This window comes from Rattus norvegicus, chromosome 2, assembly GCF_036323735.1.
Source record: "Rattus norvegicus strain BN/NHsdMcwi chromosome 2, GRCr8, whole genome shotgun sequence".
NCBI classification, from domain to species: Eukaryota; Metazoa; Chordata; class Mammalia; order Rodentia; family Muridae; genus Rattus; species Rattus norvegicus.
Window position 1 is genome coordinate 224,849,268 of NC_086020.1, and position 144,179 is coordinate 224,993,446.

A 144,179-nucleotide genomic window follows, 5' to 3' on the forward strand; every position below is an offset into this window, starting at 1 on the left:
TCACTGAGACTGTGTGTTCCTCTGAGCCAGGCAGAGAGCTCACGACAGAGAGCCCACCATGCCTGGCCTCTGTAGAGCCATTTGAATGGAAAATGGGGGATGTTTCCAGATAACGCAATTTTACTGATGCTTCACACTTCATATATCACCACTGGTTCCAGGTATCGGCCAACACATCAGGGTTTTTCCTCTCCATCTTTTATTTTTATGCTACCAGAGCTAAGGGGGAACAAGGTAGTTACTGAATTTGAATTTCCCGTGATGACCAAAAGGAAGCACTGGATACTCATTTCCTCTCTCATACCGAAGAACCAGGTATAGGGCTGCATTTGGTAGTGAGTGGTCATGACAAACACCGAGTAGCAGGCTAGAGATCGGAGCCTTGTAAAACTTAGAAATACCGGGCAGTTCCAGACTTAGTAAGGAAAAAAGAACTACCCCAGTATTGTCCTCCTTGGCATTCAACCCTGGGAAGGGTTCTCTCCTTTGTAGAAAGAAAGGTCAAAGAGTTTTTGCAAGAATTTACCAGCAAGCATTTGGGCAATCCTGACTTCTGGAAAGTCTTGCAGCCCTCACGGGGTGGCAACCTTCACAGATGAGTAGCCTGGCATCTGTACGGCAGAGAAAGGAGCAAATGTTATTTCCCAGTAAACACCCTAAACGCTGTAGTCAGGAGTCACTTTAAGACATAAGCTCCTGTCTGACTTTGGGCTGTCCCGTGTGTCTGAAACCCATGCTCGTTCCCAGGTTTTAGATTCCACGAGCAGTGCAATGTATTGAATCAGCCTGTAGCTACTGGTGATGCCACTTTGCCTCGGCCGAATGACTGACTGGAACCTGCTGGGTGACTTGCACTGTAGGGTGGGGTATAGTGACATGGAAGGAAACAGAGGGCAACCTATGAAGGAATCAGGAGGCCGGGAAAGTGGCTTAGCCACCTGCTGCTTTCTGCCAGTGCCAGAGCTGAAGTAAGATACCCTCATGTCTCCCACTTTCCATCATTCATGCCCCAAGCATCTATTGGTAAGGTGAGGAGGGAGTGCCAAGGTTCTACACTTGTGATGGACAAGGGATTGGTTGAAGGAAACTTGAACAACATTGGGGCTCTGGCTGTGCCCTTGCCCAGGGTGCTAAGAACCAAAGCAGGGCCCCAGAAAAAAGTGAACCAGGGCTAGCCATATTCTGCTCCTGCATGGGAACAGATGTCCCAGGTGTGCTCAGTGACATAGCTCTGGGAGGCTCACACTCACGAGGGAATTCCCCTAGTATCCGTAGAGACGAATGCCACAGTTTTTCTACTCAATCTACATGGTTCTTGCTGGCTATCCCTCTTGCTCTCTGATCATACAAGCGTGAATACCACAGAGAGGTTACCATGTGTCTTATAACTCCATTTCCCAACACTGAATCTGGGTCTGTACCCTCACCTTGCCAGGAAACAAGAATTTCAGACATTTTATCATTGTTGGTACTGGTAGTGCCAGCGGCCTTTGATATTATACAACCAGGACATTTAGTCAGGAGAAACCCGCGCCCAAGGAACCATTGTTATCCACTGAGAACACCATACTGATTGTATGAGTAGCCACACAGGAAGAGAACCCCACACTGCCTGCTGTCTATTCTACATCGTCTTGTGTGGCTGGAGCCTTCCTCGATATTCCTCAGAGTGGTCGGGCAGTTGCCAGTGGCAACACACATAGGAAGATGTCCAAGCTGCTTGCTTGCCTGTCTGCCTTTATTTCCTGCTGGTGAGTGTAGCTGTCCTGTTACTATTGTGGCTGACAACAGAGCCCAGATTGTTCAGTCTTCGAGAGTGGACAGAAGAGTGGAAACTCTCTAAAAATTTGTAGACCTTCAGCGTCAGATTGGAACTACTGAGGGATTCAGCATTGCAGGCTGAGCAGTCTCCTGGGTTGTCAGGCTTTCCATATACCTATGGTCATTGCTAGACCACCCGTCCCTTATCCTGTAATCGAATAAATCCCCCTTTCTAATAAATACTCATCTGATTAGTTCTGCTCTTTTAGAGTAGCCTGCCTAATAAAGACACCAGTTAAAAACACACTAGATATTCAATAAACCAGAAAATTTTAGCAGTAGTGTACACTGTGGTCATCAGCTTCCAGTGATCTGCCTGTCTCTGTGTCCTCAGAGTGACAATTACAGGGTGGATAGCATCACACCCAGCTTTCTAAATGGGCACTGGTCTTTATGCTTGCATGACAGGTACTTTACTAACTGAGCAATCTTTCTAGCCTCTCCAAGCCTGCCGTTTTTATTTGAAACAGAGCCTCACTCTGTGACACTGGCTGACCTGAAACTCACTCTGATGATGCGGCTGGCCTTGATCGCATATTGTGGTAGCCTCTTTTTGTCTTCCAAGTGCTCAGATTACAGGTGTGCACCACTGTGTCTTGTTACATTTGGTGACTTAAAGGACTCAGTGTGCGGTTGTGCTCACGGCCCTGGCTTATTAAATAGAAGAGCAGCAGACACAGCAGCGGAGTGAGAGGGCTCCTGTGGCCATGTTTGGGAGAAGCAGGCAAAGTCTTCAAATGTCCTCTCCTGGAGGAATCGCTCACAATATGAGTTTTTTCCTCCGCAATGGGTCTGCCAGGCCTTTCCTGGTTCTGTGATCAACCAGGGACGCTCATTAGGAAGACAGCTCCCAGGCTTTTGGTTTTAATCTAGCGTTTGATTATGCAGTCCCCTCTGCCTCACATCTGGATTCCAGACTCCCAGGAGGAAAGCAGATGTGAAGGATAAAACCACACCATGCATAGTTGAGACACAGGGGAGGCACTTACCAGCTCCAGCAATGGTGGGCAGGCTCTTCAAATGCAAGTTCCTAGACATCCAGGGGCCAGCCACAGAAGCAGGTCTTTAAAAGGCCAGGCATTGGATTTTGCTGTTTCCATGCATTTTTGGTGTAGGCCACTTTTCTTACACACCACATAGAATAGAGTCCCTCCTTTAAACATTCTCAAGGCCTCATTTTCTCACATGCAAAGAAGTCTCAGTCTAACTTCACATAACCCTCTCTGCTTGTAAATAAAGCAATCCCAGGACCACTGCTTGTTTATAAGAAAGGATACCAAGGCATCCCGGACTTCTCTCCCCATGCCCAAGAAAACAAACTAGTCTCCACGGGATTCATATCAGAATGAACATGGGGTTTCTATTTATGTAACTATTTCAACCATATATTCCATCACAGCTGCCTCAGAATGAGAGCAAAATTAAAAAAAATAAATACATTCAATACAAGTTCACAGAGTAAACTTGATGTTCAAAATTGTGTTCACCATGGTGAAAACAACAGTAGTTTCTTGCCCATTGTGCTGTAATTTAAAACACCATTTGCAAAAGAAATAATTTATGCTCCTCCTAACTATGAAGAGTTTATTAGTAAATATTCCTTCGCACAGGTCACTCTAGCCCAGGAGACTGCAGGTGAGAAATGCTCTATGATTCCCCTTTGCTTCATTTACATTTCTTATGGGAACACGAAGACAATTCAAGGCATCAGAATGCACACTTTACAATATTTTGAGGATTTGTGCATGAGGTTCTCACTTAGTTTCAAGGTCGTGACAAGTATGAAATCAAACAAACGAGTTGCCAGGACCCTTTGCTTGGCAGCCAAGCTTCCTGGGACAGTGAGGTTTACCTGTGTCCCCTCATTTGTCAGATGGGGTAGGAACAGCCCAATTGTCACTCTCTGAGCAGTGATGCGGTAAGCACACAGTTCTCGGCCTCATAACGCAATCTCAGTAAATTCCAGCCCTGACTTTAACAACACGCTACTTCAGTTGTTCTTGCAGCCATCTGAGCATTCATTGGGAAACCTGCATTTTCTGTGTGATGACTCCTTCCGATGATAATCCTGGTACTTCCATTGCTGAGGAAAGAGGATCATTCCTGAGTTCAAGGCCAGCCTGGCCTATAGTGAGTGAGACTCGGAAGGAAGGAAGGAAGGAAGGAAGGAAGGAAAATATATTTCTTATGTTTGGCATTGGATCACGCTTTAGGTGTCATCTGTAATTTATTCATGAAAACCTTATCTGTTCCTATTAGCTTCCAAATAACTGACATAAAGATCTATTAAGTTTATTAAAAAGCTTTAAGCATGGTGACTGGGCAGACATTTATCTTTTCTAACCATTTAAGCTGTCTATTTTCAGCCTCACATCCTTTACCTTCAATCTGCGTCTTGCCCTGGCCTGTGTCCTTACGTGAGTCCTTTGGCAACCTGCGCGTCACGCTTCCTCCTGGACCCTCTGCCTCATAGCCACTGCCTGGTCTCTCCACCTAGTCTCTCTAACTTCTTTTCTCTTTCCCTCACGACTCCCTGGAACCCGTGGCTGGGATCAGAAGTCCTGCCTTCCTATCTCCTCTGTCTAGTCATAGGCCGATGAGCTCTTTATTAACCAATCAGAGATAAATGGGGAGTATTCTTTACAAAACACGGATACAGGGGATGGTTCAGCCATCATGACAGTGCTAGTGTCTGAACTGTACCAGATCTCCAGGCACAGAAAACATCTGAATATATAATGCACTTAGGTAGATTAACCGCAGTGGACAGGACAACCAGAGGCTGCCCTATCAGTGCTAAACAGTATGACAGGCCATGAAGTATGTGTGATAATTAATATCTGATAACTACCACAAGAACAAAAGTCACAAGCCAATTGAAATGTAACTTATAAGTTACTAGACTGCATCACTGGGATAGACATCAGGTTTGGTGTCTAACCAATTTAATTTTTTATTACAATATATTTTTGTTAACTCTTTGAGAATTTCATTCATGACCACCATAATCATATTCACCCTCAATTTGCACCCAACTCCTCCCAAATCCACCCCCATTTTTCAATTCTTTTCCAACTTTGTGTCCTTTGAAAAGAGTTTCAATTATTTATTTTCATAACACACTGAGTTTGATGTGTGATGCCTATATACTCTTGGATATGGAGCCATGAACTTGAGTAGGTCAACCTACTGGGGTTCAGACTCTTAAAGAAAACTGACTCTTCTTCCCCCAGAATCCACCAGCATGCCGTAGTTCCTCAGGTCGTCTGTGAGCCTTTCTTCCCTCCGGGCTGGGACGTTGGCTGTCCTGATTATGTGCAGGTTTTGTTATGCTGCCAACAGCTGCCTTTAGTTTATGAGGGTAGTCATGTCCTGTGTAGAAACATGGCTCTTACACTCTTCCTGCCCCTCTTCCATGATGGTCCCTGAGCCTTGAGGTATGGTGTATGGCACATTCAACATCTATAGTTGAGTACTTCACAGACATTTAATTCGTCACTTTGACCAGTTGTAGTATAAAGGGGATGGATGTGCGTCCTTTTTGTTTTGTGAAAATAGTCACCAATAAAACTAGCCTTACTGAATAACACACACATGCCACACACACACAAACACACACACACACACATGTCATCTCACATAAAATAAAGGAAGGGAAAATTATATTTTATTCATTTTTTTGGTTGTTTATTCATCTGCTTTTACTCCTTAGATCCATAAAGTGAGCTGAACACAATGAATAGATTTTAGGATTTTTTTTTTGAGTTAGAATTCTCTCCACGTGGCCCAGGCCATTCACTATTTAGATATTAGTCTGTGGCATCCAACTCACAGAGATCCTCCTGCCTCCGCTTCCTGATCGCTGAGATTAAAGTTTTGCATCATATCTGCCTCTTTGGAAACTTGAAAAAAAATGAAAATTTAAGAAAAATACAAATTGGATGTGAGGAAATGACTTCAAAGCTATGGCTATCGTAGTAAGAAATCCCACATCTCTTCATGCCATAAAGAAGAAGCAGCGCAAGGGGAGGACGTTAACACCACCCTGGATCTTGTAATGACAGGTCGGAAACATCTTTGTCTGCTCCTAGATTCTATTGGCGATAAATAGCTGGGTGCACTTATCTTACCAGAGACCCTAAAGGGATAGAGGAGGTGCTCAAAACCCATCTGCTGTGGTTTGACTTCTGAGCATTTCAAACTTAGGCATGAGCATGGGAGGAGACAGCTACTTGACAAAGGGATCAGAAAAACTATACTGCCATGGAGACCAGGCAGGTATCAGTCCTTTGCCCAGCATCTACTCTACGTCAGGCAGGTACTTGTTAAAAGCTGTCAAGGTGGAGGTGTCACCGTGGCTGTTCCATGGCCTGCTGTCTGCCTCTGTTCACTTCTCCTTGGAAGCTGACTCCTTTGTTCTTACCCCCTTGCATTTCAGATATAGTCAATGAACTCCAGTCAGGGTGAGGATGGGCTCTCCGGTCTCTGCACAGCCTCAGTCATTCTACCCTTTTCCTATTCATAGCCTCACCTCAAACAGATGTGTCTCCTGGAACGAATGATGCACACTACCCTTTTCTGTCTCTACTTCCCTCATGCCACAGATTTGCCTCTTCTTTAGCTCAGATTCCAATCCCAGCTCCATAAGAGACTGCACAGCAGCCTTGCCTCCTCAGCCCACTCCACTGAAACCCCGGGGTTTTCCTGTGATTCACGTCTTCATGGTGAACTGTCACAGATGTTGGGTAGGTTTTGAGTGTAGAGTATTCTTGAACATTTTGTTCTACTTTGAACTGGGTCAGGATGGTATGAGCTCTGGCATCTGTGTTACAATCATGAAGGAAAAGTTGTGATATCATTAAGATCTTGGTTTTCCCCACACAAGTCAGCCCCTGGACCAAAGGCAACCATTGCATTCTGCAAAACCAAAACCAAAACCAAAATCAAAGCAACCAAGCCAACAATTCAACTCAACAAGAAACATAAAACACTCTGAAGTAATGTGTCATTCAAAAGTGACTGATGTGCAGAATTTGTGTGATTTTAAACTGATAATAGAACAAAAGAGAAAGCACCCAAAATATCTGGCTATAGGCATTTGGGCAAGTTGGTGATGTTTAAAGAAAGGAAACTTTAGAAGTGAATTTTCTTTTCTTTTTACTTTTGTTTTTTCTTTATTAACTTGAGTATTTCTTATTTACATTTCGAGTGTTATTCCCTTTCCCGGTTTCCAGGCTAACATCCCCCTCCCCCTCCCCTTCTATATGGGTGTTCCCCTCCCCATCCTCCCCCATTGCCGCCCTCCAATCTAGTTCACTGGGGGTTCAGTCTTAGCAGGACCCAGGGCTTCCCCTTCCACTGGTGCTCTTACTAGGATATTCATTGCTACCTATGAGGTCAGAGTCCAGGGTCAGTCCATGTATAGTCTTTAGGTAGTGGCTTAGTCCCTGGAAGCTCTGGTTGCTTGGCATTGTTGTTCATATGGGGTTTCGAGCCCCTTCAAGCTCTAGAAGTGAATTTTCTAATAGGTTTCTGCTGACTGGAAGACTATAGACAACCATTTCTTCCTTTGGATTTTTTTTAAGACTCAGTCCACAATGGCTAGAGTAGGGATGTCTGCCCATTCCAAGTCATTAGCCTCCAAGTTCAGTGCACACCAACCATAGCTAATCTGGGTCCACTTTCAAATGATTCTAATCAGAGCTAGAAAAAAAAAGTTGAACCCTGACTCTGGAATCATGATCTGTGGTGTCATAAAGTCCCAGTTACTCCTGTCCTATTTCCTGAGAAGGCCTTTGGAGGTCCACACTGTGATAAAATTTGGGATACAGAAGTTTACTGGGAACAACCTCCATAAAAGGAATGTGGGAAGTGTATGATCAGTGCTGCGGGTCTGCCTACCCTCAGCCAATCTGGGAGTAAATGAGATGCATGAGAATCCTGCATGGTCCCAGGCTCAATGGTGTGTCTCACTTGGTCACCTCAAGTATACAATTCTGGGTACATATGGGATATCCTCTCCAGGAATGAGGGGGTTCTTTTCAACTGCGGCAGAGTCTAAAGGAGCTTGCAGATAGCAGCTGTTGACTGACTAAGTTCCCACAGTTGGGCAGATGGTATTTTCTGATGACACGGTGGCTAGTGCACACACCCTATCTATCCCAACAACCATGGAGAAAGCTGTCTGCAACAAGTCGGAATGAGCCCTAGCCACTGAAATAGTCAGAGCCTGGGAATGGAAGAGGAAACCCAACAGTAAGCCTGAGACTCATGTCCAGTTGTACCAGAGGCCAGAGCTGTCTTCACTGTCCTTTCTTACTTGGGTCAGCGACCTCTCTTTGATTAGCTGTTTTAGCCATAGTAGTCATACTGGAAAGGCACATTTAACATAATGGTTGTAAGGGTGTGAATGATAGCCACCTTTGTAGATGTTGAGGAGATTGGATGAGAGATGAAGACAGAAGCAGTTGTGATGAAAATAAATCCTACATGAAGGAATCAGCAGGCTGTAACGACAGTTTTTGTCTTGTTCTGTTTTGTTTTCAAGACATAGCTCCTGCTGTCTTGGAAATCACTATGTAGACCAGGCTGGCCTCAAACTCACAGAGATCCATCTGCCTTTGCCTCCTGAGTGATGGGATGAAAGTGTGCTCCACTACTGGTTTCCTCTATGCCTGGCTTCATAAAGACAGATTTAAGGAGTAATCAAAGCAAGAACTTCCAGACAGCTTTACAGATTTTAGATTAGGTAATAAGGGAGGATAGTGAGGCCCAGTGGTTTGTAAAGAATAATGATGCATTTAGCTCACGGTTCAGGGGGCTCGGAAGTGCAAACACAGGATGCAAGCATCTGAGAGAGGGGCTTCTTGCTGGTAGATTCTCTAAGAAGTTACAGGATACTGCAGAACACTGTGTAGTGAGGGGGTTCATGAGAGATGCTGAAACTGACTTCTGCACCTGTCCTACTCAGATGTTAGTCATCTTATCTCTTGATAACGAATCTAGGAATGGTTTAATCCATCTGTGAAGTCAGGCCTCTGCCTCATGACCCAATGACTTCTCCAAGAGCCCATTTCTAAATACCATAAGATTTTGGAGATGAAGTTAATAATATATGAATTCTCAGCATATACCTTTAAATACTAGTACCAGGGTTATTTATGGAGGTAAATTTAAGTCAGAAATCTTCTTGAGTCATGATAGAACGAGTTAAATCATGCTGTTTAATTGTTGCATGGTTGTAATGCACATCTTACCTACAAGAGTAGACTTGCCAAGATGACTGGGTTATTTTTTTGGCTGGCTTGGTCCCTAGTCCCTCGGACAGCAGTAGTAAAACTCCATAACTATGGGTAATCATGTACAACTAAATAAAAGAAAAAAGGAAGCATATGCAGTGTACAATAATGATATACACCTGGGAAAGAAAAGAAACCATCGCTATATCATCCCCGCAATACCCTTTCTTTCAGTTTTGCCTCTCTGAGTACAAACTCACTGAAGACACAGAATTAGATGATGGCAGTTCAAGACACGCAGTAGACAGACGATACAAACATTTAGCCCCTGTGAGCAGTCAAGGCATCAAGCTTCATGAATTCCCCTGCACAGAGGTTGTTACTCATATGGAGAAAGTACCATAGCTGCCCTTTCTGACTTCAGAACAGACACCACAAAGGTGGGGTGCTTTCCCACAGAAGCACAGCACAGCCTAAGATCACTTTCATATGTTCATCCATCCAATATGACTCCTCCCAGGCCAGCATTCTCTTAGCTGCAGTTTACTAATTAGACTTGCCATGGAAGTTGAAAGTCATATGCTATCCTTTACTTTGTTCATTCCCCAGCATTTTGTTCTGAAGTGAACATGATGGGCTTTGAAACAGGACATAAAAGGATTCCCAAGTGCCTTAGCTAGGGTTTTACTGCAGTGAACAGACACCATGACCAAGGCAACTCTTTTTTTTTAAATTTTATTGTTCTCGGATATTTTATGTATTTACATTTCAAATGTTATCCCCTTTCCCCTCCTCTCCCATACCCCTCTCCCTGCTTCTATGAAGATGCTCCCACTCCCACCCATCCACTCCAACCTGAACATTCTGGAATTACCTTACATTGGGGGAAACGAGCCTTCACAGGACCAACAGCTTCTCTTCCTATTGCTTGTGGATAGGGCCATCCTCTGCTACATATGCAGCCTGGAGTCATGGTCCCTCCATGTGTACTCATTGGTTGGCGGTTTAGTCCCTGGGAGCTCTAGTGGGGTCTGGCTGGTTGATATTGTTGTTCTTCCTACAGTCTTGCAAACCCCTTCAACTCCTTCCATCTTTTCTCTAACTCTTCCATTGGGGTCCCCTTGTTCAGTCCAATGATTAGCTGCAACCACCCTCATCTGTATCAGTAGGGCTCTGGCAGAGCCTCTCAGGAGACACCCATATCTGGCTCTTGTCAGCAAGCACTTCTTGGCATCAGCAATAGTGATTGGGTTTGGTGGCTACATATGGGATGGATCCCCGGGGGGGTGGTCTCTGGATGACCTTTTCTTCAGTCCTTGCTCCACATTTTGTCCCTGGATTTCCACCCATGAGCATTTTGTTCCTCTTTCTAAGAAGGAATGAAACATCCACATTTTGGTCTTCCTTCTTCTTGGACTTCACATGATCTGTGAATTTTTTCTTAGGTATTCCAAGCTTTTGGGCTAATATCCACTTATCAGTGAGTGCATACCACGTGTGTTCTTTTGTGACTTGGTTACCTCACTCAGGATGATATTTTCTAGTTCCATCCATTTGCCTAAGAATTTCACGTAGTGATTGTTTTTAATAGCTGAGTAGTACCAAGGCAACTCTTATAAGGACAGCATTTAATTGGGGCTGGCTTACAGCTTCAGAGGTTCAGTCCATTGCCATCAAGGTGGGCATATGGCAGCATCCAGGCAGGCATGGTGCAGAAGGAGCTGGGAGTTCTACATCTTCATCTGAAAGCTGCTAGCGGAACACTGACTTCCGGGCAGCCAGGAACAGGGTTTTATATCCCATACCCACAGTGACACACCTACTCCAACAAGGCCACACCTTCTAATAGTGCCAGTCCCTGGGCCAAGCATATACAAACCATCACACCAAGTATGAGGAAGCATAGTCATGAAACAATGAATCTGCAATGGTAGAGAAAATGGGTTTTAATCCACTTTTCTACTTACTATATGTGTGACCTTGGGCATTAGCACCTAACTTTCTCGACCCTTAGATTTTCACCTCAACATCTAAGTAGTAACATATTTATTTCAGAACCATAAACTTAAAAATATAGGACATGCCAAACATTTGCCCCAGACTGCCCAGTATTGTCTTAATTAGGCCTTTATTGCTGTGATGAGACACTATGACTACAGTAACTCTTATGAAAGAAAACTTTTAGTTGGGACTGGGTTACAGTTTAGAGACTTAGTTCATTATCATCATGGCAGGAGGTATGGCGGCATGCAGGCAGACATAGTGATGGAGAAGAAGCTGAGACTTCTACATTTGGATCTATAGGCAGTAAAAAGAGAGAAAGACACTGGACCTGGCTTGAGCATTTAAAACCTCAGAGCCCACCACTTCCTTCAACAAGGCCACAAGTACTCCAAAAAGGCCATACCTCCTAATAGTGCCATTCCCTATGATCCTATGAGTTCATTTTTATTCAAACTACCACTCTCAATATCCTGGGATCAAGGGATTGTCCTATTGCAGAATCTAGAGTAACTGAGGCTACAAACATGTGCCATCACATCTAGCATGGCATAGCTTTTTGGAAGAGGAGATAGGTTCTATGCTATTTTCAAAAATAGTTTTACTTATATGAAAATTTCTTGTGTTTATATAATGTATTCTGATGATAGTGAGTCTATTTTCCTATTTTATTCCCGTTCTACTCCCACAGAAATCTCCTTTTTCTCAATATGCCTTTCTCCTGCCTTCGCATCTTTAAAAAGGAAAATCTACTGTTTAATTAGTGTTGCCATCATGTGGTGGGTGTGGGATGTTTACTAGACCATGAGCGATGTATCAGTGCATGACATTAAAAAAAATCCTTTTATATTCCACCAGAGGATTGACCCCTAATAATTACCATATGAATGACTGAATTGATGCGCTTATAAATGTATAATTGCGTCCATATTTAAAAGATGAGTTTGCCTTGGTTAAAATAGTCATCAGATATAGGCTATACCTCAGGGATCTGTAAGGTTGGGCTGACCAAACTTCTAAGATCTATGTTTATGCATCTTAGAGCTCTTTCTGTTCCTATTGTCCTGGTTGCTGCTTAGTCAGAGAGAGAGAGAAGAGTGTGGCAAGGGCTTGGGGGATAGACAGTTTCACCTGTCTAACAAACAGGGAGGACAGAATAGCAGAAAACAGGAAATCATTAAAATAGAATTGTTTGGGGATTGTTAGCACTAGCAAGAAATGCATACCTCAGTAGGAGAGCATATCATGGTTGGGGAAGAGACACAGCTCAGGGAATCAGCTTCAGCTACACCAACTATTTTCAAGGATATACTGATGCTATAATTTAAAAAGTCAACTTTAACAATTTTTAAAATATATTTTTTAACTTACTCTTCGAGAATTTCATATACACATTCACTGTATTTCAGTTACAGTCTCCAACTCTCCCTGGACCCTTTCCACATCCACCTCCCAACTTCACATCCTCTTCTTCTGCAGTTTTCCCACTGCCCACTGAGTTTAAATTGTGCTCCCTATACAGGAATGAACATGGACTCACGGAGATGGACCAACTCTTGGAGCGTGGTCAGCTCACCAGGGATCACAGCCCTGAAGGAAGCTCATTCTCCGTCCATTGTCGTGTCAGTAGGTCCTCAGCTAAGAGTGGGTGCTCATGGGCCTGTGCCCTACGCACATTCTGGCTAATTGGGAATAAGACTTTTAACACGTAGGACATTTATGATTATAAATAAAAAATTCAATTCTATTAAATAATTTTAAATAAACACTTCTATACAATAATAATAAAAAAATCCAGGGAAAAGCTTATTGTTCCAGATTTAAGGACCAGAATTCCTTGCTTCAGTGACAATAGTTGCCATGGTTCCTGCTCTTCCCTTCTTCCCTCTTTATGTCCTCTCTTTCTCCACTCTCCACATGGCAGCAAGTAAAAATGTTCAAAACGTAAATCTTGCTTCATAGTTTAAAATACTCTAGGACTTCAAATTCTGCTCAATGTTCAAACCACCCACCTTGGCGTATTGGGTCTATAATATCTATTCAATACTCTGTTTTACCATTTTATCATCTGTGTTACCACTCAATATTGTCCGCTAGACTCCAGCCACCCTGAGTCTTCTGCAGTCCATGTGACCGAAGAGCTGCAGAGCTCTCTCTACCTTCTGACTTTCCCAAGCTTGTTTCTTTTTCCTGAGTATTTCACTCTTTAGTTTGGGTGCTAAGCATAAACTATTTCAAAGGCATTCTTCAGATCTTGCTTGCTGGTGTGTCCTGTGGGAAACACAAGCCTGCTGTGTTTGTTGTAGTTACTCCTGTATTTCATTGCGTGTGCTTCTATCTCCCGTGACTTCAGCTTCTCTGAGCTCCTACCCCTATGTTAATTCTCCCAGGACAGGGACCACATGAATCCTCCTCTTTCTGCTCTGCAGGACCCAATGCACACAAACCAGGGACTCATGGATGCTGGAGTCTTGGTTGTGAAGAATAAAGCTGACTTGTGGCACCAGAGGTCAGGCAGTCAAGTACCTGACAGGGATGACAAGGAATCCCTTGGATCATATTGAGAATTTGGGGACACAGGTTTGAAGGATAAAAAGATATAAAGAGCGAAGATTTATATAAACATTTCATTTGCTTTATTGTCACTTGACTGTAACCAGGTACTTGCTGCTCACCTATAATTTCTCTTGTTTCAAGTTACTAACAAAATAACTAATTTTTCTCAAAGGTAGGATAGTTTATAACACTAAATGGTTTATAACACAAAATGGATAAATGTGCTAGTGGGGCTAACACATTGAATTGATAGGCTGTGAATCCCACATTGTCCTTTCCTGGTTAGAATTACCCAGAGCAGGAATCCATGTTGCCTCCTCTATACTGAATTCTGTGGGTTTAAATGCTTATAAATGTATTTATAGGATTGAAATATAAAATTAAATAAAATTTATATATGTATATATATAATTTAAATATATGTATAAAACCTTTTTAATTTTGCAGATGACCCATGTAGTGAAGATGAAGTATTTATTCTATTACATGCTTCATATCATTGTATCATACAATTAAGATACATTAAGGATACATTTAAGATACTTAGTTACACTTCCATGGATTCTGCTGAACCTCCCTTAGTTGTAACATAGTATTGAATTTATCTTGAATTTTTTTCTTGTATGACCTGGTGGTGGTGATAGTGAGAATATACCCATTACAACTTTTATTTTACCCCATTTGAAAAGAAGTCCTGAGGGCTGGAGAGATGACTCAGCGGTTAAGAGCACTGACTGCTCTTCCAGAGGTCCTGAGTTCAATTCCCAGCAACCACATGGTGGCTCACATCCATCTATAATGGGATCCGATACCCAATTCTGGTGTGTCTGAAGACTGTACTTACATACATAGAAAAGAAGTCCTGTTATACCTCAAGCAGCCACCAGCAGCCAATATACTTATTGGCCCATTATATTCTATGAAGTGTTCCTCACTGAGCTAATGAAGGAGCACAGTGGAGACAGCTGCTTGTTGGCTTGCCACTGAATTCTCTCAGTGATTTATGTCCCTGAGAGCACTGAGTGAACGTTTTCATTGGGGTATGTTCAGGTTTTGTCGAGAACAAACACTTCTCCAGCGTTCTGGATAGAAAGATCCACAGAAAGCTGTGGAGGAGGGCTGGAAGCTTCATTTTCAGCAGATCTGGAAAGGCAGGAAAGCAGGGCAGCCACTGCTGAAGAGCCTCGTTATAGGAGCAGAGAGTTATTCTCGGGAGGGTGGCTGTGGCCACTGGAAACTTTTGCTGATGATCTCAGAGCCCACTTATAGCAGGTGATTCCTGGGAAATGTATCAGCAGCCAGGCAGTACAGCCAACCATGATCTCATCCGCCTGCCAACAGCTGCTACGAGAAAAGTGACTTCTCTTCCAAATGTTATGAATGCCTCATTGGCACAATCTGTCTTTGAATGATACTGAGACAGGATTCTGGGAAATGAAGTTCTTTAGTGTAAATAGTTGTGAGCGTGATAACAATTGATAGTTTATCTGTCTGTCTGTCTGTCTATTCAGGGTATGTAGACTACTATGCAGTCTTGCCTAGCCTAAAACTTCCTATATGGACTGAACTAGATCACACCTATCTCTGCCTCCTGAGTGCTGGAATTAAAGGTATGTGCCAACATACCAGGTTAGAAGGAGCGCTTTACTTAACTAAGAATCAATTAATTTGCCGCTTCCACGAAGAGAAAAGAAGCAGTCTCCCCTCCTTCTTTTCCTTCCTCCTTCCTTTCTTTTGCTTTTCTTCAATTTCATTATCATCGCTATTATTACCATTTTAACTTAGAAAAATTTAAAGTGTAGTTACAGACTTTGTGAGCCTCCCAATGCATTAAGGGCACTGAGGCCTCTGCAAAAGCAACAAGTGCTCTTAACTACTGAACTCTTCCTTCCTTCCTTCCTTCCTTCCTTCCTTCCTTCCTTCCTCCCTCCCTCCCTCCCTTCTTCCTTCCTTCCTTCCTTCCTCTCTCTCTCTCTCTCTCTCTCTCTTTCTTTCTTTCTTTCTTTCATCTAAACAAGCTTTTATTTCATGAAGGTTAATCTTCCTGATTGTCTGCAGGAAGCTTGCCCAATAGAGTAGGCTATCAACCAGGAAGCAATCCCACAAGGCTACAGGCAGTGAGGGTCTCTCCACACCTAATTACACTGTGCTAGATACATGAGGACTATAGCAATGACAAACATGAGAAAGCATGTTTCAGTATCAGCAGGAAGAAGCAATCTGGGGATGAAGCCTCTGGGGCCATGCCTCTATAGGATACACCCATCATAATCATGCAAAATGGTTGGCAATCTCCAAGAAGGTCACCTGCCAACTGCACCTCCTCCTGCACAGCAGCAGCCACCAAGGCTATTGGTTACTATCCACAGCCTGAAGGGAAGACCCTATGGCTGAAGTCCAGGTACTTGTGGCAATGAACACAAGTAAGTCAAGCCAATACCCAACCAGAAGCTTCACCCATACTGCCATCATTCATGATGCTGGAAGTTACTTTGCAATAGGATAATCACGAGTATCACTCATCTACAGACTCTCTAACCTACAACCAGTAACATGCTTGCAAAATATTATGATGCAATGCTGGCGCAGTACTGCCTAAAGCTACAGAAGTTGGCCAGGTATGTAATCCCAGAAATGAATGGAGCTAGGTCTTTATTCCTCACTGTATTTTAAATAGCCAGTTTTGACCCTTGAAGACTAAATACCAGGCATATTTCTTAACCTGTCCATAGGCAGCGATATCACTGTTCTACTTTTCTACTGATTTCTTATGTGATCGCATATACTCTCGGAAAGTACTGAAGTCATAAGACTAGGCATCGAAGGCATGCTATGTTAAGTGAACATACACTAAATTGAAATATATGTAATATGTTTGTGCATTATGTTGCATTGTAATATGATAACTGGGTGATTTTCCTCAGCTGTATTCCGTCTTACTTGTTGAGTCAGGATCTCCTCTCAAACCTGAAGCTCTAGGATCCAGTCAGGCTGGCTTCCCACTGAGTTTCAAGGATCCTTCTCTATCCCTCCCCCATTACAGACATGGGCCATGGTGCTGGGGAAAGGAAAACAATGCTGGAGATATGATTGTACTGTATGAATATACAACTTTAGAAATTGTAGTCATGTAGGGAAAGTCAAAAGAGAAAAATAGTAATATTCACAATGAGAAACTTGACCCTAATGAAAAAAAAATGATAGTCTGCTAATGAGATTTACCAACAAAAATGAGAACTCTTTTGAAAATGAGATGTTTAGAGAATTATTGCCATTGTTAACATAATGAAAGCATTGTACCCCTCACTCATTGAAGCTTTCTGAGCCAGGTTCCCATAGCTCACAGCCCAGGAACCCCCGATTCTTCTATCTCCACCTCCAATGTGCTGGGAATATAGTACACACTGCCACACATGGCACGCAGGAGTTATTTTTATTTTAAAAATCTATCCCCAGTGCCTGATACTCATGGAGGAGATGGTTAGCTCAGCAGGACAGTTCCCTCCCTACCCCAATAGTACAGCATTGTTTCTGAGATGCTGGTTACTTTCCCAGCTTCCCCTACATCCAGTCCGACCATGTGACTAGTTCCTGTCAGTGTATAGTGCAGGGAACAATGCATCTTTGTCTTGAGATGAGGTGGCTGAGTATCAGACATTCTCTTTCCATGATGGTCTTTCAGCCCGTCCTGAGGCTGAGTGTAGGACACCTAGAAATGGACTCTAAAGAGATCCTCAGAGGTCACAGAGTCACTCACAGGAGCATCACAATGTCACTCGGGCAGAAGGTGCTAATCAGGAATATTTGATGATACCCTGTAGGAAATCCATCTTCGAGTATACAAGCAAAAATATGGGGATTGCTTGTTAAAGTAGTTGGCCAAACCTAAGTGAATGAGAAATATTTGAGAGTTAATTCATAAAATCAAGTGACTTCAATGATACTATCACAATAACTAAGTTATTGAACTGTCTATCCACATATGATGCAAAAAGAAAATATGATATACATATATATATATATATATATATACATACATTCACAATAGGATTTTTCAGCTATAAGTAATAAAATTATGCCCTTTCTAGGAAAGTGGATGGAACTGGAGATTAAGATTTTAAGATTTTGAGTGAATCAAGTCAGGTCCAGAAACACAAATATCATGTGCTCTCTCCTTTGTGAATCCCAGGTTTTCTGTAGAAACATAAAATCAGGTATGGATAGAGAGTGTGGTACTGAAGCAAAACTATCTAGGGAGAGGACTGGACTGCTGGGAAGGGAGGAGAAAAAGAGGAGTGGAGGGATGTGGAGGAGTGTGCTTAGAGCACATGCTATACTTGTGAAAATGTCTTCATACACAAGAAATGTACAAATATTAAAATGGAAAGAGAGAGACTTACAGTATCACTTGAGTGTCCTATCGAGCAGACTCTATTGTTATGGTCTGTGTGTGTCTTCTCTTTCCTTATTTATTTATTTATTCATTCATTCATTCATTCATTCATTCATTCATTCATTCACTTTACATCCTGATTGCAGCCCCCCTCCCTTCTCTCCTCCCAGTCCCACCCTCCCACCCTCTTTGCCTGTTCTCCCCACTCTTCTCCTCTGAGAAGGGAAGGCCTCCTATGGGTACCAAGCTTCCCTGGCACATCAAGTCAAGCAGGACTAGGCACATCCTCTGTGGATGTGTGCTCTGTTTGCACGGCCATGGAATGTTGCTCAAAATCATGGCAGGCCACCATGACAACACTGTCAAAAATTAAAAAATTGAAGAACGAACATCAAAGGGGTTATAAGAGCATTCTCTCTCTCTTCCCCCCCTCTTTCTCTTGTTTGCTTTTAAAAACCAGAGACCATTTACTTCAGTTTGGTTTTCTTGATGAATAGTGGTATCCTGGTCTTTCTCAGTCACTAGTACAACAAAAGGATTTCCTCAGAGGAATTTTGTTTGCAATGACCATAAGCTTCAGTTGAAAAGCTACAAATGCCTCCAGGGGCAAGCTTCCAAAGCATAAACATAAAATCAGCTTGGGATATTAGCAACATATCTCTTTCCTCATTTTTATTTATTTTTTCATGTGTCTGCGTATTTTGACTACATGTATGTCTGTGCACCATGTGTGTGTCTGGTGCTGGAGGAGGCCAAAAGAGGGTTTCAGATTCCTGGGACTGGAGTCACAGGACTTTGCAGCACACCACGGCAGTGTTAGAAATCGAACTCTTATCCTCTTGAAGAGAAGCCAGTGCTCTTAACCACTAGCCCATTTCCATAGCCCAGTGAAATGCCTCTCTGTGTTCTTACACATCTATAGTTGCTGATGTGAAAGCGGTTTTGCATCCTTACCTGTGCGTCATAATTATGTATTGAGTTCTGTTATTTCTACTCACCACCAGGAACCAACTCTTTCGATATATTTGAGAATTTCAAACATGTGTATAATGTATTTTGACCATAATCAATCTCACTTTTTCCTCAATTCCCCTTAGGCCTATCCTCTCTCTCCACCTCCCCAAAACCTTGTATAGTCTTATTTTTATTTATTTTTATAACGCACTAAGTCCAATTTGTGCTGTTTCCATTTTCACCGGTGTGGTGTCATCCACTGGAGCATAGTTGACAGACTAAAGCTCACATCTTTAAAGAAAACTGACTCTTCCTCTCTCAGAAGACATAAGCTATTAATAGCTCCTCAGTTTGGGGGGGCTCGAGCCCTCCCACTTCCTTGCTACAATGTTGACTGACTTGATCTTGTTCAGCTCCTGAGGAGGTAACCAAATCCATCAGGGATTCATAAGTGTATTGTCATAGACTTAATGTCTAGAGCATACTGTTTTGCTTTGGTCCTCCCAAACCTCTAGCTTTTACCATCGTGTACTTTCTTTTCAGTGATTGTCCCTGAACCTTGGGGAATAACTGCGATATAGATGTTCTACTTGTGTCTGAGCATTCTGCTGACACATATTCTCTGCACTGTACCCATTTTAAGTTTCTGCATTAATCGTCGCCCAGTTTAGCAGAATAATAGTGGTAGATTCACCCCTAGCGCCTGTGAATTCCCCAGCCATGGATTCTTGACGAGATTTACGGTACCAAACATACGTTTCATCCCGTGGCCTTAAATATAACCAGGGAGCAGTTGATTACCTCTGTCACATTCATGACACTATTGCACCCTTGAGCATATCTTATCGTGCTCCCTGAAATGCTAAAGATATCAAAATAAACAGATAGCCAATTTAAAAAATGAGAATATAAAACCCGAAAAAGAGTTCTCAAAAGATGAAACACAAATGCCTAAGACACTTAAAATATGTTTAGCATTCTAAGCCTTCAGGGAAATGCAAATTAAAACTACGTTGAGATTTCCTCTTACTCTAGTCATAATGGTCAAGATAGACAGACAGACAGCACACCACACTATCAGGGATACAGAAGGGGGGACAAGGGGAAATAGATTCCATGTCAATGGGCACAGAAACTAATAGAGCCAATATGAAAATCACAAAGATTGCATTGATCTACCACAAGATCCGGCTATACTTTTCTTGGGAATAGACCCACAAGACGTTGTATCTTACCACAGACATAACTTGCTTATCAGTGTTCATTGGCGCCCCGTTTATAATACCAGATACTGGAAACAGTCTAGGTGTTCCTCACCAGATACTGGGTAATGAAAATGTGGAATACTATTTGGCTGTTAAGAGAAATAAATTTGAAGGTAAATGGAGAGAACTAGGAAACAAACAGTCATCCTTGAGAGGAATGATCCGGACTGAAAAAGTAGTGCAAATGTTGCATGTTTTCTCTGATACGTGGATTTGAACTTTTAAGCTTTAGAAAGGTGAGTTTCATTTAGAACATCCACAGAGGTTAGGTAGCTAGTAAGGGATCAATAGGGAAAAGAGACCCTTCCAAGGGAGGACAAATAGAGCGTGGTGACGTAATAACATGAAAGGGAAGGTAGACTGGGGGGGTTGATTGGCAGGGGAGAGGCCGTAGCAGGGTAAAGGCAGGATATGGGGACAAAAACAAGCACTTGTTGATTTTTATCTTACCTCATAGAGTTCACAGCTGAATAGTGCTGTTGATGTCCCGCAACAACCCCAGTAGCCTACATAGCAACTTCCAGTACTGTGAAAGGTAGCCAGCAGGAAGGAAACCTTCCCGGCTAGTATTTCCTTGATTTTCTCATGCTCTGCAACTAAAGTTAAACTGTGTCTTCAGGAAAAGAATTTTGCTATGAAGTTACAGTGGTCAATCAAGGTCAATGGCAATGGCTTATATTGTTTTGGAAGGGGGGTCTCTGGGATGCCCCCTGAGCAACAACTTGAGGTGAGGGACTCTATACTTGTCACTTTTTTTTCTATTATTAAAAAACCAATCTTAACCTGCACAGAGCGGACATATCAACATGTCATCATGGGTGGAGAGGAACTCATGGTTTCTTCGCTACTCCTAGGGAGACGCTATAGACAGCTAATGGTTGCAGTGGGCAGGAGGACTAATATTCTTCAGTGCTATAAGTCACTGGTAAGTTGCACTTGCTCAAAGAAATAACTCCTTATTCATATTCATGCGAATATAAGGTTCATATTCTATTGCCCAAAATGGAGGATCACAGGAAACTAAGGATTGAGGAGAAATCGAGGAGTTGGTGACAGATGATACATACACTATTACCCTTAGCCAAGGCTTCTGGCAGGCAGCCAGTGGTAGGTACACAGGAACATTCTGGGACACCCAGGCTACACACAGACTGGCTGCACACAGGCCACACAGCAGTAGGTACATAGTCCTACAGGCAAACACACAGCAGGCTGGTGAAGGCAAAGTGGTAGGCTTAGGCCTCTGACCTCAAGGCTATATTTTGTATTGAATCCTACAAAGGGGGAACTCTGCCAACACAGTTCTGTAACAGGATGCATTACTGTTGACATTGAGGTCCCCAGGACTCCTGGTCTCAGCTGTTGAGTGCCAATTCATAGCTCTCCTAGTGCCCTGAGTCAGTCATGCTTTATTTGGTTGACTTATATCAGAGATCCATACCAATGCCAAGCTATCTAGGGCTTTTGGGTCCCAACAGCAAGCAACCCTAATTAAAGGCAGAGGGCCACAAATCCCCCCAAGTAGATATAAAAATAGGGGGGATTTGGAATGAAGGGGGCTTAAAGAGAGGAGGAGAACAGGGGTAACATAATCAGAGCACTTTATGTATATTCATGAAATCCTGAAAGAATAGCTACAAGAAAGTAAACTAAGCTATAATAACCATATGAGCTGGATATCATATTTCCATTTTCTAGATGGAAATGCTGAGGTTAAAAACCTTGTTCACATCATCGGAGATCACCAAACTCAGGTCCCACTGTCATCACACCACACTCACAAAGTGAAACACAAGCCTGAACTATGGTTTAGTTTACTGCACTGGAATCAAAGAGAAGTCCTCAGCTATGCAAGGAATGCTGTGGACTGCCCAGTGCATGCATAGATCCCTGCCTTCCTGTCCTCCTCTGTGAACTGTGCTATCTAGCTGGTTCTGTCACAAGGTCTTTCTTCATTGGCAACAACCAAAACACTTTTTGCATGTGTTGGCAGTACAATGTACTGAGCAGGCCAATGCTGTCCTCTTGCTGAATCTTTTTTTTTCCTCCATCTTTATTAAATTGGGTATTTCTTATTTACTTTTCAACTGTTATTCCCTTTCCTGGTTTCCAGGCCAACATCCCCCTAAGCCCTCCCCATCCCCTTCTATATGGGTGTTCCCCCCTCCATCCTCCCTCCATTACCGCCCGCCCCCCAATAATCACGTTCACTGGGGGTTCAGTCTTGGCAGGACCAAGGGCTTCCCCTTCCACTGGTGCTCTTACTAGGCTATTCATTGCTACCTATGAGGTCAGAGTCCAGGGTCAGTCCATGTATAGTCTTTGGGTAGTGGCTTAGTCCCTGGAAGCTCTGGTTGGTTGGCATTGTTGTACATATGGGGTCTCGAGCCCCTTCAAGCTCTTCCAGTTCTTTCTCTGATTCTTTCAACGGGGGTCCTATTCTCAATTCAGTGGTTTGCTGCTGGCATTCGCCTCTGTATTTGCTGTATTCTGGTTGTGTCTCTCAGGAGAGATCTACATCCAGTTCCTGTCGGCCTGCACTTCTTTGCGTCATCCATCTTATCTAGTTTGGTGGCTGTATATGTATGGGCCACATGTGGGGCAGGCTCTGAATGGGTGTTCCTTTTGCCTCTGTTCTAAAATTTGCCTACCTATCCCCTCCCAAGGGTATTCTTGTTCCCCTTTTAAAGAAGGAGTGAAGCATCTGCATTTTGGTCATCCTTCTTGAGCTTCATGTGTTCTGTGCATTTAGGGTAATTCGAGCATTTGGGCCAATATCCACTTAATCAATGAGTGCATACTATGTGTGTTTTTCTGTGATTGGGTTACCTCACTCAGGATGATATTTGAGATTTCTTCCATGAGAGTGATTTCTGTCTATTAAGCCTTAACTGGAGGAAGTGCTTGTGTGGATGATTAGAGAGGAAGAACCAACAGACGGTCCAGCCAGTTAGCAGATATATGGTAGAAGGGAGCACAGCTTATTTCTACTCTAGGGAATCTACTGAGGATGGTCAAGTTATGGCATCCACGTCTAATTACTAACAGTATTTATTCATCCTGTAAGTATTACTCTTCTGTCTTTAGATTTTATGGAACACAGAAGAGAACCAAAAAGCTGGATAGAAAAATATGGGGAATCCAATAAAATCTGAGGCATGATTAAAATATAGTTTTATTTCCTACCTGATAGCTACTTTAATTTCTTAATTTTATTTTGATGTCAAAGAGCCTCCCCCAGAAAGCTGCTATGCCTGGCTAGAACACCCAAACACTGGAATGCTAACAAGGTGTTTTGTCAGTGATTCTGCATATTCAAATCACCTGGGAAGCTTTAGTTCTGATTTGATTGTCCTGGGCATGAGGAACTTTCAAAGGTCCCCTAGCACTCTATGTAGCCAGCAGTTAGCTGGCTGTGATCAGCTAGGCCACCACAAAAACCTGCGCTTCCCGTAGGAACCATGGGTTTGTGAGGTAGCAGGATTGGGCCAGCTGTTCTGTTCAGGCCTCTTATGTCCTCTCCTCCCTACTTCTGCTTTTCCTCTTTCTTTTCTTAAAGAGCCCAAGGCTTTCCAATTGGAAAGCAAGTTGGCTCTGAAGAGTGGGTGTGGAAAAAAGGAGATCACACAGTTTAGTTCAGCTTCCTAATAATCCATTCCTCCACACGACTTCCTGATGGAATAGCTGACTAGCGCTGGTGAGAGATAAATTAAAGAGTGAGGGAATACAGTTCAGTGGGAAATGTTAAATTGTAATTAAAGACTGGATTTGTCATTGGCTTTGCCTCCTACCTCACCACCTCCTCCTCTTCTTCCTCTTCCTCTTCTCCCCCCCTCCTCCTCCTCTTCCTTTTCCTTGAAGTGTCCTCTGGCTGAAGTATCTGGAAAAGAGAGGAAATTATAACCAAAAGTGAATTCAGCAGGTCCAGGCGGGCTCCAGACCTGTCATTGACTCATGGCTAGTGAGGAAGAAGTTGACAGAATCTCAGTCCCCCAGCACTGCCCTGAGCTCAGGAGATGCTGCAGGATTCCAGGCTTCCTGGTCCCAGTGAGTAACTGTGACTCTCTATGTTCTTCTCACTGCTCAGACTTTGGCCTGATCCTTTGGATGTCCTGCTCTGTGAGAATGGCTCCTTTACCTTCCCCTTCCTGATAACAGACCCCATTATTACACTGGACTTTCTCCTCCCTCTCCATTATTCTCTCCCTTGCTTGGGGACATCATGATTTTGTGTGCCACCTTTTCTGGTACCAAGATCTAATTGATCCCAAATGGGCTGTGTCATCTTGGCTCTGGAAACAGAGGTGAGGAGATGTGATAGGGTTAAAAGGGCAATGATGCAGTCTTTGAGATTTAGTGGCCATAGACACATCTGTCTCATCATCTATGATGGGTCAGGATGTGAGGATGGTGCCTTAAAGGGTAACACTCCCTTCCTTCTAGACTTTCTGTGTTTGAGTTAGGAGAAAGTTGTTCTGGAGGACTGGGTCCCTGGTTGGTTTCTTTTTAAATAGTATCTCAGGTTGGCTCCAGTTTGCTATGTAGCTCTGAATGTTCTTACCTCATAATCCCTTCTGCCTCTACCTCCTAGGTTCTGGAATTACAGACGTGGGCCACTCTCCCTGCCCACAACCTATTTTTCAACCCTGAGATTTCAGTATACCATAAGAACTGCAGCAATGCTCCAGAGGTTTGAACCTTCAAGAATGGCAAGATGTCCTTCAGCTAAAAGAGGCCTCAAGGGCTTTAATGTGACCACTGGGTACCAGGTTCTTGTTGTGGTGGGCTCTTGGAGGGGACAGTACTTTAACTGTATGGGAATGAGTAGACTTACCTGGTGTAGCTTATAGGAATCATCTGGGGTAGAGGGTAGGCTTACGAATCCCACACAGTCTTGAAAAATAAACCTCACAGCACAACCAGAGTTAATGTGGGGACAACAGGGATATGGTGCTCCCAACAGGGACATGGTTATACTCTATAAGTTGATAGGGGTTCTAATGTGATTTTGGATGAGAGCTTGGGACCAGGTGAGTAACACCAGTTATATAAAGGAAACAGCATATAGAGTAGAAATGGAAGGCACCTCTCTGTGCAATGGACACAAATCATGTAGCCTGAGGACAAGGGCAGATGGTCAACCATGGGGGTAGTACATCAACTAGAGGCATCAGCATACACGGCAGTACAACAGCTCAAGGTATTAGCATGCCTGGCTGAGGTGAGAAGCGGTGTTCTGTGATGGAGTGCTAATGCCAGCTTCTACCATAGACTTCCCGGATCTAATCTAGAAGTTTCCTCCTAGTTCAATCCAGTGTTCCTAATGCTCTTGAGGAGTGGGAGGACAAGCCAATAAGATCTTCAAAGCATCCCAGTTGAGCCTTTACTATGCCTTGTAAAGCCATCATCTATGTGCCTATCAATGACCTGTTGGACTGATATTCTCGGTTTCTTACACTTATTCCTGGCACTGCCTCTATGGAAGAGGAAGAGGACTAACCAGCAGATAGACAGCTAGGTTCCAGATATACACAAATTCACCACTCAGATGCTCACCCGTGAGAGCTGAAAGAAATACGAGGCCCAGGCATGCTCCTGGTTCTGCTGGCAAACCTCACACTGACTACCTACCTTTGTGGTACCTGCCAGTATGAGGTGTCAGCCACCAGTGTTTTCTTTCTGAGGAAGGTTCCTGGTCACAGTTCAGTGTTTTCATTCATAGTCTAGAGCTGATCACACTCATTTTGAAAACCGCACCTGCAGTTGGATTATCTGGTTTTCTAATGACTCTAATAACCATCTAATTGTGTTTTAAGAAATCCCACCTTAGTGGAACAGGTTTATTATCCATTGCACTTTGGCTTGGGTGACTATTAATGTAGAAACCTGGTTTGGTTGTGTGTGTGTGTGTGTGTGTGTGTGTGTGTGTGTGTGTAAGGTGTAATTTTGAAAATCTGCTACCATCCTGCCATATTTCCTTGAAATCTGTTTGTGTTGTATTTTTAGTAATAAAATTTCAGATGCTTGCAGTCCATGCTTTCTTGTTTCCTCTCATTGCTGTCTCTGGAGTTTGCCTAGAAAATGAGATGGGAGATGACCCGATGTCTCCTCTACCCTTTATCATCTTCAGAGTTGTGCTGCTGGTGTGTATCCTCGTCATTGCTTCTGGAGCAGACAAGGGCTTCTGAGAACGAACATTCTCCATTGGTATAGACTTTGAGTGCGGATTTAATTGTAAAGTCCTCTGGTTTTCTCACCGTTACGTGTGAATCATTTTTTTTTCTTCTCTCAGTTTTGTTTTGGACAGTATCCATCTTACTACTGTTCCTTCCTCTACCCTCACTGGGCTCAGCGTGAGACTGAGGTAAACAGGCTGATAAGCAGACAGATGCTCTTTCTGTTTCCTGTGTTCAAATCTGTGGCATCCAATGGAGACTGTGGAGAGGACAGGAAGGTCTACTTACGCAGAACTTTCTTTTGAGAACTGTGAGAGAGAAAGCCTGGAGACGTGTACTTTTAAAATTACAGTGGCCACCCCCATTCAGGGATTTGGATTTCATGTAGCTGAAGGAAGCCATGGAAGAAGTTTTAGCCAGGGAGTGGCAGTCTCACGTTTGTGTGTAAGACGATCGCGTCTTAGAACGGCACAGAGTAACTGCCTTTCAGTCCTAGAAACACAGGAAGTATTTTAGCACTTGTTGATGGATATCTTCATTCTTCTAAAGTGAGGAGATTATAATTAGAGGGAACTGTAAACAACCAAGCTAAGTATAAACAGTAAGTCAGAACCAAAGGGAAATCTGTAAAAATTAATGTTCTTGTCTCTTTGATGCGGTGTATGTTTGTCTCAGGTTTGCTGTGGAGGCCCTGGGCAGAGCAGCCATCAACATCAGCACACAGGGGGATGATGACAGTGGACTTCAAAATGACGTCTTTGCATATTCTAAATGTTAACCCCCTGTCAGATGCACGTAAAGATTTCGCCCTATTCTGAAGGTTGACTCTGTCCAAATGATGGTATCCTTTGTTGTACAGGCACTGTTTAGTTTCTCATGGTCCCATTTGAAGCTTCCTTATGCAGTAGGTGGCATTTAGCACAGACACTCATAACTGACCATTGTGCATTGAATGAGAGTTCAGAGTGCTCATCCACAAACGGGAGTTCCACATCACGACCCTCTCCATCGAGGCTAAGAGATCTTTGAGGAAGTGGGGATGTAGAGACTGTAAGAGTCAGCGCTGGTGGATGACTACAAGGAACAGTGTTTTCCAGACACAACAAGAAAGTTGCACATATGAACCCTTGGAGATGTGACAGCCTGCACAAGACCTGCACACACTCAAGCCAGACACGATGCCGGCATGGAGGTGTGGAGCTGTGTGAGGTCCCACCTGCTAGCTGAGGAGTTATTGGCATTTGCTAGCTTCTGGGACAGAATCAGTTTTCTTTAATGGCGTGACATCTGGTGTATTGATCATACTCCAAGGTGGTCTCCACACCTGAGAGGATTTTGGGAATACAAACTAGACGAGATTTTTTTTTTTCAAGAGAGAATGAGAGAGATCATGACATTGGGTGGGTAGGTGTAGATCTGGAGAGAGTTGAGGTGCAGTAGATGTGATCAAAAATACATTGTATGAAGTTCTCAAAAAATTAATAAAATTATCTTTAAAAGCAACAACAACAGCAGCAAAGGGCCCCAAACATTTTCTTACATATGCTTTTGAAAAGTTGAGGTTTGAAAAAAATAATTTCTTACTTCTTTTCTTTTTATTATTTTTTATTTATCCACTTTATATCCCAACTTTTGCCCCGCCTTTTTGTCACCTCCTCCCACAATCCCTTCCCCTCTTCCATTTCTCCTCTGAGAGGGTAGAGACTTACCCTCGGGGTATCCCACACCTTGGCATATCAAGTCTCTGTAGGGCTATGTGCATCCTCTGTCACTAAGGTCAGACAAGGTAGCCCAGCTAGGAGAACATATCCCACAGACAGGCAACAAGAGCTTTTGGGATGGCCTCCTCCAGTTGTTTGGCAAACACATGAAGACCATGCTGCACATCTGCTACATATATGCAGAGGTCTTAAGTCCAGCCCAAGCATGTTCTTTAATGTTAGAAAGTCTAAGGACTGAGTATGAAGTTTTCTATAGTGAAGGAGACATAAGAATGAGTTAGATTCCCATAGCAAGAATGGTGAGTACCTGTCCTGTATCAGCTATTTCTGATTGTGTGGTGTGTGTGTGTGTGTGTGTGTGTGTGTGTGTGTGTGTATGTGTGTTTAAAGAAAGAACAAGTGCACACAGGAGCACGTACAGGTTTGTATGAATGTTGTGATATGCATGTAAAGGTCAAAGAAAAACTTATGGGGGTAGGATCTCTCTCTCTACTACGTGGGTCCTGTGGATGGAGCCTGGGCTGTCAGCCTTGGTGATAAGCACTTTCCTTTACCTGCTGAGCCATCTCACTGGCCCTTTCTCTCTCCCATTTGGTGAAGGCCTCATAGAAGGGATCCAGGTGTCAGTTTGAGCTGGGAAAATGTTAAAGTCATTACATTTTGTTTTTTCTTGGTAGAGTGGTGGTAAAATCTGGCTGTATGTATCATGGGGGCTGGAAACTCTTAGTCATACTAAAGTGTTTTTATATAACTTATCATTTGATTTGATTTTCTTATGACCAACTTAAAAGATTAAGTTTGACATGGGCAATGACTTAAGGTATAGTGACTCCTTTTCTATTCTATTCTTTTTTCTTCATTTCTTCTTCCTTCCTTCCTTTCTTTCTCTCTCTCTCTCTCTCTCTCTCTTCCTTCCTTTCTTTCTTTCTTTCTTTCTTTCTTTCTTTCTTTCTTTCTTTCTTTCTTTCTTTCTTTCTTCCTTCCTTTCTTTGATTTTTCTCTGTGTAGCCCTGGATGTCCTGAAATTCATATTGTAGACCAGGATGGCCATAGTGAAGGCATGAGCCACCACTGCCTGGCTTGTGATTCCTTTTCAGTAGGAGATCAAGACATTTTGGTCATCCTTGGCTTGTAAGGATATTTGGTAAGGAATGATCTCCTAGAGGGTGAAACATAGCAACAATGTTTCTTTGTGAACTAACTAAGCCCCATAGGAGGTATCTATATAAATCATACACTATAAATATTCCTTATTTTTTATCTCTCGATTTTAAAAAAAGATTTATTAATGTCTTAGTTGGGGTTACTATTACTGGGTTAGGGTTGCTCTTGCTCTGTTGAAACACCATGACCAAAAGCAAGTTTGTGAAGAAAAGATTTGTTTGGCTTATGCTTTTATATTGCAGTTCATTATTAAACAAAGTCATAGCATGAACTCAAATAGGGCAGGAACCTGGAGTCAGGAACCAATGCAGAGGATGGGTACTGCCTGCTGGCTTGCTCCTTATGACCTGCTATTCTGACAAAACACCATCCAGCCCAGGGATGTCCCCACTTACATAGATTGGGTTTTCTTTGGCCATTCATTCATTAAGAAAATGTCTTACAGTCTCTCCTGCCTACAACAGTCCAATCTTACAGATCCATTTTCTTGATGCTTTTTTTTCAGATAAAGCTAGCTTTGTCAAGTTGATATGAAGCTAGCAGCACAATCATTACACTTTATTTTTAGCTATTTTATTTTATTTATGTGTGTATAAGCCTGAGTGTAAGTAAGTGCAGCGTTTTTCTATAGGAGCCCTCAGAGGCCACAAGAGATTCCTAGTCTTGGTGTTACAGATGGTTGTAATCTGCTCTGTGGGCTCTGAGAACAGAACCCAGGTCCACTGTGAGAACTGTAAGTGCTCTTAACTGCAGAGCTATTTCTCTAGTGTTACCACTCTAGAGCTTGTGAGACCTGGGAGAATGGAGCTGATGAATGAGGTAGACTAAAGTCTCATGCAACAGCCAACTTCATTCAGAGCCCCAGACAATTTATACCGTGAGGGTTAAGAAAGGTCATCTGAGTAAAGTTCTCATGAGTTCAAGCTATATACAATCGCAAAGACAAGCCACATGTGTTAAAAACGTGTTTCCCCACAGAGATATATAGCTAAATAATATCAACAAGCAATAATGAGAGATCTGAAGTAAACTCACTCCTATCTACCACACCTGGGAGGAACACAGAAACACATTCTAAGAATAATCTTACAGTTTGAAGTAATTGAGGTCTCAAGACTCTTGTTTTCTCTAATGTATTCACTCAGAATTCTTAAACAATCCCATTCCTGGACTATGTTCCAAACACCCCAACACTTATTAAAAATATTTAAAATTTTGTGGATGTGTGCGAGCCTGTGTATAATATATGCATGGGAGTACAGATGCCTATGAAGGCCTGGAGTATGAACTTACTCTGAGGCTGGATTTAAGTCTGTTATAAGCCACCAGATGTAGGGGCTGGGAGCCAAACTTAAATACTTGGCAAAAGCAGTAGGTGGTCTTAACTGCTAAGTCTTCTCTCCAGCCCCATCACTTTTCTCTCTCTTTTAAAAAAATAAATTTATTTTTCTTGGATATTTTATGTATTTGCATTTCTATCCCCTTTCCCCCCTCTTCCATACTCCCTCCTCCTCCCCCGCTTCTATGAGGATGCTCGTATTCCCACCCACCCACTCTAACCTGAAAGCCCTGGCATTACTCTACACTGGGGAAATGAGCCTTCACAGGACCAAGGGTTTTTCCTCTCATTGATGCTGGACAATGCCATCCTCTGCCACATATGTGGCTGGAGTCATGGGTCGCTTAATGTGTACTCATTGGTTGGTGGTTTAGTCCCCGGGAGCTCTGGTGGGGTCTGGTTGGTTGATATTGTTGTTCTTCTTATGGGGTTGCAAATCCTTTCAGTTCCTTCAGTCTTTTCTCTAACTCCTCCATTGGGGGTCCCCTTCTTCAGTCCAATGGTTAGCTGCAAGCATTCTCATCTGTATCAGTAGGGCTCTGGCAAAGCCTCTCAGGAGACACCCATATCTGGCTCCTGTCAGCAAGCACTTCTTGGCATCAGCAATAGTGACTGGTTTTGGTGGCTGCAAATGGGATGGATCCCTAGGTGGGGCAGTCTCTGGATGACTTTTTTCTTCAGTTGCGGCCCCACTCTTTGCCCCTGTATTTCCTCCCATGAATATTTTGTTCTCTCTTCTAAGAAGGAATGAAGCATCCATCTATCTCTTAACAAGAGACTAGCTGCTAGACATCAGGCAGGGTTTTGTTGTTGGATGTAAATGCTGGATGAGCAAAGGCAAAGAAGACATCTACACTTCTGGCAAGCCTTTCTGTCACATCCCCCTCTTATTGGTTCTTACTCTGTGGTTCTACTAATGTTGCTCAAGATGAAAGGACCTTTGAAAAGTCCTCATAGATGATGGGATACTTGAAGGATAGTTAGGCTTATAGAAGAAAAGGAATAATAACCCAGGTAGAGAAGCACTAAGAAAAGCTAAGAGATGTGTCACAGAAAGGTTCTTGTGAGCAAAGAGGGAGTTCATCCTTCCTTGGCAAACAAAGATTCTCAACTGAACTAAGTTAGTCAGAACTTCTCTTTTTGTAAGAGTCATTGTGGACACACGAGCTTTGAGTGTATGCAGTTCAAGTGAATGAGGGCAGCTTATCCTGAATGGTGACAAGCTGAGAATCACTAAGTATGAACTCTTTCACACTTATATAGAAAATGTGATTTTGGCTATTTTTATATTCCAATTGTATACTAGTTCCCTTTCTGGCTGATCTACCCTGTTGAAACATATTTACTTTTAACCTATCAGTGTTGAATATCAACCCACTAGATATGAAAGGAATTCTGAAAAGAGGAAACTCGAATGGAAAGGAAAAACATTTAAAGAAATGTTCAACAACCTTAATAAAAATAAAATAAAAACTACTTGGGGATTTCATGTTATACATATCAGAATGGCTAAGAGCAATAAAACAAATGACCGCTCATGTTGGTGAGGAGGTGGAGCAGGGAAAAGCCTCATCCATTGCTGGTGGCAGTGCAAACTTGTACAGCCATGGTGGGGATCAGTGTGGTGGTTCATCAGAAGCATGGGGATCAGTCTACTTCAAAAGCCAGCCATACCACTCTTGGGCATATACCCAAAGGATGCTTCATCCTACCCCAGAGACACTTGCTCAACCATGTTCACTGCTGGGCTATTAATAATAGCCAGAAACTGGAAATGACCTAGATATGCCTCAACAGATGAGTGGATAAAAAAATGTGCCGCATTTATACAATGAAATATTATTGAAAATCATGAAAAGAAATCATGAAATTTACAGGCAACTAATGGAACTAGAAAAAACAATTATGGAGTGAAGTAACCCAGATCCTGAAAGAAAACTATGATATGTAGTTCACCTATACGTGCCTATTAGCTGCTAAGTCAATGATAGCCAAGCTACAATTTGTAGAACTACAGAGATTGTGTAGAATAAGGAACTGGTGGGGGAGGGGAAGATCCCCCTAGGAAAGAGAGATAGAATTTATAGTTATGGGTAGAGGATGGCTGGAATGGGAGAACCAAGGAGGGAGGGAGAGGCAAGAGGAGGACAAAGGAGGGAATACTGGGAAAGACAGATAAAATTAAGGGGTAGTATGGAAACATAATGTAGTAGAAGCCTCTTAGAATACATAGTTACACAAAGGTGATCTCAATGAAATTGTCAGACAATAGGAAAGACAGAGCCCTGACTGGCCATTTCTTGTCACTGAATGAAGCTTCTAGTACTGGTAATGGTTTTTATCTAGTAGAGTTATTGGCCAAAGGGGTCTCATGGGAACTCCCAAACAACCCAGGCTACTGCCAAGGTTATGGATTGCTCTTCGCAAGCTGCTGGCAAGGCCCTAATGTTGAAGACAACACCTGCGTAATGCTTTGAACATGGAGAAGTCATGGAGAAGTCAAGCTGGCACCTACATTGAGCCTTCACCCTTACTTGCTAGTGTTTTTGGTACAGGAAGGTACTCTGCATGCTACCAAAAGAGAAGCAAAAACAGCAACTGAGGTATATACCCTCTCATCTACAGTGGCCCTGCCTGCAGATACACCAGTGCAATGGTGGCACAGAGCTACCACTGTGGGAATAGCCAACCAATATCTGGATTGACTGGAGGCCCATACCTAACACACAGGATCCTGAGACTAGAGACTCGATAGCCCAGGGACCTAGGGTAAAGCCAAATGCTACTGTTTTACTCAAGGAACACAGCACTAAAATGACTCATAATGACATTCTGCTATACTCATAGACTAGTGCCTTACTCAGACATCATCAGAGAAGCATATGGGAACAAACACAGAAACTCACAGCCAGATATCATGCAGAAAGTGAGAGACCTTGAAACAGCACAAAACAGGATGCCTCTACCAAATCCTCATCCCCCCTCCCAGGACCCAGGGAACCCTAAGGAAGAGGAAGCAGAAAGAGTGTGAGAGCCAGAGAGGGCGAAGGACACCAAATAAACAAGGTCTTCTATTCACAGCCGGATACACAAAAGGAACTCACAGGGACTCTAGCAGCCCTGACAGGACGTACACAGGTCTGCGCTAAATGGGGTTCAACGGCTGAAAGGACAGGTGGACAGATACCCTTATTCTGAATCCAGACGTTTTTCTAATTGATAATCACTTGCAAATGATAATTTAGTTTTCTCCCAGGAAAAGCTTGTTTTCTCTTTGGGCAAACAAGCTACATTCAAGGGTAGACTGCATGCTCAGCACTTGATGGTCAACAGAGATTAAAGTCAACAGCATCTATGCTGGTCCCTTGCTCATAATGTCAGGCTTTAAAAAAACTCTTTCCTTAATTATGTTTTAAATTTTATTCCGCCCCTCTTTCTCCTTACTGGTTCTTTTTGTATATATATATTATTATGGAGTTTTTGAATTTTGAGTTTTTATGGAATTCCTAAATGTGCAGATAAATAGGTCTCTGTGTCTATATTTGTTTCTTGTACCTTTTCTTGAGCTCTTTTCTTTCTGTTTGTTTGTTTTATCCTATTCCAAGATAGTTTTTTGTTTTGTTTTGTTGTATTTTATTTTTATTATTTAGAAGTCTGTTTTTTTTTCCAATGGGAGGCAAAAAGGGTGTGGATCCAGATGGCAGGGGAGATGGGGAGGTCCTGGGAGGAATATGGTAGGGAAACCATAATCAGCGTAGATTGTATGAAAAGGAAACTATTTTAAATAAAATAAAATCACATGATTCAGGTATCCACAAAAGGTGCAGTACTCACAGTGCCCTCCTCAGGGTTCTATATGTGGTAAGCAGTTGCTGGAGAAAGGGAGACTCCTCAGGACAGATGCCTGCAACTTGGACAAGGAATAGGTCATGCTGCTATAGGTAAGGCCAGTAAAGTCATTGGTCCACAAAAAGAAAACAATTCTTTTGGCTTTAAGTGTAGAGAGACTGTTTCATATGTGCACAAAGAAAATTTAAGAATTTTCATAGAAGAAAAGAAGCTAGTAGTTTTGGCCCCTTTGAAATACTATAGAAACGATTTATCTGTATCTTACAACTGCAAACAGAAAAGCTGTCTTATAAATGTAAGCAGTTTTTTAAAAAAAATACTTCATATGAATTCTTGATAATGAGATATGACAGCAAGGGTATAATTTTCCTGAAAAAGTATGTTTTTCACAGGAAAATTTGCATGAAAAGCATCTTCTTATTTTTCTCTGAACGTTATGCTCTCCCCAGAAACCAGTAATTTCCTTTTAGTATATGAAATCAATATCCTTCTTTTTCTATCAGCTGTTGATACTGGGACACTTGAACTTGAGACTCTGTTTCACCCTATAGATGTTGAGGTGAGCGGGCTTCCCAGCGAGGCCATCCTTTGAACTGGGAATTAAGTGCTGATTTAGGACCACAACGCTGACACAATGTTGAAGCAAGGTTTCATGACAGGACAATGTAAAGAATCCTAAGTGAGAACAGGAAAGGAGATGAAGAGCAAGAAAAGACACAGTGAGGATCAGGCCCTGCAGGGCTGTCAGTCAAACTAGAAATGACTTCTTGCAACCACTCCTGTAAACCTCTTTAACTGTCTCAGCTTTTAACAAAGAAAAGGCATCACTTTTCTTTTTAAATTTCACTGACAATGTTATGAGGAACAGCCACTAAAGAAACAATATGGGAAGATGTAAGGGATTTTAAAGGTTTTTTCAGAAGATTCTAATGCCTTGCCAATGTTGAGATACTCCATTTTCTTCTAGTAGCTGGCCATCTCCTTGGATCATTCAGCCTGACTTCCTAAATGTGACATTGTTTTGTATTGTTTTATTTTACTTTTCTCAAATATTTTTAAATTTATATTTGACTTACACATGGAAACATAGAATTGGGTGACATGATGTTTCAATACATTGTAGCATAAATTGAGTTAAATGTGTCTCTTTTCATTTATCCTAGCTTTTGGTGACATTTTCAAAATCCTCCTTGCTTCTAGAAATGTACAACACAAACACTTCTGTACAATAGGTACGCTGAAGAATGTAAAATCTGTCTACCTCACAGTACACCAGACCTTCTTCTTAATCTAAAACACTTCTTAATCTGAACTAAGGTCATTGAAACAGAAAAATACCTATGCACTAAAACCTATTCTTTCAAGAAACAGGAGTTCTTAGCTTTCTGTTCCTTTGTTTTGCTCAAGCAGTCTTCTGGGATGTTTTCTAACCTTTTTATAAGTTATCTTCAATTTACCAGCTGCCAATCAAGTCTTTCTAATTCTCTCTCCCCACTTTTCTTCTCCTTTCCTCTCTCTTTCTCACCAGGGGTCTCATTGTATGTAGCCCAGGTTGGCCTTGATTATCTCAGTCCAGTCTCCTGAATGATGGGATTTATCAAGCATAAGGAGCCCTCTTCCTAATGCTCTTGGACTTTGTACCTCTATCATTTTGACAATCATTTTTTTCCTTCCCTCAAAATTGCCACTTTCTCATTTGCTTACTGTCTCTTCACTCTTGGCTTCTGTTTCCAGTTGGATCATCTTCATTCACTCAGCTAAGCAACCCTGCTCCCTCACGGTTTCACAGCCTGGGTCTGCCCACTCCTTCACAGCGGGAGCTGCTGTTTGAGATCCTGAAGGCTTGGCTCTTGCCTGGAGAGTCTTCCAGTCTTCTATTAGCCCTGCCAAATCCCTGTCTGCATGTAAGATGCACTGTGAATTTTGCCTCCTGATGAAATGTGGAAATGGCTCTGATGGACCTTGAATTCTTGGCATGTTGAGAGTACCAGTTACTCTTCCCCAACCAAACGAGACCAGCCTTTAAAATTAAAGGACATATTTCTAGAGAATATGGCTTTGCTTTGTGAATTTGGCAAGCCTGCCTTGCAATGACTTTTAAATCCTGTGTGAAGACAAAGGAATCATTTTGAAAAAATCCCTTTGATCTCTGAAGTCTTTGAAAGCTTTGTATAAACACTAGAACTTCAATGTTAACACTAATGTTACATTCCTTTATGATTTTTAAAAGCTTTATTATCATGTGCTAATTATACACGGCAATATGTATACTTAGTATACATATTACTTTCTGTCAAAAGAAACACTCAATAATCTGCATAGATTGTGCTATTGCATTATCTGTAGCGACAGTGGAAAGATGTGAGGTTACTAATTGGGAATATAAATCATGGATCCAGAATGGAACTTAGGTATGAAACAATTTGCATATTAGCAGTACTATATGTAGTGAAAATGAAGCAGGCAGTATGGATTCTGCCTCACTTTTAGTTGAATTACACTTGAAGTATTATGTTTCCTTTTGTAGATCTTGGGTTTGGGAAAGAAGACGTAGACATCACCTCACCTCATGCTACCTACATCAGGCAGAAGCGCTGGCCCTGGTGTGGGGGTTTGCAGGTGAGCCGACCTGAGGCTGTGAATGCAGAAGAGCCCTGCCTCTTGCTTGTTGGGTGAGGGCACAGATGAGGGAGTGATACCCTCCTCCTCTCCTCATTCCTCACCATCTACAGCATTTCTGGGGAAGGTGAAGGAGAAATTCTGTGTGAGGAACAGGTAAAGAAGTAAGATTTGGTCTGCCAATGAGTGAATTTACTGGGGCCTAACCAGTGCTTTCAAAAACCTTCTGGACTCTTGTGTGGAAGATACACACCCTCATGTTATAGCTATGAAAGAGTGTCTTTACAAAGGCCATAAAGGAGAAAATTATGTAAAATGTTTGATTATAATAAAGTTTATTTTCAATGACCTAGTAGTTACATGCCCTACATGTTGATTTAGTAGATTGTCCTTTCCACTTAATTCATAATTTAGTAAGAGGACCTGCTAATTACGTTAGAGCAATATCTGTAATTGGAACTTACTTACTTCTCAGTCTCAGTTTCCATTGTATGTTCTGAGTAATAAGACATGTTATTACTGTGCTCTCCAGCAAAAACAAAGTTATATCGTTAGTGTAGTCTACTGTTTAACTGTTCAGGGAAGGTTGTTATGATCAAGACCCGAGCTAATTGTCTAATATTCTTGTTTATACATATGTAATAAGTTTAATGATTGCTCAATGCATCCAGATTTCCATCTGAGAATTTATTTCTGGCGTCTTACTACTCAAAGCAACCAGAGAAATGGAAGCAGTTATTCCCATGTGTAGAACATTTAACTAGCTACTCTTGTATGCGTTTTTAATTTTATTTTTGTCTGTAAGTGTGGGTACTTAATTAAACATGTGTGTTTGCATGTGAAGGCATATGCATATGTGTGTATGTGTATGCGTATATGCTTGTGTGTATAAGTATATGTATGTGTATGTATGTGTGTATATATATATGTGTGTGTGTATATGCATGTGTATGTGTGTATGTGTATGGCTATCTGTGCATATGCATGTGTATCCGTGTATATGTGTATGCGTGTATGATGTATGTGTGTATGCATGTGTATGTATGTGTGTATAGGTGTGTGTGTGTGTGTTTGTGTGTAAATGCACACATAATGGCATGTATATGGAGGTCAGAGAGAGACTTTGTGGTGTTGGTTTTCTCCACCCACCTTTATGTGGGCTCTAGGAATTGAACTCACAGCATGAGGCTTTCACACAAGTATCTTTACCCACTGAACCATCTTCATCGACCCTCTGACTCCATTCTGGGAATGGGGAACTTTCACTAACCCTGGAGCCTGGTGATTCAGCCATGCTTGTTAGTTAGCACTCTCCAAGGACCCTTCATCTCCCCAACACCAGGGGTTACAGTACACACTACAGCTCCTGGATTATACAGAAGTACTGGGATCCAATCTCAGCTCTTTATGCTTGCATGGAAGGTATTTTACTGATGGAACCTTCTCTCTATTTCTTATATATGATTTTTGAAACTTCACAAAAAATTTTATGATTGTCTACATTGAAAATAAAGCACCAAACAATATCCAAATAGATACAGAGAAAACACTATGTATACTTTACTTTATCATTTTTGAGATTTATTTATTTTTATGTACACGAGTGTTTTGTCTGCGTGTATGTATGTCTGTGTACCCCATGTGTGCTTCGCATCTGTAGAAACCAGAGGAGGTCATCAGAGCCTCTGAAACTGGAGCTGACATTTGCAAGCTGTCTTGTGGATAGGAATGGAAACAAACTTTTCTGCAAAAGCATCAAGAACCCTTAACCATGGGACCATTCCTTCAGCCCTGACTTTTCAGGACCTTAATTTGGTAATATTAGTTCCGTGGTTCTGGAGATCTCAATTTAACTGATCCAGTAATTGCTGACCTTCCACAGTCTTTTCCCCAGTGCTGAAGAATCTGCTTTACAGTAGACTGACAACTTGTTAAATGTCCCTTCTCATGGTATATGGTGTTACTCAATAGAAGTGGTTTGGTCTCACTTTTCATCCTGGGGTGTGTATCCACTTCGCACATTTATCTGCCAAATTCCAGATGACTGCAGACCAATGTAGTGAGTTATACCCTCTCATGGAAGCCGTTCAGTAATCTCTCTGTCTGCTTACTTCACTTTCCTTCAAGTCTCCAGCATCTGACCTTGGCAGTTTGGGTCCTCAAAGCTTATCACCATCTTTGATAACACCCCCATCTTCCTCCACTTTGAACTTATCTTTTCTACTGTGACAGAACTCTTTACCTCTCCCTGATTTTCAATCTATCACTTTAGTTCAGGCTTTCACTGTCTGGCATGGCTATTATATATGGCTGGATTTGCCTTCCCAGAGCTTGAGACCATCACCTTCTATAGCAACAAGTTTTAGCCTAGCAGACTAGTTTCTCTTGTACAATGCTTTCATTAGCCTTCCTTTTAATGCACCCTATACAAATATCTACCCAGGACTAACACGCCACTGTTTCACTTAAAATTTAATATCAATTTTTTGGGGTGTCTGAAAAGACTAATTTGATTATTTTAGTGTTTCTGGATGACTCTTGAGAAGTTCTTTGGTGGCCTCACAACAGATTTCAAAAAGGTAAGAGAAACCTCATTTTGCGCTGTAGTCAATAGAAAGATGTATAACTGGTCCAAGTACTGAGATTAAAAGACTAAGTGCTCAGCCATAAGTGGGACACCCCTCCAATAAGCTCAGGGAGTGTCATAAATGAGGAAAAGAAAAGAATGTCAGAGCTCAGAATGCGGAGGAGTGCCGTGAAATGGTGTCCTCTGGACAATATTACTATGGTACATAAGAACTCATAGGAGCTGTAGTTTCCTGCATAAGACCTGTACAAGATCAAGCCAACCAAAACCCTAATATAGATTAGCTGACCTCAAGACTTCATCCCTTACTGAGGGGCTGTGGGCAGTACATAGTTGCTGAAGAAGGGAGAATTATTTTTTTATTGAGGATATGGCCACTGGATAGATTTTTCTCCATGGATGGCTTTGTCCCCATGCAAATATGGACAGAGCTAACTCTTGTGGTGGTATACCAAACATGAATAAACAACTAATAAATAAAAGACATGAAGTTGGAAGGCAGCATATTGGGGAGCATTGTGCATTTATAGAGGGGAATGGGTAGATATAATAATATTTCATGTTTGTTTGTGTGATTTATACCCAAGCAAAAGAAATAAAAATTTGGATATTATAAGATAAAGTAGAAAATGGACATTTATGCCACATTTACTATTTTACTGTTTTTGTTGTTGTAGTTGCTTAGACTAAAAATTTAAGGACTTTGTTTTGGTTTTGAGCCAGGATCAGTCTGATTATGTAACCCAAACCGACTTTAACCTTGCTATGCTCCTTCCTCAGTCCTCAAGTTTGAAGTTTATAGCCATTAACCAGCATACCTGCCTGGCCTTCAAAGTTTTTAATGAAAGGGTTAATTTAAAGGAAGCATTACATACATAGAATAGAGACATTGTCCAAGTGATGTATAAATAACTATCACCCACAAACATTTTCTGGAACATTCTGAGGGAAATTCTCATCCTTCTTTGAGGTCTAATTTAATTTCACAATTCTCCACAGAGTCTCTAGTGTCAAAGCTGCTGGAGGGAGGCGGCACAATGATCAAGAACACAGGTCACAAGCACTGGTAGTGCATGTGCTCTAAGTTTTGTTGGGCGGCGCTGGTGTGAATGTTAAGGCGGGGAGGGGACAGACAGGGACAGGACCTGGGAGAGCACTCAACTGTGTTCAACTGAAGTCTTCTGGGAAGTTGAGCAACTAAAATAGAGGGACACCGTTGTGACTGAAGAGCATCACAGCAACAGCCCTACTATGCGTCTGTCTTCTGTCACCATCACCATTTCATTCTTATCTGTCATCCTGTATCTCTGAATGGAGCCCAGTCTGAAGTGAGCAGGGAGTGAGACACAAATAGACTAGGGAGGCAAGAATTAACATGCCAAGTGCCAGAGGCAGGCTTAACTTGTGTGATGCCATATTTACACCTGGAAAACCAGTTCTCAAGCACGTTTGAGGAGGAAGCCCAAAGTAGCAATTAGTGTTTTTTTTAATCTTCCTCCCACTCCAGAAGCCTGGGCTGTTCCCATGGCTAAACACACAGTGTTCATTTGATCTTTCTCCCTCTGGGTCTTGAATAAATGCATGACAGTGCGTCCCTCCACTTAACAGGGTGCCAGTCTTGAGGAACGGTTCCCTTTCTTTATTGAATTAGATCAGTAATGGTCAGACCAGTTTTCATACATTTCTCATAAAATCACTGCGCTAGTGGTTTTCAGTCTTTCTCCAACTCGAGGCAATCCAAGAGAAGTCAAGATGTACATACTAGTGAAAATACTAGGGTTGGGTGTCAGCTGCACCCTGAGTAACCTGCAGGGTGGTTTGCTTCCTGATTCCTTCACAAGTAATGTGAAAAGCTGGGCCAGAGTGTACTTAGTGAACTAAGTGTGATGGGTGCATTTATTGTAAATTTTCCTGCCGTGTTTCCTCTTTGAACCCCTACCCATTCCTGGCTGCAGTGATGTGAGAGTTCTGTTAAATAGAGGGGGGTTAGGTTCCTAACTGTGTCCACTAGTCTTGGCACCAACAGAAAAATGTAATAATCTTCCTCGGCTCCTTGTTTGAGTAAGAAGTAGTCGTTTTTTTGTTTTTTTTTTGTTTGGTTTTTTTTTTTTTGTTTTTGTTTTTGTTTTTTTTTTTTTTTTTTTTTTTTGACGAGTTGGAGCAAGAGCGACATGGTCAATGAATAGTGGGCCCAAGCAGGAACCTTAGATTTTACTTAATGAATGGCAATAATCCGTCATTTGGCTTTGTGAACATCTAAACACAAGAGTTAGACATTCAAGCTGAGAGCAGAAGGGAGTTAGCAGTTTATTCTTCTGGCTCAGGAAGGTTTGATGCTGACTCTCATGCTGAATGCCTCTGGCATTAGGCAGCTCACAAACAGGTCCTACGGTTTTGGATCTTGATGATGCCGCAAGAGCTTTCAAGTGTGTGGTGTTCTCCACAGAGGTGAAAGGCACCCTGGTACATATTCCTATTTGTGTAGTGGGACAAGTTTACAACTTACGTTTTCGTAGAGGAAGCTTAGCTTTCAGTTTAAGGATACTTTGTGTGGCCATTTGACATGCTCATGTGACAAGAGCCATGTGCTTTGAAATGATAATATCAACTTAATTATTTCATATATTTTGATGGATCTAGGAGACACTTGGAGGTAGTCTCTTTTTTATAGGAACATGGAATTGGCAAAAGATCTAGAAGTGATCTCTTGTGGACCTCTTTACCTTGGTGTTTTGGGGATGATGCTCAGGTCACAGAAGAGATTCACTCCATGAGTACAGGAAGCATAAAAGGAAACTTCTCTTTTTTAAAGCATATTCTCAATTTTCTAAAATGAGTTTTAAGGAAGAATATATCAAGAGCAAGAAGAGCAAATCTGGAAACCTCACACTTCCTTATTTCAAAATATACTCCAAAGATATAGTGACCAAAACAACATAGCATTGGATTAAAACTGCATCTGTAGATCAGAGGAACAGAAAAGAGAACGCAGAAATAATCCATGCATTTATAGTTAACATTTTTAATGACTATGTCAAGAATATACAAGGAGGAGTATTGGAAAAAACTAGATGCCCGTATGAGGAAGAATGAAACTAAGTGCCGTCTTATACAGATATAAAAATTAGCTCAAAACAGACCAAAGGCTTACATTTGAGACTAGAAAGTTATATGATCATAAAAACATAGGAAACAAACCCAAAAATAAACAAATGGATTCTATGAAACGAAAACACTTCTCTACACAATGAGACAATATATGGAGTGACCAGGACACAATGACCAAGACAGAAAAGTATTTTAAAACTGTGAAGGCATTATTTAAAATGCACAATATCCTCACCTCATTTCCACTCCTGGACCAATGTAGTGAGAGGCTAAAACTGAGCACCACAGGCTGCCCTCTGACCTCTGCACACACATGTTCCCACACGACACAGATATAAATAAGCAAATGTGACAAAATATTTCTTCAGCTTTTTTTCTCTTGAGATTATTTACTTTCAGGCACTTTACGTGTCTCCTTTTCTTTATTTCACTGGACAACCAAAATTAATCTAGTGTTGTATGAGTGCCAAGAGACGGTTAACAACAGTTTGGTCTTTTCCTTTGCATTTCCATTTTTCTGTATAAATGCATGTACATGTATTTACTTATACATATAGTACCATATATTTTTATAGTACCATATATTATGCATGAATGTTGTACATAAAGACTCATGTATTTTGCTATCTATTTTTATCGCTTGGAAATAGACATCTTTTATGATAAAAATGCCATTATATATAAATGTTTATGATGGTTGCATTTATTTATTGGAAAATAAACTATTCATTTAAAAATAGCCTAATGTTGACTTAAAAGTTGACTTAAAAATTGAGCAAAGAACCTGACTTTATCTCAAAAGAAGCCTTCCATATGGAATATATATATATATATATATATATATTCAATATAACTAACCATGGAGAAATAGAAATTAAAATGAAGTTGCATTCAATCTGTTAGAATGGCTGCCATGAAAGTATGAGGTTGAAGTCAAAAAGAAAAAACTCTCTCAAATAATGTCCTGTTGAAAAGTACAGTCATATTAACAGGAGGAGAAGCCCTTGGTCCTGTGAAGCCTGTTTCCCTGGTGTCAGGGTATTGCGGTAGGAATGGGTGGGTGGAAGTGGGAACATCTTTATAGATACAAGGGGAGGGGGATGGGAGAGAGGGGAAAGGGGTAACATTTGAAATGTAAATACATAAACTATCCAATTAAAAAAATATAGCCATTATGTAAAACTTAGAGTTTCCTCAAAAACATACAGTCACCATGTGACCCAGCAATCATGCCACCACACATATTCAAAGGACTGGAGTCAGAGCATTAGAGATGTCTACAACTCCCTGTTATTACAGCACTGTTCATGATATCATATGGAATCCATTCAGTAACATTTGATTACACAATGGCAACTCAGTACATACAGAATGAAATCCCTTTTAGTTTTAAGAAAAAAGAAGAAAGCTCTGACATTTGTAACAATCAGGATAAACAAGAGGACACCATGTTAAGGAAAACAAGCCAGGTATACAAAGATAAGTGTGATATGTAGAACTTAAAATGTGTTTATTTTCCAATTTAGTGAATAAAACAGCATTTGCAGATTTGAGGATGCTGTGAAGGATATGCTTGTCAAGAACATAAAATTCCATTTAGGAATAAGTTTATAAGCATATTATGAATATTTCAAAGCATCATGATGAAAATGATAGACACAGACAGTTGCCTACTGATTAAAACTAAACTAGAAAAATATTTGAAAGAAAAAGTCTGTGGTGGTTTGAATATGCTTGGCCCAGAGAGTGGCTCTATTAGGTGGCTGTGGCCTTATTGGAGTAGTTGTGTCACTGTGGGTGTGGGCTTTAAGATGTTCATCCTAGCTGCCTGGAAGTCATTCTTCTAGCTGCCTTCAGATGAAGATGTAGAATTCTCAGCTCCTCCTGCACCATTCCTGTTTGGGAGCTGCCATGCTCCTTCCTTGATGATAATGAACTGAACCTCTGAACCTGTAAGCCAGCCCCAATTAAATGTCGCCTTGGTCAGGGTGTCTGTTCACAGCAGTAAAACCCCAACTAAGACAAAGTTTTAACCATTGTTCAGCTTCATCAGTTTTTTCTTTGCAAAATGTTCAGTACCTGCTCAGCGCAAAAGGAGTTTTACTCACTTTTCACAGACTGGCATCCCTGTGGATGGGTACAACTTGTGGGGCATCCACTGAGGACTCTGAGTTTGACCTTTTAGCTCATGCAATCCTGTCAAGTAATTCACAGGACAGTGATTTTTATTTTGCAGATGAGGAAACTGGAAGGTTGCATGTTCAGCCCAAATCTGTACATAAAGTAAGTGCCAATTTCCTTCTTTCAGAGTGAATGTAAAGTTTCCTATACTGTACAAAGGCCAGGAAATGGTTCTAACGGTGATGTGCTAACTTTTGTTAAATTATTTAGGTGAACATACTGCGTTTATGTTTAACAAAAAGGAGTCCTCTTTCACCTGTTCCTTCTATGAGGTCAAGATCTTGCTGATGCAGCTTTGTGCATCAACACACACATGCACACATACACACATGCATATGCACATGTACTCACATGTGCACACATGTAGATAAATGCACACATCCTTACATAAACATACATATATACGCACCCCCTGACATACACAGACACACAGACACATACACAGGCACAGATACACACACACACACACACACACAGGCAGAGAGACGGAGCTGTGAAAGAACAGAAGTGTTTCTGGATCACAACATTAGCTTCCTATCTTAACAGCAATATATCTGTGAGTTGAGAGTTACAAAGCAAATCCTTGGGAGATAAGAATGTTGCTTTGGTTTAGAAACTGGGATTTTGACTTTTGATTTACTTGTTAATGCCAATATGGGTGAAATACTATTTTTTATAGTGCATATCCTTAAGTGTGCTTTTTGTGTCCTTTAAAGATACATCCCAGGGAGAGCCAAGATGGCAGGTTAGAAGCAAGCAGTATTTATCAGCTTCTCAGTGGCTCAAAATTAAAATTCCCAGAGAACAGCGTCTCGCTGTTTGACTAAGGGAATGCATTTAGAGAGATTCTTTGTATTGAAACAGAGGGCAAGGAAAAAAAATGCCTCAGCCTGGAGTGCATAGCAGCCTTGCTGTGCAGAGGGGAAGAAAAATGGAAAAGCAAAGGGAAGACACAATGACAAAACAGGCACAGAATCAGGGGGAGAGCAGAGCCAGGCTGAACTCAGCTGATCTGCCTGCTACATACTCTCTTGGGTGCTTGAGAAGCGATTTGCATTTCTTAGTGTAAAAGGGAGCTGTGTGGAGATGCTGTCCGCTCTTGTTGCTGTGAGAAATGTAAGTCCCCACCATGTCCTTTCCCCTTGCCACTCACAGCAAGTATTTCCTCTCTGCCCTTATTAGCTTAATGGCCTAATGTGGCCTTAGCAAATGCCACTGAATAAAACTCATTGAAAAATATGTATGGTATGATTTGGGTCAGAGACACTGAATATAGTTGATGTGTTCTGTTCAAGACTAGCAATGGATGGCAGACTAAGCAGCCATTTGCTGGTCAGATGCAGAAACTAGGTCTAAGCACTCTAAGGTCAAAGGAAGTGAAAAGAATGGAACCTGAGGGGCCTTTCACACAGACGTGTCACCTTGCAACCTATGTGGGTTTCACAGGGATGCTTGAGACCTAAATGTGCAGTAGAACCTGATGTGAGCCAAGCACTCAGGGTGTAGCAAGCTACTCCATCTATAGTAAACTGCAGGTTAGGGAACTTTGGTTCCAAGCTACAAGCACTAGGTAGCAGGATAGTTAAAAGCCATTCCAATCGGCTCTAGTTCCCATCAATAGTGACAAATGGGCAACACTCACACAAAGAAAAGGGTGAGCATACCTAGTCCCTGCTCTTTAATGGTCCATAGCTCAAGAAGACACAGGGAAAATAGTAACTGTGGTTGTCTACTCTCATTAGCAAAACTACCTCAGCTTAAACAACCACTGATTTTTCCTTTTTTAAAAATCAAGATATCCCCCTTTTAACTAGTTGACTAGGGTATGTCTGGGGTTCCTATTGCTATGATAAAACATTATGATCAAAGGCGAAAACAGTAATGGGCTTATTTGCCTTACGCATTTCAGTCCATTGCTAAGGGAGGTCAGAAATCTGGAGTCAGAAATTAAAGCAGATTTGGAGGGGTGCTGCTTACTGGCTTGCTCCCTCAGGCTTGCTTATACTGCTTTCCTAAACTATCCAGGACCACCAGGGATGGACCAGCTCACAGTGAGTTAGGCCCTCCCATACCAATCATCAATTAAGAAAAAGCCTCAATTGCCTGGAGAACACTGAGATAGAGATATTTTCTTAATTAAGATTTCTTCTGGCTTCATCCCAGGTATGTAGGGATGGTTCAATATATGGAAAACCACCAATGTAATTCACTATATAAACAAACTCAAAGATAAAAACCACATGATCATTTCATTAGACGCTGAGAAAGAATTTGACAAAATTCAACACCTCTTCATGATAAAAGTCTTGGAAAGAACAGGAATTCAAGGCCCATACCTAAATATATTAAAAGCCATATACAGCATATTTGTGTTAACATTAAACTAAATGGAGAGAAACTTGAAGCAATCCCACTAAAATCAGGGACTAGACAAGGATGACTACTCTCTCCCTACTTATTCAATATAGTTCTTAAAGTCCTAGCCAGAGCAATCAGACAACAAAAAGAGGTCAAAGGGATGCAAATTGGAAAGGAAGAAGTCAAAATATCACTATTTGCAGATATATTATACATAAGTGATCCCAAAAATTCCACCAGAGAACTACTAAGCCTGATAAACAACTTCAGCAAAGTGGCTGGGTATAAAATTAACTAAAACAAACCAGTAGCCTTCCTCTACACAAAAGACAAACAGGTTGAGAAAGAAATTAGGGAAACAACACCCTTCCTAGTACCCCAAATAATATAAAATACCTTGGTGTGACTTTAACCAAGCAAGTGAAAGATCTGTATGATAAGAACGTCAAGCCTCTGAAGAAAGAAATCGAAGAAGATCTTAGAATATGGAAAGATCTCCCATGCTCATGGATTGGCAGGATTAATGTAGTAAAAATGGTCATTTTACCAAAAGCAATCTACAGATTCAATGCAATCCCCATCAAAATTCCAATCCAATTCTTTATAGAGTTAGAAAGAAAAATTTGCAAATTCATCTGGAATAACAAAAGACCCAGTATACCTAAAACTATCCTCAACAATAAAAGGACTTCTGGGGGAATCATCATTCCTGACCTCAAACAGTATTACAGAGCAATAGTAATAAAAACTGTATGGTATTGGTACAGAGACAGGTGGATAGATCAGTGGAATAGAATTGAAGACCCAGAAATGAACCCACACACCTATGGTCACTTGATTTTTGACAAAGGGGCCAAAACCATCCAATGGGAAAAAGATAGCATTTTCAACAAATGGTGCTAGTTCAACTGGATGTCAACATGTAGAAGAATGCAGATCGATCCATGCTTATCACCCTGTACAAAGCTTAAGTCCAAGTGGATCAAGGACCTCCACATCAAACCAGACACACTCAAACTAATAGAAGAAAAAGTGGGGAAGCATCTCGAACACATGGGCACTGGAGAAAATTTCCTGAACAAAAGATCAATGGCTTATGCTCTAAGATCAAGAATCGACAAATGGGATCTCATAAAGCTGCAAAACTCTTGTAAGGCAAATGTCCTTAGGACAAAACAGCAACCAACAGATTGGGAAAAGATCTTTAGCAATCCTACATCTGATAGAGGGCTAAAATATACAAAGAACTCATGAAGCTAGACATCAGAGAGCCAATTAACCCTATTAAAAATGGGGTACAGAGCTAAACAAAGAATTCACAGCTGAGGAACATTGAATGGCCGAGAAACACGTAAGAAATGTTCAACATCCTTAGTCGTCAGGGAAATGCAAATCAAAACAACCCTGAAATTCCACCTCACACCAGTCAGAATGGCCAGATCAAAAACTCAGGCAAGGCGAGGATGTGGAGAAAAAGGAACACTCCTCCATTGCTGGTGGGATTGCAAACTGGTACAACGTCTCTGGAAATCAGTCTGGAGGTTCCTCAGAAAATTGGACATTGGACTACCTGAGGAACCAGCTGTACCTCTCGTACACCCAAAAGATGCCCCAACATAAAACAAAGACACATGCTCCACTATGTTCATAGCAGCCTTATTTATAATAACCAGAAGCAGGAAAGATCCCAGATGCCCTTCAACAGAGGAATGGATACAGAAAATGTGGTACATACAATGAAGTGCTACTCAGATATCAAAAACAGTGACTCCATGAAATTCATAGGCAAATGGATGGAACTAGAAAATATCATCCTGAGTGAGGTAACTCAATCACAGAAAAACACACATGGTATACATTCACTGATAAGTGGATATTAGCCCAAATGCTCCAATTATCCAAGATTCACAGACCACATGAAAATCAAGAAGGAGGACCAAAATGCAGATGCTTCACTCCTTCTTTAAAAGAGGAACAAAATATCCATAAGAGAGGATAGGAAGGCAAAGTTTAGAGCAGAGACTGAAGGAACAGTCATTCAGAGCCTGCCCCACATATGGCCCATACATATACAGCCACCGAACTAGATAAGATGGATGAAGCAAAGAAGTGCAAGCTGACAGGAACCGGATATAGATCTCTTCTGAGAGACACAGCCAGAACATGTCAAGTACAGAGGCAAATGCCTGCAGCAAACCACTTAACTGAGAACGGGATCCCCGTTGGAGGAATTAGAGAAAGGACTAAAAGAACTGAAGGGGCTGGCAACCCCATAAGAACACGATGCCAACCAACCAGAGCTTCCAGGGACTAAGCCACTACCCATGGACTGACCCTGGGCTCCAACTGCATAGGTAGCAATGAATAGCCTAGTAAGAGCACCAGTGGAAGGGGAAGCCCTTGGTCCTGCTAAGACTGAACCCCTAGTGAATGTGATTGTTGTGGGGAGGGCGGTAATGGGGGGGGAGGATGAGGAGGGGGATGGGTTAGGGGGATGTTGGCCCGGAAATCGGGAAGGGGAATAATAATTGAAATGTAAATAAGAAATACTCAAGTAAATAAAGATAAAAAAAAAAAGAACACTATTCCAACCATCCAGAGCTTCCAGGGACTAAGCCACTACCCAAAAACTATACATGGACTGACCCTGGGCTCCAACTGCATATGTAGCAGTGAATAGCCTTGTTGGGGCACCAGTGGAATGGGAGACCCTTGATTCTGCCAAAACTGGACCCCCAGTGTAGGGTATTGTTGCGCGGGCGATAATAGGGGGTGGATTGGGGGGGAACCCTCATATAGAAGGGAAGGGGGAGGTGTTAGGGGGCTGATGGACAGGAAACCAGGAAGGGCAATAACACTTGGATTGTAAATAAGAAATATTACAAATAAGAATTTAATAAAAATGAAAGAAAAATACAGTAAAAAAACAAAACAAAACAAGAAAAAAAGATTTCTTCTTCTCAGAAGATACTAGCTCATGACAAGTTGACATCAGCAGTAGCCAAAACAATGTGTGTATATTCTTCTTTTCTATTCTTTTTTCGTTTAATTATGGGTCTTGAGTTCCTGATCATCCCAAGACTTTTATCATGAAGAGGTGTTTAATTCTGTCAAATGCTTTTTCAGAATCTAATGAGATGGTCATGTGTTTTTTTCTTTGATTTTGTTTATATAGTGGGCTACATTGATGGATTTCCATATACTGAACCATCCCTGCATCCCTGGGATGAGCCCTACTTGATCACGATGGATGATCGTTTTAGATATGTTCTTGGATTCGGCTTGTGAGAATTGTATTGAGTATTTTGGCATTGATATTCATAAGGAAAATTGGTCTGAAGTTCTCTTTGTTGGGTATTCATGTGGTTTAGGTGTAAGAGTAATTATGGCTTCATAGGATGAATTGGGCAGTGTTCCTTCTGTTTCTATTTTGTGGAATAGTTTGGACAGTATTGGTATGAGGTCTTCTATGAAGGTCTGATAGAATTCTGCACTAAACTCATCTGTTCCCTGGGCTTTTTTTTTTTTTGGTTGGGAGACTTTTAATGACTCCTTCTATTTCTTTAGGACTTAAGGGACTATTTACATGGTTTATCTGATCCTGATTTAACTTTGGTACCTTATATCTGTATAAAAAATTGTTCATTTCATCCAGATTTTGAGGTTTGTTCATTATAATCTTTTGTAGTAGGATGATTTTTTGGTTGTCCTCAGTTTCTGTTATATCTTCCTTTTCATTTCTGATTTTGATAATTTGGATACTGTTTCTATGCCCTTTGCTTAGTCTGGCTAAGGGTTTATCTATCTTGTTGATTTTCTCAAAGAACCAGTTCCGGGTTTTGTTCATTCTTTGTATAGTTCATTTTTTCTACTTGGTTGATTTCAGCTCTGAGTCTGATTATTTCCTGCCATGTACCCCTCTTGGATGTATTTGCTTCTCTTTATTCTAGAGCTTTTAGGTGTGCTGTCAAGCTGGTGACATATGCTCTCTCCTGTTTCTTTTGGAGGCACTCAGAGCTATGAGTTCTCCTCTCAGCACTGCTTTCATTGTGTCCTATAAGTGTGGGTATGTTGTATCTTCATTTTCATTAAATTCTAAAAAGTCTTTAATTTCTTTATTTCTTCCTTGACCAAGTTGTCATTGAGTAGGGAGTTGTTCAGCTTCCATGTATATGCAGGCTTTCTGTCTTTTTTGTTGCTATTGAGGACCAGTCTTAATCCATGGTGATCTGAGAGGATGCATGGGATGATTTCAATCTTCTTGTATCTGTTGAGGACTGTTTTGTGACCAATTATATGGTCAGTTTTGGAGAAGGTGCCATGAGGTGATGAGAAGAAAGGTATATTCTTTTGTTTTAGAATGAAATGTTCTATTGATAAATGTTAAACCCATTTGGTTCATAACTTCTGTTAGTTTCACGGTGTCTCTGTTTAGTTTCTGTTTCCATGATCTGTGCATTGACGAGTGCGGGTAATGTGTGCTTTGAGCTTTAGTAGTTTCTTTTGTTAATGTAGATGCCCTTGCATTTGGAGCATAAATATTCAGAACTGACAGTTCATCTTGGTGGATTTTTTCCTTTGATGAGTATGAAGTGCCCTTCATTATCTTTTTAAAAACTTTTGTTTGAAAATTTATTTTATTCAATATTAGAATAGCTACTTCAGCTTGTTCCTTGGGACCATTTGCTTGGAAAAAAATCTTACCATCCTTTTACTCTGAGGAAGTGTCTGTCCTTGTCACTGAGGTGTGTTTTATGTGTGCAGCAAAATGCTGGGTCCTGTTTACATATCCAGTTTGTTAGTCTATGTCTTTTTATTGGGGAATGGGGTCTATTGATGTTGAGAGATATTAGAGACCAATGATTGTTGTTTCCTATTACTTTTGTTGTTAGATGTGGAATTATGTTTATTGTGGTTAGTTGAAAGAAGATTACTTTCTTGCTTTTTCTAGGGTGTAGTTTCCCTCCTTGAGAGGGAGTTTTCCATCTATTATCTTCTGTAGGACTGGATTTATGGAAAGATATTGTGTAAATTTGGTTTTGTCATGGAATATCTTGGTTTCTCCTTGTATAGTAATTGAGAGTTTTTCTGGATATAGTATCATAGGCTGGCATTTGTGTTCTCTTAGGGTCTGTATGACATCTGTCTAGGATTTTCTGGCTTCCATAGCCTCTGGTGAGAAGTCTGGTGTAATTCTGATAGGTCTGCCTTTTTATGTTACTTGACCTTTTACCACTACTGCTTTTAATATTCTTTCTTTGTTTAGTGCATTTGGTGTTCTGACTATTATGTAATGGAGGAATTTCTTTTCTGGTCCAGTCTATTTGGAGTTCTGTAGGTTTCTTGTATGTTCATTGGCATCTCTTTCTTTAGGTTAGGGAAGTTTTCTTCTATAATTTTGTTCAAGATATTTACTGGCCCTTTAAGTTGAGAAACTTCACTCTTTTCTATACCTATTATCCTCAAGTTTGATCTTCTCACTGTGTGCTGGATTTCCTGGATGTTTTGGCTTAGTATCTTTTTGCATTTTGCATTTTCTTTGACTATTTTGTCAGTGTTTTCTGGTATCTTCTGCCCCTGAGATTCTCTCTATTTCTTGTATTCTGTTGGTGATGCTTACGTCTATATCTCCTGATCTCTTCCCTAGGTTTTCTATCTCCACGGTTGTCTCTCTTTGTGACTTCTTTATTATTCCTATTTCCATTTTTAGATCCTGAATGCTTTTGTTCAATGTTTTCACCTGTTTGGTTGTGTTTTCCTCTATTTCTTTAAGGAATTTTTGTGTTTCCTCTTTAAGACCTTCTATTTGTTTACTTGAGTTGTCCTGTATTTCTTTAAGGGAGTTCTTAAATTTCTCTAACATCATCATGAGATGTGATTTTAAATCAGAATCTTGCTTTTCAGGTGTGTTGGGGCATCCAGAACTTGCTGGGATGGGAGAACTGGGTAGGTTCTTGCATTTGCCTCTTGCCATCTGGTTATCTCTGTTGTTAGCTGGTCTTGCTGTCTCTGACAGTGGCTCAACCTTCCTGTAATTCTGTGTCAGCTCTCCTGAGAGGTCTCTCCCCGTGGGATTTGGGTACTAAGAGATGTTGCACAGGGTCAGCTCTGGGCAGACAGAAACTGGAAGGATCCCAGACTGCTCCTTGCTCCTGCGTCCAGCAGGCTCCATTCAGGGTCTCTTGGAGCAGAAGTGGTAGTCTTATCTATACTCCCAGGTGTGTCAGCGCTCTTTGGAGACCAACTCTCTCCTGAAGGGATCTGGTTACAGAGAGCTGTGGCACAGGGTCAACTCAGGGCACAGGATGTAAAGGGAAGGATCCTGTCCCAGACTGCTCCTTGGTTTCTGTGTCCTATGGGGTCCAGGCGGGTTCCCTCTCAGCAGAAGCTGTGGTCTCACCTGTGCTCTCAGGTGTGTCAGCACTCCTGGGAGACAAGCTCTCTCCTGGTGGGATCTGTGTACCAAGAGCTGGGCACAGGGTCAACTCCAAGCCCAGGCAGTAACCGGAAGGATCCTGTCCATGTGTGTATTTCTATATTCTTTGTTTCTTTTTTCTGTTATTCTTTCTTCCCTAACTAGAATTCTCTCCCTCATTACAACATTTCTTACTGTATTTTTTTGCCTGGCTTTTCTCTCTTTTTTTTTGAATATTCTATTCCATTCTATTCTAAGTGATTTACATTTCTCCTTTGCTTTTGACCTCATTTATGTGTATATATATATGTATATATATATATATATATATCCATATGCTGTTGTTAGATTGTATATTGTGTTACCTGTCATTAGCATTGTAGACAGTACATTGCATTTGCTTTATTACATCATCACTGCTATTTTTTGCTATTATATATTTTTTATTCTTTCTATGCAGTAGTAGAGATTGAGAATGGAAATTTAAAATTCCTCCATCGATGCTGTGTCTCTGAGATATACTCCCAGAGTAGCTACAAGTCAGTTCATGTTACTCTACATATTACCCAGTCCTGCTCAAACTTCAATGAATAACTCAAAGAATGGGGGGGATTTGAAATCCCAAGCCAGTGACCAAAAAACAGATGCATTTAGTGAAGTCCTGAGACCTCACTTCCAGACACTGTCTATCAGAGTCAGAGAGAAACATCAAGAAGTCCCTAGAATACAGCACAGACTGTTCTCATACTCCTTCTGACTCTACATTGCTACCAAGACTGAGTGACAATCACACAGGGAGTGTCTGACAAAGGAGTACTCCTTTGCCTACAACATGTCTAAAACGTGAGAAATTCCTCATTTATGAGAGCTGTATAGAAGGCTGGACCTTCACACTCCAATGCACTGTTCACTGCTATAGCAGACTATTCCTCACTAAAGAAATGATGGAAAACAAAACAAAACAAAACCCTGTATACTATAAAAAGTGATGGGACCTATGTGAGCACAGCACGAAGTCTTACATCCGAGGGTACATTGTTAAGAGAAGATGTTTGGTACAGGATGTTCTCACATAAAAGTGACAGAGGGGAGGAGGGAGAGAAAGATAAGACATTTCTGTCAGCATAGAAATACAAGCAACTTTAAAATTAGGCAACACCACTGCTCCAAAAGTTGAGGTGCTGCAGCAACTAATTCTTAATCATAGTAGATGAAAGACAGAAAAGGATTCAAAGACATGTGGCAGATTGTGTAGATTATGGTTCAGTATTTAAGAGAGCTAGCTGCTTCTGCAGAGGACTCTAGTGTGGTTCTTAGAACACATATCTGGCAACTCACAACTGACTATAGCTCAAAGGGATCTGACATGTTTCTCCCTGGGCATCCATACTCATGTGCACATAAATTCACAGACACACACACATGCACACTATTTAAAAATAAAATAAATTAAAAAAATAAAAATGAGTTTTGAAAAGCTCAAAGAGCTCCAGGAAGATCAATCATACAGTACAATATAGGGTCTGAATGAAGAGTTTGATAATCTAGATCAAGTACAAGCAAAGATTTCAGTATGTGAAGATGAAATTGATCAATTAGAACATCTGGACACCAGTAAAGGGAAAAAGTAGTTATAAACAAAAAAGTGTAAGCCTTCTGAGACACAAATAAAGGACCCTCAAATTTTTGCTCTATAACGAGACTCCAAGCTACATAGGAAAAATGCAGAAAATGTATTTAATAAAATATAATAAGCCCCCCAAAAGTATTGGGGGAAAATGAACAAAGTGTACAAGAGTCACCCTGAAAATAAAATAGACACTACCAGGAAGAACCTATCTGTGCTATTGCAGTTAAAATATCAAAGTACAAAACAAAAAAAAGCATATTAAATTCTACATGAAAAAACACCAATTCACTTGCAATGGGCATTCTACCAGAACAAAAGCAGATTTTTCAATACAAACTCCTTAGAGTCAAGAGATGTGGCATACTATTTTTCAAGTTCTAAAAGAAAATAACTGTCAAACTAGATTATTGTTTCTAATAAAGTTATTCATCAGAGTCAAAGGAAAACCACATTCCTAAACAAGCATAATTTAAAGGAATTCATGATCATAAAGCCAGCAATGCGTAAACTATTTAAAAAGATTTTTCACAGAAAATACCATGAAAATACAGGACAAAAATTCCACAGGAAAAGTAGATATGCAAATTAGAATTAGGAAAGATTGAATGTTAGGAAAACAACAAAATGATAGGAATTTGTACTTATCTATTCATTGTAAAAGAATTGGGCTGTAGCTGGCCAGTGGTGGTGCATGTGTTAAATCCCAGCACTTGGGAGGAAGGGATAGGCAGTTCTTTGTGTTCTGAGGCTAGCCTAGTCTATCAAGTTCCAGAACACCAGAGCTACACAGAGAAACTCAAAAAATCAATCAATAAATTCATAAACAGAAAGAAAGAATGAGACTGGTTTATTGGATTATAAAGCAATATCCAACTATTTGCTGTCTTCAAGAAACACACATGCTAGCAAAGTCATGCACAGAGTGAAACAGACAGGGTAGAAAATAATATTCAAGGCAAACTGAATTTGAAAGTTAGCAGGAGTATGTACATTAATATCTGACAAAGCTAACTTATAGTCAAAATATAAGGGGATATTGCATAAGAATATTTAATGAAAAGACAAAAGGAAAAGAAGTGACATAGACTTATCTATGCCTAAAAATTTGATGTACTCAATTTCATAAAAGAAATTGAATTGGACAAAAAGGAACAGACAACCCCTAGTACAATAATAGTGGGTGACTTCCATAATGTAGTCTCATGATAGATAAATCATTGGGACAAAATGAAAAATCAACAAAGAAACTTAAGTAACTACACTATAGATCAAATGAACTAGTAAACTATATATAACTGAAGAATACGTATAAACTTTTCCCCAAATTGTATTTTAGGTCATAAGCTAAACATTACTAAATACAAAACCTGGAGAGCATTCTCTACATCTTGTCATAATAGAATAGAAATGGAAATGAGCAGCAAGAAAAATTAAAACAACAATCCAATGGTGACTGAGCAACACACCTTTTTAAAGATTGGGGGGTAACTGAAGAATACGGGAGAGAATAAAAACATTAATAAAGTCAAGCAAAAGCAGAAACAAAGCTTATGCGACCCTGTGGGATGAAGGAAGATCAGCTCTAATGAGAATGTTTACAGTTAGATGAAAATAAAGGTGAAAACAGAGGTCTTCAACAAGTCACCTAACAGCACATTTGAGATCATAGCCAAAAGTCCTCCAAAATGAAAAGCAACAGAATCAAGGAGATAGTAAAGATCAGAGCTGAAATTCATAAACCAAGTCTAAAAGCACAATACAGAGGGTCAGAGGAACAGTGATTGGAAAGATTAATAAAACTGATAAATATTAGATCAAGCAAATGAAGGATGAACCAAATTCATAAAATCTGAGGTGAGGAGAGTAATATCACATGACTTACTACTATAGTCCATGAGTGTATTAAGGAATTTTTTAAAAGCCATATGCATCTGTAAGTTAGAAAAACTAGATGAAAATGATTTCTCTTAGATGCCTAGGACCTACCAACATTGAAGGAGGAGGATGTAGAAAATCTCAACAGCCCTGTGAGACTGGCAAGGTATTAAGAAGTCTCCCAGTGAAAGAATCCCCAATTCCAGACAGATTTGCCATGGAACGTCTGTCAAACCTTTGAAGAATACCTACACACTTGCTCTTCAAACTGCTCCAAAAATAAAAAATGGTGGTATGTTTATGAACTCCCTGCATAAAGCCAGTCTATGACACAACTATGAAAAAAAATAGACTGGTGTCCTCGATGAGAGCTTCCTAGGAAAATACTTTCAAACTGAACTCAAGGACACTGTAAAAGCATTGCCTATGATGTTGAAGTCTGCTCTATTCTAGCTATGTCATGTTCATGTATTAATAAACATGATAAAACGTGACCCAGTGACATGCTGAGGAGACACAGTAGAAGCTGCAGCTCCCAAGCTGTGGTCGCTGACCCACATTGCAGGAGAAGCCCTTCATCAGCTTCCAACAAGGAGGAGAAGATATCAGGTTCACCCAAGAATGATCCTGAGGAAGAGCAATTCTGAGGAAAAACAGATCATGCTACAGAGCCATAGTAACTAAAATGGCATGGTGCTGGCATAAAAATGGATATAAAAGCCAATGGAGTAGAATTCAGAACCAGGTATAAATCAACACATCCATGACCATCCAATTCTCAGTTAAGGTAATCAATATACACAAAGGAGACAGAGAGACTTTACATTTTTTTTTAATTTTAAAGACAAGATTTGAAATGTAAATAAGAAATACCTAGTTTAATAAAGATGGGAAAAATACAAAAAAAGGACAAGATTCCTTTATTTAGTCCTGGTTCTTCTGGAACTTGCTAGTAATAGACTAGACTCGCCTCCAACTCACAGAGATTTCCCCTGTCTCTGTCTTCCTGGGCTGGTGGCCCTGGGTTGTATAACAAAGCAAGCTGAGCAAGTCATAGGGAGAGAGCCATAAGAATCAATTCTCTGTGGCCTCTGTATCAGTTTCTGCCTCCAGTTTCTTCCTCCAGTCCCTGTACTGACTTCCTTTGATAACACACTGAGGTGTGAAACTGCAAGCTTTCCTCCTCAAGTTGCTTTAGTCCTGTTGTTCTATCGTAGCAATAGAAAAACCTAACTAAGGTACGATGTTTTAGAACCTAACTAAGATATGGCCAATTTAGAAAGACACCATTTCCTTTAAATTTGAGAGTGCCTGAGTATTTAAGATGTATCTTCTTTTTGATACTTCTGCTTTCTTTTGTGACAGATGTGAGTGTGTAGAAGACAGTAGCCAATCCGACATGACTCAGGTAGATACATTGACATGATTGGGTTGGGTTCAGCTCCAACTCCCCAGGACTGAAATCCATGGAGTATAGCTGTCTGACTTAGCAAGGGTCAACAGTACTACAGTTGCAGCTTTCCAACCAAGTGTAGGCCTTCAAAACTGTCTCATTTTACATTCTGACCCATTTGTGGGTCCCTGTGCTCACTGAGTGGAATTAAAGGCATCAGCATTGCTAAGTTCTCTTTATCTTTCTCTTTGTCAAAGACTAGATACAGTGACAGGACATTTTTCATGTATGATATTGTTACATGTTGTTCCTGGACCCACTTCTAGCTGCTTCCTACTTGAGAGATGAAGGTCAGTGGGAAAGAAATATGCTTCCCTAAGCAGTAGCATGTGAGAAGACTGGGGGAGCTATTGCCTCACAGCCCCACCCAAGGAAACTTCACCAAGGAGGTGAAAAGGGTATTGCAAGGAGGCACAGGAGTGCAAGAAATGGTGGGGAAGAAGGCTGCAGGATGGGCAGGATCTTTTCCATTCACACCTGTGCCTTCCCCTCCTTGGAACATTGCAGTGGTCTTCGACCTTCTTGAACTAATTTATGGCAGTACTTAGACACACCTATTATAAAGGAAGATTGCTTTTCAGTTTACATCTTAGTGATGGTGTGTGGCTCTTTCAACTGACAGATGAAGGAGAGAAGAAACCTGAGAGAGGACATCTTAGAAAGGATCAGTACTGTCACAATACTAACCAATAACGAACATGTTTTCCTAGGTAGGGTTGTATCTCTTGTTATTTATAATATGTCCTTTGGCCATTTTTGAGTCACATAGACTGAGTGACTTGTGGTGAACTCTTACATAGCACTAGCATGAGGATTGGCTTCTTTTTTTCTTTCTCTTGTTTTGTTTTTGTTTTGGGGTTTTTTTTGTGTTTTGTTTGTTTGTTTGTTTTTTGAGATGGGGGTCTCTCTGCGTAGTCCTGGGAGTCCTGGAACTCACTCTGTAGACCAGGCTGGTCTGCCTCTGCCTCCCAAGTGCTAGGATTAAAGGCATGCACCACCCCACCACTCCACTACCTGCTTGGAGAGGGCGGTTGGTTTCTAAAGAGCCTGGTTATGCTATCTTTCCATTACTGTGACAAAAAGCCTGAAATATGTCACTGTGTATGAAGAAATGTTGACTTCAGATGATGGTTTCTGAGGTTTCAGTCCTCTATAGTCTCGGCTATGTGACACTCTTACAGGATAGACATGAATAGATAGGGAAGCTGACAATAGATCAAAGTTAGATCAAAGTTACCACACAAACTCAACTCGGCAAACCGATGAGTTTTATTAGGTTTATTTACAGAAACATGGGTGAGGGTTACTTGCATGAATAGAAATGTTTGAAGGCAGTTTCATCACCAAGTCCACTTCAGCCTAAGTGACAAGTCACAAAATCTGGAAGCATGGAGGTCACTGCAAGACTTGTAGTAGGTCAACAATTTGGAGTGTGTCTCTTTGATGCAGCTCAGTTGGTCTTAACCTCTTTTGGCAGCTCAACTTAGAGCATCTTAGAGCCTTTACTGATGTACTTCAAGGAACTGGTTTGAATAGGCTCCATGGGTCTGGGTCTGCCAGGAAAACTCTTGAAGGGAAGCAGGGAGATTTGGGTGGCCTGCACAAGGCAGGTAGATGGAGTCCCAATCTCATCTGCTATTGGCATTGCCAGTGCTAGTGGCCGGGGCTTCCCCAAGTGTTACAGCTCAGTAAATCAACCACTCTCAGATGATCCTTGATGGAATAACTTGTGTACTTTATTCCATGTAGAAAGGAACTTTATAAACATTGAGGAGTAGGGAGGAATTTAGGGGTAGATATTTTCTATTGGCTCACTTTCAGATATTAGTGATGCTCTATCTGAATAGGGAAGGACTCCGGGAATTTCCCCCACATGACTGATCATTGTGGTCCTCAGTGGGGTGCCAAGGCTACAGAGAATTGGAAGTAGGCAGAGAGTAGGTAGGAGGCTCCACTCCTAGTGTTCTTTTTTTTTTCCTAGTGTTCTTAATTCTGAGATTCACAGGGTTTGAGCTCACTCAACTTTACGAGTTCTTTCGTCTGGTAGCACAGCCCACTTGCCCTTCACCTTACTGCGTATATGAACTTGGAGATGGAAGGGTCTAGTGGATCTAATAAGTTTCATGAACTCATTGAAACAATTGAGTCACTAAGTTCCTCAATTTATTTTATTTTATTTAATCATTTTTTATAGTCCAGATTTCATCCCTCTCCCGGTCCACCCTCTGACTATTCCACATCTAATACCTCCTCCCCCATCTCCATGAGGATGTCCCCATTCCACCCCTACCCAACCTCCTGACTCCCTGGGGCCTCCATTCTATTGAGGGCTAGGTGCATCTTCTGAGTTCAGACCCATCAGTCCTTTGCTATATATTTGTTGGGGGCCTCATTTGGGGGCTTGTATATGCTGCCTGGTTGTTGGCCCAGAGTCTGAGTGATCTCAGAGGTTCAGGTTAGTTGAGACCGCTTGCCCTTCTACAGGGTTGCCTTCTTTCTCAGCTTCTTCCAGCTTTTCCCTAACTCAACCCCAGGGGTCAGCAGCTTCTGTTCATTGGTTGGGTGAAAATATCTGCATCTGACTCTTTCAGCTGCTTGTTGGGTCTTTCAGAGGGCAGTCATGGTAGCCCCCTGTTTGTAAGCTCACCATAGCCTCAGTAATGGTGTCAGGCCTTGGGGCCTCCCCTTGAGCTGGATCCCAATGGGCTTGTTGCTGGACCTCCTTTTCCTTAGGCTCTTCTCTATTTTTGTTCCTGCCGTTCTTTCAGTTCTTTCAGACAGGAAAAATTATAGGTCAGAGTTTTTGACTGTGGGATGGCATCCTCGTCCCTCCACTTGATGCCCTGTCTTTCTACAGGAGGTGGGCTCTACAAGTTCCTTCTCCCCACTGTAGGGCATTTCATCTAAAGTCCCTCCCTTTGAGTCCTGAGAGTCTCTCACCTCCCAGGTCTCTGGTACATTCTGGAGGGTCCTCCCCACCTCCTACCTCCTGAGGTTGCCTGTTTTCATTCTTTCTGCTGGCCCTCAGGGCTTCAGTCCTGTTACTCCCACCCAATACCTAATCATGTTCCCTTCTATCCCTCCCTGTGTCCTTTCCCATCCATGTCCTTCCTTCCTTTCCTCCTGTGATTGTTTTCTTCTCCCTCCCAAGTGGGATTGAGGCATCCTCACTTGGGCCCTTCAGCTTGTTAGCCTTCTTCAGTCCTGTGGATTGTATCCTGGGAATTCTGTACTTTTTGACTGGAGTTGCCATCCTAATATCCAATAAAATAGACTTTCAACTAAAAGTTATCAAGTGAGATGAGAAAGGGCACTTCATATTCATCAAAGAAAAAACATCCATGAAAGGAAAGTCTCAATTCTGAACATCTAAGCCCCAGATGCAAGGGCACCCACATTCATAAAAGAAACTTTAGTAAAACTCAAAACACACACTGAATCTCACACATTAATAGTGAAAGACACGCCACTCTCACTAATGGAGAGGTCATTGAAACAGAAACTAAACAGAGACACAGTGAAACTAATAGAAGTTATGAACCAAATGTATTTAACAGATATCTACAGAACATTTCACCCTACAACAAAAGAATACATCTTCTCAGCACCTCATGGTACCTTCTCCAAAATTGACCATGTAATCAGTCACAAAACAGGCCTCAATCAATACGAGAAGATTGAAATAATCGCATGCATCCTATCAGATCACCATGGCCTAAGGCTGGTCTTCAATAACAACAAAAACAACAGAAAACCAACGTACACATGGAAGCTGAACAATGCTGTACTCAATGATAACTTGGTCAGGGAAGAAATAAAGAAATTAAAAACTTCCTGGTGGGGTTGGGGATTAGCTCAGTGGTAGAGCGCTTGCCTAGCAAGCGCAAGGCCCTGGGTTCGGTCCCCAGCTCCGGAAAAAAAAAAAAAAAGAAAAAAACAAGACTTCCTGGAATTCAATGAAAATGATGACACAGCATACCCAAATTTATGGGACACAGTGAAAGCAAAGTTAAGTGTCCTGGTAAAGAAATTGGAGCGATCCTACACTAGCAACCTAACAGCACACCTGAGAGCTCTAGAACAAAAAGAAACAAACATGCCCAAGAGGAGTAGAAGGCAGGAAATAGTCAAACTCAGGGCCCAAATCAAGGAAATAGAAACAAAGAGAACACTACAAAAATATCAACAAAACCAAAAACTGGGTCTTTGAGAGAATCAGCAAAATAGATAAACCCTTAGCCAGACTAACCTGAGAGCACAGAGACAGTATCCAAATTAACAAAATCAGAAATGAAAAGGGAGACGTAACAACAGAATCTGAGGAAATGCACAAAATCATCAGATCCTACTACAAAAGCCTATATTCACCAAAACTGGAAACTCTAGATGAAATGGATGATTTTCTGGACAGATACTACATACCAAAGTTAAATCAGGAGCAGGTAAACTATCTAAACAGGATCCCTTAGGGGATCCTAAGGAAACAGAAGAAGTCATTAAAAACTTCCCAACCAAAAAGAACCCAGGGCCAGATGGCTCTAGTGCAAAATTCTACCAGACCTTCAAAGAAGACCTGATACCATTATTCCCCAAACTATTCTATAAAGTAGAAACAGAAGGAACACTAATTTATCTTATGAAGCCACAATTGCTCTAATACCTAAACCACACAAGGACCCAACCATAAAAGAGAACTTCAGACCAATCTCGCTTATGACTATAGATTCAAAATACTCAATAAAAGTCTGGCAAACAGAATCCAAGAACAACATCAAAACCATCATTCACTGCAATAAAGTAGGCTTTATCCCAGAGATGCAAGATCAATATACAAAAATCCATGAACGTAATCCACTATATAAATAAACTCAAAGAAAAAAATCACATGATCATCTCTGTAGATACAGAATAAGCTTTTGACAAAACACAACACCCCTTCATGTTAAAAGTATTGGAGAGATCAGAAACTCAAGGTCCTTACCTAAACATTTTAAAAGCAATTTCAGCCAATATCAAATTAAATGGAGAGATACTTGAAGCAATGCCAATAAAGTTGGGGACAAGATGCCCACTCTCTACATATCTATTCAATATAGGGCTCGAAGTTCTAGCTAGAACAATAAGACAACAAAAAAGAGATGAAGGGGATATAAATTGGCAAAGAGGAAGTAAATGTATCACTATTTGCAGATGATATGATAGTATTCCTAAGTGACCCCCGAAATTCTACCAGAGAACTTCCACAGTTGGTAAACAACTTTCAGCAAAGTGGTTGGATATAAAATTAACTCAAATAAATCAGTAGCCTTCATCTATCCAAATGATAAACAGGCTGAGAAAGAAATTAGAGAAACAACATCATTTACAATAGCCACAGATAGTATAAAATACCATGCTGTGATTCTAAGCAAACAAGTGAAAGGTCTATATAGCAACAACTTCAAGTCTCTCAAGAAAGAAATCAAAGATCTCCGAAAATGGAAAGATCTCCCATGCTCATGGATTGGCAGGATTAAATATAGTAAAAATGGCCATCCTACCAAAGGCAATCTACAGATTCAGTCCACCCCTGTCAAAATCCCAACACAATTCTTCAAAGTCCCTTAATTGTAAGGAGCTTTCCTGAAAGATAGAATGTTTCATTGCACTTTAGAATAACATCAGTCTTAGTGTGCTTCTTTCTAAGGTAGAGTATTTGATCTTAGAAGAAATTGCTATGCAGCAGGACTCAAGATGAGGCAGAACGTCAGAGTGAGAAGCACATGCTGGAACAAACGTGCTTACTTCATGGTATCCAGGGGAAGAAAGAGGATGAAGATGAGGATGAGGAAGAGGAGACGGCGGGTAAGGAAGGAGGAGGAGGAATAGTGAGGGGGTAAATGGATGGGGAGAAAAAGGGGGAGGGGGGAGCATGGGGAAGGGAGAGAGGGATGGAGGGACAGAGGGATAGAGGGAGGAAACATCTAGGCATAAGATACAACCTTAATATGCCTCAGTACTCCTGTCTCTACCTAGCCCCTGATCCTAGTAGCCTACTCAATTAAGACCTCATGAATAGAGTAATCAATTGATGAGCTTAGCAGTGTTATAATCCAATTGCTGGTCATTTATTTTAAGCATAAAATTTGGATGCACAGCATTACCTGGTTTTTATAGTGGAAAGGACACTGGTTAAATGATCTGCTTTTTCATGATCAACTCACAGTGCTATTCTTATGTGGTTCATAATAAATAAAATGTAGAGAAGATGAAGAGGATGGTACTGGATGACTGTGTCCTCTAAAATTCATGTATTCAAATATAGTTGCCAGGCCGACTGTCACGGATGGAATGAGTTTTTACAGAACAGGAGTGGGAGGCTGCCTAACCCTCCCTTTGTTCTTCTGCTCTGTGAAGACACAACAAAGTACGCACCACACACAGAGTACCAGTACTTTGATCTTTGACTGTCCACTTTCCAATGACGTAAAAAGTACACACCTTCTATTATTTATAAACTACCCAGCCTAAACTATGTAGTTATAGGATCAAAATATTCATGACAGTGGATGGTAAAAAGTTAACATAAGGACAGTAAGAAGAAATGGCCATTGAGCTTCCTAGAGTCGGAACATCTTATTTAAATTAATGGAATATGGGAGTTTGTGATCTTTTTTATGTGGTGCTAAGAGGAAAACTTGTGGAGTATGGTCTTACCCAAATAGGATAGAGAGAAAATATACTAGTAAGAAATCTGCCAATGTCTCACCTTGGTTTCTACCACACCCATAGGATGCCCACACATGAGCTTGCTGAAGAAAGATTTGCCAATTAGAATTGTCCTAACATGGATGAGTTGTGCCCCTCAGTTGTCAATGACGTTATTGGAAAGACTGAAGTTAGAATGCTGAGGGACGAGACCCCAGCTTCTGTGAAAGTAAGACGTGGGTTTTCTTTCCAAGGTATAATTGTCAAGGAAAATTGTTTCCATATTTATGATCCACAAAACCATTTTTGTGCTATTCATAGCAAAAAATAAACATTTCCCCCAATGTGCATTTAGTCTTTGAGGAGCAAAAGGATGAGGAGCTTTACAGCCTGAGATCAGGAGTGGGTGTTTACTGGGAGGACGCCATTAAAGGTAGTGTACGAAAACATACAGTCAGAATAATGAAACCTCTTCTCTTTTCCCTGCCTCCTCTATTATCTGAGCAGCCAGGCTACAGAAATGATCCATTTGGGCACTGCTCAAGAAACTGTATCAATGTTGATTACTTCCGGCAAGACTTTTGAAACAAAACATAGGCGTTATTTTATTCTGTCGTGGGCTTTTAGTGCATATTCATCACTACATAATATGAGATTTGAAGTTGTTTCAAATGTTTTCATGTCCCAGGGCTTTTTGTGAAAATGAGCTATTTTATGGTCCCTTCTTAAAGTCCAGTGATGGAGTGCAAAGAGACTGCTCTTTGTATTATTTCTGTAAATTCATGGACCTTTATTTCACTGCCTCCTAGAGAGCAGCACCCTCCTCTTAGCGCATCTGAGAGTGATTAAAGGACAAGACTGAAGATATTAAAGACGCTTACGTATGTCTGGTGGTTGACGGTCTCCCAGGCCAGCATGATGGATAGCAAAAGCAAATCGCATAAGAAAATCCCTGTCTAAATTGCATCTTCTTAGAGTAACTATAACAATGCATTTCCTTTGAATTCTAAAGTAATCCCTGAGCTCACTTCTTACCCCACTCAATTTCTGATTAAGTATCAAAGTCTATATAAGGAAACAGCTTGTTTGTTTCCCTTTTGTTTTTGCTGTTTAGCCCAGGCTGGCCCCGGAGCTTGCAGTAATCTTCTGGCTTCTGCCTCCCAAGTGTTGGAATTACAGATGTGCAACATCATACCCAGCTTGACAGAGGCAATCCCAAAGCAGGCAGAAGGGATCTTAGGGGTATTTGATGAAAAGATGTCTACATGACTTGACTTAAAATTGGAACATAAGTGTTAAATTGTTCCTCGCTACAGTGGAGGACAAAATATGAGGAGAGATGCTGGATGAAGAAGTAGAGAAGGCAGGCAGACTAGATGACCAGAGCTTTGATATCCTATCTTAACAACAAGCCCAAGTTTACTGGCTGAGAAAGATGGACAGATGTGAAAGAAATCAGAAACCAGCATTACTTTTGGTGTGGGAAGTTGTATTGGTTTAGTTTTCTGTCATCTTGAGACAAACCTGGAAAACAAAATATCAGCTGAGCCACTGCCTCCGTCACACTGATTGGTGGGGGCAATTGCTTTTGCAACCCCATAAGAATAATACCAGCCAACCAGAGCTCCCAGGGACTAAACCACAATCCAAAAAGTACACATGGAGTGAGTGACTCATGGCTCCAGCTGCATATATAGCAGAGGATGGTCTTGTTGGGCACCAATGTGAGGAGAAGCACTTGGTACTGCCAAGACTGAACCCCCCCAGTGTAGGGGAATGTCAGAGTGAGAAGGCCAGAAGGGGTGGGTGGATGGGTGGGGGAACACCCTCATAGAAGAATGGGGAGGTGGTGGGATAAGGGGTTTATGGACAGGAAACTGGGAAAGGGGATAAATTTGAAATGTAAATAAAAATATCCAATAAAAAACAAGCAAATAAGAAAACAAATAAAAAAGTAAACATACTTAACGTGTATGGGTTTTTGTCTGTATGTATGTGTGTGCACCACATGCATGCATTTCCCACAGAGGCCAGAAGAGGGTGGTGAATCCCCTGGAACTCCAGTGACAGATGGCTGTGAGCCACTGTGTGGGTGCTGGGAATCAAACCTGAGTCGTCTGCAAGAGAAGCCAGTGCTCTTAACTTCAGAGTCATCTCTCCAGTAGGCAGCATTCCTCCATGGGCTCTGCTTCAGTTTCTGTCTCTAGATTCCTGCTTGCATCCCTAGCCTGATGCTCTGTGGCCTGCAAGTGCAATTCACGTAAACTCTTTTCTCCCTTGGGTTATTGTGGGTCATGGTGTTTGTCACAGCAGCAGCAACAACAACAACAAAACCAACTGTGACAGTGGCCAAGAAGGACACTTCTATTCTTACGCACAATCCACCTTTCTAAAAGCCCATGCCTTCTGATTTAATGCTGGACACTTGCTGTTAAACAGTGAAGTAGCTTCAAGTGCTTGAAGGTATTTTTTTTTCAGGTAAGTAATGAATGAATATAGACACCAACAGAGATGATGGCATACCTAATAAGGTATAGAAATCGACACCGTGAGTAAACATAACAGGATAACCTAAGATAGAATGTTTTCTGTTAAAGAGATGACAGGAGGTGAAATGATATAGCAGAATCCCTTGCTCAAATATTATTTTTAACATTAAAATTTTTATAAAATTTAGGTAGAAGTTATAAACCTGGACAATTCTTCTAAAGAAGAGTAAATAAAATGCCAGTTTTCTATTAAATTATATCACGTGGGGATAGGGAGATGGCACAGAACCATGAACTTTGTTCAGCTGAGCACCTAACAGCATCTGATGTTGACTCTCTTCTAAGCAGAGGAGGTGGTGAGAAAGAAAAGACAGACCCAGAGGAGAGAGTATAAAGGGTAGAGTTGGTGCCCTGAGAACACAACAGAGACCAAAGGATGGTTCATAGTTATCTCTTCTTTCAGCTTCAGGGATTGTCACTTCACTTGGGTCATGGGTGCTTCACTTATATTTGGGGTGCTGAGGGAGGAGCTTGATAACTAGATCTGAATGCTACCATACACCAAATATGAGCCAGTAATTTGGCAATGTCCATAGCCTATAGTAGTATGTGCCCCTCCTAGGTTCAGACCATGAAACCTACTCAACTGAAGTTCTGGCTTGCAAGACTATTTCTCTTTGTCTGAGCAAGCCCAAGTTAGAAGAACTCATGGAAGCTTATTTCCAACTTAGCTACGCTGTCATGCTACCGTTTCACCACACAAAGTTTAAGCAATAGCTAGGGTCACACATTTAATAAGTTACACCGAGCTCTACCTAATAGCAAACCTGGGTTATAGTTAACCACAGTGCAAAGGGCTTTATTGCCTTTAATTCATAGGTCAAGAGAGTGTACTCAGGAAGTAATTAATTCATCAGCAATAATTCGAGAATATTCTTATTGCTGGGCATTAGATAAGAAAGAAACCACACCCCATTCATTTTACTCTGAGAGAAAATTTTAGAAAGTGAAAAGGAAAAGAGAGAAGATAGTCATTAGGGAAGCTCCTTGGAGGAGGCTGGGGGAGAGCAGAGGCAGTTATGAGGAGATAGCTCTGCCCACGCTCTGGTGTCTACAGTGGTGAGCAATGGGCTAACCTTGTTTCCTCTTGCTTCTGGTGTGGATGGGAGTTCGTTTCAGAAGGAAAGGAATGGGGGTGGAGAGATGGCTCAGGGGTTAAGAGCACTAGCTGCTCTTCCAGAGGTCCTGAGTTCAATTCCCAGCAACCACATGGTGGCTCACAATTATCTGCAATGGGATCCAGTGCCCTCTTCTGGTCTGCAGGCATGCGTGCAGGCAGAACACTACGCATAATACAGAAGGAAAGGCATGTTCATGCTGGTTCCATTTGGGACTCATCCTTGGGTATTGACCTATGCTGTTCTGCCATAGCTCACTGCCTATTAAGAACTCATTTATTTGTTCATCCCAGAGCTGGAGCTTGTTATGCTCCACTTGGAATGCCACAGAGAAATAATATGAACTGAAGATTCTAAACAAGAGAAATTTACTTCTTACTGTTCGGGAGGCAAGCTGGAGAGCAGCGTGCTGGCAGATTTAGTAGCCCACGAAAGTCTATATAGTAGACTTTTCATACAAAGTACCTTCTAACTGAGTGTCACTTGGTAAAAGGCGCTAGCTGTCTGTTCAAAATTTCACTGACATATTTATTTTCTGTTTCTTGAGACCGAGACTTGGGGCTTGTACATGGAAGGCAGGTGGCCCTACCACCAAGCTACAAGTCCCAGTCTTATAGTCCTCATAAGAAGGGTGCTACCTTCACGAACTATTTGCTCCCCTGACCTCTCCTAATACCATCCTCATGTAGGTTTAGTATTTTGACATGCGAGTCTTGCGAAAATAGACAACCAGCTCATATTAGAGCCCTAAAACTTGGGATGCACACACTGTGGTAGTTCTGAGGGAGGTCAGCACTTCGTTCACGCCAGTATTTTCTGTGAAAATAATAATCTGGAGCAAATTCTTCCCGAAGTGTTACGGCTATGTGGGAGTCTCAGTTCCTACATTGTTATTCAGCAGAGACACCAAATGAATGCATAAGAAATGTGGCACTTGCTCGCTTCAATTATTTGCATAGAAAGTGAGACCATTTTAAAAATTAGGACCATTATGTAGTGACCTCTTTTAAAGTATTTTATAAGTTTTAAATTCTATACCAACAATTCAATGGATCGAATTTTAATTCTCAACACTTTGAGTTATGGGAGGAATGTTTTATGCCACAAGGCAGCAGGGCATTTCTTTTATTGCTCTTTAGTGTTGAAACATGCGTTGTTAATTAACCTTGTTTCTCTCCTAACACAACTTCATGTGATTTTCATCCGTCCAGGGGGGTTTCCCCAGTTTTCATCACTTTCTTCTATCTAAGAATGGAGTTGGTATTTTCAATGTTATTATCTTACTACCATAAAGGTATATGGTAAGTTTTAGGAAGAAAGTAGTTTAAGTATATTAGTAAAATTATCTCCACTAAGAGTTATGTGGCCAATATAGTTATATGCTCTGTATGCTTCACTCAGCAGTTCAGATATCTACTATTTTCTGCCACTGGTCAGTCAGAAATTAAATGGCACTTTGCTTTGGCTTATTGTGATTGCAGTGGACATTTTCATGGAGGGATGTGCAGTGAACTCAGACCAGGGATCTGCATAGTATCACAGAGCTCTGCTATGGCGCTCAGTTGTCTCATCAATGCACCGAAAACACTGACATTTCCTTCATCTTCTAGTTCCCACATTGTCTACTTCTGGAAGAAAGCATCTCTTTCATTTGAAAGAGGAGACTTTTCCTTCAGTCTCTGCTCCACACTTTGTCTCCATAATTCCTCCTGAGAGTATTTTGTTCCTTCTTCTAAGAACTGAAGTATCCACACTTTGATCTTCCTTTTTCTTGAGCTTCATGTGGTCTGTAAACAGTATCTTGGGTATTCTGAGCTTTTGGGCTAATGTATGTCCACATAGCATGCATGTTCTTTTGTGATTGTGTTACCTCACACAGGATGATACTTTCTAATTCCACCCATTTGCCTAAGAATTCCATAAAGTCATTGTTTTTGATAGCTGAGTAGAACTGCATTGTGTAGATGTACCACATTTCCTGTATCCATTCCTCTGTGGAAGGACATCTAGATTCTTTCCAGCTTCTGGCTATTATAAATAAGGCTGCTATGAACATAGTGGAGCACGTGTCTTTGTTATATGTTGGAGCATCTTTTGGGTATATGCCCAAAAGAGGTATAGCTAGGTCCTCAGGTAGTTCAATGTCCAATTTTCTGAGGAAACTCCAGACTGATTTCCAGAATGGTTGTACCAGTTTGCAGTCCCACCAGCAATGGAGGAGTGTTCCTTTTTCTCCATATCCTCGCCATCATCTGCTGTCACCTGAGTTTTTGATCTTAGCCACTCTGATGTGAGGTGGAATCTTAGGGTTGTTTTGATTTGCATTTCCCTGATGACTAAAGGCTATCCAGAGACTGCCCCATCTGGGTATCTATCCCATATACAGTCACCAACCCAGACACTATTGCAGATGCCAAGAAGTGCATGCTGATAGGAGTCTGACAGAACTGTCTCCTGAGAGGCTTTGCCAGAATCTGACAAACACAGAGGCTGTCAACCAATTGACTGAGAATGAGGTCATCAATGGAGTAGTTAGAGAAGGGACTGAAGGAGCTGAAGGAGTTTGCAACCCCACAGGAAGAGTAACAATATCAACCAACCAGTCCTCCCCGCCCCCGGAGGTCACAGGGACTAAACCACCAACCAAAGAGTACACATGGGTTGACCCATGGCTCCAGCCGCATATGTAGCAGAAGATGTCCTTGTCGGGGTTCAATGGGAGGAGAGACCCTTGGTCATGTGAAGACTCAATGTCCCAGTGTAGGGGAATGCGAGGGCAGGGAGGTGGGAGGGAGTGGGTGGGTGGGTGAGGGGGCACCATCATAGAAGCAGAGGGAAGGGATATCGGGGAGGGGGTTTCCAGATAACATTTGAAATGTGAATAAAGAAAATATCCAAAAAAGAATTAAATAAAAAAAAAACAGAAGAAAGAAAGAAAGGAATAAAGAGGAAGGCCAAAGGCACACACAGAAATAGCTCACCAGAAAGCATTAGAAGGGAGACCAGCTTAAGGGAGTCACATCCTTGGCAAGATACCTAGTCTGCAAATTATTTGAAGTTCCATAATTGTGTGTGTGTGTGTGTGTGTGTGTGTGTGTGTGTGTGTGTGTTTGAACACCAAAGTCAAGTTTAGTTTGGAAGGCGGTGTCTACCTCTGTCTGAGAAGTAACCTTTGGACATAGGAAATTCTGAGAAGCCAGAGTCTGTTAAGTTTGGAATAGTTCTTTGAAATTACACGGTAGACATTGAAAGAAACAGTTTATGTACACACACACACACACATATTCCTAAGAGCATAAACACAACATGATCAGTTCATATAATGTCATTTGTACATTGGTTTTGTAGCAATTAATGAGAAGAGAGACCATGAATTTGAGAGTAAGGATCAGTTGATGGGAAGGTTTGGAAGGAGGAAAGGGAGAAGTGACATAATTATATTACACTCTCAAAAAATTAAAACAAATAATTAAAGGAAAACTCTTTAAAGCTCTTCTCTATTATTCTGATGTGGCCACTGAATCTGGAGTGGAATCATTATTTGTCTGAAACTAATAGAATAAGTGCCTCGTGGATTTCAGGATCATGATCTGGTGTTAAAGCTGGTTTTGTGAATACAGCGTAGATGTTTTCTTAGTAGTAGAAAGATCGCTTGTTCCTTAAACCATATGCTTTGAGATGTCTCACTAAAGTAGTACGCAGAAGCCAATTTCTGAATCACTACCCCACCACCTTTTCTGAGCCATTGCAGCTGAGACTGAGGGAAAAGGCTACAGAGGAAGGAAGCTCAGGCCTGGTCCCAGATGCACTTTCCTTATGAAGTTTAAGGTCTGAAGGACTTGTGAGGCAACCAGCACTAATAAGTGGGGTTACGGATCTGAAAGAGGTACCAGTCTGAATACAGAGACCTCTAAAGACTTTGCTGGTCCATCCATCCTCAGAGATGTTGTTGTAAAATTATAAAAAATAAAAGGCTGTCTTTTTACCCCCTCTAGGTCTGGCATCACAATGCCCCAAGATGTCTTAATCTCAGTCAGCAAAAGCCTCTGACCCGCTTTGCGCCATCCTGTATAACATTGCTGATGGCCTCTCTCTGAGTCTGGCAATAATCTCTCTACCCATCCAGTACCCAAGGCAGGCTTCACTATATCAGAAATATACATTCCAACTTTAAGGCGGACCAGTGTCTCTGCCACTGCACACTCTCCCGAACTCTAATCACAAGAAAGAACACGCAACACAATAACTGCTGATCCAATTGATAAGATATAATTGGGGCTGGGGATTTAGCTCAGTGGTAGAGCGCTTACCTAGGAAGCGCAAGGCCCTGGGTTCGGTCCCCAGCTCCGAAAAAAAGAACCAAAAAAAAAAAAAAAAGATATAATTGCCCACCTAGTCATACAAAGCCCTTTACACATCTGTCCCTTAAGAATACTCATAACAACCGGTAAATACACAGAGTGGAATCTTAACGTCAGCCTCCATGTTCTCTCTGCAGCTTCTCTCCACCTCCTCCTGTTCCAGTCTCCTCCTCTTCTCTCAAACTTTTCTGCCGCCCATCCTTCCTTCTCGTCCAATGACAGGCCTCGTTCTATCTTGTACCCGCCCTTACCTGTAAGACATCCTATACAGAGGCTCCCCCAAATATTTTTTAACAGTTTGCGTTGTTTGTTGTCTTTTTCGTTTTGAAATAATTTTAATACAAACCCAAACACCAAGCAAAATGCCCTCTCCAAACACAAAAACACAAGACAAAACAAACAAGCAAAAGACCAAGAAGACAAAGAAAACAAAACTGCCAGACAAATCAAAATAAAAAAGTCCACAGTGCGTCTTATGCAAAGCACAGAGGCTCCCTGTGGGGCAGTGCAATTTGAAAAGCTTTTCCTTGAACTCTGAGCCTAGGATGTTGATTTTGACAGAGCTCTTCTGCGGCTTAGCTCACGTCTTTGTGTACATACAGCACTATTTAAAACAGGTTGACCTTTCCTGGTTTAAAAAATGCCAAATTTCTTCTGCTTCTTTTTACTATATTTTGTCTGTGTGTTTGTTAATGCGAGCACGTGATTGCCTGCATGATGTATATACAGCACATACATGGCTGGTGTTCACAGAGGCCCAGAAAAAGCATTGGTTCTCCTAGAGACCGAGTTATTGATAGCTATACGCTGTCATGTGAGCTCTGGGAACCAAACCCAGGGTGTCCGCAAGAGCAGGAAGTGTTCTTAATTACTGAGCCACCTTTCTAGCCCTTACCACCCTTCTTAACTATCAACGAGTTTCATTGTTAAATTATTATTATTTTTTTTTCTTTGTTCCCTGAGAAAATGCACTCAAAACCAGTTAATCCAGACTAGTGGAGCTCAAATGACTACTTTCTCCTATTGTTTGCAAGGCTGTGGGTCATATTGAGACATTATAAACAGTATGATATTGCAAAATTGTAAGTAGTGTGTGAGAACAAGTACATCTTAAGGAAAAAGAAATTTGGAACAACAAAGGGTTAAAAAGAAAGCAAATATTCAATTAGTACACGAGTGGGTTCAACAAAAACCCCTCTGATTCATTCTCAATAATTCTTGTGGGGGAATGTGGATCTTACTGTTTCTATGTGCCACAGAAATTGTGAGCTAATGCCTGGCAATTAGCATAAACTCGAAGCCAAGTAGCTGGAAAAACATGTTCCAGGACATTGCAGATCAAATCATATTTCTATAAAAAGAATCTGCTGGATGTTCCATTGATGGAACATGGAGCCTAAGAGGATGGTTTAATGGATTCAATCATTATCTAAATACAGAACCCCTTGGCCGTGTTTGTGTGCTCTGTTAATAATATTCTGTGAACCCAGAAGGAGAAAGTTGGGCAGACCTGTCCCACAAGATGTTTTCCTTTTGCTGGGATTTCAATTGCAGTAGTTGATTTTTGAGAATCACTGAAAAGCAGTGGCTGCTTCAAGCACTTCTATGGGAATGGTAAGATTTTAGGGGGTGTAGACAGCGGTACTGCAGAAGAGCTCAATGACAGCCAAGGGCTTTGTGAAGCTACCAATATCCTTGCGTGGGCTACCACTTAAGGTCGGCAGAAGAACTGAAGCAATGGTTCTGTGGTTCAGAGCTCCCGTTGTTCTCACCAAGCTCTTGGGTTGGGTTCTAGATTGGACCTGGTGGTCCAATCATTAACTCCAGCCCAAGGAATTCAAGGTCCACTTCGACTTTTGAGGGCACATAGCATAGATACGCGCATGCTGGCAAAACACATAGCATAAGAAAAAGTAATCTAAAGAGAATAAAAATCATTTGAAACATGACCTAATCCGGGATTTGTTCGCATCTATCTGTGTTAGAGTACGTTTTTGTGTGTCTTTTAAGCAGTCACACCCTGAAATTTAAATTACGCTAATGGCCCAGCTGTTCGCTAAACTATCTAAAGTCAATCCGTCTTTGAAAAATATCGAAGAACTGATATCCAAATTTTAAAGGGACATTCATTAAGACAGATGATTGCAAAGATCAGGTAGGGGGTTATGTTACCAAAAATATCACCGCCAGCGCTCTGATAGACCATGCGCTCTGTCAGACAGAAACAGAGAGGGAAACTATTTCGTTTACCTCACTAAAAGAATCTAAACTTACCGATAGTCTTTGGGAATATTCATAAACTTTGATAAAGTAAATTGTAAAACTCTACATGATAGTATCATGGGAAGATTTGAGGAATCAAACAGAGGTACCTTGAAAAATAAGATAAATGTTTTAAAAGAAGTCAGTTCTGTTTACCTGTGTCCTCTCTGCATTAAAACATCAATTAAAAAAAAAAAAAAACCAAAAACCTCCATTTCTAGTGAATATCATAAAGAACCCGGCGAAGCATTCTAAATTTCACTTTGAAGAATATGCATGGAAATGAACCTAATGAACTTAAGAGACAAAAATATTAAGCGGGAAGATTGTCTTAGCAGACCGGAGATGCTTTACCATGCGGAATAAGAGCCAGACTATGCAAAGTTAGGATCCTCAGACCCAACTGTGCTCAGGGATTTAACCCAGGAAAAGTTGGCCTCCGGATCAATGGAATTTTAAAAAGGTAGCACGTTTAGCACATACATGAAACAGTGTCCAGTGTGTAATCATTTGAGAGGAAATGACATCCTTATATTGCTCTTTACTTTTACTTATTTATATTTACTCTTAATTAAAATTTTATACCATGTACTTTTGTGTATAAGTATAAATATTTATTTAATATGTTTTAGGTCTTGAAAGTAGATTATAATTACAGCATTTTGCCTTCCTTTCCAAAACTCCCCTGAAACCTAATCATACATCCTGCCTTGCTGTCCCTCAAAGTCACAGTCTGTTTCTTTAACTGTCTTATATTTGTATAATACAATTATATAAATAAAGAAATAATTATATAAAACATATATGTTTAAAATTATTATATATTTCTTTACTTATATTTCAAAGGTTATTCCCCTTCCAGGTTTCCTGTCCATAAGCCCCCATTCCCTCCCCTCCACTTCCCCCATACAGGTATTCCCTCCATACATCCCCTTATTGCCCTCCCCCATATTCCCCTGCACTGGGGGGTCCAACTTTGGCAAGAACAAGGGCTTTCCCTTCTACTGGTGCCCCAACAAGGCTATTCTCTGGTGCATATGCAGTTGGAGCCCTGGGTCAGTCCATGTATAGTCTTTCAGTAATGGTTTAGTCCCTGAAAGCTCTGGTTGGTTGGCATTGTTGTTTTTATTTGGTTGCAAGCTCCTTCAACTCTTTCAATACTTCCTCTAATTCCCCCCAAGGGGGACCTATTCTCAGTTCGGTGGTTTGCTGCTAGCATTGACCTCTGTATTAGACATGCTCTGGATGTGTCTCTCAGGAGAGTCCCCTTTCTGCATGCATTTTTTTAGCTTCAGCAATCTTACCTAGTTTTGGTTGCTGTATATATATGGCCACATTTTTGTCAGGCTCTGAATGGCCATTCCTTGAGTCGCTGCTCTAAACTTTGCTTCCATATCCCTTCCTATGAATATTCCCCCCCCCTTTTTTTATTAACTTGAGTATTTCTTATTTACATTTCGAATGTTGTTCCCTTTCCCAGTTTCCGGGCAAACATCCCCCTAGTCCCCCTCCCTTCTTTATGGGTGTTCCCCTCCCCACCCTTCCCCCACTGCCGCCCTCCCCCCAATAATCACGTTGACTGGGGGTTCAGTCTTAGCAGGACCAAGGGCTTCCCCTTCCACTGGCTCTTACTAGGATATTCATTGCTACCTATGAGGTCAGAGTCCAGGGTCAGTCCATGTATAGTCTTTAGGTAGTGGCTTAGTCCCTGGAAACTCTAGTTGCTTGGCATTGTGGTTCATATAGGGTCTTGAGCCCCTTCAAGCTCTTCCAGTTCTTTCTCTGATTCCTTCAACGGGGGTCCTGTTCTCAGTTCAGTGGTTTGCTGCTGGCATTCGCCTCTGTATTTGCTGTATTCTGGCTGTGTCTCTCAGGAGCGATCTACATCCGGTTCCTGTCGGCCTGCACTTCTTTGCGTCATTCATCTTGTCTAATTGGGTGGCTGTATATGCATGGGCCACATGTGGGTCAGGCTCTGAATGGGTGTTCCTTCTGTGTCTGTTTTAATCTTTGCCTCTCTATTCCCTGCCAAGGATATTCTTGTTCCGCCTTTTAAAGAAGGAGTGAAGCATTCACATTTTGATCATCTGTCTTGAGTTTCATGTGTTCTAGGCATCTAGGGTAATTCAAGCATTTGGGCTAATAGCCACTTATCAATGAGTGCATACCATGTGTGTTTTTCTGTGATTGGGTTACCTCACTCAGGATGATATTTTCCAGTTCCAACCATTTGTCTATGAATTTCATAAAGTCATTGTTTTTGATAGCTGAGTAATATTCCATTGTGTAGATGTACCACATTTTCTGTATCCATTCTCTGTTGAAGGGCATCTGGGTTCTTTCCAGCTTCTGGCTATTATAAATAAGGCTGCTATGAACATAGTGGAGCACGTGTCTTTTTTATATGTTGGGGCATCTATTGGGTATATGCCCAAGAGAGGTATAGCTGGATCCTCAGGTAGTTCAATGTCCAATTTTCTGAGGAACCTCCAGACTGATTTCCAGAATGGTTTTACCAGTCTGCAACACCACCAACAATGGAGGAGTGTTCCTTTTTCTCCACATCCTCGACAGCATTTGTTGTCACCTGAGTTTTTGATCTTAGCCATTCTCACTGGTGTGAGGTGAAATCTCAGGGTTGTTTTGATTTGCATTTCCCTTATGACTAAAGATGTTGAACATTTCTTTAGGTGTTTCTCAGCCATTCGGCATTCCTCAGCTGTGAATTCTTTGTTTAGCTCTGAACCCCATTTTTTAATAGGGTTATTTGTCTCCCTGCGGTCTAACTTCTTGAGTTCTTTGTATATTTTGGATATAAGGCCTCTATCTGTTGTAGGATTGGTAAAGATCTTTTCCCAATCTGTTGGTTGCCGTTTTGTCCTAACCACAGTGTCCTTTGCCTTACAGAAGCTTTGCAGTTTTATGAGATCCCATTTGTCGATTCTTGATCTTAGAGCATAAGCCATTGGTGTTTTGTTCAGGAAATTCTTTCCAGTGCCCATGTGTTCCAGATGCTTCCCTAGTTTTTCTTCTATTAGTTTGAGTGTATCTGGTTTGATGTGGAGGTCCTTGATCCACTTGGACTTAAGCTTTGTTCAGGGTGATAAGCATGGATCGATCTGCATTCTTCTACATGTTGACCTCCAGTTGAACCAGCACCATTTGCTGAAAATGCTATCTTTTTTCCATTGGATGGTTTTGGCTCCTTTGTCAAAAATCAAGTGCTCATAGGTGTGTGGGTTCATTACTGGGTTTTCAATCCTGTTCCATTGGTCAATCTGTCTGTCTCTGTACCAATACCACACAGTTTTTATCACTATTGCTCTGTAATATTGCTTGAGTTCAGGGATAGATATTCCCCCAGAAGTCCTTTTATTGTTGAGGATAGTTTTAGCTATCCTGGGTTTTTTGTTGTTCCAGATGAATTTGCAAATTGTTCTGTCTAACTCTTTGAAGAATTGGATTAGTATTTTGATGGGGATTGCATTGAATCTGTAGATTGCTTTTGGTAAAATGGCCATTTTTACTATATTAATCCTGCCAATCCATGAGCATGGGAGATCTTTCCATTTTCTGAGGTCTTCAATTTCTTTCTTCAGAGTCTTGAAGTTCTTATTGTACAGATCTTTTACTTGCTTGGTTAAAGTCACACCGAGGTACTTTATATTGTTTGGGTCTATTATGAAGGGTGTCGTTTCCCTATTTTCTTTCTTGGCTTGTTTCTCTTTTGTGTAGAGGAAGGCTACTGATTTATTTGAGTTAATTTTATACCCAGCCACTTTGCTGAAGTTGTTTATCAGCTTTAGTAGTTCTCTGGTGGAACTTTTGGGATCACTTAAATATACTATCATATCATCTGCAAATAGTGATGTTTTGACTTCTTCTTTACCAATCTGTATCCCCTTGATTTCCTTTTGTTGTCTGATTGCTCTGGCTAGAACTTCAAGAACTATATTGAATAAGTAGGGAGAGAGTGGGCAGCCTTGTCTAGTCCCTGATTTTAGTGGGATTGCTTCAAGTTTCTCTCCATTTAGTTTAATGTTAGCAACTGGTTTGCTGTATATGGCTTTTACTATGTTTAGGTATGGGCCTTGAATTCCTATTCTTTCTAGGACTTTTATCATGAAGGGGTGTTGAATTTTGTCAAATGCTTTCTCAGCATCTAATGAAATGATCATGTGGTTTTGTTCTTTCAGTTTGTTTATATAATGGACCACGTTGACGGTTTTCCATATATCAAGCCATCCCTGCATGCCTGGGATGAAGCCTTCTTGATCGTGGTGGATGATTATTTTGATGTGCTCTTGGATTCGGTTTGCTAGAATTTTATTGAGGATTTTGCGTCAATATTCATAAGGGAAATTGGTCTGAAGTTCTCTTTCTTTGTTGGGTCTTTGTGTGGTTTAGGTATAAGAGTAATTGTGGCTTCATAGAAGGAATTCGGTAGAGCTCTATCTGTTTCAATTTTGTGGAATAGTTTGGATAGTATTGATATGAGGTCTTCTATGAAAGTCTGATAGAATTCTGCACTAAACCCGTCTGGACCTGGGCTCTTTTTGGTTGGGAGACCTTTAATGACTGCTTCTATTTCCTTAGGAGTTATGGGGTTGTTTAACTGGTTTATCTGTTCCTGATTTAACTTCGGTACCTGGAATCTGTCTAGGCAATTGTCCATTTCCTGCAGATTTTCAAGTTTTGTTGAATATAGGCTTTTATAGTAGGATCTGATGATTTTTTGAATTTCCTTTGAATCTGTAGTTATGTCTCCCTTTTCATTTCTGATTTTGTTAATTTGGACATACTCTCTGTGTCCTCTCGTTAGTCTGGCTAAGGGTTTGTCTATCTTTTTTATTTTCTCAAAGAACCAACTTTTGGTTCTTTTGATTCTTTCTATGGTTCTTTTTGTTTCTACTTGGTTGATTTCAGCTCTGAGTTTGATTATTTCCTGCCTTCTACTCCTCCTGGGTGTATCTGCTTCTTTTTGTTCTAGAGCTTTTAGGTGTGCGGTCAAGCTGCTGACATATGCTCTCTCCTGTTTCTTTCTGCAGGCACTCAGCGCTATGAGTTTTCCTCTTAGCACAGCTTTCATTGTGTCCCATATGTTTGGGTATGTTGTACCTTCATCTTCATTAAATTCTAAGAAGTCTTTAATTTCTTTCTTTATTTCTTCCTTGACCAGGTTATTGTTGAGTAGAGCATTGTTCAACTTCCACGTATATGTGGGCTTTCTTCCCTTATTGCTATTGAAGACCAGCTTTAGGCCGTGGTGGTCTGATAGCACGCATGGGATTATTTCTATCTTTCTGTACCTGTTGAGGCCTGTTTTTTGACCAATTATATGGTCAATTTTGGAGAAAGTACCATGAGGAGCTAAGAAGAAGGTATATCCTTTTGCTTTAGGATAGAATGTTCTATAAATATCTGTTAAGACCATTTGGTTCATGACTTCTCTCAGTCTGTCTACGTCTCTGTTTAATTTCTGTTTCCATGATCTGTCCATTGTTGAAAGTGGGGTGTTGAAATCTCCTACTATTATTGTGTGAGGTGCAATGTGTGCTTTGAGCTTTAGTAAGGTTTCTTTTACGTATGTAGGTGCCCTTGTATTTGGGACATAGATATTTAGGATTGAGAGTTCATCTTGGTGGATTTTTCCTTTGATAAATATGAAGTGTCCTTCCTTATCTTTTTTGATGACTTTTAGTTGAAAATTGATTTTATTTGATATTAGAATGGCTACTCCTGCTTGCGTCTTCTGAAGATCTCTTACTTGCTTGGTTAAAGTCACACCAAGATATTTTATGTTATTTGGGAGTATTGTGAAGGGTTCCTTTTCCTTAATTTCTTTCTCAGCCTGTTTATCCTTTGAGTAGAGGAAGGCTACTGATTTGTTTGTGTTAATTTTATACCCCGACACTGTGTGAAGTTGTTTATTAGGTTAAGTAGTTCTCTGGTGGAACTTTGGGGTCACTTAAGTACATTATCATATCATCTGCAAATAGTGATATTTTGATTTCTTCCCTTCCAATTTGTATCCCTTTGACCTTCTTTCGCTGACTGATTGCTTTGGCCAGGACTTTGAGTACTATATTGAGTAAGTAGGGAGAGAGTGGGCAGCCTTGTCTAGTCCCTAATTTTAGTGGGATTGCTTCAAGTTTCTCTAAAAAAGGCTCAGCACTTAAGATCACCAGCTGCTCTTCCAGAGGTCTTGAGTTCAAATCCCAGCCCTCACTGGTGCTTACTGCCATCTATAATGAGGTCTGATGCCTTCTCTGCCCTCCAGGCAGACAGAACAGTTATACATAAAATACATAAAGCATATACTTATAAGTACATAAATGCAACTTGCTCAGTTCTTATAATGTTAGTTGTATATATATAATTTCAGGCATGACTGCTTATGGCTGGATAAACAGTTGGGGAGACTCTTCTCTGGCAAAGACTGTTTCTCCTGCTCTCAGCGTCTCTTAGTTGCCTTTACTGTAGTTATTTATCTAGGGCTAGGACCTCATAAGCATTCTACCATCCACATTAGCATGTATAACGATGTTTTCCTTGTTCAGGTCCTGTCTAGGCAGCCATATTGGTGAGACTTCATGGGGCAGCTTCTCTGAAACTTATAGCAGTCTCACGGCAGACATCCTGTTCTTTTGACTCTTAGATTTTTCCCAACTCCCTCTCCTGCTATGATCCCTATACCTTGGGTAAGTTAGTTGAGTTGTAGCAGTATCAGACAAGAAATTCCTTTTAGGGAAAGGGGTACTAGGAAAATCTCTCTCTGAGTTCTTCCAGGTGTCTTCCTAATTAATATGAATGTTGATCCATGTTCAATTAATTTATCACTGGTGTATGAGTAGCCTTCACAGATATGTGGTGAAGTTAGCTCTTTTTGTGTGATTGTTTTTCTTTCCTTTTCATTGCATGTGTAACTTGACTGAAGATTTCACCATTTTGAAGTTTGTTATCTTTTTGTTTTTGTCAACTTAAATCACCGTGTAATGCATTCTGTATCCTTATATGAAATGTGGACACTGTGGGAGCTGTTTATTACAACAAAGTTGCTCCCACATTTATGAAGGAAGGCGTATGGGATGTGTCTAGAAAGAGCTGCGCACATGCTGGGAAAGCAAGGACAGTCCTTCCTGTGTTCCTTTCCTGTGGGGAAAACTAATGATGTGGTGTTTCATTAAAGCACGATAAGTAGAAGGTGGGATCTTCACAGCTCTTTCACGTCTACAAGCAATCCTGCATAATTGTGGGGACAGAGTTAACCCAACAGCAACCATGACTTGGATAGAAAGAAATACAGATGATGTTGTAATTAAAAACACCTGGTGATGGTTAACTCCCTTTATTGACCGTGTAAATACATTTCCCCCTCAGGATTCCTACACAGGCTGCTTTCCCTCCAAATCCACTAAAATCTGTATTTTTTAGTAGTTGGAAGGTAAGTAATGCAGCATAAATACAGAATGTGTGCACAACATGTTAATGCTATGGGTATATGGCTTGTCTTTTCAAATTACTTCAAAATCTCTACAAACCCAAGATTCCTGTCTAACACTTGTATTCTTTCATTGAGATATTTTTCTTACCATTGAATGTTATTCTTTTTGTGTTTTAAATTTTGTATTGGTGTGTGTGTGTGTGTGTGTGTGTGTGTGTGTGTGTGTGTGTATGCATGTGCGTGTATACATGTGCAATGATTCACTTACAGAAGACAACTTGCAGGAGTAACTTTACTCCTTCTACCATGTGGGTGATGTGGCCCAAACTCAGGCCTTCAGGAGTGGTGCATATAGCTTTACCCACTGAACCATCCCACCAGTTTGTGAATTATACTTTGGTTTGTTTTTGTGGTGTACAGCTGTGGGCTGTTAACCTAGCGAACACATTTTTTATTACAGCTAATGGCGGCGGCAAGGGGAGGGGGTTGTTCTTAGAGAACCTCAGGGATAGTGTGACTTTGCAGGTGTATGCCAGCAGTCAGTTTCCAGAGAGATCTTTTGCTCTACCTGGATAGATGTAATGGACAGTTTTCATTTTCTTCATTGTCTGGCAGCAGTGAGTGATGGCATTAGGGAAGTGCAAATCACAGCAGGCTGCAACTGCTAGCACTACAGTCCCCATGCAAGCATTGGGTATATGGATCGTCACCTGTACGAGATTTGTGTTTCCTGTAACAGCCAGCCCCAGCTTCTCCGGACCTTTGGACCCCTAGGAGTTCACCCTCTGCATCTCCATAAAGGCTGATGCCACTGGAACCCTTGGCCCTTGTCAATGGCTGTTGTTACAACTCTCAGCCCCGGGTCTGAAGCTCTTGGCCCTGAAGAATTGATTAGAAAACCCTCTAAGAAATGATGTCCAAGAGTGACTTTGCTCTCTGAAGGTGGAGTACGGTTTACAGGGAAGGATAATTGTCTTTGTATATTTTTTAATGCCTGGAATCTTTGGGGGAATCTGGTTGGTTGCTACTGTTGTTCTTCCTATGGGGTTACAAACCCCTTCAGCTCCTTCAGTCCTTGTCCTAACTCCTCCATTGGGGTCCCCACTGTCAGTCCTATGATTGGCTGCCTGCATCCTCATCAGTATTGGTCAGGCTCTGGCAGAGTCTCTCACGGGACAGCTATATCAGACTCCTGTCAGCAAACGCTTCTTGGCATCAGCAATAGTGTCTGAGTTTGGTACCTGCATGTGGGATGGATCCCTAGGTGGGAAGTCTCTGGATGGCCTTTCCTTCAATCTCTGCTCCACTCTTTGTCCTGCATTTCCTTTTGTCAGGAGGAATTCTGGATTAATATTTTTGAGTTGGGTGGGTGGCTCTATCTCTCAACCGGACGTAGTGCCTATCCACTGGATATCATCTCTACAGGTTCTCACTCCCCTTTGTTGGGTACTTCAGTTAACATTCTCCCTGTTGGGTCCTGGGAACCTCTTGGGTTCCTGGCATCTGGGACTTTCTAGTTGCTACCGCCAGTTCCTCCTGCCCTACTGCTACTCTCCTCAGTTCAAATTCCTGACCCTCTGTACTCCTCCCCTAACTCCTCCTGTATCTGAACCATCCCCCCTGCCCCCGTCCAGTCCCCTCCTCTCTCACTTCCACATCCCTCTCTCTCTCTACCTCCTGAGATTACTTTCTTCCTCCTTCTGAGTAGGACTGTGGTATCAACAGTTTGGTGTGTTCTACTTTCTTCTCGAGCTTCATATGGTCTGTGGATTATATCTGAGCTTCTTTTTGGCTAATATATGCTTATCAGTGAGTACGTACCATGCGTGTTTTTTGTGACTGGGTTACCTCTCTCAGAATGATATTTTCAAGTTCCATCCATTTGCCTGTAAATTTCATGAAGTCATTTTTTTAAATAGCTGAGTAGTACTCCATTGTGTAAATGTACTGTATTTTCTGTATCTATTCCTCTGTTGAAGGACATCTGGGTTGTTTCCAGCTTCTGGCTTCTGAAAGTCCTCTATCATCATCATGAGATGTGATTTTAAATCAGAATCTTGCTTTTTCCGGTGTGTTGGTGCATCCATGACTTGCTGTGGTGGGAGAACTTGGTTCTGATGATGCCAGGTATCCTTGGTTTCTGTTGCTTAAGTTCTTGTGCTTGCCTCTCACCATCTGGTTATCTCTGGCATTAGCTGGTCTTGCTGTCTCTGACTGTAGCTTGTTCCTCCTGTGAGCCTGTGATCCTAAGTGTGTCAGCACTCCTGGGAGACCAGCTCTCTCCAGGCAGGATTAGGGTGGGGAGAGCTTTGGCACAGGGTTAGCTCTGAGTACAAATGGAAACCAGAAGCTTAAATATCTTTTAAATGATAAAACTATACATAAGTGAGCCTATTTATCTTGGATGACTGAGTAGAGAAATATTGCATGGCATTTCTGTCAGCATGCATGTCAAATTCACTGGACTGAAATGAGGTGGGATTAACATTTAGATTCTCTGCCTGTTGTATAAGTGATGGTGTTCTTGGCTCTCAGAGCCCTTAGAATACTCCAATTTTAGGGGATAGGTAAATTGTTTTGTGCAGCATTTATAAGAAAAAAAGTAACAGGTCTGGTTTTTTCTAGATTGTATCTATTAGCTAATATGAAGTGCTGGTGAAAACAGAAGGTGTGTGTGTGTATGTGCGTGTACATGTGTATGTTCATGTGTGTGTTATATGTGTGTTGTTTGTGTATATGTGGTGTGTGTATGTGTGTTGTTTGTATATGTATATGTATATGTGTGTATGTGTGTGTATGTGTGGTATGTGTGTGTTATATGTGTGTTGTTTGTGTATGTGTGGTGTGTGTGTGTACATGTGTGTGTTATGTGTGTGTGTGTTTCTGTTGTAAGGATGATTTTGGCTGCTGTATGTGGCTGTTGACCTTACATTTTCTGGGAAGTATTTATTAGGATTTAAATTTTTCTCTCAGTTTTTCCCAATGCACTGGCTATATTTTCCTGTGTATGAACATGCCTTCTCTCTGGAGCATGGCTGACAAGACAGTCTCCTTTTCAATGTATTCCAGAGCCTGGAAAGAAAATATTTTAGTTATTATTTATGTGAATAATGACAGGAATTTCCCCTATAATTCTAAAGGTTGCTTAATATTGTTTTACTTGTGTCTGAGTTCAGTGCTTTGCTCTGAAGTGTAGTGAGAGACCGAATTTTGAGGTTGAAACTCCATCTTCGAGAACCTGACCTAAGTCTGAGATCAGGTAAATGAGCAAGCTTGTATTTAGCATCACCTTCCAAGTTATCCCCCAACAACACCTGAGCCTTGCTCCAGTTTCTAGGCTAACCCCAACGAGACCTGCACCTACAGGCTAATGTTTTCCAACAAATCCAGCATTTTCAGTTTAATCCCCAACAAGCCTGCCCCCCTGCCTAACAACCACCAATGTGGAGAGAAGCAGAAGTTAAGTTTATGGTTTAACTCCCAGCACCAGCCAATTATGCTAAAGACCACAGCAGCTCTCCAGGCTACTATATTAGCCAGGCTAGAAACACTCACCCCTCCATGGCTACTTTGTATAAAACCTTGCCCCATAAGTGTTCAGGGCTCTTCTCCATCAAAACCGTCCTGCATGTTGGGGGGTGGGGTGGGCTGAGCCCAAGCTCATGCTTGAATAATGGCTCTGGTGTGATTGCATCATTCTGCCCCTGACTGGTCTTTTGGGGTTCACTAACACTTCCTTGGCACTACAATAGTGTGTGTATTTGGCTTTAAATAGAAGTTCTCCCTTCTTCCCTTCCCTTCCCTTCCCTTCCCTTCCCTTCCCTTCCCTTCCCTTCCCTTCCCTTCCCTTCCCTTCCCTCCCCTCCCCTCCCCTCCCCTCCCCTCCCCTTCCCTTCCCTTCCTTTCCCTTCTCTTCCTTCCTTCCTCCCTCCCTCCCTCCCTCCCTCCCTCCCTACCTCTCTCTCTCTCTCTCTCTCTCTCTCTCTCTCTCTCTCTCTCTCTCTTTCTTTCTTTCTTTTACCATCATATTGCAAGTTGATGAATGGCAGTGTTTAGGGATAATGATTCCTCCTGCTGTTTTTATTTGAATCCAGCTGAAGTGCTTTGTTTATGTGTATGATGTGTCTGCAAATATGTTACTTGTAGGTTCTCTTAGGGGGTTAGGGGGCATTAGGTTCCTCTGAACTGGACTTATGGTTGTGAGCCCCTAATGTGGTTGCTAGGAACTGGACCCTGGTCCTCTGCAAGAACAGTGGGCACTTAAACACTGAACCATCTCTTTTAATTTTTAACCCTCATTTTGTCTATGCACAAGTGGGAGTTACTAACTAACAATTTATCACAGGAGAAAATCACTGTAAGAGGACAGGGGTGTAGCTCAGTGGTGAAGTTCTGCCTGTAGTCATGTGACTTGAGTATGATCACCACAGCCTCTTAGAATTGCTGTGAGAATAAGGGTGAGACTTTCTCCATATTTTCTTACAGTGTGATACCTCATAAACTAAAGCTTTTAGATAGACAAAATTAAAATATAAGCGAAGAAGGAGCTGGCATACTTTAATTATATCTTACTTCAGAAATAAATATTTTTAAAATAAAATTTTATCGTCTAATATTTGAAGTAGATACTGATATTAGGACTTCCTTAGGCAAATATGTTTATACTTATGTGGGTGCATGTGTGTGTGTGTGTGTGTGTGTGTGTGTGTGTGTGTGTGTGAATATTTCTAGATTCACAGATGAGAGAAAAATGCAAAATATTTGTCTTTCTGAGTTTGATTTATTTCACTTAAATTCTTTTAAAATCCTATTAGTCCTCTGGCAGATACATTGTTAGCAAAGCTTTCTCTAATATTCTATAAGCTTCCTGAACTATTGGTATCATTTATAGATAGCCCTTGCTTGTGCCTTAGTTTGGAGTATTTTCTCTGTTTTCTTTTAGAAGTCCAGAGTTTCATGTTGTGCTGGTTAGTTTTTTCCATCCATCCATCCATCCATCCATCCATCCATCCATCCATCCATCCATTCCATCCACTCACTTTATGTCCCCATCACAGTCCCCTCTCAAATCTCCCCCCTCATACAGCCCCGTCCCCATGTCTCATTCTTTCTCCTCTGAGAGTGCGGAGGGCTCCCCTGGATACCAACCCACTCTGGCACATAGCTCACTGCAGGACTGGACATATCCTTTCCCACTGCGGCCAGACAAGGCAGCCCAATTAGGGGATCAGGGTCCATAGACAGGACAGCCCCTGCTGCAGCTGTTGGACTCACATGAAGACTCACATGAAGACAAGCTGAACATCTGCTACATATGTGAGAGGTGCCTATGTATATAGTTACATAGGAAAGTCCATGCGTGCACCTTTACATGTAGTAATGCTTTTATTTGTCTTCATTTTTAATGAAATTTGGTTTACCGGTGTTCCTTAAATCACTATGAACTGATTTGCTTTGCTTTTTTTTTTATTCCTGACTAATTTACAGATTAGTTTTAAATCTGACTTTTCAGTTGCTAATGTGGCTACATCTTTGTCACTGTTGCTCTTGTTTTCTCTACTTGCTTTTCCTTGGAGTGTCTTTTCATTCCAAGGTTGTTTGGGTCCTTACCACTGAGCTGTTTTTGTGTGTCACAAATACATGGGTTCTAGTTCTGAACCCAGTGGGGCTAGCCTGTACCATTTGGTGGGGAACTGAGGCCATTTTAACACTCAGAGTTATTTTTGACAGGTAGTTATTCTTTTTTTTTAATTATTAATTTGAGTATTTCTTATTTACATTTTGACTGTTATTCCCTTTCCCGGTTTCCGGGCAAACATCCCCCTAATCCCTCCCTCTCCCCTTCTTTATGGGTATTCCCCTCCCCACCCTCCCCCCATTGCCGCCCTCCCCCCAAAAATCTAGTTCACTGGGGGTTCAGTCTTAGCAGGACCCAGGGCTTCCCCTTCCATTGGTGCTCTTACTAGGATATTCATTGCTACCTATGAGGTCAGAGTCCAGGGTCAGTCCATGTATAGTCTTTAGGTAGTGGCTTAGTCCCTGGAAGCTCTGGTTGCTTGGCATTGTTGTACATATGGGGTCTCGAGCCCCTTCAAGCTCTTCCAGTTCTTTCTCTGATTCCTTCAACGGGGTTCCTAACCTCAGTTCAGTGGTTTGCTGCTGGCATTCGCCTCTGTATTTGCTGTATTCTGGCTGTGTCTCTCAGGAGCGATCTACATCTGGCTCCTGTCGGCCTGCACTTCTTTGCTTCATCCATCTTGTCTAATTGGATGGCTGTATATGTATGGGCCACATGTGGGGCAGGCTCTGAATGGGTGTTCCTTCTGTGTCTGTTTTAATTTTGCCTCACTATTCCCTGCCAATGGTATTCTTGTTCCCCTTTTAAAGAAGGAGTGAAGCACTCACATTTTGATCATTTGTCTTGAGTTTCATTTGTTCTAGGCATCTAGGGTAATTCAAGCATTTGGGCTAATAGCCACTTATCAGTGAGTGCATACCATGTGTGTTTTTCTGTGATTGGGTTACCTCACTCAGGATGATATTTTCCAGTTCCAACCATTTGCCTACGAATTTCATAAAGTCATTGTTTTTGATAGCTGAGTAATATTCCATTGTGTAGATGTACCACATTTTCTGTATCCATTCCTCTGTTGAAGGGCATCTGGGTTCTTTCCAGCTTCTGGCTATTGTAAATAAGGCTGCTATGAACATAGTGGAGCACGTGTCTTTTTTATATGTTGGGGCATTTATTGGGTATATGCCCAAGAGAGGTATAGCTGGATCCTCAGGCAGTTCAATGTCCAATTTTCTGAGGAACCTCCAGACTGATTTCCAGAATGGTTGTACCAGTCTGCAATCCCACCAACAATGGAGGAGTGTTCCTCTTTCTCCGCATCCTCGCCAGCATCTGCTGTCACCTGAGTTTTTGATCTTAGCCATTCTCACTGGTGTGAGGTGAAATCTCAGGGTTGTTTTGATTTGCATTTCCCTTATGACTAAAGATGTTGAACATTTCTTTAGGTGTTTCTCAGCCATTCGGCATTCCTCAGCTGTGAATTCTTTGTTTAGCTCTGAACCCCATTTTTTAATAGGGTTATTTGTCTCCCTGCGGTCTAACTTCTTGAGTTCTTTGTATATTTTGGATATAAGGCCTCTATCTGTTGTAGGATTGGTAAAGATCTTTTCCCAATCTGTTGGTTGCCGTTTTGTCCTAACCACAGTGTCCTTTGCCTTACAGAAGCTTTGCAGTTTTATGAGATCCCGTTTGTCGATTCTTGATCTTAGAGCATAAGCCATTGGTGTTTTGTTCAGGAAATTCTTTCCAGTGCCCATGTGTTCCAGATGCTTCCCTAGTTTTTCTTCTATTAGTTTGAGTGTATCTGGTTTGATGTGGAGGTCCTTGATCCACTTGGACTTAAGCTTTGTACAGGGTGATAAGCATGGATCGATCTGCATTCTTCTACATGTTGACCTCCAGTTGAACCAGCACCATTTGCTGAAAATGCTATCTTTTTTCCATTGGATGGTTTTGGCTCCTTTGTCAAAAATCAAGTGCCCATAGGTGTGTGGGTTCATTTCTGGTTTTCAATTCTGTTCCGTTGGTCTATCTGTCTGTCTCTGTACCAATACCATGCAGTTTTTATCACTATTGCTCTGTAATATTGCTTGAGTTCAGGGATAGTGATTCCCCCTGAAGTCCTTTTATTGTTGAGGATAGTTTTAGCTATCCTGGGTTTTTTGTTATTCCAGATGAATTTGCGAATTGTTCTGTCTAACTCTTTGAAGAATTGGATTGGTATTTTGATGGGGATTGCATTGAATCTGTAGATCGCTTTTGGTAAAAGGGCCATTTTTACTATATTAATCCTGCCAATCAATGACCATTGGAGATCTTTCCATCTTCTGAGGTCTTCTTCAATTTCTTTCTTCAGAGGCTTGAAGTTCTTATTGTACAGATCTTTTACTTGCTTGGTTAAAGTCACACCGAGGTACTTTATATTATTTGGGTCTATTATGAAGGGTGTCGTTTCCCTAATTTCTTTCTCAGCTTGTTTCTCTTTTGTGTAGAGGAAGGCTACTGATTTATTTGAGTTAATTTTATACCCAGCCACTTTGCTGAAGTTGTTTATCAGCTTTAGTAGTTCTCTGGTGGAACTTTTGGGATCACTTAAATATACTATCATATCATCTGCAAATAGTGATGTTTTGACTTCTTCTTTTCCGATCTGTATCCCCTTGACCTCCTTTTGTTGTCTGATTGCTCTGGCTAGAACTTCAAGAACTATATTGAATAAGTAGGGAGAGAGTGGGCAGCCTTGTCTAGTCCCTGATTTTAGTGGGATTGCTTCAAGTTTCTCTCCATTTAGTTTAATGTTAGCAACTGGTTTGCTGTATATGGCTTTTACTATGTTTAGGTATGGGCCTTGATTTCCTATTCTTTCCAGGACTTGTATCATGAAGGGGTGTTGAATTTTGTCAAATGCTTTCTCAGCATCTAATGAAATGATCATGTGGTTTTGTTCTTTTAGTTTGTTTATATAATGGATCACGTTGATGGTCCGTATATTAAACCATCCCTGCATGCCTGAGATGAAGCCTACTTGATCATGGTGGATGATTGTTTTGATGTGCTCTTGGATTCGGTTTGCCAGAATTTTATTGAGTATTTTTGCGTCGATATTCATAAGGGAAATTGGTCTGAAGTTCTCTTTCTTTGTTGGGTCTTTGTGTGGTTTAGGTATAAGAGTAATTGTGGCTTCATAGAAGGAATTTGGGAGTGATCCATCTGTTTCAATTTTGTGGAATAGTTTGGATAATATTGGTACGAGGTCTTCTATGAAGGTCTGATAGAATTCTGCACTAAACCTGTCTGGACCTGGGCTCTTTTTGGTTGGGAGACCTTTAATGACTGCTTCTATTTCCTTAGGAGCTATGGGGTTGTTTAACTGGTTTATCTGTTCCTGATTTAACTTCGGTACCTGGTATCTGTCTAGGAAATTGTCCATTTCCTGCAGATTTTCAAGTTTTGTTGAATATAGTCTTTTATAGTAAGATCTGATGATTTTTTGAATTTCCTCTGAATCTGTAGTTATGTCTCCCTTTTCATTTCTGATTTTGTTAATTTGGACACATTCTCTGTGTCCTCTCGTTAGTCTGGCTAAGGGTTTATCTATCTTGTTGATTTTCTCAAAGAACCAACTTTTGGTTCTGTTGATTCTTTCTATGGTCCTCTTTGTTTCTACTTGTTTGATTTCAGCTCTGAGTTTGATTATTTCTTGCCTTCTACTCCTCCTGGGTGTATTTGCTTCTTTTTGTTCTAGAGCTTTTAGGTGTGCTGTCAAGCTGCTGACATATGCTCTTTCCTGTTTCTTTCTGCAGGCACTCAGCAGTATGAGTTTTCCTCTTAGCACAGCTTTCATTGTGTCCCATAAGTTTGGGTATGCTGTATCTTCATTTTCAATAAATTCTAAAAAATCTTTAATTTCTTTCTTTATTTCTTCCTTGACCAGGTTATCATTGAATAGAGCATTGTTCAACTTCCACGTATATGTGGGCATACTTCCCTTATTATTATTGAAGACCAGCTTTAGGTGGTGGTGGTCCGATAGCACGCATGGGATTATTTCTATCTTTCTGTACCTGTTGAGGCCCGTTTTTTGACCAATTATATGGTCAATTTTGGAGAAAGTACCATGAGGAACTGAGAAGAACGTATATCCTTTTGCTTTAGGATAGAATGTTCTATAATATCTGTTAAGTCCCTTTGGCTCATGACTTCTCTTGTCTGTCTACGTCTCTGTTTAATTTCTGTTTCCATGATCTGTCCATTGATGAGAGTGGGGTGTTGAAATCTCCTACTATTATTGTGTGAGGTGCAATGTGTGTTTTGAGCTTTAGTAAGGTTTCTTTTATGTATGTAGGTGCCCTTGCATTTGGGGCATAGATATTTAGGATTGAGAGGTCATCTTGGTGGATTTTTCCTTTGATGAGTATGAAGTGTCCTTCCTTATCTTTTTTGATGACTTTTAGTTGAAAATTGATTTTATTTGATATTAGAATGGCTACTCCAGCTTGCTTCTTCTGACCATTTGCTTGGAAAGTTGTTTTCCAGCCTTTCACTCTGAGGTAGTGTCTGTCTTTGTCTCTGAGGTGTGTTTCCTGTAGGCAGCAGAATGCGGGGTCCTTGTTGCGTATCCAGTTTGTTAATCTATGTCTTTTTATTGGGGAGTTGAGGCCATTGATGTTGAGAGATATTAAGGAATAGTGATTATTGCTTCCTGTTATATTCATATTTGGATATGAGGTTATGTTTGTGTGCTTTTCTTCTCTTTGTTTTGTTGCCAAGACAATTAGTTTCTTGCTTCTTCTAGGGTATAGCTTGCCTCCTTATGTTGGGCTTTACCATTTATTATCCTTTGTAGTGCTTGATTTGTAGAAAGATATTGTGTAAATTTGGTTTTGTCATGGAATATCTTGTTTCTCCATCTATGTTAATTGAGAGTTTTGCAGGATACAGTAACCTGGGCTGGCATTTGTGTACTCTTAGGGTCTGTATGACATCTGTCCAGGATCTTCTGGCTTTCATAGTTTCTGGCGAAAAGTCTGGTGTGATTCTGATAGGTATGCCTTTATATGTTACTTGACCTTTTTCCCTTACTGCTTTTAATATTCTTTCTTTATTTTGTGCGTTTGGTGTTTTGACTATTATATGACGGGAGGAGTTTCTTTTCTGGTCCAATCTATTTGGAGTTCTGTAGGCTTCTTGTATGCTTATGGGTATCTCTTTCTTTAGGTTAGGGAAGTTTTCTTCTATGATTTTGTTGAAGATATTTACTGGTCCTTTGAGCTGGGAGTCTTCACTCTCTTCTATGCCTATTCTCCTTAGGTTTGATCTTCTACTGAGTCCTGGATTTCCTGTATGTTTTGGACCAGTAGGTTTTTCCTCTTTACATTATCTTTGACAGTTGAGTCGATGATTTCTATGGAATCTTCTGCTCCTGAGATTCTCTCTTCCATCTCTTGTATTCTGCTGGTGAAGCTTGTATCTACAGCTCCTTGTCTCTTCTTTTGGTTTTCTATATCCAGAGTTGTTTCCTTGTGTTCTTTCTTGATTGCTTCTATTTCCATTTTTAATTCCTTCAACTGTTTGATTGTGTTTTCCTGGAATTCTTTCAGGGATTTTTGTGACTCCTCTCTATGGGCTTCTACTTGTTTATTTATGTTTTCCTGGAATTCTTTCAGGGACTTTTGTGATTCCTCTCTGTAGGCTTCTACTTGTTCTCTAAGGGAGCTCTTCACATCTTTCTTGAAGTCCTCCATCATCATGATCAAATATGATTTTGAAACTAGATCTTGCTTTTCTGGTGTGTTTGGATATTACGTTTTTGCTTTGGTGGGAGAATTGGGCTCCGATGATGCCATGTAGTCTTGGTTTCTGTTGCTTGGGTTCCTGTGCTTGCCTATCGCCACCAGGTTATCTCTAGTGTTACTTTGTTCTGCTATTTCTGACAGTGGCTAGACTGTCCTATAAGCCTGTGTGTCAGGAGTGCTGTTGACCTGTTTTCCTGTTTTCTTTCAGCCACTTATGGGGATAGAGGGTTCTGCTTTCGGGCGTGTAGTTTTTCCTATCTACAGGTCTTCAGCTGTTCCTGTGGGCCTGTGTCTTGAGTTCACCAGGCAGGTCTCTTACAGCAGAAAAGTTGGTTTTACCTGTGGTCCCGAGGCTCAAGTTTGCTCGTGGGGTGCTGCCTATGAGCTCTGCGTGGCGGCAGCAGCCAGAAAGATCTGCGCCACCCTTTCTGGGAGCTTCCATGCACCAGGGTTCCAGATGGCATTTGGTGTTTTCCTCTGGCATCAGAAATGTGTGCAGAGTGCACTCTCTTCTGGTTTCCCTGGTGTGTCTGCCTCTCTGAAGGTTTAGCTCTCCCTCCCACGGGATTTGGGTGCAGAGAACTGTTTATCTGGTCAGTCCCTTCAGGTTCCGGCGGTGTCTCAGATGCAGGGGACTGGCTGCTCCTGGGCCCTCCTCTACGGAACCCAGAGGCCGTATACAGTTTCCTCTTGGGCCACGGATGTGGGCAGGGGTGGGCAGTGTTGGTGGTCTCTTCCGCTCTGCAGTCTCAGGAGTGCCCACCTGACCAGGCGGTAAGGGCTCTCTCCTACGGGGTTTGGGAGCAGAGAGCTGCTGCACGCAGGGATCCACTGGTTTGGGACTCCCGCTAAATACCGAGGCAGTTATTCTTAATTCCTAACATTTTGCTGTTTTTGTAGTGTTCGGTATTTTTCCATTCCTAGCTCGCACATACGGTATTATAATACAATTTATTCTTCCCTACACCCTCATGTGTGTATTTATTTCCCTCCTTAATATGTAGGTATTTTTCTCCAGTGCTAGCGCAGTGGTCATAAATTCCTTTAGTTTTTGTTTCTCCCGGGGTTTTTCTTTTCTCCTTCAATTATAACGGATAGGTTTGGTATATACACAGTAATCCAGTTTGGCAGTTACTGTGTTTCAAAGCTTGAAATACATTACTTCATGCTCTTCTGTCAGAGTTTCTGTTGAGAAATCTGCTATTATTCCAATGGGCTTGCTTTTGTGTGATTTGATAATATTGTCTTGTGGCTACTGTACTTTCTTTGGTCTATATTCCCCCTGGACTTATCTGTTTGGCATTGTAAATGCTTCCAGTATCTGCATAGTCATCTCTCTATCTACATTTGGATTTTGTTTTGCTATTGTTTTATTGAATATACTTTTTTTAAAAATCTCATACCTTTTCTCTCTATGCCCATGATTCATGTACTTGGTCTTTTGTGTCCTCTTTGTACTTTATCATATCTTTGTTGTGTGGACATTTTAATTCACATACATTTGTCTCCAGACTTGTTTTCATAGTCCACTCTCCTACAGATCCACTCCATTTCCCCTGAGATTTTTACTTGGTGGAGTGAGGTTGTCATTTTTATTTTTTTTTTATTTTTTTCCGTAGTTCTATGTGTCGATTGGCTTCTCCTTTCATAATTGTATTGACACCGTTATTACATTCACATGCATGTGTTGTCTATGACTGTATTCAGGGGGTTAGTTGTGTCCTCTTTTAGTTTGCTGACGTATCTTAGAATAATTCTTTCTAATTCCTCATCTGTTATTCCATCCATTTCACTCTCATTGCAACCCAGTACTATGGAATTGATAACTTTTCCAGGAGATGTGTTGCCTTGAGTTTTTATGTTTTTCGTACTGAGATTTTTTTTCACATCTAGGATTAAATTATAGGGTGGATTTTATTTTCAATGTCTCCTTCTTTCTCGTTGAAGTTCTATTCAGTTTTCTACTAGGACTAGATAGTGGTAGGGTGGAGGTCTTGTTATTCCTCCTAGACCATGTGTGTTTGTAGGCCAGTGTTTATGCTGAGGTAGTCATTTGCATCTCTCTTTGCATCTGATGTTACATGGAACAATGGAATCTTGGTAAATGTAGAAGAGTCCAAATCCAGAGTCAAACATCTCCTTTTGCACTATGTGGTTGATGACCAATGAGTTTTTTATGTGTAGGATGGCCTGAACCCAGACACCTATTGTTTACTAGGCAGTAACTAAGAATATTAACTAAGAAAGACAAGCTAGGGCCATGGTTGTATGTGACTGGCTAGCCATATACACAGAAGCCCTTGTTATAATTATTTTCCTATCACTGATGTCTGGATGACTCATCATTGACAGTTATATGTCTATGAGAGATCACTTCCTCAAATTCTGCATCAACCAATCGTTTACCCAACTCAGAGAGAGCAGGAGTTTTCGTGTCAGAGGCTATTCAAAATGAGTTTCTTTCTTTGATAATAGAATTATATTTTCTTTCTCCTGAGTAAGTCAAAGATTTAGTTAACACACACACACACACACACACACTTTGTTATTATGCATAGAAGAGATGGCTATAAATAGTTAATTATCACTAATTAGGATAAAATTAGCAGTTTTTTTTGAAAAATAGTCCATCTATAGGCTCAGCATGGCTATATTTTTGGCTGGTCATTCCCGTGTAAGGTTATACTTTAAGCTTTTACTGGACTAAAATATATCTCATGTGAATTCAGGAGTATAAGACATCAGCAAAAGGATTCAATGGCAGGCAACAGAGTCTGAGTCAGAGACACCCCCCCCCCCCATTGTTAGGGGACCCATATGGAGACCAAGCTGCACATCTGTTATCTATGTGCAGGAGGGTTAGGGTCAGCCTCTGGATGCTCTTTGGTTGGTGTTTCAGTCTCTGTGAGTCTCATGAGCCCATGTTAGTTGGGGAATGGGGGACAGGGGTGGGAATGCGGAACTGGGAGAAGAAGAGGAAGGGGAATGTGATCAGGATGTAAAGTGAATAAATAAATAAAATAAAAGAGTTCAGCAAAGAGCAAAGTAGGGCTGACACGGGCTCTGGTTGTCTGTCTTTCAGGGAAGATTAGTGAATGCCTAGAGCTTAAGTGCTTCATGCAATATAAAATCCAGCATTTGAACTGTTATTAGCATATGGGTTTCAAATTGTAAATGCAATTTTATGTACTAATCTTATTCTTTTGCAGGCATTTATGTCTATGGTCTATGTTAGATCTGTGTCAAAATCACAAATGAGATACAAGAGAGTGGGGTTGCTACAGCTTGGTGTAAAGCACACCTGAATTACAGGTGAACAGAAAAGATGCACTTTATTTTATATCTTGGGTCCCATGGCTGGGGACTTATAGCCAGAGACAGACCAATATAAGAAAGCAAACAAATTTACCTATGGGAGTTTCATGTAACACTGGTTCTTTCAGAAACAAAGACCCAATGTGTGTGTGTGTGTGTGTGTGTGTGTGTGTGTGTGTGTGTGTACATATACATATAAATCATATACATATATAATATGTCAATGTTATGTAGGGTAAAAGTAGAAAAATTTAAAAAGTACATAGCATCTACTTGGACTTTTGTGTAAGAAATTTAGACAAAATGATAAAGTATAAAGTCAAGGTATTTTTTAAATTTAATACATAGAAAAATCTTTGGTGAGACAAATCTTTGTGACCCAAGGAAAGTGGAGAAAGGTGATAGTTGCTGTTAGCATAGATATTTGAGGAAGAAGTCTTTAGAAATAATTCAGATCAGAGTCATCACTTGATAAATAGAAGGACATTAGTTCCTTGTCTCAGTCTTGACTGTAGCAGATGAGGCAATGTAAGCATATTGGTCTGGTGGCTCCGTGGCAGCATTGGTTCCAGGGAGTTTCTATTTACCTTTCTCTGCATACAGTGATACTTTCTCATTTATTCAATTGTACTGAGAAACTGTGCATATCATTTCTCTATGATACTTTTTTTTCTTTTTTTTTTATTTTTTTATTAACTTGAGTATTTCTTATATACATTTCAAGTGTTATTCCCTTTCCCGGTTTCCGGGCAAAATCCCCCTCCCCCCTCCCCTTCCTTATGGGTGTTCCCCTCCCAACCCTCCCCCCATTGCCGCCCTCCCCCCATAGTCTAGTTCACTGGGGGTTCAGTCTTAGCAGGACCCAGGGCTTCCCCTTCCACTGGTGCTCTTACTAGGATATTCATTGCTACCTATGGGGTCAGAGTCCAGGGTCAGTCCATATATAGTCTTTAGGTAGTGGCTTAGTCCCTGGAAGCTCTGGTTGCTTGACATTGTTGTACTTTTGGGGTCTCGAGCCCCTTCAAGCTCTTCCAGTTCTTTCTCTGATTCCTTCAACGGGGGACCTATTCTCAGCTCAGTGGTTTGCTGCTGGCATTCGCCTCTGTATTTGCTGTATTCTGGCTGTGTCTCTCAGGAGCGATCTACATCCGGCTCCTGTCGGTCTGCACTTCTTTGCTTCATCCATCTTGTCCAATTGGGTGGCTGTATATGTATGGGCCACCTGTGGGGCAGGCTCTGAATGGGTGTTCCTTCAGTCTCTGTTTTAATCTTTGCCTCTCCCTTCCCAGCCAAGGGTATTCTTTTTCCTCATTTAAAGAAGGAGTGAAGCATTCACATTTTGATCATCCGTCTTGAGTTTCGTTTGTTCTAGGGATCTAGGGTAATTCAAGCATTTGGGCTAATAGCCACTTATCAATGAGTGCATACCATGTATGTCTTTCTGTGATTGGGTTAGCTCACTCAGGATGATATTTTCCAGTTCTATGATACTTTTTTAATCCTGAAAGTGTTAGTATATTTAAACCAGTAGTTTATGACAAAACAAATTCATAGGCAAGTTTATATTCTTATAATGAATATACTTTATTTTTAAACTTAAATATTAAATTATATAATTTAATATAATTGTTTAATATAAAATGATTAAACATTACAAACTTATATTTTTTATATTGAACAATATAAAATTTAATTTAAAAATAAAAATACATACTCACTAAGGATGACATAAAATACAGAAAGACATAAGGAAGGAGTGACAGTGACTAGTCATAAGCCACTTATTTCTCTGAATTCCTCTCCCAGGAGTGCACTAGACACACAGACCTTGGTAGGATGAGCTTACATATCAAACCCATCCATAGTTGTTTCTCTTGCCTCACCCATGCTTTGTCTGGACACCTTCTGTCTTGCCATGAACCCAGGAGGATTTGGGCTGTTACTTTCAATCTACGTTGCCATTCCTTGGAGCTACCAAATATATTTAAACTATTCATTTTCCAATATCAGTTTGATTTTAAAAGTCTGCTGCCTCTGAATGTCTTAGGAAGGGTTTCAATGCTTCCTGAGTAGCATGGCCAATAATTATGACTATTTTTTTTCAGTACTAAAATGCCAGCTTAGCTATTTTAGCCAGGCATGTTTCTTGCTATCTTCAAAGTACACCTGACTTTCTCAGGTGATTCATCTTTATGCATAAAACTCTTATTTTTGCTTCACAAGGGAGTAGAAAGCAAACCATAGATAAAGCCAATGAAGTGTCCCAGTCTTTAAGATAAAAATCACTCTGCCATCCACACGTTTGAAGGATAGCTACCACAAGAGTTACTGGGTAAGGGAACACCAGTGGATATCAGGCACAGTGGAGTCTGGATAAATGGTTCCCTTTGGAATTGTGCCACATTGGACCTTCATGGCTTCATGTTTTGCCTTTGACCACCACTTGAATGCAACTATTTCCTTTGAGTTTGTTTTCTGATGACATTTGCATACACACACACACATTCACATTTACAAATGGGATATTATATTCCTATATACCAAATGCGTCTACCTATAATTTGTATGTCATATCTCTAAACTTCTATGTAATAATACTTGAAAATAGAACCTTTAAAAAAGTAATTAAGCCTTCAGGGTAGAACATTCTAGAAAGGGATCAATGTCTTGTAAGAGGAAGTTAAGTATTTCTCTTTGTTCTTTGCCATGTGAAAACACAACAAGCTATAAAACTTTGAGAGGGCTCTTACAAAATCCGGCTATGTGGTCATCATGGTTTTGGACTTTCAGCTTTCAAAACTTTGAGGAAAATAAAGGAGCCACTCAGTCTATCCCACTGATTCCATTCATAAGAAAACACAGAAGGGCTGAGTTACTTATTTTAGTGGTCATAAAATCCCGAGGATTGACTTGGGACAATTTAAACCAAGTGAGATGTCAACACAATTCTCGTGTGGTGAAGAATATATCAGTGTCTGGCGAGGTGAAAAGCTTGTTGGTGGATAGGTCTGTGCATCAGTGGAAGGTTGATTCAGGTCCTACGAGGACACTTCCTCAGAACCTGTCTGAGCTGCGCCATGTGTTAAGCATTTTGATAATTGAAGTGACTGTGGGAGTGAATCCAAAGAGCAAGGACACAACCTAGAGACTGCCAAGTGTGGGAGGCACTGAGGAGGTGCCTTCAGGTCACATCCGGCAGGGACGTTCGCTCTCCACCACTCATCACTTCACAGCAACACGGAGGCTCTTCAACAGTGACTGAGGACAGTTGCTATGGATACATACAGCTTACAAGAGAATATTTAGTTTTGAGTGCGTTAGCAAGATACAAACAATTTTTACTGATTGAAATGGACATCATGAGAATAATTAGACATACTGGGGTAAAGAATTAAAAGTGTATTTGGAGTCTTAGGGTTGTCCTTTAAAATTTACCACATGGTGACTGAGTTTGTGTGAATTCAAAACAGCCTTGTGCTGTGCCGCCATCTTCCTCTAAGTATTACTGCACAGTTGTGGGTCGGCTGTGCTGTATTTGACTTTTAAAAATAAGCACTGAAACATACATGTCAGAACCAACATTTTTAGCAAACAAATTGGATTTATATTTCTCAGAAGCTCACATGGATTTATGGGATAAATATTTCTCTCAATCTTGCTTTTTTGAGTTCAAATTTATCCATATTTGTTCTTTAACTAGGTCTCCAGATTTAACCTAGGAAAGATAATTATAACTATCAGAAAATCCAACTTCTCTGGGTTCATAGGATCGAGGTGGCCGTTGACTTGACATCTATGAACAGATTCATATTATGAAGGCTATTTGATTTTTATGTAGGATATTTGATTAGTTAAAAGGATAGTTTAGCATTGAAATACTGAATAGTATGTTTTCAATGAAGATTTATTACTATATATTTCAATTCTTCAGCTAACATATATATTTAGATAAATAAAAGAGAAATCTATCTTGCTAGAAAGTTTACAAAACCGCCATAAATAGAAAAAGAAATTTTAAAAGTTCTGCATAATCTTATCATCAGTGTGTATTCTGCCTTTTGAAAAATCCACTAACAGTTGCACACATGTGCAAAATTCCCAACATATATCAGTAATTTTCAGCTTCCAACCAAGTAATTTATTTTAAATGTTTGCCATGTTATACATTTTCCCTTACATTTAATGCCCCTACAGAAGCCCATAATATGAATCACATTTATTCAAACCCTATATCTCTTAGGACTCCCAACTTCACCAATCTTTGTTTCTGATCAAATGGTTGGTTGATTGTAATATGCACAACTTTCAGAAGCTCACTGTAGACTGTTCTCTCTAGGTTATAAACTAGCATTCCTTTCTCCAGCCCGTTAGTGCATCTTTTTAATTCCTCAATATTTCTTTTTCTTTTTTCTTTTTTTCGGAGCTGGGTACCGAACCCAGGGCCTTGCGCTTGCTAGGCAAGCGCTCTACCACTGAGCTAAATCCCCAACCCCAATTCCTCAATATTTCTTATTAAGTCAGACAATACTCATTTGTCCGTGGTATATTTTTTTTCCTGTGAACTGAACACACTGCTTACTTGCCCCTTTTAAAGCATGCGAAGGCTTTGCTCTTCCCAGGCTCTCCCTGTATCACACCTTGCAGCTCTCTAAGTGATGTCTTTGTATCTTAAATTACAAGGGCCGCAAAATTCATTTCCTCTGGAAGTTCAAATGGCAGATGAAATCTATGATTTATGCTGTTTAGGACAGGGCTTGCTGACATTCAAAATGCCATAAACATAAATCACCTTACACTATCCCTACCTTTCATCAACATATTATGTGGGACTAAATAGGAAAAAAATGTTAATATTGCTCATCGTCATCCACAGTCCCTGAGCGGTTGCCGGAAAGGGCTTTCAAGTTCTGATTTGACATCCAGCCGGTACACAGAGAAGAAAATTTGACTTCATGAGACAACTTGATGTAGTGGAAGGCCTTTAGACCTAGGCATCTTGTTTCAAATCCTGTTTCTGCCACTTACAAATGTAAGTTGCTGCGAGCACTGGTTTTGTTATCTCCCTCAAATAGCTGGCTTATTAGAGGAGTTTTCCACCTGTCCTTCAACACTGTGCCCAGCATCACTTGTAATTAATTGGCTGGAGCAATTAAACACAGTGATTTTTTTTTTTGCCATATGCCTTCTTTCCTACATTCTGGTTCCTTTTTAGAGTTAAGGAATCTTGCAGAGGGTACCCGACTGAGCACAGTTTCACCTCAGAGTATACTGATGTTGGTTAATGAGGAACACGCAGAATCCTTACTCTGAGATAACATCCAATGCGATCAGCGCTAAGAATTAAATTCTTGGAATTCTGTTCCTTTTGTATTTCTCTGGGTTGTTTGGCTTTTGAAATGAGTAGGAGACCTGTGCTGGGAAAGATGCTACAAAGAATGAAAAGCACCTAATGACTGCTGAGAGACTTAGTCTCTCCAAAGGATGCACCCTTTTTGGTTGTCTAGAACAGATTGGTCAGCTCTGTAGTTATACACACAACGAAGCTGGACTCAGCATCTTGTTCTTATATATTTCTGAACATATATATATATATATATATGCATGCATCACTATGCAATATTAACTGAAAGGAAAAAGAGGCTATCAACTTGAGTAAGGCAGGGGAAGGGTTGGAGGGAGGGGTCCTCGAGGGATTGGCAGAAGGAAAGGGAGGGGAAGTGATGCAATTATATTTCGATTAAAATATGTCTAAAATTATCTACTTTAAAAATAAATAATTAAATAAATATCTAATGCAAAAAAGAAGTATAAAATACTATGTTAGAACAACTTTGACACCCTGAGCTACAAAGCAATTTATTTTTATTTCAAGATTTTATTTCTATACTTATTTTCTATGTGGTCTCTATTCTTATTTTAAATGTGGTCAAAGGGAATAAATAAACATTAAGTAGCCCCTAATGGGAGGATCTGGGGTTGCTCACAAAGATTATTCCCAGAAGGAGATTTAAAGTATAGCTAACCCACTCCTTAGTGTAGAGGACGTCATGAAGATTTCCAAATTGTGGATTAGTGAACATTGTTCCTCTTCTTTTCTTCTTCCTCCTTTTCTTGCTCCATTTCTTCTTTTTCCTCTTCTCCTCTCTCCTCTTTCCTCTTTCTCCTCTTTCTCCCCCTCCTCCTCCATACACTTTTCTTCCATACACTTTTCTAAATAGTATAGAAGATATTCTATTAAAATACACATAAGGCTTTTAACTATAGCTCTGACACAAATAAAGGGTATAGGTACCTGTCTTAGTTAGGGTCTTATTGCTGTGAACAGATACTATGACCAATATAAGTTTTATAAGGACAACATCTAATTGTGGCTGGCTTACAGGTTCAGAGGTTCAGTCCCTTATCACCATGGCAGGATCATGGCAGCATCACTGCATCCAGGCAGGCATGGCGCAGGAGGATCTGAGTTCTACAACTTCACCCGAAGGAAGCCAGGAACAGACTGTGCATCCTCAGGCAGCTAGGAGGAGAGTCTCCAAGCCTACCATCACAGTGACACACTTCCTCCAACTAGGCCACACCTTCTAATAGTGCCACTCCCTGGGCCAAGCATATGTAAACCATCACAGTACCGCATCACAAGACCATGTTCAATTGATGGTATATGTGAGCATTGTTCTAGAGTTATATGTTAGATTAATGTGGGGGAAAGGTTTGGATAGCAGAATAATGCAGTGAAGTTGTCCATAAGGGCAGAATGACACATATATTAACTATCAATATTGATATGATAATTGAAGTCAATTGCAAGAAAGGAGAGTAGACTAAAATTAACAAGACAATTTTGAGACCAAAGATCACATAATTCAACTAATTAACAGCACAGTAGGCTGGAGAAATGGATTAGTTGAAGGAGCACTGGCTGTTCCTCCAGAGGACCTAGGTTTTGTTTCCAGTACTCACCTGGCAACTCACTCCTGTCTTTAATGCTAGATCAAGGGATGTTTCGCCCTCCCTTGGGTTTTGTGCGCACTTGGCATGGATGTGCTACATAGACATACATGTAGGTAAAACACGTATACATATAAAAATAAAAAGTAAAGATAAAAACTTCAGGGAAAGTAGAAGCTATAAGAAAGTAATTATAGTTAACAGCTAGAAGAAGCTGATAACAGAAAAGGATAGAATATAAAGCTAAATAAGAAAACACGTTAAAGAGTTATGAAATGGTAGAGTTAAATAATGAAAAGAAGTCAAATAATTAAACATTATTGGATTTTAAAATTAAGAGCATTCACTGTCATTTATGAAGATAATTTCAATGTAGGATTCATGAAACATTCAGAGCATTGTGTGAGACATCTTCTAATTTTATGGATGGAAAAACAGTCAAGAACATTCAATCTTGACCAAGATCAAGAGTGAATGTTGGAGGCTGGCCTGAAATCTTTGCTTGCCCAATGTGGTGACTCAGATTTATCCACTTCTTCAAAGTGAATATGAAAATCTTGCTTAAGTGAGATACTAACTGAGACATAGCAGTGACTATAGTCTTGATAGAACATAAAAACAGAACGTTTGGTGAGGTGGAGTTAACTTAATGTATAGAGTGATTATTATATAACTGTGAGGATTATGAGCACTCTGTAATTCTAGGAGACAGAGTCAGGTAGATTCTAGGGTCTTGTTGATCAGTTAATCTGGTGGAAACAGTGAGTTCCAAGTTCAGTGAGAGACCTTGTTTCTAATAAGTAAGCAGTCAAACAAATAAAAGGGTAGACAACCGTAGGGGAAGACATCTTGGTGTTAACCTCTGTCCTCTACCATACACTCTTGGGAGCATGTGTCTGCACATATACACATGCATGTGCATGCTCACACATGGATATACCACACACACACACACACACACACACACACACAAGGCTTCTTGACATCACATCATAAAATGTTTACTACAAGGGAGGAAATAGTAGAGTTGTAACCCAACGTATGCTGTAAATTCTCTTTCTTCAACTCCCTACCTACCTCAGTCTCCCTCCTTTCTTCCCCTTGTGCCAGCTAGCTTTCTGGTACTGTAACAAATACTGGCGAGAAAAGATTAATTACAGTTCACAAGATTGACAGTTTCAATCGATGGCTCACTGATCGTGTGACTTTTGAGCCCTTGGCAAGTCAAGGGAATATAGTAGAAGCGTATACTAGAGTGAAACTGGTCACCTCATGGTCAGAAAGCTAAAAGGAAAGAGGACGGGACCAAGGGAACCACAGCCCCCTCAAGCATATGCCCCTGGTGCTTTGAAGACTTCCTTCTCTCTTACCTGAGTTATGGGGTTTCTAAGGTTCCCTACCAACACTTCCATTTCCATACTAAACCTTAACAGATAAGCCCTCAGGAGACACTTAAGGTCCAAGCCACAGCACCATGCTTATTTGATTGATACTATTATCAACCATAAGTAAAACAACATCAATGGGCATATCAGAGTTCTATTTTTCAAAGCAAGGTTCTTTTATTTTTAGAACTACAAGCAGTATCAGTCTCCTAAATTAGTGTCTTCATAAAGCCATAATCTTTAAGTTGACTGAGAGACCTCTTTTTTCTGTCTTATAAAACATAACTGGCAAGATCAAACGCAACAAGAGTTTAATAGTCACCCTCACATTTACCCCAGGCCTTGTTAGCAATGCAAGATTCCAGCTCTGATGCCCAACAAGCCAGAGCAGAGCCAAACGCTTTAGAGAGACTCATGCTACGATTCTCTTCTAATAAGCATAGATGTTTGCATCACCTAAATGCTGTCAGAGAGCAGTATTTCAGAATCAGCTCTTAGACAAAGTAAATGAAAGGCATGAGAAAGCATACACTCTCGTTAAGTTAAAGCGTCTGTGAATATCATGTAGACAGTTCAGCTGGCTTTTGTTTTATACAATGGAACTTTGTATTAAATGAAGGAAATGAATTGTCACCATTTGGACCCATTGTTATTCATGTTAACTGCTTTCATATAAAACCATGTTCTTAGCATCTACTGGTTTTCTAACCTAGAATTCCAGCTATGATACTTTCATTTACATATGTTGCTTTTAGAGTTAAAGGACAGCATTATTTGGGACCCCATTTTAGAGGATGCACAGTACAAAAATTCATAGAGTCAGGATTATTAAACAAAGGCCTTAATATCACCCTATTTCAGTTGTAAGATTTGATAGCACAATTCAGTGTTTATCTCCTTTGCACTACTATAGCAACAGTTCTGTTGAAGTTACATATTGGCAGAAAATCCTTAGTAGAACAGAAAAGAATTTCTTTTGTTTATGCCATAGTGACGCATTGAGAAATGACTTTTATGCAAAATAACTTGTTATTTTTGCTATTTGGAGACAGGGTTTCATGCAGCTTTATGCTTACTGTGTAGCCAAGGATGTCTTTGAACTCCTGATCCTCCTGTTTCTACCTTTTCAATGCTGAGATTACAGGCATGTACCACCAATCACAGTATGTAAAACAGATTTTTAAAATCCCTATATCTGGTCTGGAAACATTGTTCAGTGGCTAAGAGAATTGGCTATTCTTCCAGAGGATCCAGGTTCAATTTCCAGCACCTACCAGTGGTTCAAAACCTTCTGTAACTCCAGTTACAGGGAATCTGACATTTTCTTCTGATCTCCATAGGTACCAGGTATGCACTTGGTGTACTGACATACACATATGCAAGACATCCATACACATAAAATAATAATAATTAAGACATTAAAATCCTCCTACTTGTATACATTCATATATGTATATATGTTTATATCTGCATGTCCAATTTTATAAACAATAAAAGACATTTTATTTCTTAAATCACAGAATATGCTTTGTATTTTAAAAAAGAAACTAGCTAAAGCCTGGCATGGTAAGAGTACAATGCTTATAATCCCAGCTGTTAGGAGTTCGAGGCAGCAGGATCAGGGGTTCAAGATCAGCCTTGACTTCATAAGTAAGTTCAAGGCCAAACTGGGTTACATAACACACTGGCTGGGGAATAAAAAAGGTGAAAACAAAAACATCACATGTGCACAATCCAAAAACTCAGATATTAGTCAGTAGTGTATACTGATACCTTGGAAATCTAATGAAAACAATAACAACAACAACAAAAACAAAACAAAACAAAAAACCGATTTATAAAACTCAAAGCTAAGTTGATTCTCATTTCTAAAGCAAGGGACTTCTTTATACCAATTTTTAGATATTTTGTTTCATTGTTTCCATGAACACTTTGATTTTTCTTATTCCATTTTATTCGTTATGGTCCTAAGGCTAGACAAATGCTCTACCACTGAGCCATAACCAATCCCTGGAAATTAGCCTTTTCTAACTACAATCCCTGGAAATTAGCCTTTTCTAACTACTGATCCAGAAGTTTTCAATGCCTTCTCCTTACCAGATTGAGTCTCTGCAGAGATAAAGATTTCTGGTGAATATTTTTTCAGTCTCATAAGATAGAGTGAGAGTCCTAAACATATGAATTTCTGGGACGACGGAGATGCCTCAGCAGATAAGAGCTTTTTTTCCTATAGCGGTCCAGAGTTGGTTTCCCAGCACCCATACCAAGGCTTAAAACCACATTATCTGGTTCCAGGAGATCCTATGTCCTTTTCTGGGCTCCTCTATGCATATGGTATGGATATGGTCACACATAGACATCTAAATCAAAGTAAATAAACAAATACAATCTAAAAACCTCATTTATCTACAATCTCAATGAAAATAGGAATGTAGCATGAAATAATAAAAAAAGATGCATCATCGCACACAAGTGCTGGGTACTCTCTGGCCCCAGTGGTCTCACTGCCTCCATGGCTAGCCCCAGCAGTGACTGCCCATTTTGTGGTTAACTGCCACACATCTCTGTAACTCAGTAAAATCAAAACTCTGGGGGCTTGTAATTTATCAGTCAGACTTATATCAGTAAATTCTCAACCCACAAAACGTCCACACAATAAACTCAGAGCCGATTGGTATTGATATAAGCTGCCCACTTAGACTATCTTGTAGTAATCCATCCCTCAAATGATATTCATAGCTACCTGTGGCTTTTAAGGCCACACAGATCTGGGTCGTCCTTTTCTTTCTCCATCTTCCTTCCTTCTCCCTTCTCTTCGATCTCTCCCTCCTCTAAAAACTCTCAGCCCGCCCTCCTTTTCTACTGTCCAATTAGAGGCTCTAGCCTTATCTTTAACTCACTCTCACCTGCTTACAGACTGCAATCTACATAGGAAACTTGTACACTCATTTTAAGTTATTTTCTCCTAAATTTAAAAAGATAATTTTTAAAATGTTAAGAAATTTTATGGGTATGTTTTGCCTACACATGTGTAATCATACCACATGCACACACAGTTTCTTTAAAAAAAATAAACAAGCCAGATTTTATATATCGGAGAAATGACACTAAAGTTTTGTTTTTTGAAATTAGAATAGTTTTTGTCTTTAGTCAGTGCAATTAGTCATAGACATACACATGTGTCTGTGCATACACATGTGCACACGTGTCTGTGTCTTCAGTTTGGGAAATGTCAAGCCCCATATTATACTTAAACTATATTAAAATAGGGTAGGAAATCTTCACCTGCCAAGTTAAGCAAATGCTCTCTAATTTTCTGATACTGAATCTGTTCATCTGTTGAACAAGCATGAACTGTTGACTTACTGTGACACAAGTTGACATGCAGAACAAAAGTTCTAGTGCTCTTGAGACTACAAGAGTTATTCGTACTCTAGCTCTCAAGACTATTTGTTTCTAAAAGTAAAAATTCACAAACACACCAAAACCTGGATGCCAGTGAATTACAAAGCCCTCTGGAGAACAGGGTTGGGGACAAAGGTTGTTGGCTCCATTGGCCAAAATGTCAGGTTGACCTCCTAATGGCCACAGGGTGACTACCAAGGTTCAGTGGTTTGTTCTTGATGTGCAGCCAACCTTTTGGGTTGCAGTGTGCCATTTGCTATCTGTGAATCATTATGATGAATTCAGAAGTGGAGGGACAGGAAGTAAATGCATGCATTGCTTGTGGTGCATTTGTGGAAGAAAGGAGTGGGAAATGCGATTGGGTAGCATTTAGGGTTAGAACAGGGAGAGCAATGAAGCCAAGCAGGGTCTCTCTAAGGAAGTGAGAGCTGTGGAAGAAATAGCTACCACCTGCAAGCCTCCTACGTAAAGGGAACAGAAAGTGTAGAGGCGTGAGGTGAGAGGAACGGGGCCTTAGAAAGGACATCCGTTAGCTCTCCTGTGGGGAGCTTTTTTTTTTTTTCCTAAATTGGATCACCCAAATCTACTAGTGCTTTGCTATGGAACAGGATGCCCAAGGGTGTGGTGATGTAACAGACCTTCTCCAGCTCTGACCCTTTGATCACTGGGATTTGCCACTCACGGTTCATGTCTGTCTCAGGCTAGGACTGTACCTCCAGCACTCCAGGACCCATGCTGATGGAGCAGTTTCAGTGACAGAGTGAAACCAGAAAGCATGGCAAACTGCACGCAGACTCCGCGTGCTTCCACATGTGACAAGTCACTTCCACCCACATTTCATTGGCCAAAGTGGTTACTTACCTCAAATCATCAAGGAAGTATAATTTGCCAGAATTGCCTAGAAAGGGAAAGGGGTAGATTGGGACAACTTGGCCAATGGGAGGAACTGTTGAAGTAGGTGTGTGTGTGTGTGTGTGTGTGTGTGTGTGTGTGTGTGTGTGTGTAGTACTTGTGTCCAGAAAGAAAGTCCATTATTATTTTAATCCAATTCTCAAGGGGCCTGTGATGACAAGTAGCAACTGCTGGACCAGTTGTGAACTGTCATATGAACAGATAATTATTTTTTACAGGGGAATTTGCAGCCTGAGTAAGAAGCTAAAATGATTCAAGAGCTGTGTTTTTCATGGTGTAACTGGAGATATATCAGGTGAGAAATGTCAACAGTTGAGAAAATGGATAGATCAAAAGGTAGGGGCCAGAGGGCGTAGAGTAATGGCTTAAAGATATCCAAGTCTGAGGGGAAGTGATTGTGTAAAGGGATCCTAGCAGAGACCTGGAGAGACGGAGGCTGACACTCTAGAGAAGTTGTAAGGTTGGGCACTGGAGTAGGTAATGCTCCTCTGACTTCGGAGATGGGGATAAAGAACCAGGTATCTTTATGCAACAGTTCGCTGATGAGGAGGAAGGGTAAGACCTCTACTGATCTGGGATACATGAGGAAGCTCATGGTTTAGATGATGGTGCTTGTGTTGCATTTCCATAGCATGGAGTGGCTACAGGAGGAACGTGAAAAGGAACTTACTGAGAGACAATGCATAGGACAGGGCCTAAGCTGGTGTTGGCATTCCAGGAATTGGGTTAAATACAGATGTGCCAGCGTGTCGATAAACAGACTTCTATGATTTCTCTCTAGCCCAGGAAGCAGGAGCTGATGAAGAATTTAGATCAGTCTAGGCCAGAGGATTAACAGGGCAGAAAGAATAACATGCTTTGTGTATAACTCAAAGCTGAAGACTCTCTGAATAAATAATTTCATAATTTCATTTTAGTTAAAGAACTAAGTTGGGTGTATGGGTATAGGTCATTCATATATATATATATATATATATGTATGTATATATATATATATATATATATATATCCTTTTTTTTACATGAGGAGCTCCTAAATTTCATGTCTAGCATTGTAAGAAATCTAAACACAAATGAACTGAAAAGTTAGTCAATAATGGTACAAAGAGACTGCATCTGCCTATATCCTAGAGTTGTCGTTCAAGTGCTACAAGTTTCAATCCTTGCATAACTTGACTTGAGCAAACGATTGATGTAGACAGTATAACCATGGGCAAGCATAACCTTAACTTATTTCTTACTGCTTAACTAAAATTAATCATCTTACATCCCCAGGAGATTTTATATGCTGTGACTACTCCCCTTGTTCACTAGTAAAAAAGTCTGGCAGAAGAAAAGTAAAAGAAAAAAAAAGAAAGAGAAAACTCTAAAAATAAAGTTACATAGCCAGACAGAGAATCGCTTAGCTAGGCATCTTGCTATTAATTAGTATGCTGTAAATTTTGCTGCCTTGGCTGATACCAAGACATGGTATTTAGAGGAACCATTAATGAAGACAAAAGAAAAACATCTGGAGTAGCCCAGCTCCAGGATAGACCTTAGGCTGAACTAACATTCATATTGCATTTCTCTTTCCCCATTTGCCTACCGAATCCATGAATTAATCCATGCCCCCCCCCATTTTGGCAGGATTACATCACAAGCATTTGACACAAATGGCATCGCTTTCTGAAAAGGCTGTGGATGCCTGCTGAAGGCAACATGCCTCCAACTGCAATTCTGCTCTATCAAACAGCGTTTCTCGAAATCTTGAGTTTTATTTCGTTTCTTCCGAATGGAGGTCTGACCTCTTCAGCATCTATTGCTGACTGAGAGGGGGAGCTAGCAAGCCACTCCTGATTATCTGGAATGGCTTTTGAGACTGAAGTTAGATGTAACTTTTTTCATACTTCCTCAACAGAAAGAACAGAGCAGGAGGCAAAGAAGTTCAGGCTGTAAACCAAGACTGTTGTTGCGAATGGCTTTTCCCCAGAAGACAGACTCTCTCTCTCTCTCTCTCTCTCTCTCTCTCTCTCTCTCTCTCAGAATCGCAGTTGTTGATAACTAGCAGGTTTTATCTCCAGGAACTAAGATAGTTTTTCTCCTCGCTTCTGGCCTGCCAACTTGTAGACTTGTCTTCAGCTGAGGCAAGGCTGCCAGATTCAATACATGGAGAATCTACTCGACTCTATTTATTTTAGAGTATGATAATTTGAGGGAAAATTTAAATTGTCAGTTTTCCATTACACCCTGCAGCTCAGGGCTGGCTATCTTCTCAGACCTAAAAACATACTTCTGTGGGAAATTATGTAAACAGATGGAGAAGCCAAGAAGAGAGAGGGCGGATGTCTTGCTAGGGGCCACACATTCTGCTCGGGGAAGAGCTAGGTACCCCGGCATGACTGATCTGTCTCCAGGTCTCCCTTCTTTAATTGCCTAGAGCATGTGGATGGTAAGGTCCCATAGCAAACACTGAGCAGAGTGTTTGAGCATATGGTGGTCAAGTATTACAATCTTCAGGTAGCCACATATTGATCAGTGGTGAGTAGGTCCAGAGAGGCCTGGGGACTTTGAACAGTCTGAGGGCAAGGAATCTGTTCCGTTCATCTTTTCGGATGTGATACCATGTTCTGTATCTGGTATATACTCCGTAACCCAGTCTATGGTTAATAAACTCAGAATACATCCAGATCACTGAAAAACAGTGCTAGGTAATATCATTGCTCTCCTCAAAATGCTGCAACATCAAAGCCTTGATAGAATGGTTCTTGCTGCCTACATGGTGGCTTTCCCTCTGCTTCCTGTCTACTCTTACCCCCACATGCCTCCTCTGCCTCCTTCCTGCTACCCTCTTGGATAACTGACCACACTGGCTTTCTTTATATGCCTGTACTCATAGCTGGCAAAGGGACCCTCCTCTTTCCTCATTACGAGATAATATTCAGCTGTCACGTTTCATGAGCCCATACTCTATTGACCCCTTTAAAATTGAAATCTGCTTTCTGTTCTCTGCCCACCCATACTCTGAACTCCCCTAGCCTGCGTTATTTCCTCTGCAGAGCTTATCCCCTTTCAACTGTAATTCCGTATTGAATTATTCACTCCATTGATGCTCTGCCGTTGCTTTCCCCCTTACCAATATGTAAGCCTATGAGGAGGAGGATTCTTATGGTTCTTCTTCATTGATCCTTCTAGCATTTCCTCCAGTATCAGACACATCAAAAATACCCTTTAAATGACTGTTGAATGAGTAAGTGAATTAAGCCGAATTTGGTGACTCAAACAAGCAGATGAATCCAAGGGCAGAGGAGGTGAACCTTCAAAGCTAGGCATGACGATGAAGGGGCCACCGGGTGTGATAAATTCACAGGCCAACTTTTGATTACATAATAAGAAGCCTTTTGGAAAATGATGAATTTGGCCAATGTCTAGTGTCGAGACTATAGACTTCTAGCCTGAGATTGTCAAGCTGACTTGTTAACTGTGTTGTTCAGCCTCTGGTGAATTCAGACAAAGACCACGATGTGTGGGTTGGTGTTTCCCCCCACCAGTGACCTTCCTCCATTAGCAGTACTTGTTAAGAAATCTGGTTCCCAAGCTCTATCTGGCTTCTAATGGTTACTAAGGAGTAAATCCCCCAGTGGTTTGAACTCATGCCAAAATTCAGGGGTGAGGAGTATTATGAAACCTCCTGAAAAGGTGGGGTGTAGCAGAACAGGACTTTCCCTATGCTGGTGCCAAGATTTTGCAGGAAGTTCCTAAGAAAGTGCTCTGTTAATTAACTAAAGAAACACTGAGTAAGATTGTTTTGGTGACAGTAATTTCCAGAACCTTTAAAAGGCTGATGTCATCCTGAGTTTCCAGGAGTGGGGCACGCGGTAGGCATCATCTCAAACACTCTACCATGGGCAGCTCTTCAGGTTCCTCTTAGCTGTGGCAAAGAAGTTCTTTGCTTTGTTTTATATTTAGAGAAAAAACCTGTAAGAGCTAATCCATATTCTAGGTCCCTACAATTCTGTTTTCTCTCATTCATTTCCCCTTAGCTAATAATGTAACGAGTCCTCCACAACCCTGAGGAAGAAACAAGGAATAGGATTCCTGTGCATCATAATTCCTGGTGTGCAAAACTGAAAAAGAGAAAAGTTTCTTGGTGTGTGTGTGTAGTCCAGAATATGTTACAAAGAAGCCAATATATAGTGTACCTAAACAAGGTTGCTTGCTAAAGCAAAATTTGGTGGGTTTGTGAGAATTCTGTCTTCTGTATGAAGCCTTATGAATCAGTAGGACGCACACACATAAATATCTCACTGGTGCAAGCGCTCCTGCTCCCTGATTCTCCCATATTGATCACCACTAATCTATCCCTTACGTCGCTTTCCATTCCTGTGGAAATAAGATAGGTATGTGCCTGGAATAAATAGCTTTCTCCGCATTTGGAAGCCGTGCAGGGTCTAGAGCACATTACAACCTCCCCTATAACGGAAGTACTCACGCGCTGGCAACTGCTGTCTACAGACGTAATGAACCAAGTGGGAGGTAATGAGAAGTGACTGTCACGCCATCTCTGGGGCCCAGTTTCTCCTGCTGCACAATTACACTGTGACCCCAGAGAAACTGAGAAGAGTACAACATTCTCTCCTTTTCTAAAGATCTTAAAACCAGCCTCAGCTTGTGGGATGCGTGCGGAAGGGTGCAAGCGGCAGCATTATCCACTTGGTAGTCCAGAGGCTGTCCGGGGAACGTTTGCTTGCAGTGCGAGAGGCAGCTGTCCATATACTCCAGCTTTTCTCCCATTGTGGGCTTGGTCTCTAGCTGGAATGACGCCAGCTAACGGGACGGTCCTTTCCTACTTTCCCTGGTGCGGAAAGACGTCCAAAGGGAGACGGTCACTTCTTCCACAAGTGGAGAATGCACGAGGGAAAGTGTTACACAGAGCCACATTTATGCTCCAGGGATATGTGTTTCAGCTTTAAAAGGCAGGACAAGCTTTTAAAAATAAGTGTAGCGAGAGCAGTTGCTGGGCCCCACACAGCCCCAGTCCCATCTCTGTACTTTATTTCAGGGAGAATCTTGATTACCATGCTGTTGAGTGATCCTTCAAGGGGCGGGGGAGAGTGGCAAGGCTGAGGAAAAAGGTAGAGGGGCGCCTGCTGAGTCAACTTCTCCTGAGAGACCCCGCGAAGAAAGTGCAAAAAGGTGGAAGGCTTTTAAAATTCCTCCCATTGTCTTCCTTCTGCTCAGGCCTGCCCACGCTCTGGGGGAAGCCTGCCAACTGCTCACTGAACGGTGAATGGAGACAAGCTGGGCTGCTTGTACTGCTCAGCGAGGGAAGAATAGCGGTGTGGCTGACTGCTGGCTGGACCCGCGGCACTCTCTTCTCTTCTGTGCCTCTGCCAGCAGGAAGCCCCCAGGTGGCATGGGGGAGAATTAGTGTGCAAATTACAGGATCTGCTAATTTCTCACCACTTCATCCGTTGACAGTTCCACAGAGTTCTGCTGCCTTTCACCTCACATCTGAGATAAGGGCCCCTCCTCTCAACAGGGGAAGCAGAGTTCCACAGGGTTGTACTGACTGGCTTGTGAAACTTCGTTTTCCCTGACTCCTATCTCAGTGTACATGAGTGTATTTTCCACCTCCTTGATAGCGGTTCTGTCCGTCCTTGGATATTCCTATCACACCTACCTCAGATCATCTTTTACCACAGGCTTGCTATGTTGTTAGCAGAAAGAGGTAGAAACCGATCCTTTTCATAGCAAGTTCCAAAGATTTGCCATAAAACAGGAAGACGAAAACAAAATAGTTAAGTGGAATCTCTTTCTCCCCTTTGCTTACCGATCGACTGTACTTCTTGAGAAGTTTCTATGTGACAAATAATATTCTTGGCAGGTTTCATTAAAACTTGTCATTTTTATTTTCTGGAGAAGGGAACTGAGGCACAGGGTGGCCAGAAAACAGGAAGTAGACCTGAGTCCATACTTTATGTACTAGGGCACTGTGCTTTACATAACTAGCCTTAGTTATCGTTGGATTCATTCAATAAATAGCACAGAAACACCACCACCTTAAGGCCACTTTCTTTGCCAGAGTTCCTTACCCCGTGAGTCCTGTGACTTCCTGACTCTTATACACGTGATGCAAACGTAAGAGCATCTTCGTCAGGAAACAATACACATGGTTCCCAGGGGACTGAGTTCTCTCCATAAGGGACCAGATAGTAACATATTTGCATGTCCCATGGTCTTTGCCTGAGTGAGGCAGAAAGTATCCACAAACAGCACGTGATGGAATCATTGTGTCTGTGTGCAATTGCAGTGATGGGCAGTGGGTTGTAACTGGTCCATGGGCTGTCTGCTACAGAGGAAGAAAGAAGTCAAACTGGTGACTGCACATGGCCTCGGTGGTGCCTTATGTTCGTGTCTATGAGGTACGTCAATGATATGCATTTGGGCACAGAGACCAGTGAAGCACATAAGGACCGAGTAAAAGATTTGCAGGGAAAATGAAGTGAGAGTCTTCACTGAAGATGGGAAATGCAGGTTATCTCTGATCAGTGAAGAGTAGGGTATGGCCTGTGGAGTGGGATGGGGAAGGAGTCTCTGGAAACAGTTTATTTTTCTCATCAAATGGTGAGTCACATACATGTCAGGCTTTTGCATACTATAAGCATGAAGCAGAGCCAGCCTTCAGTGGGAGACCAAATCAACATGCCATGGTGAAGGGTGAGCGTAGCGTGGACCCAGCCACTTCGTTCCCTGCCTCCAACAGTCGTATTAAAGGATTTAACTGGCCTTTTTTTCACTCTTTAAACAGCTGCCAGGACAATAGCAGAAAACAAGCATCAGAAGTTATTTTCTTCTGAATGTTTCCTTATCTTCTTGATATTTCAGAAAATTGTGCTAAGTCAGGTGAGGATTATTTGCAATGACTTTATTTTTTTCTTAGTATTTTTCCACGTATACACCAAGGAGAAAAAAAATAACAAGGTATTTTGCAGACATGTACTAGCCCAGTTCTTTTTCTTTTTTAACATATTAACACAGATACATTAAATAAAGTGCAAGTAGGGCTGATATTGGTGTACCAAGCTTCTTCTCTCTTTAGAGGTAGAGTTATGTGTGACACTTTCACTTTCTTCCTAGATTTTCTACAGAGAAGTAGTGAGGAGAATAAGACAGAAGAGAGCCAGAGGGCCGTGACGAAGCCCGAACCGACTTTCCTCCGGGTCAGGTCTCTGATGATGTCCACTGTTTCCCTCTGTCTGTTCTTCTTTTCTAGAATCACACCCTGACATTTCGGCTTCTATTGTTCCTGTTTCCGTTTGAGTACAAACCCAACTGTGCTTTCCCTTTTCATCACAATACAACCTGGAGAATTGTGCTACAGGTGTAAGGCATATTCTAGAAATTTGAGTCTGTGGTACTAACCAAATGCCCTCATTCATTCATTCATTCATTCATTCATTCATTCGGCTCCCGTGTTGGATGGGCGGTGTGTGCCGGTGGTTATTCTGTGCGTTGCAAACTTATGTGGAATGAAGATTTGGTTTATATCTCTACTTCCCATTTTCCCTGGGTTGCTACACGTCTAGGCATTCTGTAAAAAACCCAATATAAATGCTATTTTATCCATAAAACCTGCAGTTACATACTCATAAAAGTGTTCCCATGGTCCTTTACATTCCCATGACAGTACTGCTTCTGTCTCTATTTGGTTATTTCCCTGTGTGATGGTATATTATACGGTCTAGAATGTGGGTTTGAGGAGGAAGGTGACGGTGCCATTTTAATCTCTCCTTGCTCTCAAGCTCCAGGTTGCTCTGTTCAACAGGCTCCTTTCTGGCCACATCTTATCCGGGCTGCCCATCAGTTATTGCAGACCCCTTGCCATGCCTTGTCTTGGTACGTCTTGTCGTTTCTAGATCTTTTCGGCCATCTCCTTCCACAGAATTATTACTGAGCTCCTGCTAGGAGGCTTACATTCCTTAGCTTGATCTAGAAAATGATTATATTTTATACTGAGCCAGGCCTTAATTAATCTATTTAATAAATAAGTGAAAATCTAGAAGGAACATGTTCTTACCACCTCTATAGTAAGTTTGGGATGAGAACATAAACGCTGAGAGCCACTTCTGGCATTCGCTGAACTGTGGAGTGGCACAGAAATGTAGACCTGGCAACTGGGCTGCCAGCATGAGGTAATGCAAACTTCCTCTGGCCACTCAGACCTTCTGCTTCTGCACTCCCGTTGGTACAGCAGCCCCCACCCACACCTCTCCTAAGCTAGGGGAGAAAAGGAAAAACACAACTCCAAACTCAAGTTAGATCAGGAAGTTGTGTGGCAATTTCTGGAATGTCAAGAATAAAAATAAGAAAGCAAGAATTAATCCTGCTAGCCTCGAATGAGAAGCTGTCACCACGAAAGCTGTAACTTTCTAAATGAATCTAACACCTCTGAAAAGTCCTACAACTGCGCCAAGTATTTACATGTTCTCTTAGAATGTGGCATCTACAGCGAGTGGTTTTGGTCGTGAAGCACACCATCTGCGTGATTACCCAGCCCTTGCGAAGAGTACTCTGAACTCAGCAGTTGTACAACAGACGCATTTAAAATATACAGCATTCCCACTCCCATAGTTCAGGACGGGTGTTAGAAAACAACCAGCCTCCTTGAGAACTCAGACTGCATCTGACATTCTTCCAGGCACCTTTCTGCCATCCTGCATGTAGTTCTGGAAGATAGCTTTATCGTAATAGATTCACAGACCGCTGCAGAGCAGGTCAGCCTAACCCTGGGCCAACATCAGCTGCAGTCACAGTCATTAGTGAAGTCAATGAATGTGAGAAGTGAAATCAGATCACTCAGCTCTCATCCAAGAAGAGGTCTGTGTCATCTGAGGAAAAACACACCCATAGGAGTCAAAGGGTGAATACTCCAGAGAAGGGAGTAAAAGGACTTTCACTAATTCAGCCTTACCCCCCACATAGGTCTCTTGAAAAATAACTTTAGGCTGTAGTTGCTGATAAAGTGCCAGAGTCAAGATTGAAATATTAGGAAGCTACTTTTGCAGTGACGTTGGTGACTCAGACCCACAGCTGTGAAAGAGGAGCATAGAAGGGCTCTGTGACAAGTCCTGCTCCCCTGCCCTGCTAAAGTCACAGCCTAGACATCAAGCCTTCAAAAGGAACTCTTTACAAGGTAATAAGGATACTGAGGTGTAGCTCTACATACTGATGACTTCTGGCTGGGTTGTGGGTAGGGAAGGACTCAGGTTTCTGTAAGGGGTTGGCCACTGGGGGCTCTACCATGCTCCAGTGAGGGTATTGGCAACAATTGACATTTTTTTTTTTGGATTTTGTTTTCCTCCTCCTCCTCCTCCTCCTCCTCCTCCTCCTCCTCCACCTTCTCCTCCTCCTCCTTCTCCTCTTCTTCCTCCTCCTCCTCTTCCTCCTCCTTCTCCTTCTTTTCCTCCTTCTCCTCCTTCTTCTCCTTTTCTTTCTCCTTCCCCTTCTCTTTCTCCTTCTCCTCTTCCACCCCTTCTTCCTCCTCCACTCCTTCCTCCTCCTCGTTCTCCTCCTTCCTGTGGCATGGATTCCTTCCACTGCGTACATTTGGCATGCGAAGGGGGAATTATATGGCCCTAATCCAGCACTATGGAGAGGAATTTATGTAAACACTATCTTAGGCTTGTCCCAGGGAATGGCGTTGTCTGGGGCGTATGGAAATCAGAACAGGATGTCTGAAGGCTGCTGTGCATCTTCTGCATGAATACGGTACTGACATTTGAGACCTTCCGGAGCAGGGCTGACCTGTATCTCTTAGAGTGATGCTAATCCTGTTGGTCACTGAGCCACGTTTAAGAAAAATGTAATGGTTTCTTTAACTCATACTAGGTCAGGAACCAGCAACAAGTTTTGCAATGTGAAGAGTAATGGTAATAATTAGAGAAAAAGGTCTTAAGAGTACAAAATCCAAACCAAACCAAAACCCCTGAATATACTAAAGCTATGCCCTGGATCTGGAAGATGCTTCTTGGACATAACGGACTTTACCTGTTTCAATTGGTCAGGGAACAAATAGAGCAATCTTTCTTCTCCACCCTTTGCTTTTAGTCTTCATAAGTAAATCACACAGGTCCATGATCATAAGTGCATTTTAACCAAATTGTGTATTATATGGACAGGATCTGTACATGCGAGATTTGGACAGGAAGTCCATACCCTAGAGTGACCTTGTCTTGGAGAGTCAATTTAAAGACTGTGTTTGCTAGTTAGTAAATGAATATTAAAAGAATATTTAACGTAATGTAATATCATAAGATTTTATTTCAGATTTGCAGCCTGAGCCACTCCAGGCCAGGACTGTCTGGGAGAGCAGTGCAACTGTCTTTCCTGGCTCACAGAACACACAGAGAAGCTGAAGGGCTCGAGCTGAAGGGAGGCGAGAGTCTCCTGCTCAGCGGAACTGGTGACCTCTGAGAAACGAAAGAGAAAAGACGCTTGGGATTTTATGCTTAGGAATCTGGGCAACTGAGCTTAGGTTCTCAGTGAAACAACAGTTGGTGGAATGTTTAACTATATCCAGGTCGCACCGCGATCCAAAGGGCTTCTGGGGGCACTTTCTCAGAAACCTCCATCAAATCCTGGAAAAAATTGAAAGTTTCTTTAGGCATTTGGGGGAATTTTTACCAACACTCAACATTTCCACGCTAGATAAGTCAATTTCTGAAAATACTCAGGGAAGAAAAGGTTTGATTTTTTTTTTCCTTCTTCAGGTCTACTTTTACCTTCCCGTCTATGCGTCAGCTTGGTTTAGGGATCTGCTAGGTGACTGCAGCAAAGCAGCCCAGCCGTTCTGATGTTCCCCTGTGCCATTTAGCTCTTGTACTAGATAATGATCAACACCCATCATTTAATCTCCTGATCCAAACAGCCACAATGAATATTAAGAAGAGGGTGGAGGAACATTGCTAAAAGTAGAAGAAAGATATCCAGGACAGTGTGTGTGTGTGTGTGTGTGTGTGCGTGTGTGTGTGTGTGTGTGTGTGTGTGTGCGCGCGCGCGTGTGTGTTTTGGCGTAATTCTTTCAGCTTTCATCAAATGGAGGATGTTTACAATGGCAAAGGCAATATAAAGTCCAAGACACAGAAGATGCAAAGTATCAATTGTTAGGAAATTTTGACTAGTAGTTATGGGATGGAAATAGAAGTTCCAGACAGCCTTGCTGACTAAGATTCTGACAGAATGCTTGTTTTCTCATCATGTTGTGGTTTCTGTTTTTGATGAATGTTTTGGCAGAATTCTGTCAAGTACTGCATGCTAATTAATGTAGCTTATTAGTAGGAGACAGTAACATAATTCTACCTATGATAAGAGGGAGTCATAACACAATGTGTTTTCTGTGTAACATTTGGAAAACTTAATAATGAGGTGGTTTTCAACACAATTAAAATTGAAAATGTTTTTGGAAAAAAATTACACTAATAATAAGTTACAAAATTTCCTTGAGGGTTGAAAAACTTTTTAAAAATACCAACACTTTCCTTATCTCATGTTTATGATGAAGTTAATGAGACAAGTGCTTTGATGAGGAGGAAGTTGGGATATGAAGTGTATGAAATTTTTATAATGTTGTCTAAGCCAAAGGCAGAAATAAAGAGAACCTCCAAGCCTGGTGTACTAGATCAAGTTTTTTCTTTATTCATTTTTTTAAAATCTCAATTTAACTTTAAAATTTTCTGTCTAGAGGGCCATATGTAAAAGTCAAAAACCAAATTCAATTTGATCTAAATGCATGGACCTTTAGTCATCTCACTGTGGGAATTCTGTAGCCAAAGAGAGTCTATGCTTGTGTTCATTTGTGTGAGTGTGTGTGTGTGTGTGTGTGTGTGTGTGTGTTATATTCTTCTGCTTCTTACACATTTATTCACTTTATATCCAGTTTATTGTCCCCCTCTCTGTCACACCCTCCCACAATCCATTCTCCTGGGTCCCCTCCTCTTCTCCTCTGAGCAGGTGGGGGCCCATCACCATGGTGCATCAAGTCTGCAGGGTTGGGTATATCCTCTCCCACTGAGGCCAGACAAGGAAGCCCTGCCAGAAGAACATATCCCACACACAGGCAACAGCTTTTGGGATAGGCCCCTGTTCCGGTTGTTCAGGACCCACATGAAGACCAAGTTGTACATCTGCTACATATGTTCAGGGAGGCCTAGGTCCAGCCATCTATATTCTTTGGTTGGTGGTTCAATCTCTGAGAGCCCCAAGGGGCCAGGTTAGTTGACTCTGTCTTCCTGTAAAGTTTCTATCTCCATTTGGGGCCACAGTCTTTCCTCCTGTTCTTCCATGAAAGTGTCCAAGATGCATCCACTGTTTCGATGTCGGTGTCTGCACCTGACTGAGTCAGCTGTGGGTGGAGCCTCTCAGAGGACAGCCATGCTAGACTCCTGTCTACATGCGTAATAGTGTTAGGGATTGGTGCTTGCCCATGAAATGGGTCTCAAGTTGGGCCGGTTATTGGTTGGCCATTTCCTCAGTCTCTGTTCTGTCCCCCATGCCTGCACTTCTTTCTTGATCCTCTTCTAGGTAGTGGAAAATATGCATTGAGTAGCTTCAAAATAAGAAAAAAGATAATTTGTTTATTATGCCAGTGACTCATAATTAACTGTGGTGTTTAGTGGGAAAACTCACTAATTAGATAACAAAACTAATTCTTTTTTTACTTTTATTTTTATTGGATATTTTATGTATTTACATTAAATGTTATCCCCCTTTCCAGTTTCCCCCTTTCTGAATCTTTCATCCCTCTGCTTCTATAAGTATGCGCCCCCTCCCAGCTACCCACTCCCAACTCACCACCCTGGCATTCCCCTACACTGGGGAATCGAGCCTTCACAGAACCAAGGGCTTCTCCTCCCATCAATGCCAGACAATGCCATTCATTGTCTGCTACATATGCGGGTGGATCCATGGGTCCCTCCATGTGTACTCTTTGGTTGGTGGTTTAGTCTCTGGGGGCTCTGTGGAGAACTAATTCTTGATCAATTCTCCAATTATTTAAGAGTTTAGGTGTTAACTGTTTTGAGATCTTTACTCTTTTGTTGGTAGAGTTGGCCATGATAACTTGTACTATAGAACTACCCTGTGGCATGATTGGGAAAGTTTCATGAGACACATGAGCAGTTTCAGCCCCACTTTTCTGTCTGGTTGAAAACTATCGTATTCATTCAAGTCCTGAGTAAAATCTTTGGAGTCACTCTGATTCATCTTTCTTCTCAATCTAGACAACTACAAATCACTCACAATGTACTTACCTATTCTCTATTTCTAATGTACTGTCAGGCAGCTACAGTAGCTCTTAACTAGTCATCCTGGATTTCATCTTCTCACCTAAATTATTCTCTAGCAGCTAACATGATGTCCCTAAGACAGAAATATAAAACCATGCCATTGCTATGCTTAATGAGTAAATTTTCTAGTAGGATCTTATTCTATTAATATCTACGTGAGAGCGCCTGTGAAACACAAGGCCTCTGGGGTATTGGCCATAGCCATGAATTATTTGGCACTCCTCCCATGGAAGGAAAGTGTTGAATTTTCCTTCCTTTGAGGAGGTGTGGCCTCAGTGCTTGGTTGGAAAAACAAAAAGTAGCCAGAAGACTAAAATAATAGCTCAGTCAGCCTGGATCTTAGGCACGTTAGGGAGAAGGCAGTCTTAACAGACAGCCATGTTGTCAGTTGAGTCTTTGGAGGAAGTGGTGGAATTTAGATATCCCAATTAGGGATGAGAACTCTGTAATCTCTTATTATTTTCAGGTTGACTAGTTATGGGTCTCTGTGTTAATCACAAGTTATGGTAGGATGAAGTTTCTCATATGAAGGTTGAGAGATACATTAATGAATAGTATAATGATAAATCTTTAGGAGTTGCTTTAAAAATCCATTACCCAAAAAGAACCAGAGTCTTATCTGTATCTTTCATGAGATGCTTTAAGAATAAAATGCATACATTCTTTTATTAATTACATGTGAAAGTGCTTGACACCTATAGGATTCCCTTCCTCTATCAATATCACCACTGGCTCATAGAAGAAATCATTGAATCAGAAAGAAATCAGATTAGGATGTCGTTAGACATGTACTAACAAGAAAGGCCAGTAGGAAGAGCTAGAAGTATCCAGCAGTATCAGCCTTCCTGTTCACCTGAGTCAACGACAGCTGTGTGCTTCCACTTTAAGAAATATTAGAAAACTGACAGTTTTGTTGTGCTAGTTTTTTATTCTTTCTTGGCTCACATCTCACTCTTCAGCATGGCCCTTAGTCACAAAGTAAAAAAAGCCTTTTACCTTTGTTCAGTCGTAAAGTCATGGGAAAGAGTCCATTAGAGTGTCAAGTGTGCTAATCATCGAATGGGGAGGTACTGGCCCATTTCAAAGACGAAGCAGTAAGTTCACAATCTAATTAATGCGAATTAATGTTGTTTATATTTTACCTCCTAGCAATCACTTACAAATATTAATAGTATTTATGCTACTGAAGGGGAGATAATGAACAAAGCTAGGTTAACTTGTGGAAACTCTGTCAATAATGGAAAGTTTAAGAGATGTTTAATTTGATTTAATTTCAATAAATGTATTTCTCATGACAAACTATATAATTTTTAACATGTATTATGAGGGAAAGTACAAGATACATACGTGTGTGTGTGTGTGTGTGTGTGTGTGTATGTATGTGTGTGTGTGTGTATTTCTGCTGTGCATATTTTAATGAAGTTAGACACAGAAACTCACTGGCTAGCAAGAAATTGAAATTTTAAAATGGAAATCCAGGCATTGAGATTCCTAGAATTTCTGAAACTTTATCTTTCATCTTTTCCTCCATCTGCCTGTCAACATGACTTCCTGAAGTAAGTAATCTGGAAGAAATATTTTAGGGAAAAATTGTGGGGATTTGCTTTTTCCCCCCACCCTAATAAATGCTAGTCTTAGGCATTCTCTTTTGTTTTGTTTTTTGTTTTGTTAAGAATCTCTGTTCAGCTTTAAAAGCCAAAAGAAAGATGGAAATGAATATCCAAAGATGTAATTTAAAATGCAAATGTAGATTCTTTAGGAAAACAGTGAAGTCTGTTTGTAGGTTTTTTTTTCATGGTGACTCAGTTGCCAATATTGTTGGTACCTTACTCCTGTTAGAAAAGCCCAGACTGCCCATGGCCACAATGTTCTTCATGCCCTCTCTGAGAAAACAGGCTTATTTAAAAAAAAAAACCAAACCAACCAACCAAACAAACAAACAAACATAAAAACCATATAAACAAACGAAACCAAAAAACCTAACCTCAGTCACAGAAATCAACAGGTACTTAACTCACACAGCAGTATGGAGAAAAGCCACCATGTATAAGAACATGCTTCTTAGTTCCCGAGAAAACCCCAGAGTAATAATAGTCGTTGCATATTTAAAAGTTCAGGTTTCAAAAAACAAAGCAAAACAAAACAAAAGCAACAGCAACAACAACAAAGCAAGCCCTCAATAAGAGATACCATTTATGTATCCCTTTATTGCTTTTCAGGTACCAGGCTGCATTTATGCTTTGTCATTCGATTTTTTAGGGGATCAATTATACATGGAGAATTAGAGGTTCCTTTTGCTTTTGTCTCTGTTGTAACTGGATAGTATGAAGATTGTGTTTTCTGTTGAGACAGAAAAAGACTGGAGTAGAGTCTGGTCACCCTGAGTCATTTTTGGACGTGAATTTTCACTCTCTCCCTTTTGTACAAGTGAATGTATGTTATAAAAGTTGGTATTTTGTTGCATAAAGAGCAGGTATGTGCATAGGAATGCTTGCTCAAAATATTGCCGAATGTACAAGCAAGTCACAGTGGGTTTACCAAATAGCATACCCACTAAAGAAAGCTTACATCCCAAAGTTAGAATTTGGAGTATTTTAAATAGCTTTAGATCTTAAGTGTCATCATTCTCCATTAAACATGCTAATTATGACCATGGAATTCAGATAATGGTGTTCTGTCAGTTCTTCATGCCTTTGCATGGGGATTACCACTAGGTTAAAATATGGTTGACTAGAAGCATAGGGGGTTTGAGAACAAAAATCTGGATAAACCCAGGATACCGTGTTGCCCCAGGTATCCAGCCAGAAGCTAAACCACAGGGCATGTAGACCCTCCAGAAAGGGAGGAACAAGCTGTCTAGTGGAGCCTTTTATAGCCTCAGAGTTGGGGACTACCTGTTGAATTACATTGCTTTGAACCTGTCTGTTATCTTTGCTGAGTGCATTGTGTCGGCTACCTGCGTACTTTAAGATGTAGGATGGCATCCCTCACTCAACAGATCCCATCCTCCTGTCTGCAGAGGTGGGGTGTTTGCGGAGACAAGATGGCGAGTATGTGGAACTGGAAGGAAGGGAACATGAATTTCCTTCTGGACTTGATGAAAAATACCACCGAGACCAAGTGAAGACCACATTTTAGAATTGTTTCATTCATATCCATGCTTCACACAGGAGCTGTAATATTTTACCTAAAGAGTCAAACACTTCTGAGCTTCCTCACGCAGAACAGATTTATTTTCTTCACAACTGTTTGCTTTTAATTTTAATTTTTAATCCAATGTTTTTCTTTGGAAAGAAAGAGATTGAACTTTGAATTCACTTCCTTAGAGGTTGCATAGAAAATATCACCTTGATTGTATCACTCAATATATTTTTCTTTTAGTAATTATTTGTAATTATTTTTAAAAATAAAGACTAGTGTATTCCTTTGTTGCCCTTTATGCAAGGGAGGATACGCTTTTAATTAGTTATTGATTGATTAACATTTGTCTTTTGAGATAGTATCTTAAATATAGCCCAAGGTAGCCAGGTTTGTCTCAAACTAGTGTTTCTCCTCGACCACAAACTTGTTCCTTTTTTATTTATGAAATATGACATGCATAATACAAAATACACCATATTGAAACAAAAAGATTGGAGGGGGAAGAGGAGTCACCTCAATCAGAACTACAATGATCAGGAGGGGTCGAGCTCACTTTGTTTAATCTTTGTCTGTCAATGTTCTGCTTTAGCAGTTCCCACCTTTCTCAGACGAGCAAATGTTTTACTTGGGCCCACCCAAACTGAACCTTATTCACCATTCTTCTTGTCACCAGCTATTGTCACTTCAAACGAGTCTGGCAGGCTCAGTGGCAAAAGAAAAAGAGATTAGTCTTGTTCTTAGCATTTACTGTGGTTGTATATTAAAAAAGAAAACAATATCTTTTTCTTTACTATAAGCTAAAGAAGTCTTTATTCAAAGGATATAGCAGCCCTTGCTCTGGCAGCCCACACACTAATGTTAAAGGAATGGAGAGAAGATTAGATGGCCCTTGTGAAGGGTGGCGTGCAAAGTCAGTGATAAATACGAAGTCTTAGATTCCATTTATGGGAGCTCCCCCATGCTGCCTCTATGGAAAGACTATCTTAGTAATCATACTACTGCCTCTGCTCTCACTGAGTGTGATTACCATGGTATGACTGTTAAGAGACTGCTAGGAACCCCAAACACTAACTCCCTGTCCCTTGGCAGCTCTGTAGTAGCCACACCACGTTGTTAGAGTTTACAGAAGTTCATTTAGCTGATGAAGAGCACACAGACGGTGAGTTAGAACTGTGACCCAGATTGCCCCATGGGCGTGAGCTGCAGATTTGGCTGTAGATCCCAAATAACTTGTCTGTACTTTGGATTTTTTTTTCTCCATATAGAAGAGATGTTTCTGGTTAGTCTGATAGTTCATGCTGCATTAAAGACTATGTTAAAAACTGTTATTGGTGCTGAATGAACAAAAATTTAACTGAGTTTTAGGGAAGTAATTAAGTAATTATCAACTTCAGTCACCCTTTTGAGCATGAGACCGTAGGCAAGTGAATTTAAAAGGACCTACCAGAGGTCTTTACAATCTACATGATTGTATTGAGATTTCTGGGTAAGGTCGATTCTAGAGGATGCTTCTGTGGAGGTGGGGAAAAGAGACTTATCCCACAGGAAAAGCTTGGGTAGAAGTTAAAGGTTACCAGAAGAGAGGGGTTGTGGAGCCATGCCACCAAACAGAGAAGGAAGCCAAACCCAGCCTCAGGTGTTCAGCTTGTTAATGGGAGGAGAGACACAGTTATCAACTGAAGATTAGCAGTTCTAACCTCAGAATAAGCCTGGGTACTGGGAAGCTTTGATTTCTCTGGCTGATGGATCATGGGTGCAGAGAAATCAATCCCATTTACAGGCCATATTGAGGGAGAGTATTGTTAAAAACTGAACTATTCCAAGTACCTAGATCAGGAAACATCCACAGTTCAAGAACCCTCAACCTAGAGAGGCAATCCTACAATTGCTTCTACAAAGTCAGACAGTCTGGATCCTGATTGACTGAAAGGTTATATCTTGGGATGTGCAAAGAGAAAGATAGCCTCACGCTGGGTGATGTCTAGAAACAGGTATCATCAACTGAGAGTTACCCTCATGACATTGTCAAGATGTCAACAGTACAAACTGAATAAACAATAGCAAAATCTATAAGGGAAAATGCCACCTCACTTATGAACAGAAGCATTGGAATAGTCTACAGTCACTCATCAGCAGCTTTCGAAGCCAAGAATGCATGGAAAGCCAGTTGTTGCTGACCAAGTTCTATGTCCTGCAATGCTATTTTTTTTAAAATTGATGTAGAAGCGAAAACATTTAAAGAGCAGCACAAACTAAAGCAGTTCATTACCCCAAGCCAGCACTGCAGAAGGTGCTTCAAGGGCTACTATACAAAGGAATGAAAAATATCTCAATCACCAGAGCACAGGAAATAATAAATTTGAAGAGTTGAATAAAAGAGAGCAAGGAAGGAATCCATCATATCTAACAAGATCATCCAGAAAACTCCTAAAAATAAAGTTACAATGAACAAAAAATCCAACTAATCCTAAAAACTAACAGAATTATAGGAATTAATGAAAATATTTCAATAATAACACCAAGTGTAAATGATTTCAACTCTCCAGTAAAGAGACACAGACTAGTGAAGTGGATTAAAATCTAGTTTAAAGAAAATATTTTACCAGTAAAGACACCTACAGCCCAAGTGCTAAAAGATGGAAAATAATATAGAAAGTGAACAGAAATCGAAAACAAGGTGCTGTGGAAGGTATTGCGATAGTTAACAAGGTAGACTTCAACCAAAATTAGCCAGAAGAGGTAAAGAAGCCTGTTGCATATAAACAGATGCAACCTTTGAAGATGCCATACCAAGTATAAATATCTGTCTACCAAACACTGGGACATTCAGTTTCTTCAACCAAACACTGACAACAAAGACAGGATAGGTTCTGATATAAAAATAGTGGGTGATTTCCTTACTCTCCCCTATATAAAAAAACAACAGCAACAAGGCTTTAAAGCTTAAACTGTGTCGCAGATAGAATGGACTTAGCAAACATCTACAGAAGACTCTATATCAACAGAATACACATTCTCAGAAGCCCATGGAACTTTCTTTAACATAGACAATATTCTAGGTCCTGGACAAAACACAAGATAATTCTTTGGCCTGATGTTAAACATGGAGTAGATATATAGGGTACTGAACTTTTTTATGACATCATGGCTTTATAGTTGATCACAATGGAGTAACACCTAAAACAGATAGCAAGAAAAACTACAGGAACTAAAGAATACATGGAGAATGAAAAACAACAACAACAACAAAACCCCCAGCAGTTGTTGATAGTATCAGAAGTTTAAAACATTTTTAAAATTAAATGAAAATGGAAACAGAAACTACCCGAACCATCTGATACAGCTAGAATGGTTTATGTTTATGGATCTGTGTGTCTAAATGATCAGAAAGATCTCAAGTGAATAACATGATGCACCCCAAGGTCCTACAAAAGGACAATCCAAACCTAAAGCATCAGATGCTAAGAAATAAGAGAGGTCAGGAAGGAATTTAAAGGCATGCAGCTTCTGGAAGGACCAATTAAAGGGAACCCAGTCCATAGAGAAGAACCTTCATCCCCTGTGCTTTCTGTCTCTTGTCAACATGAGGATGGAAATACCAGCAAGAGGTTCTGGACTGTGTCCAGAGCTCTGAATGTGGAAGGCCTGATGTTAAACATGGAGTAGAAATATAGGGGACTGAACTTTTTTATGACATCATGGCTTTATAGTTGACCATAGTTTATTTCTAGATTTCTATTACAATGAGAATGTTAAAAAAAATAGAAAACATCAATATGATCAATAGGGTAAGATTAATCATAGTTTATACAGTATAATTTATCTTCAGTTAATCCACAAAGCATTTCATTAATAATTGATTTCATTTATATATTTGCATATTAAGGTAGATAATTAGATTTTGATTCAACATAAGGTCTGCTTTGATTATGTCATATATTGTACATATAAATTAAGAAGTGTATTTTAGTATACTTACTGACTTCAATGTAGGGAACATATAAACACTGAATCATATCTATCACATGGTATTTACATTATGAGCAATATAAAATATCATCGTTTATTTATGAACTCTGTATAATAAACTTGGTAAGTGGTCTCTCTCAATATCTATTTGAGTACATGTACTACATCCAGATATCATCTGTGAATGCTACTTTTGTTTAAGGACAGTAAGTTTATATTTAAGTAATATAAAAATAGAGGTGCCATGATTTTCCTTTGTTATTAAAAGGACAGAATGAATTATTTTGTTTTAAAAAAGGACTTATTTGGAACTGAATGTGTACCTCAGTGGTAACGTGCTTCCGCAATCTGCATAAGACCCTTGGTTTGATCTGTAGTATACAAAGAGAAAGACAAACAGCATCCCTATGGGGAAGTCAGAGCAATGTGGGGACTGAGTGAGATCTTCACAGTCACTATGTGAGGTGTCTGTCCAGGAACCAAAGTACTTTCATAACTAAAAGAATCAGGCAAGACCACAGGCATACTGTTAGGATGGTCGAGTAAGAGACACTTTGAAGTAGGCAGGAGGAAAGTGTTGCCTGTCCCACCTAATGTCCATTCCAGGGACCTCAGTGTATATAGACTAGACCTGATACATGAAGGATACTTCTTGGCAGAGCCTCATGACCCCTGCTACCAGGATAAAGGACTGAGCTTCTAAATCTGTGAAACCTGGAAGCCTCTACCATCCAACCTCTAACCTCAGCAGGCAGATCAAGAAACAGGACTTCACCTGATGGAGATGAAGCTAGCTCTTAGAGATAAGATCCTGGTCCCTTGTATTTCAGTATCCAGTAGAAGTTGGAGGCTGGGCAGACAGGCCAAAACACACAAAGGAAGCTTGTGGACCAGATCTGACATCAGGTCAATACTTGGACACTAGTGGACTATCCACAGTTCTGCTCCATAAGTTCTGGCTATTAATGGTCTCCATAATCTGAAGATAGTACAGAAAGAGTGTCCATGAGACTCAGATATGAGACCACACTTAGCAACAACCTTGACAGTCAAGGGACTGTTCCCATCTCCTATCCTGTAGCTTCTGAAAGCACAGATATCGGCATTCTAGCATTCACCTATAGATGAGTTGCTAAGCTGCCCAGAAGGCAAGGAAGGGTGCAGACATGGTTTTTGTACTGCACTACTGACTGCTCCAAGTTATTTGGAACCCCTAGGACCATAAAGGACTTTGTTTGCAGTCCCAGGGATGATGCGTCTAGTATAAACCTAGGTAGCCCAGTCAGCTTTCATAACACTCCTGCAACTGTAGGCAGCGAAGAGTTGGTGTGAGACCCCATTCGCTAAAGACAGGGTAGTAAGACTTAGACGTTGCTTCAGATCCTAGTGCCAGTAACAGCACTGGGGAGATACTCACAGCCCTATCCCCAGATGTGCCTGTGGAGAAAGCTTCTAGAAACCGCCCAGTGCCAGGGAAAATCACACAGCCCTCACCTGTCACTTCTATTTCTGTTAGCATCGTCTATGTATGATTTCAACTATTGTGGACTGAGTCTAAAACAGTAGGCAGCATGTAGAAATGTGGGAATTGCTCTAGCCCATGGTGTGCTCACCTTACTAATCTGTGGGTTTATACAGTAATTGGACTTAGCACTATTGATGGTCACAGTTAACATAGAAGCCAGGTCTTTATAAGGTGGCTTTTCAGAGCTGGAGAGGATCCTGCAGGGTCTGACCTCAGACAGTAAGTATAAATGATATATCCAGCTCTACTCTGGTCTCAGAGAAAGGCCTGTGGAAGCAGACTGGAGACTCTCATTTCCTTTTGAGCAGCACAAAGAGTGTATATGGGATGATCCCTGGTTGGATTGCATTTCATTGCTGAAACAGTAACAATCAACTAGCAGCAGAGTCCTGGCAAGCTCTGCCTCATTGCCATCTACAGCCAAAACAGTAGGACTGACTACCAGCTCAAAAAAGCATGGGTGGTCTACTTAGGATTCATGGAGACACGGAGAATGAGAAAAACTGGAAAAGGCAGCCAATTCCACAATGTCCAGATGATGTCATGTGCCAACAATCATGAGATCTTCCAGTAAACCAAGCCCTCAGCAATGTCCCCGAATTCCAGAAATTGCCCAGGCAAAAACTGGCAAGGAGCAACTCTCAGATAAAGGACTGGAATGGTTGTTTTAGGAGAGCAGATCAAGCTTAAAGGAAACACTTAGAAACATTTCAATATTCTATCAGCGATGTTTAATGAAACAGGAAAGTACTTTTTAAAATTATTATTCTTTAATCTTTTTTTTAAGTTCATTTGGTATCCTCCTCCAAGTCAATCCTCTGACAGTTTCTCATTCTATTCCTCCTCCTCCCATCTGCAAGAGGATGTTCCCATACCCCGACACCACCATACCTTCCCACTCCCTGGGGCCTCAATCTCTCCAGGGTTAGGTGTGTCTTCTCTCACTGAGGCCAGACCAGGAGTCCTCTGCTGTATACGTGTTGGGGGCCTCAGACCAGTGGTGTATGCTGCCTGGTTGATGGCTCAGTGTCTGAGACATCTTGGGGGTCCAGGTTAGTTGAGACAGCTGGTCTTCCTATGGGGTCACTCTCCTCCTCAGCTTTTTCCAGCCTTTCTCTAATTCAACCACAGGGGCCCCAGGCTGCTGTCCATTGATTGGGCATCTGTATCTGCCTCTTTCAGCTGCTGGTTGGGCCTCTCAGAGGGCAGTCATGCTAGGCTCCTGTCTGTAAGCACACCACAACATCAGTAATAGTGTCAGGCCTTGGAGCCTCCCTTTGAGCTGGATCCCAATTTGGGTCTGTCACTAGACCTCCTTTCCCTCAGTCTCTTCTTCATTTTTGTCCCTGCAAGGCATCAAGTGTTCGGATGGGGTTGCCATTCCAAGGTCAAAAACCCTGACCCGCAATTGTCCCTGTCTAAAAGAACTGCAGGGAAAACACTTTTAAAAATCAAACAATTGGTTTAAAATGCTCCAATCATTGTACGAAATGATGTTTTTAAGTCATATTCACAAACACACACACACACACACACACATACACATACACACACCATCATGTCTTATTCACGTTTGCAATGCACACACCTCCCCACCCAACCCCCAGCCCCCATGCATTGTCCTCTTACTCTTTCATGGATGCACTGGCTCCCTCCCATAATCTTTCTTCTACCTTTACGTGAACATATCCATGTAGCTGCTGTATGGGTAGCTGCTGCATATGAGAGAAAATGAGTGATAGTTTGCCCTTCTCTGGTTAGCCTCTTGTTCCACTCTCTGAACCCCCTAGATTCATCTTTTCTCTCCTCAACGTCCCATTTTAAATTTTTGTGTTAATTAAATATGTTTATTAAAATTTAAATCGTGCTTAAGAAAAGAAACAGTCTATACTTGTGTAAGTCTAGATTATTTTATGTAGCATAATGTTATATGCCTGCACCTATTTTCTTGCAAATGTCATGATTTTATTTTTCCTTACATCTGACTAAACATTGTGTGTTTGTTTGTGTGTGTGTGTGTGTGTGTGTGTGTATGTGTGTGTGTGTGTGTGTGTATAATTGTTGGATACCTATGCTAGTTCTGTAATTTGGTTATTGTTAATTTTTCAGTCTCTTTCATACATATTTACCTTAAAAAATTCACAATAGATAAATATAATTTCAATGCAGCCTCAAGTAGATGTGACCAAGTTAGCAAATGTAGTTTGTATATAAAATTTTCATTAGAATGCTTCACTCCTTCTTTAAAAGGGGAACAAGAATACCCTTGGCAGGGAAGAGAGAGGCAAAGATTAAAACAGAGACTGAAGGAACACCCATTCAGAGCCTGCCTCACATGTGGCCCATACATATACAGCCACCCAATTAGACAAGATGGATGAAGCAAAGAAGTGCAGGCCGACAGGAGCCGGATGTAGATCTCTCCTGAGAGACACAGCCAGAATACAGCAAATACAGAGGCGAAAGCCAGCAGTAAACCACTGAACTGAGGTTAGGAACCCCATTGAAGGAATCAGAGAAAGAACTGGAAGAGCTTGAAGGGGATCGAGACCCCATATGTACAATGCTAAGCAACCAGAGCTTCCAGGGACTAAGCCACTACCTAAAGACTATACATGGACTGACCCTGGACTCTGACCTCATAGGTGGCAATGAATATCCTAGTAAAAGCACCAGTGGAAGGGGAAGCCCTGGGTCCTGCTAAGACTGAACCCACAGTGAACTAGACTGTTGGGGGGAGGGCGGCAATGGGGGGACGGTGGGGAGGGGAGCACCCATAAAAAAGGGGAGGGGGGAGGGGGATGTTTGCCCGGAAACCGGGAAAGGGAATAACACTCGAAATGTATATAAGAAATACTCAAGTTAATAAAAAAATTTTTTTCCATTAGAAATGCTAAAATCCTTTGGGAAGCTTTTAAAAGTCCCGTCATCTCTGCCTAGAAAGGCTTTTCCCACACGTATTATGTCAGCATGGGAAGAAGGGCAACAGGGAGCCAGAGTCTCTTACTCAACAGTAACACATTCGAAATGTTTCTGAAGGTAAATCAGTTTCATCAAATCCCTTGACTGAGAGGACCCCAGGGATTTATCTCCTTGCTGGCATCATGGCCCTGGAAGTATAGTTCTACCTTGGGAACCCAAGAGATTTTGTGAGCATTTGTTGTGTATTGTGAACTTTCCAAGGATCAATTCACCAAGTCGATGGTCTTTTAAGACTGTGTTCTTGGGTATGTCCTGTAGCCTTCCTATTCCGTGTGTATCAGGAGTGTTCCAGGTGCATTAAAAGCTATCGATTAATCATATATTTGATTAGATATAGCAACAGAGCTCCTGGCAGGTCAGTTCTCAACCTGGGCCAAGGCTCAGTCATGCCAGCAGCCACAGCTCTCCTGTCTCTGCCAATGCACTGAATTACTGGCAGAATTGAGCTCTAGGTCAGATGTCAGTCCAAACTCAATTACTGTGTCTAACAAGGTCATAGGAATTGCATTTTTTAAATATGCAGGCAACTTTCTACATGAATAACCTTAACTAGCATACACTCAGTTATACTTCCGCTAGGAAAACAGCTCCACCCACTGCAGAAATCTTGACCTGTTATCAGGTGGATAAGTTCTGGCCAGAAGCAGCAGCCAGAGTGGGAGTCTGGGATCTTTGGCTTATCAGCTATGTTGGCCAGCCACAGGGCTCACAAAGCAGCCATTTGGCAAATAACTTCTTCTTTTTAATCGAAACCACTTATACTTTGATATGGTGAATCAAAGAAATGGGAGAGAACTGGTCCTCACCATATAAGGTTATCAAAGCTGATAACCATACAGAAAGAGCTTCAGCTGAATTCATCTATGTGGACTGATGCTTTTATTTCTCCAAAGCACTGCCGCCATCATAGAGAGTACAGGGGAAGAATTAAATAGTGACCTGGAGATGTTCCCTCCCCCGTCCCAGATCCTGTGGGAGAACCAGTGGGACTTAGCACTTATTCCCTCAGAACATCTTGTGAATGAACACATCTCCAAAGGAATGGGTGTGAACGGGAATGCCGAGCAGGGAGGGAGTGATCAGTTATCAGTGAATGTCTACCTAGACACAAGGAAGGAACACTTCATTTGCTCCATGACAGGACCACCCAGGCTTCATGGCAATAGATCACTATTGATGCAAGAGACAGGGATTTTACAGAGCCTGGTAAAGAGCTCCTTCCTGTGTATACACATACTTTAGCAGCTCACCCCGTCGGCGAGAAATAACTCTCCAGGCTTTGATACTCCTCAGACGCCAGTTATTACGGAAAACAGTGAAGTGTTTGGCTGGGTTCTGTATGTATGGAATCCATGAAGTATCGTTCAATTGGAACTTCCTAAATGTGCAGAGGCAATGAAGTGTGTATGTGTGGGGGAGTTGTATGTGCCAGAAGCAGACATTTGCTTATTTCTTCCTATATAGTATTTCCCATTGTCTCTAAACAGTTTTCCCTTTCCCACGTTTCTTAACCTTAAAAAATCCCAAACACCCACATCTTTATTGGTGTATAGGTAAACTTTCATATGCCTAAAATAGTTAATAAGTATGTTTATATATATGAACACACACATATATAACACATATAAACATATCTAATATAAAATCTATTATATATGTATACATATGAACCTATGCACATATGCATATATGCATATATGAAACAATCCCCACAGCTAAAGTGATTAAGATATTAATTACACCCAAATGATCTTACAGCCAAAGGCTCTTTTTTTAAAATTCATCCTTCTTGTCCTGCAACAGACATTTTTTTCTTCCTTTTTTGAGAAAATACTGATCTGCTTTTTGATATTGTACATTTACGTTACCCAGAATTGTACAAGTTTGGCATCACATAACATGTACTTGGTGGTATGTTTATTATCCCTTATTTTGGGATTAGCCCATATTGTTTTATGCTAGTTATATATATTTTTTTTTATTAACTTGAGTATTTCTTATATACATTTCGAGTGTTATTCCCTTTCCCGGTTTCCGGGCAAACATCCCCCTCCCCCTCCCCTTCCTTATGGGTGTTCCCCTCCCAACCCTCCCCCCATTGCCGCCCTCCCCCCATAGACTAGTTCACTGGGGGTTCAGTCTTAGCAGGACCCAGGGCTTCCCCTTCCACTGGTGCTCTTACTAGGATATTCATTGCTACCTATGGGGTCAGAGTCCAGGGTCAGTCCATGTATAGTCTTTAGGTAGTGGCTTAGTCCCTGGAAGCTCTGGTTGCTTGGCATTGTTGTACTTTTGGGGTCTCGAGCCCCTTCAAGCTCTTCCAGTTCTTTCTCTGATTCCTTCAATAGGGGACCTATTCTCAGTTCAGTGGTTTGCTGCTGGCATTCGCCTCTGTATTTGCTGTATTCTGGCTGTGTCTCTCAGGAGAGATCTACATTCGGCTCCTGTCGGTCTGCACTTCTTTGCTTCATCCATCTTGTCTAATTGGGTGGCTGTATATGTATGGGCCACATGTGGGGCAGGCTCTGAATGGGTGTTCCTTCAGTCTCTGTTTTAATCTTTGCCTCTCCCTTCCCTGCCAAGGGTATTCTTTTTCCTCATTTAAAGAAGGAGTTGGAAAATAGTATTTTTATAAATATACAAAGGTCATTGGTTTATCTGTTTATAGGATGATGACGTTTGGATTTTTTTCATTTTTATTGGTTATTTTATTTATTGCTATTTCAAATGTTATCCACCTTTCTACTTTCCCCTCAACAAACCCTCTATCTCCTCTCCCTGTCTCTATGAGAGTATGTACCCACCTGTCCACTCACTCATGCCTCAGTGCTTATTATTTTCCTACCCTAGGAACCTCCACAAGACCAAGGACCTCCAGACAAGGCCATCCTCTGCTATCTATCCAGCTGGAGCCATGGGTCTTATCATGTGTAATCTTTGGTTGGTGGATTAGTCCCTTAGAGCTTTGGGGTTCTGGTTGGTTGATATTGTTGTTCTTCCTACGGGGTTGCAAATACCTTCAGCTCCTTCAGTCTTTGCCCTAATTTCCCCACTGGGGTCCTCACTCTCAGGTCAGATGTTTGGCTGTGAGCATCCACATCTGTATTTGCCAGGCTCTGGCAGAGACTTCCAGGGGACAGCTATTTTGTTGTTAAAAAAAACCTGATAAAACAGTTTGTATGGACAAATGCTCTCATTTCTCTTAAACAAATATACAGGGATTTAAAGGCTGAATCTTACCAAATCTTATCAAAAGTAGATGATGCTTATGTAAGAGACTATAAGCTACCTTCCAAAAGAGCAATAATTTACATTCGCATCTGCAGTGTACAGATCTCCCATTCCTTTATGTGATCACAGACATTTAATAAAGGAAGTGGTAAGATTTTATGTACTGCGAGAGATAGGCTATAGTTTCTCATTGTCACCTTAATTTGCATTTCATTAATCATCAATTCATGACACTGAGATCTTTTTATTTGTTTACTTGTATTCCACATACCTTCCTTTGGCAAGCTTCCGTGACAAAGATTTTTCTGTTAAAAAATATACATATGATTCGCAAATATCCTCTAAGTCTATGCATTCTCCTTTCCCCCTCAATATCAGTTTTGATTCAGAATTTTGACTGATGGGATCCACCTGATCAGCTTATTATCATACAGATTCTGCTTTTGGTGCAGAAGCCATCTTACTTAATCCAATCATAACTTCCCCTCTTTATTTTTCTTGTCTTTCCTTGGTGCCAGGGGTAGAAGTGGCAGAACAGGTTTTCATCCAGGGGATGATGTGCTTTCTGCCTTCACTGGCTCTGTCCGGTCTGGACACTTGCCTTTTGGAGGAAGGAGGGAGCCAGAACCTGAAAATTTTCTGTGAAACTTCATATTCTGGCTAAGAAGTGGAGAGCTTCTAACTACTGTTAGAGAACTTGTCAAGGTTTCAAATGTGGGTTCTGTCAGGTTTTCTCGGACACAGTGAATGCAGTGCCATACATTGAAATGTTAGCCATCAACACTGGATAAAGCTGGGAAGTGAGAAGACCTTCCTTGGCATTTTAATCTTAAAACGCAATTAGTGAAGACTTTCTCATTTTGTGCTCTCCCCACAATTTACATAGAACACTCCAGGAGTATAGCTATTAACTCAAACTGACAATCAAGAAAGGTATTGGATGTACAATTCTGCGGAACCGAAATACAAGCTATAGTAATGTAGGCTTCTCTGTTCCATTTGGACACAGTTTAAAAAAATATTTGTCTTGAATCAGAACTTCGTTCTGAGCTCGATTGCTGAAATTGCTTTAATCCAAGAGAGATTTTATGTGACGGCTTCTTAAACGCTAGCCTTTTAAGTCACCAAATTTAGAAACAAATTTTTCCCCTTAAGCCACTTACTTTAAAGCAAAACATCATCCCTATGAAAAGAAAATTGTTTGAAAAGTTTAGATCTAGTTCAATACAACTTTTATAGAGCAGATAACCTAGATGCTGTCATGTAATTATTTATAATAATCATATCTGTGGGACTCCCTTTTGTGTGTATGTTTGTATATGTGCATGGTCTTGTAAGTGCATAGATACATGTGCATGTGTGTGTAGAGGCCAAGGATCACCTTTCGGTGTTGTTCCTCAGGCATTGTGATTCTCAGGGCTTTTTTTTTTTTTTATAGAAAGAGTGAAACTGATGAGATCCAACCACCAATCTATGTAACTGTTGGATTGATTAAATTGGCATACACGATGTGGTCTGGGTGGTTCAACAAAGAATGCCTCACCCCAGAAAAATGAACGCTCCATTAGTTGTTCAGTCCACAAGGCTGGTGATCTCAAACATCTTAACCTGGCACTGAAGGCCTGGAGGGTTTCTGGAGAGCTTCTGGTCTTCAGTATGTATTGGAATCCTGAAGAAGTTCATTCTAACGTTGGTATAGGAGTGAAGGAGCAACCAAGTAGACGAACTTGCCAATAAGGGTGAGGGTGAGTAGGCAAAAGACATAGACTCCTCTTTCCAAGTCCCTTTGTCTAGAATGTGCCATTCATATTTTTTTTATTATTAACTTGAGTATTTCTTATATACATTTCGAGTGTTATTCCCTTTCCCAGTTTCCGGGCAAACATCCCCCTCCCCCTCCCCTTCTTTATGGGTGTTCCCCTCCCCATCCTCCCCCCCTTGCCGCCCTCCCCCCAACAATCTAGTTCACTGGGGGTTCAGTCTTAGCAGGACCTAGGGCTTCCCCTTCCACTGGTGCTTACTAGGATATTCATTGCTACCTATGAGGTCAGAGTCCAGGGTCAGTCCATGTTTAGTCTTTAGGTAGTGACTTAGTCCCTGGAAGCTCTGGTTGCTTGGCATTGTTGTACCTATGGGGTCTCGAGCCCCTTCAAGCTCTTCCAGTTCTTTCTCTGATTCCTTCAACGGGGGACCTATTCTCAATTCAGTGGTTTGCTGCTGGCATACGCCTCTGTGTTTGCTGTATTCTGGCTGTATCTCTCAGGAGCGATCTACATCCGGCTCCTGTCGCCCTGCACTTCTTTGCTTCATCCATCTTGTCTAATTGGATGACTGTATATGCATGGGCCACATGTGGGGCAGACTCTGAATGGGTGTTCCTACTGTGTCTGTTTTAATCTTTGCTTCTCTCTTCCCTGCCAAGGGTATTCTTGTTCCCCTTTTAAAGAAGGAGTGAAGCATTCACATTTTGATCATCCGTCTTGAGTTTCATTTGTTCTAGACATCTAGGGTAATTCAAGCATTTGGGCTAATAGCCACTGATCAATGAGTGCATACCATGTGTGTTTTTCTGTGATTGGGTTACCTCACTCAGGATGATATTTTCCAGTTCCGACCATTTGCCTACGAATTTCATAAAGTCATTGTTTTTGATAGCTGAGTAATAATCCATTGTGTAGATGTACCACATTTTCTGTATCCATTCCTCTGTTGAAGGGCATCTGGGTTCTTTCCAGCTTCTGGCTATTATAAATAAGGCTGCGATGAACATAGTGGAGCATGTGTCTTTTTTATATGTTGGGGCATCTTTTGGGTATATGCCCAAGAGAGGTATAGCTGGATCCTCAGGCAGTTCAATGTCCAATTTTCTGAGGAACCTCCAGACTGATTTCCAGAATGGTTGTACCAGTTTCCAATCCCACCAACAATGGAGGAGTGTTCCTCTTTCTCCACATCCTCACCAGCATCTGCTGTCACCTGAGTTTTTGATCTTAGCCATTCTCACTGATGTGAGGTGAAATCTCAGGGTTGTTTTGATTTGCATTTCCCTTATGACTAAAGATGTTGAACATTTCTTTAGGTGTTTCTCAGCCATTCGGCATTCCTCAGCTGTGAATTCTTTGTTTAGCACTGAACCCCATTTTTAATAGGGTTATTTGTCTCCCTGCGATCTAACATCTTGAGTTCTTTGTATATTTTGGATATAAGGCCTCTATCTGTTGTAGGATTGATAAAGATCTTTTCCCAATCTGTTGGTTGCCGTTTTGTCCTAACCACAGTGTCCTTTGCCTTACAGAAGCTTTGCAGTTTTATGAGATCCCATTTGTCGATTCTTGATCTTAGAGCATAAGCCATTGGTGTTTTGTTCAGGAAAATTTTTCCAGTGCCCACGTGTTCCAGATGCTTCCCTAGTTTTTCTTCTATTAGTTTGAGTGTATCTGGTTTGATGTGGAAGTCCTTGATCCACTCGGACTTAAGCTTTGTACAGGGTGATAAGCATGGATCGATCTGCATTTTTCTACATGTTGACCTCCAGTTGAACCAGCACCATTTGCTGAAAATGCTATCTTTTTTCCATTTGATGGTTTTGGCTCCTTTGTCAAAAATCAAGTGCCCATAGGTGTGTGGGTTCATTTCTGGGTCTTCAATTCTGTTCCATTGGTCTATCTGTCTGTCTCTGAACCAATACCATGCAGTTTTTATCACTATTGCTCTGTAATACTGCTTGAGTTCAGGGATAGTGATTCCCCCTGAAGTCCTTTTATTGTTGAGGATAGTTTTAGCTATCCTGGGTTTTTTGTTATTCCAGATGAATTTGCAAATTGTTCTAACTCTTTGAAGAATTGGATTGGTATTTTGATGGGGATTGCATTGAATCTGTAGATTGCTTTTGGTAAAATGGCCCATTTTTACTAGATTAATCCTGCCAATCCATGAGCTTGGGAGATCTTTCCATCTTCTGAGGTCTTCTTCAATTTCTTTCTTCAGTGTCTTGAAGTTTTTATTGTACAGATCTTTTACTTGCTTGGTTAAAGTCACACCGAGGTACTTTATATTATTTGGGTCTATTATGAAGGGTGTCGTTTCCCTAATTTCTTTCTCGGCTTGTTTCTCTTTTGTGTAGAGGAAGGCTACTGATTTATTTGAGTTAATTTTATACCCAGCCACTTTGCTGAAATTGTTTATCACCTTTAGTAGTTCTCTGGTGGAACTTTTGGGATCACTTAAAATTTACTATCATATCATCTGCAAATAGTGATATTTTGACTTCTTCTTTTCCGATCTGTATCCCCTTGACCTCCTTTTGTTGTCTGATTGCTCTGGCTAGAACTTCAAGAACTATATTGAATAAGTAGGGAGAGAGTGGGCAGCCTTGTCTAGTCCCTGATTTTAGTGGGATTGCTTCAAGTTTCTCTCCATTTAGTTTAATGTTAGCAACTGGTTTGCTGTATATGGCTTTTACTATGTTTAGGTATGGGCCTTGAATTCCTATTCTTTCCAGGACTTTTATCATGAAGGGGTGTTGAATTTTGTCAAATGCTTTCTCAGCATCTAATGAAATGATCATGTTGTTTTGTTCTTTCAGTTTGTTTATATAATGGATCACGTTGATGGTTTTCCGTATTTTAAACCATCCCTGCATGCCTGGGATGAAGCCTACTTGATCATGGTGGATGATTGTTTTGATGTGCTCTTGGATTCGGTTTGCCAGAATTTTATTGAGTATTTTTGCGTTGATATTCATAAGGGAAATTGGTCTGAAGTTCTCATTCTTTGTTGGGTCTTTGTGTGGTTTAGGTATAAGAGTAATTGTGGCTTCATAGAAGGAATTCGGGAGTGCTCCATCTGTTTCAATTTTGTGGAATAGTTTGGATAGTATTGGTATGAGGTCTTCTATGAAGGTCTGATAAAATTCTGCACTAAACCCGTCTGGACCTGGGCTCTTTTTGGTTGGGAGAGCTTTAATGACTGCTTCTATTTCCTTAGGAGTTATGCGGTTGTTTAACTGGTTTATCTGCTCCTTATTTAACTTCGGTACCTGGTATCTGGCTAGGAAATTGTCCATTTCCTGCAGATTTTCAAGTTTTGTTGAATATAGGCTTTTATAGTAAGATCTGATGATTTTTTGAATTTCCTCTGAATCTGTAGTTATGTCTCCCTTTTCATTTCTGATTTTGTTAATTTGGACGCACTCTCTGTGTCCTCTCGTTAGTCTGGCTAAGGGTTTATCTATCTTGTTGATTTTCTCAAAGAACCAACTTTTGGTTCTGTTGATTCTTTCTATGGTCCTTTTTGTTTCTACTTGGTTGATTTCAGCTCTGAGTTTTACTATTTCCAGCCTTCTAATCCTCCTGGGTGTGTTTGCTTCTTTTTGTTCTAGAGATTTTAGGTATGCTGTCAAGCTGCTGACATATGCTCTTTCCTGTTTCTTTCTGCAGGCACTCTTAGCACAGCTTTCATTGTGTCCCATAAGTTTGGGTATGTTGTACCTTCATTTTCATTAAATTCTAAAAAGTTTTTAATTTCTTTCTTTATTTCTTCCTTG